The sequence below is a fragment of the Nuphar pumila genome, chromosome 5 (genome assembly GCF_984573655.1).
Source record: "Nuphar pumila chromosome 5, dmNupPumi1.hap1.1, whole genome shotgun sequence".
Classification (NCBI taxonomy): Eukaryota; Viridiplantae; Streptophyta; class Magnoliopsida; order Nymphaeales; family Nymphaeaceae; genus Nuphar; species Nuphar pumila.
This window is the reverse complement of record NC_143253.1, coordinates 9,942,863-10,087,041: the sequence shown is the minus strand read 5'-3', so window position 1 is coordinate 10,087,041 and position 144,179 is coordinate 9,942,863. Positions and strand designations below refer to the sequence as shown.

The window sequence follows — 144,179 nt, the reverse complement described above, 5'->3', positions numbered from 1 at the left end:
ACTCTGACGTATTTCAATTTCCCTCACCCAACAAGAACATCAAAGAAATACAAAATCCCAAAAATCACTCCCTGCCTCTAGTTCACCCATGTACCTCAACATGAAAACCCAAAGCATCTGTCACTCCAAAAAAGTGACCCACTTGTGAGGGAGGGAAGAGAAAGTTGGATAACATGTTTTTCTGAGCTTGAATTAGGTACGCTCAAAGGCACGCATGTACACAGCCTTATCTTTTTAAGTGATTGTTGCTCTACTTAAAATCAAGTTATTGATGCAATAAGTACTTATGCAATTATGCTTTTAAAATACAATCGAGTTTTTTCTTACTCGTAAAAAATTGATTTATACCCTACAATGAATGAGACCGATAACATTTATACGAACCACTTTGAACAACATCTCAATTAGGATAAAATGATCTAGGCTCAAATTAAATATGAATCCTGAGTGCAAATATAAATATGAAATCAAATCAAAAGTAGGTATGAATCTAAATAACAACCCAATTTGAATCTTAAAAATGAATTTGAACAACAATTAGATCTAAAACTCATGAATGAATCTGAACATAAACCGAAATCTCAAGAATAGATCTGAACCGCAATTGAATCTAGATCTCAAGAATGGATCTGAATTGCAATCGAATATAGGTCTCAAAAGAGAGCTAAACTCATAAGAGAGAGAACTCGTGAGAGAGAAAAAAGGAAAACTTGAGAGAGGGATAAGAGAAATGAGAGAAAGCTGGTGTTTATATATATATATGCATCAACCAATTTTTTACCAAAAAGGTAAAGACTATGTCCAAAATAATCTTGACAGTGCTAAAAACATTTAAGATCAGGTCAACAATCAACGAAGAGAGGATTGGGCGATTATGGATCGTTAAGACCATTAAAGCTTTATGCAAAAAAGTTGGGCTTGCTCCAAACAAATCTAAACCAAGTTCTAAAAAAGAATTGAAGAAAATTCAATGCAAAGTCAATACAATTTTAAGGGTTGGTTTTAGACTTGAAGATTAAATTCATTTCAAGTACTAAAAAAAAATCAAAACCAAGTAATCAATCCAAATCAGAGTCTAAAGTCAAGATCTGAACAAACTCAAGATCTAATGCACTTTAAGGCACTGCACCTCTATATAAGAACAAGAAAATCACTTTCAGTATGAGACTAAATTTTTGTAGAGAACATAACACCCAAAAATAAATAAAAAAATAGAAAAAACTTAAATAGTTTTGAGCAAAATTCCAACAGAAAAAGTTGGAGTGATGGATTGATTATTTCGTGAAGACCAATTGCAACACAGCCAAGATAAGAGAGCTTAGCTTGACAAGGCTCTTTAAATTATCAAAGACGTAGGCTCTCAATCAACTAATTGTATTAAAGCAACTCATTAGTTTATTTTGGTATTTTAGTTTCATGTTATATATTATTATGTTATATATGCAAAAAATGTGAAATGAAAAGAGGGAGAGGGTGGGGAAGGGGTCAGGTCGGACAACCGCCACGCTCCATCGGTGGATAGGACTGCTGCGGTGAAGAGAGGGAATGGGAAGCAGAGGAAGGTGAAAGGCTAAGAGAGGTGGGAATGGGCCCAATAGGGTTCAAGAGAGTTTTTTTTTTACTTTATATATCCTATATGTTGGCCGTCTTATTTCACTTAAAATTAGACGGCCAACACAAGTTTGATGAGCCTCTCTCTCTCTCTCTCTCTCTCTCTCTCTCTCTCTCTCTCGTTTAGTAACGATGGGCAGAGCAAAATATGGTACAGGGTAGGCAAGTGCTCACCCAAACTTAGAAATCCCCAATAAAAGGATTTGGATCAAGCAAGTTGTTTTGATCCAAACCAACCTCATGGATGAATCCAGCATGTTCAAAATAGTGGAAATTGGCTTTTGAATCATGTTTTAGATTAAAATACTTTCAACATGATTTTATGACCCATGAAAGTATCACACATTGTAGGCCATCGATTTTTGAAGTCTTATAAAACCCTACCTAAAGTATCATAATCAGATTATTCAAAAGTTGATTCCCACTGAGCAAAACATGTCTGTAAGGTTGGTTTTATGAAAACCAAGTTGGTTTCATGAAAAACAGCAAAAGAAAATGAAAACAAAAGGGTGTTGGTAGATAATGGCAACAGTAACACATAAAGCCCTTTTATATATATATATATATATATATATATATATATATAAGCATTTTCAACACTTTTTCTGCAAATCCAACAAGGTGGATGTGCTTGGCATGGTGAATTTGCAGGAAATCAATTATTGGATAATGTATTTTTGATGAAAAAATATGATTTTTGAATGCTTGAATATTTATAAAGATTATTAGCCATTGATTTTAAAATCTTAAAAAAATCATGTTTATGCATCAAAATTAGATGATTCAAGAGTGGGTTCTTATAAAACCAAGCATGTAGATCACATCAATATCGTTAGATTCAAGAGAAAAGAACAAAAATCCATGAAAATAGCAGTTTACACATTGTCATATTTACAGTTCTTGTATTCTAGTGATTTTATATATATATGTGTGTGTGTGTGTGGGGGGGGGGGGGGGGGGTAGGACGTAACAGTAGATGCCCTTCCCGTCGAACATGTGCGTGATCAAGAGAACGCACTGATTTTGCACAAAAAATAGGCTTTAACAGCGGTAAAGATTACGCTAAAGCACTTTTTTGGGCACTTTTTTTTGTACCCCTGATTGTGCGTGTGATCAGTGGCGCAACTTCGTCCGAGTAACAGTGATATGTGTGTGTTTTGCATTTTTGTATATACTGATATTTTCTCCAAGAATTTTTCAAGAAAACCCAGACTTTTCAAAATATCGTGCGACTTTCCCTGGCTGAGATTTTCCCGATAACAAGGTCTTTTTGGTATGGGACGCATCCATGCCCTCAATGTGCTGTACCTCCCTTTGTCATAGGCGCACTCCACCATATATTCACACGTAATCTGAGCATGTAAATTCAAAAACCCAATTCATCAACATTTTTTTATTTAAATTGTAAGGAAAATGCAGCCATGCCCTCATTCAAACGGAATCCAATGTACTGTGTAGCTTCTTTCGTATAATAATGAGGCTATTAATAGTGAATTCCGAACGTGGTGCTACTTGAAACAAACAAAAAAAATCATAGTTCATTAAAATGCTTTCTTGGAGAACCTTATTGTTAAATGGTAAGACTTCTGTATTTCTTATTAATTTTTTCTGTTTTATTCCATTTTCTAACATGGTTACAAAGATCGAGATGCCATGAGGAATCAATCTGCATAGAAACTTCAATTTAAATATTCATGCAAACGAATACTATGTTCTGCAGAATAGGCCGCAGCAGTCCGGGTAAATTATATTTAAGCAAAACAAAATTATATTTCTTCCCATTGAACATGGTACTGCCAATTATTGTAATTAGCAGCGCAAATGCTTGCTTACCACAATAATTAAGGTTTTTTTGGTTAGGCTAAGGGAAAACCCCCATTACCGACAGCACATTGGCCAACCTTTTGTTGGTAAAACCCTTGAAGTCCGAGTTGGGATCGGGTGCAATCACATAGCACAAATTTTGTGTATTTAAGCACCTGATCGACCTCCATCAGGCCTTCCCCCACAACTGACAGGCCTATCCCTAAGATGGAGGGTGATCAGGTGCTTAATTCACAAATATTTGTGTAATCATATTGCACCTGATCTTTTTACCTTGAAGTCTCCCTTGTCCAATGGTGAGTTTGCCCAGTTGCCACCTTGCAGCAAAGGATGCCCCTGTGAGTTTCGAACTCTTGACATCCCATCAACTTGGTGACTGTCACAAGTTACCCCTACCAGATGAGCAGAGCCCTTTTGGGCTAATTAAAAGAAGGTATTGATTTAAATAGTAAATGGAAAAAGAACTTATGAAGCCTGCTGGCACCCCCCCATTTTCATGTGTAAATTGGGTGAAACAAACGACCCCTTAGATTTGTTTGATAGCCATTTGGCTTCCTTCCTCATCGCGTTATTGTTACAAGTTCATTACTTTTTTGAGGAGGAAGAAAAACCATTTATTAATAAATAACTTGGAACAGAAACAGTATAGAAGAGATTAGGAAAGATTAGGGTGATGAGGTGTCAGCTAGGGGGTGTCAACGGGTCAGGTTTGGTTCTGACTCAGGTGCTACCAGGCTTGGACTCGATTTTAGGGAATGGTATTGGGTCCGGACTCTAGTCTAATCAGGTCCACTATAAGAAAAACCATACCCAAATCCACTAAGAACTACATGAACCAGACCCCCCCCCGACCCAGACCATACCCGGTAAAACCATATTTTTTACCATGCATGTATTAATCAGACCTTTGGGTTCGGACTCAGGTCTTAATCAAGTCTTATTATTTATCACCATAACCAGACCTTGTAGTGTTTGGTTTGGTTCACCACCGATGAGGCCGAGGTAACTAAGGCTTCAATACCATCGCCGGCCAAACCCCATATTATGCAATGTCTTCGTTAAGAAGTTCCACGAAACAGAATCAAAGGCCTTGGAGACATCCAACTTCAGCACAAAGGAAGGGCTCCTCGAATCTTTAGAGTCCGGATAGGGGTGCAATATGATTGCATAAAATTTGTGCATTAAGCATCCCATCGCCCTCCATCAGGTCTTGGGCCCCACACCTGACAGCCCTTTCCCCGATATAGAGGGTGATCAGGTGCTTAATGCACAAATATTGGTGCAATCTTTTCACTAATCTTTATTGTTATAAGTTCATTATATTCACATGCACAGTTCATTAAAATAAAAAAAAATAGTAAAATAAGTTATGTGAAGGATTTAATTATGTTTTTTTCTTCAACAAGATATAAAAAATGATTCAAACCCTGACTTGCCTAACCCAGCTGTGGTAGGAGCTGCCGGTGCACGTCTCCTTGTGGTGGGACGTAGCAGGTTCAAACCCCAGTCGTACGATTGAATGATGACTGAAGATGGCTATAAAGGATGCCTTGATTTCTTAAAAGTGCAACGAGTAAATCTCTGTTTTTTATTTTGAGAATAGTTGAATACTCCAAATAGTGACGACTATAATTCTGAAAAATTGTACAAGTAATAACATGTGCATGCATACATGACAAGCCGCTTATGGCTCGGCTTGTGTCTGGCTCGTAATAGGCTCTTTCTAAATTCATAAAATTGGAATTGTATAGCTCATTATATATATATATATATATATATATATATATATATTATACCAAAGAGTGTAGGTTAAAGTGTTTGGCTTGCTGCGTTCAATTCATGTTGCAACTTTAAAATAATAATGCAATTATTTTGTAAATGAATCAATTAATTTGAATTTCAATCAATATGTTTAAAATATAAATTCTATATATTATTTTTAATTTTAAATTATAATTTATTTGTAAATGAGGCAGCTCGAGTTTGGCTTGTTTAACTCTAGCTTGTGAGCTCAAACTCAACTCTCTTGCCAAAATAAATGAGCCGAGCTTGAACACCCTTAGGGCTTGTTTACCAAGCAATTCTCAAAAAATGCCATAGTGGTGTATTATTGTAGGTAGCACCACCAAAGCTTTTTAGTGTTTTTTTTTTTGGATGAGAGAAAACCCAAGCCAACTTAGAAACTGAGTCTGAAACCAGGTTGCTCTAGTAAAACCCTTGAAAGGCTCCCTCACTCCTAGGGTACATATACTTGCTTCAACAGAGGTAAGGGATGCCCTCTGCCACTGAGTTTGATCTAAGGATGTAAATAGTTTGGCGGATCAAATGTGGTCAGAACCATATCCGACTAATCGGATATTGACTAAACAGATTCAGATAAAAATTAATTCAAATTTAGATGGTAAAGAGAGCATACCAAAATTGACTTAATCAGATTAGACATCTATCAAATCATGATATATGTTGGATTTAGATCCCACCACATAGGGTATTTTTTAGATACATCAAATTCCTTTTTTTTAAGGATTTTCTTATTTTGCAAAATCAATTCAATAATTGCAACCATAGTTATCACAAGCTTTTTGCTACTTAGGGAAACTTGTTTCTCCCAAAGCTCGCTTGGGAAGTGGAAAACTCCTTGATTCTTTAAATACTGTGGGATAACAGTGTTCTCACGTACGATGCCTACAAAAAACAAAACTTCAATATGAAGGTTGTTTTATAGATAATTAGTGACTTCCCTGCATATGGTATGTTATCTGGTTGGAGCACACATGGGAGGTTGGCATGTCTGTACTGCATGGAGGATACAAAATCTTTTAGATTGACTCATGGAAGAAAGCCGTGTTGGTTTGATTGTCACCGTCAATTTATACTCAACAATCGTGCGCTCAGACGAAAAAGAAATGTGTTTCGAGTCAGTACAATTGAAATCGAAGGTCCACCTGCACGGTTGTCGAGCATAGAGATTTTAAGACGATTGCGATACTTTTCATATAGACTGACAGATGCCCGTAATGCAAGGCCCTTCCTTAAATTTAGAAAGGATCACAATTGGACAAAGAAATCTATATTTTGGAAACTACCATATTGGTCGTCATTATTGATACGACATAATCTGGATGTGATGCATGTGAAGAAAAATGTGTTTGATAATGTGTTCAATATGGTAATGAATGTCAAAGAGAAAATGAAGAATAATTCGAAGGCCCGTATGGATTTAAAAGTAATATGTAAAAGACCAGAATTGGAACTCCAAGAGTACAATGACAAATTATTGAAACCAAAGGCAATGTACGTACTTGGACTAGATCAAGTAAAACAGGTATCCAGTGGTTGAGACAACTGAGAATTCTGGATGGATACGTCTCTAACATTGCCCGGACTGTGAAGATAGATAAGGGTCAATTGTATGGGTTGAAGAGCCATGATTGTCATATTATCATACAACGGTTGATTCTCATAGCATTTCATGATTTGTTAGACAAACCTATATGGGGGTATTATCCAAACTGAGCCTAGGTTGACCTTTATTTTCAAGAGATTATTCAAGGTTGTCTGTGTATCGAGAAACTAGGTCTCAATCAGTCCAAAGCATGGTTGAATCTTTGCGAGAGAGTGAAAGCTCGATTATATTTAAGAGTTGAAAGTTGCACAAACACCCATTACACAAAAAATGTGATCTTAAGCCAGATAACTATCACTTGAAAGATAACGTGCATAACGTATGCCTTCGAGCACATTTGGTTAAGGCTTAGTTGTCTTACCCACACCAAATTAAGTATTTACCAGCATGTTGATATGAATTGCAGAGAATAGATAGTGTGAAAGGATGTTCTTTGGCGGATTACTCATCCAAATGTTATTATAGAATGGACATTATATCGGGCACAATCTTTATACTTGAAGGGAGAGGGGATCATCTGCTGAGATTGTGGAATACTTTTGGCGTTTTGTTGGGGATATATTGTTCAGGGTTGACAAACACCAGAACTTTACTGCGTTTGGCCTAGGCAAACTAAATTGAATGGACAGAGATTAGGTATGGAAAGACAAGCTTCCATACTAGGAGTTTTAATGGGTCGGGTTTACCTAGACCCAGCCCGGACCAAACCCTATAGGGTCCGGGTATGGTGACAAATAAGAAAACTTGATTAAGACTCAGGTCCAGACCTGAAGGTCAGATTAATACATGGACTTGGTTTCTATCTCTATCTTATAGGTAAGAGAACTGAACATATTAGGTTATGATAGCTCTGAACCGTTAGATGTGTTTAACATGATTGATTTGGTGAGAATTGACTCTTGAATATGTTTTTATGAGCTGAAAAAATGGTACATTCATAGCCATTGATTTTAGATCACCCAAAAAAACTGTATACATGTCAGATTATGGCTATCCAAAAGCTTGTTCCCACCAAACAAAACATATAAATCACATCTGTATTAGGCGTGAGAAAAAAATACTTAAAAACTATAATTTTTAAAAGAGGCCTAACAAGACCTAACTAAAAGGCCGCTTAAGGAATGCATTACTTTAGTCGTAGGGGTCTGCCGACCCCAGTCCCCAGCTTGCTTATAAAAAAAACATGCACAACAAAAAAACACATGTTTTCATCCAAACCACGTGATTCCTAATATTGAATCTTCTGCCTTTTGCTGCAGACTACCGTGAAATCCAGATTACCAAATATGACCTCGATTTTAAAATTCGTATCAAACCAAAAGCAGGCAGATACCTACTTGAACTAGTGAGCCACACGTAAAACCAAATCCAAAGCAGCACGAAGTACTTGCGTACTAATCTCTTTCCCAACAACCGTTTGAATAGAAATCTCCTATAACCAAACAGCATGACCTAAACCAAGGAAACCCAAGTCAGAAAAGGCAACAAAAATGATGGTGAAAAGAGAAAGAACCGTTCGTCTCTCTCTCTCTCTCTGGCTCTCTCATTTTGGGCACTTTGGTCACCCGACTCACTTCCAATGTTCGGTATCGTTGCGATTCGTTCTGAATTAGGCTTTTCGCAACTGATTTAAACCGGCTAATTTTCAAATAAATCTTAAAAAGTAATTAAAAATATGTTTTTTATAGTTTTTTTAATAAATTTCGACACATGTTTTATGTGGTTAATTGAAACGATTCATTCCTGAATCGGAATCTCCCGATTCCATGAATCGATTTGAAGGGTTCGAAACGATTCTTACAACAATGGTTGATTTCTTCCCACACTTCAAAGAAAAGTGTAGTAGTGGAATAAACGAAGATGGGAAGGAGCCAAGGTGAGAAAATTGGAGCAATAGGAAGCTTCCTAGAACCTTCACTCCCCTGGAGTCACGCACCGAACACATCCTCATCCTATTTATTGCCAATCCTGCTCCTCCTTCCTCCCACCTTCGTTTCTCTCTCTCATCACCACCTTCCTCTTTACTTTTGTCACAGGCATTCTCTCTTTCTCACCTTCCTCCTGGCTTTTCTCTGTGGTGCAACATTCCTTCATTTTGCGTTATTTTAGTGCCCCGGCGTCCTCAGAAGCACTTTGAGGGAGACAATGAAGATCGTGAAGAAGATATCGTCTCTCATCCGATCGTCTTCTTCGAAATCTCGGTCTTCCTTCTCCGTCTCACTATCGAACCCTTCGTCGTTCAGCTCTTCTTCGTCGTCGGTGGAGCTCAAGGAGACCCCCAAGGGCGTCCTCCCCGAGTTCCAACGGTACCCGTCTCGGGAATCCGACGGGTGTCTGGAATGCGCGGCGGAGGAGGTGGAGGTTCACTGCGACTTCGCGGAGGTGTTCCGGATCATTGATAAGGACGGGGACGGGAAGGTCACGATGGGGGAGCTCGAGGAGGTGCTCCGCAGGATGGGATCGGGGGACGAGGCGGCGCTCATGGTCGGCTGCTTCGCAGACGCCAACGGCGACGGCTGCGTGACGATGGAGGAGTTCTGCGCCCTCAGCGGTCCCGCCGGTGGGCAGGAGCTTGTGGAGGCGTTCCGGGCTTTCGACGCCGACGGAGACGGCCAGATCTCCGCCGAGGAGCTCCGCTGCATGCTGGTGGCGCTTGGCGATGAGGGGTGCACGCTCGATGACTGCCGGCGGATCATCCAGAGCGTGGACTCCGACGGCGACGGATTCGTCGGGTTCGATGATTTCGAGAGGATGATGAAACGGCAGCAGATGGTGATGAGTTGAAGGGAGAGTACTGCTTGTTGGTTCTTCGATCTCTGAACTCGGTGGTGCTGGTGAAGAAGAAAAAAAAATGGTTACGAATCTGATCCGGCCCGTTCACACAATTTCTTTTTTTTTTATCTTCTTCCCTTGTTTTGCTGGTGAGGATATGGAAATGAGCAACCTTGCAAGTCAAATCGGTGGTGGATGGTAAGAAGTTTGAGATTTAAATTTCATGAGAATGTGGTGTGTATACGTTTTCTTTGCTATTTTGATGTCTTAAAGTTTTATTTTACTACGATGTCATGGGATATTTTTTAACGGTCGTCATCTTCTTGAATCTGTGAGCTGATCGTATTGAAGATGATGAAACATGCTAGCCAGCCCACGAGGGCTCTCTTCCAATTCAGGGGCCACCTCTGTTTGTTGCTTGATGTGATGACATAGTTCTAAATGCTGCAAGGTCGAAGCTAAGTGTGCTCTCCATTGGATAGAAGGAACTTAATGGTTTTTGCTACCAGAAGGTCCTGTCTAGGAATGCACAATTAACTAAGCCGGCTCAGTTAAACTTAGCTGGGAGCTTGACTTGGGCTGTAAATGAGCCGAGCTTGCACACTATGCTCTGGCTCGGAAGAGCTAACTAGCAAAGCTTGATCAGCTGATCGAGCTCGATAAGGCTCGATCCTCCTAAACAGGTTTGTCGGACCTGGGGACCTACCCCACCAGTCTCAGGCTTTAAGGGTTAACCCTGTTGTGAATTAGGGTTTTTCTTTTCTCTCTTTGTGTTTTGCCGGTTGAACTTTGTTGGTCATCGATCAAAAATAGCTCACTTGTCTGAGCATTGCGGCGAGGCGTATGGTGACACCTATGTTGCTAAGTGAAAAGCGTATGTCTTGGCTATTGCATATGATGGCAGCATGAGGCAACACAATATTTCTTAGGAGCTCAACAGGCAAGGCAAATCTCAAGTGCATTTGTGAGCTACATGCGCTGTACCACATGAGCCTCTCTGGTCACCCGTGGTTATCTCCCATGCTTTAAGAGTGCTACACCTGCAGACTGTTTTAACTTCATGTTCGCAAATGGAAGACTTTCATGTGTCATTGTAGAATATTCTCTCTTACAATCATAGGTAGGGAACCCATCCGTGAAGTTTGAACACATAAATGAGCTATTTCATTCGGAGGTGCCATGTCTACGTCGTGAGCTTGCCCAAACGGCAGAACTACGCATCTTTATGCACGTTGAGAATTACCAAGTTAAAATCAAAATATCACTGACAAATTCATATGTGGGGAAGACCCTGAAGTCTACTTACAGGAACATCATTTGAGACAAAACTTCAGTGTTCCCAAGCAATATTAGGGTTCTTCTTACTGACGGGGGAGTCAGTGCCCACAACACCTATATAAGAAACATTAACTTGCATTTGTGCATCATCATGCAATTCAAAGTGGGCAACTCCTATATCTCGTGAGTATCAGAGTGTACGGGAGTGCTCATGAGTATACAAATTCTTCTAGGGCATCTTAGGCATGTGCGTGACATGCACTTGTCTTTCGCCTTGCCGCCCAACCTTGCACCCTTGCAAGGGGCACGATGAGTATGTCGAGCGACAATGATTTTTCTTGGTTACGGAGCTTCACTATATCATAATAGCAATTGGCTTTAGATGAAGGTCAAAAGACCCTCTCTATCGTAGCAGGGGGTTTATTGTGCGATGCACGTTGCGCTCTGCGGGGCTCGTAGGTCTTAAAAATCAATATGCCCCTCATTCGTTGCATTTCGGAAACTTGATGCTAACACCAATGTTCGTGATGGTCACTCAGATGCATAGCTCACTCTACGACCCTCGATTGCTCGTGCTTTCATCAAAAGAAAGGGACACACCTGTCTTTCATTGGCTTAGACATTCATATGTCAAAGACTTTGGCATCACTGTATTATCAACCCGTTTGACTCTATTGCTCCAGACAATTCCGATGTGCTAAGCATCCATGGGATATGCACTGCATTGAATCCAATTTTGCAGAGCTTACTAGTTTCTCGCCTCTAAAGCAAGATGTGCTAAGCATACATTAGGTTTGGTTTATGTACAGATGGATTTAATCCATTTGAGGGTAGATCAACTTCATACTCGTGTTGGCTAGTATTTGTCACCTTATACAACCTTCCTCCAAGCTTGTGTATGAAGCGTCAAAATCTTTTCTTGTCTCTATTGATCCCTGATCTGACCTTTTCAGGCCAAAATCTTGATGTATATTTAAGGTCATTGATTGATGAACTGAAAATATTGTGGGATGATGGTGTTCTCACATACGATGCCCATCAAAAATAAAACTTTAATATTAAGGTTGTTGTTCTATAGACAATCAGTGACTTCCCTGCATATGATATGTTATCTAGTTGGAGCACACATGGGAGGTTAGCATGCTCGTACTGCATGAAGGATACAAAATCGTTTAGATTAAAGCATGAAAGGAAGTTGTGCTAGTTTGATTGTCACCGTAGATTTCTACCCAATGACTATCTGTTCCGACGACAAAAGAATGTGTTTCGAGTAGGAACAACTAAAATGAAAGGTTCACCTACAAGGTTGCCTAGCATAGAGATTTTAAGAAGATTGTGATACTTTTCATATGGACTGACAGATGCTCATAGCATGACGCCCTTCCTTGGATTTGGGAAGGATCACAATTGGACAAAGAAATCTATATTTTGAGAACTGTCATATTGGTCAACCTTATTGATACGACATAATTTGGATGTGATGTATGTGGAGAAAAATGTTTTTGATAATGTGTTCATTACGGTAATGAATGTGAAAAGGAAAACGAAGGATAATCCGAAGGCTCGTATAGATTTAAAAGTAATATGTAAAAGACTAGAATTGGAACTCAAAGAGTATAATGGCAAAGTACTGAAACCAAAGGCAAGATACGTACTTGAACCAGATCAAATAAATCAGGTATGTCAATGGTTGAGACAGTTGAGATTTTCATATGGATACGTCTCTAACATTGCTCGGGCTGTGAAGATAGACGAGGGACAATTATATATGTTGAAGAGTCATGATTGTCATGTCATTATGCAACGGTTGATACCCCTAGCATGCCATGATATGTTAGACAAACCTATATGGGGGGTATTATCCGAGTTGAGTAAATTTTTTAGAACATTGTGTGCATCGAAAGTCGTAGTATTCAAGGTAAAGAATCTCGAGGAATCTGTCGTCACTACTATGTGTCAGCTATAGAAGATATTTCTGTCAGCATTTTTTGATGTTATAGAATATTTGATCATACATTTGCCATATGAACTATGGGTTGGTGGTCCTGTACAATATCGGTGGATGTTATAGAACATTTGATCATACTATTTGTTCGGTAATATAAGTATTTATTAAGTACAGACGATTTGATTTGAAGTTGTGAAAAGAACTTTCACATCGCACTGATGCAGAAGTACAAAAAGAACATGAAAATAAGTTTGTGGCATGATTGAAAGAGTTGGTATGGACGATGACATACATTCTTTCTGTGTAAACAATAATAAGTTACTTAATTGGTCATGATCACAGTCATTGTTTGTGCTTGTAGGTCCGCCATGGTGATGTTAAAGATCAAAGAATATGTGATTTACAAAATGGTTTGACCAAAGTTGTGCAATGTTACAATGAGTACATTGTAAATGGTTATCGATTTCATACAAAAGATTACGGTGTAAACAAGTCAATGATGAATAGTGGCGTGTGTGTCAAAGGTAGCAGCTACGGTGAAAATAAACATGACTAATACAGTGTTATAGAAGAAATAATAGAGTTGACTTACTTAGGCATAAATAATAGGGTAACTTTATTCAAGTATCATTGGTTTGATCTCACAACAACAAGAGTCGACAAAGCCCCAGGCATTGTGGAGGTGAATCATAAATCAAGGTTTAGAACATATGAACCATTCATATTAGCCTCGCATACTCAACAAGTTTACTATACTTCATATCCGAGTATAAGAAAATCAGATAAAAATGAATGGTGGGCAGTTTGCAATGTGAAGTCTAAATTATACATCGAGTATGATAAGTTAAAGGAAGACAAGTTAACTTAAGAGAGTGATTACTATCAATCAGATGATATGTATGACTTCTCTTATGGTCACGATGTCACGCATGGTATGCATGTCATATCTTCATTGGTCGATGACACATGCATGAAAGAATATGATCCAAATGATATACCAAGTGGATGAGCCACCAATGAAGAAGATGACGAAGAGGAGGAGGAGGAAGAAAAAAAATATGAAAGTCAAACAAGTTATGAGGAAGAATTCTCGAGCTAGTGAAATACATCTTGTAATGCATACCTCTATTTGATGTGAATGATTTGAATGTATTAAAATATATTGCAATAACTTGAATGATTTGAATATATTGTAATGTTTGAATGTATTGCTTGAAGTTATTTTCGATTTGATTATGTATCTTCAATAGGTATAGAGTTATGATTTGAATGTATTGAAATGCATTGCAATGACTTGAATGATTTGAATGTATTGCAATGTTTGAATGTATTGTATGAAGTTATTTTTTATTTGATTATTTGTCTTCGATAGGTATAGAGTTATAATTTGAATGTATTGAAATGTATTATAATGATTTGAATGCATTGCGATATTTTAATGTATTGTATGAAGTTATTTTCGATTTGATTATATATCTTCGATAGGTATAGAGTTATGATTTGAATATATTACAATGATTTGAATGTATTGCAATATTTGAATGTCTTGCATAAAGTTATTTTTTATTTGATTATGTATGCATGAAGATATAAAGTTGTGTAACTAATCCAATTGTATTGCAAGTTAAGGATAAGTTATCCATGATTAACAAGTGATGTCATATCTTATGTTTTAATGTATTGCAATATTTGATGTGAATGATTTGAATATATTGAAATGTATTACAATGATTTGAAGGTATTGCAATGTTTGAATGTATTGCATGACATTTTTTATTTGTTAGAATATGGTTCGTGGAGGTTACAGTAGTCGAGCACCCAGTGATAGCCAATCTCAACTTTCATCTTCACAGGCTGTTTCGATAGGTATATTATTTAACTAATTGTACACTTGATTAGTTTAAATGTGCATTGTGTAAATTTTTAACTCATTTTTTTTATAGATGATGTTTCGTCTGCACATGACCCACTTATATCAGTTGTTCATACAAGTCACGAGACAACGCTAAATGCAGGGTCTTCTCAGTTTGACACACGACGACTTATTCAAATAGTGTATATCGATAATCGATCGTAAGTATTTCATTTTCACTTATTCTATACTTATCTTATAAATATTGTATATTGATAGTTAATGTGTATCAATTTATGTGTAGTGTGAGGTTTGAGCCACAAGAAGTAATACGAGAGATTAGACATTCACTAGTTAAACATCTATTAGGATCGGTCGCTCAATAAAAAAAATATTTGAAAGAAGTGTTTGATAGATTGTAGTCCTTATTCATGGTATACAATTGTTTCTCATAATTAATATATTTCATATTTAATTTTTTGTTATAGTCATATCTACTAATTATGTCAAAGTCATTGCTTACCCTCTTTGTATGAAAGGTTCCCACAGATGAAATCGTTAGAAAGAGTTGGTTACATTTACTTTGGAACTATGATGTGTAGGTTGGGAGAGGTTGACAGTGTTGTTCAGCATCTATGAACCAAATCAAATGAGAATTTCGGCCGGGATGCATTTCACAACACACTGAAGGTTCAACCCCCTATGCACCTAAAACAAATGTCTGAGATCTACAGGGAGTTTTCTGGCATGGTGGTCACTAGAGAAGATGATCGGAGCGCACTTTTTCGGCCAGCCGTCACCACCGCCCTGCAGCCGCTCGGGTCAAGGATGGTGTTTAAACCGAGGAAGCCTCAATTGTTAGGGAAGGCGGTGGGCTCATCAATTGAGAGACCTGCAAGCACATTTTCCTCGAAGACAGAGCATCATGCTTCCCAATGCAATAATGGGGGAGGCTTTAAAAGATTCAGTTAGGGTTTGAGAGCCGTTACATGTGCTCAATGGAAGCTTTTTAATATCTTTGGAAAATGAGAGGGGGACCTCATGCAGATTTACCTGAAATCTCTCCCAATCTGGCAACGGAATGCTTGCTCTGGCAACTTCCCTGTGGTATCAAATGCCAAGGATCAAGATGAACATGGACAGCGTCTTCAACCCTGTAGAAGCTAGTACAACAGTTAGAACATATTTCAAGTAGGAAATTATCTTAGCTAGAAACCAAATCGTGAATAAGGTCTCCTTTGGTTCGGCCAGATCAAGGCAAGATAACTTGATCTAGTATTTAGAAATGTAGCCAAGTGAGTTTAAAGTCTTAACCCATTACTTGTTTAGAGCAGATCCAATTGAAAGGGATCCAGTCATAAGCCTTATGACCCTAATCTTATGTGCCACCAGTCTTCAAAAATCAAATTACTAAAATAGCCAGACTGGTAGCAGAAATGAATCCAGGTCTAGCTAACCTAGCTTAGGCAGGACAAGATCCAAGTCTAGTCTGGATGGTAAGAACCGGACCCCATAGAACCAACATGTAAAATTGTTGGATCTTAACAGACCTTGGTAGTTTGGTACTGGGTCCGATCAGGCAAGACCCGACCCCATGACAGCCCTGTAATACCGTTTATCTTTATTAATGAATAGCCCAAAATTCTAAAGCACATTTACTCTCATATTTGAACTTTTATTTTTTATTTTTAGTAAGGGGGAGAAACCATCGTTATGGCTCACGTCCTGTTACTGTCACTGTGACCGTGATCCTGTTTTAGTGTTTGCAGTGTAAAACTTCACGAGTACTTTCCGGCTTCCGCTACCCACTGGAATCGTTTCCACTTGGCTTCGACCTTGCGACAAACTCGCAAAATCCTTCAATTTAAATGCCTTAACTAGACCCATCTACCAAGTTGTGGGCAATTCTCATATTTGCACCTTGGACACTACTCTTTTTATCATATCATTGTACCACACTACACTTTCTTGTGCTCACCATGTATTTAGTGTAGAGTTGTTACTTAATTCAATAATTTAGTATTCAAATTACTAATGCTAATGATACAGCACCTACTGGAAGTTAAGCTTCCACATTCTTGCTGCTGCATGTTCAAAGTAAGGCAGAAGTTTTTTTTTTCTTTGGATAATCGAAAAAAGCACCACTCGCAAGCTCATTGGTGCGAAAATAATTAATGTCAGGGCCCCCCTTGCCCACCCGGGAGTACACCTAGCTTTCGCCTTGCTCCGAGAGACGGGCACCCATGGGGTTTTGAACTTGTGACTTCCCTGCAGCTTGGTGACTTTCACCCGCCACTCCCATCAAACGAGCGGAGCCCTTGCGGGCTGGGAGAAGTTAAGATAAAGCAAAAACAAAAAGGAGAGAAAATTGTCATCCACGTAAAGGCTGAGGTTTACATGGTTGTTAATCATATTCCCTATGAATAGTAGTGTCAATGGGTCAATATCCAATCCAAATTTATAATTTTGGATTTAGATCATATCTGGTTAAATGTGATTGTTGAACGTCAAGGTTCAATTTTCATGGGTGTCACCCCTTTGTGCAAGCCAACGCCTAGCATAGCATAGTCCTAGCCTCGGAGTTTTAAGCTGCTGACACAATGACTGTAGGTATCACTACAAGAAATTTCAGTTTTACTGGTAAAGCTTTCCAGAACATTTTCATTTTCGCTGACGCATTTTCAGCGCCAGTAAAAAACTTTCACTGGTGCAGTAAAATTTAGCGCCAGAAAAGAATTTTATTGGCGCACTTGTTTGCGCCAGTAAAAGTACATATAACCTGCAAATCACTTGATATGTATATATATTTTTATATTTATATATAGGCAAGTTCGAAGGCTCTAGAAGGATGATCAATATGCAGTGACAAAAGATTATATGAATTGGAAAAATTTTGGGTGTTGATATGTCAAGTGTAAAGTTTTAAACAACAGCTCAAACCTGCAAGGTCATGGCCTTACCTTGGAGGATTCTCTGAGAGGCTTGAAGTGGTTCTTTAGTTGGTGTGGGCCCACATCTCCTTTCAGGTTGCACTTTTGCAGCGAAGGCAGCTATTGGGGTAGACAAAGCAACCTCAGTCAATTAGAAATGGTGTTGCCTTATTTGAATTTTAGTTAGTTGACATTGCATTTCTTACAGATCTGAGCTAGCGCGACCAGGTCTTCGTGTCGGGTACGATTTCTTTGGGTTATAAATTCAAAAATACATGTTATGAATATATTTTTAGAACGCCTTATATACTAACGTAGACGTATCCCGTTTCCAAATGAGAGAGGATTAGGTCTAAGGACCTTGGATGGAACACTGTCCAAGGCTCCTTGGATGCTGTTTATCATAAAATGAATGGCATCCAAAATCCATCTAAGAAAGACTGTTGTTCCCTAGATGAGCCCCACAAAAATTCCATGTCACTCACTTTCTAGATGAAGGGCATCAATGACATAGAAATGGATGGATAAAATCATCCAGAAAAGGGTGTGTGTTTGGTAGGTTCTGTGTGCCATTCATTTTTTATGATAAACGTCATCTAGCTTTGTGGGACAGTTTTTCTGTCCAAGGCTCCTTGGACCTGATCTGCTCTCTTTCCAAATAACCAAATTTGAGTCGTTGAGCCCTTAAGCATAAGTAGTAGGAAACCTCTCAAACCTACCCAACAAGAAACATTTATCAAATTTTCATCATTTTTTCGAAATTCTGTCCTTACATATGTGTTCGTCATGATTGATTTACTAGAAATTGACACTTAGATCATACATTTTGGATGAAAAAAATGGTATTTGGAGCCTCAAAAATTTATGAAATTGTAGGCCGTTGATTTTTGAAACCTTATAAAAACATATCCATGCATCCGAATCAAATGCTCAAAGAACTGATTCCTATAAAAACAAGCACATAGATCACATCTGTAAGGCCTGGATTTTTATTGGGTAGGTTTTCATTCCCCCATACACACACACACACACATATATATATATATATATATATATATATATATATATATATATATATATATATATATATAGAGAGAGAGAGAGAGAGAGAGAGAATGAGGTATAAATAGGTTGGGTAAACAGCGAGTCAAGCTCTCAGTGGGTTGGGTTTGGGCTTGGTTGATAATGTAAACATGGTTGGGTTGATAATGGTTCAGGTTACAATCAGTTTCGGGAATAAATCAGTTTGGTTCAAAGAACTGATTCTTAGATCATACATTTTGGATGAAAAAAATGGTATTTGGAGCCTCAAAAATTTATGAAATTGTAGGCCGTTGATTTTTGAAACCTTATAAAAACATATCCATGCATCCGAATCAAAAGCTCAAAGAACTGATTCCTATAAAAACAAGCACATAAATCACGTCTGTAAGGCCTGGATTTTTATTGGGTAGGTTTTCATTCCCCCATACACACACACACACATATATATATATAGAGAGAGAGAATGAGGTATAAATAGGTTGGGTAAACAGCGAGTCAAGCTCTCAGTGGGTTGGGTTTGGGCTTGGTTGATAATGTAAACATGGTTGGGTTGATAATGGTTCAGGTTACAATCAGTTTCAGGAATAAATCAGTTTGGTTCTATAGACGGTTCATATTTGGTTTAATTCAGGTATAAACCGTAGATTGATAATTGAGTTGGGCTTAATCAGGATTAAGAGGTTGAATTTGACAAAGAAATCTTATAGATTCAAGGACGCTAAAATGTTGAATAATGATGTTGAGAAATTTGTTGATTAATTAACTTCATAAGTGTTATCATGCAAAATTTTACTTTTGCAAGTCAAACTGATCTTTCGAAAAAGTTTTGAAAATAACTCGCCTTCATTTTTAAAATGCAAAAAAATTCTGTAGAATGAGACTCGCCTGTCGGTACGAGGTTTAACCATTCCTAGCGCCATAACTAGGAGTAATCGAACCAAGAATCAATCATGTGATTTGCTTTGCTCAACTGTCTAAATCGTTATTTTATTCTTAAATGCACGAAGAAGCAGGCATGTGCTATGACTTAGAAAATTGTAGATTGGAAACATGATATATGCTTCAAAATACTTGAAAAAGGATATGCTTTGAAAATCGTGATTCAAACTTGGAAAACACTTTTGAAGAAGGAAAACTTGGAAAAATCGTGAATTAGACGTAGGAAATATTTGAAGAAAGGGAAATCCTAATGTTTTTGAGAAAATCAATTTTTTTAAAATTGAACTCTGAAATATATCAAAAGGGATGGGCGTGTGGCCCTATGAACTCTTTCAAGATGCAATCTAAACCTAGATGATGCATGGATGCAGTTTGTAAAAATAGTTTCTGAAGGATTTGAGAGAATCATTTGTAAAAGGATTTCTGTGTCTTATAGAATTTAAATAAGATAGATTCACCACATGTTTCTGACTATGGCCACGAATATGTATTGAATATATCTCATTTGATTATAATATAGAAAATACTTGGAAAAGCTTTTGAAAATATGCAATGATTTTTTAAGATAGCCTAAAAGTATAAGTTGTTTGTAACTTAAAAGAGGATGATAAATCTGAGTATCATTCATATTCTAACTATGGCCACAAATATGAACCCCACTGAGTTTATTAACTCCTCAAGAAGAAGGTGCACGTGCCATAGCCTCCATTAAAGCTCCAAGGTAAGCTTCTTTCTTCTCTTTCTTTTTTTATTTAAGTTTTTTGTTATTTTCCATTAAATACACCATTGCCACCCTCTTTTGTTGGATCTTCTTCATTCTTTTTCATTCAAGAACCATGTCCATGATTCAAGAAGATGATCGGTTGAGTATTTGATGTTCTTTACATGTTTTGATCCATTAACAATGCTTAGATCTTATTTATTTTATTAATGCCTAAAAAAAGATTGAGATTTGATCCCAATATAGGTTGAATCTCTCTTTCAATGGCTAAATCAAGTTCTTGATCATGTTTTCCTAATTTTTTATTTTTTATTTCATCATGCTCATGCATATTTTTATTATTTTTATGTTTAATCATGATTCATAGCCTTAGTTACACATTTTATTAATTTTGTCATGCTTAATTAGATTTCTTTTTGTTCTAGGGTTTTAGATTTCACAGTCTTGATTTCTAACTGTCTGTTTATGCTATTATTTTACCTATTTATATTCATCGTTTAAATCTGATTTTTTTATGGTATAATTATGCATCTGTCCACGCCTTTTTATAAAAAAATCCAAAATTTTCCAAGCTCTGTAAACCCATTTTCAAAAATCAAAACCAAAGCTTGTTTTCTGAACCGGAAAAACATTGTGCAAATTCAGGAGCATCTTGCTGAAACGATTTCTTTCTAACCAGAGATCATATCGATGATCTGTAAAAAGTAACTGATCCATCAGCATGTCTACTTTTTGTTGTGTAGTTTTTGTAATTTTTCACCATCTTTTTTTATTTTCTTGAAACTCAAAATCAGAGTTTGTGTTTCTTGAATCGTCAGGCATGATTCAAACCCTGTGTCATCTTATGAATGAGCATCTAACAGAGTTAAAAGCTTTACATATGTCCAGTTTCAAGATCAACGACATACGATGGAGGGCAGTAAGAGAATGCATAATTTCATTGGGCTAACAACCCACAATCATGCAGCCTCCTGCCCCAAAAATGGAATTGGGAAATGACATGAGATAAGGCCAACTAAAGAAGGTTGTAGGGATGGCAGTGGAACGAGGGGAAATGGGGCTCCGCCCACCTCACTCTGTTTGGACCAGGGATGGAGGACATGAAATGAGGATGAAAATTAAAATCAAAACCCATGCGGGGATGGACTTACACTTTTCCCTGCCCCCATCTCGATCTCCGCCCCACCCCCAATCCTTTTTTAGGGATGGCAATGGGCCTAAGAAAAATGGGGCCCCGCCTCACCCCGTTTGGACCGGAGATTGAAGTTATGAAACGAGGATAGAGGTGGGGATGGAGGTTAAAAATCAAACCCTTGCCGGGATGGAGGGTAGGATTTTGAGATGGGGGCATGGGTGAAGAAGACCTTGTCCCCCGCCCCGGTCCACTGCCATCCCTAGGAGGTTGGCAAAGAGTTTAGCTGTAAGTTTAGAGGGAGCACCAAGCAATGATATTGAACGAAATCTCCCAATGTCCTCACCACCACGATCCTTGGGGATTAAGAAAAAAAAAATCCGAACATTTGAGCTCCTTAAGGTGCTTGGAATTCGAGTGAAATTTCACTCCTGCAGCATTGCCAGAATTGCTTGAAAAAATGCGTTAGAGAACCCGTCCAGATGTAAGGGACCATAGCGAAGCCTTATCTCATCCTAGTGAAAAAGGCTGCTCAAAAAATGAAGCAACTGTAGGGAGGATGTGAGTGAGAGGAAGATTATTGAGGAATCCTTGAGGTTTTGCTGGGGCAGAGAAGAGGTGTTTGGAGTAGTTGGTGGCTTGGGCAGGACGTCCTTGCCAGAGTAAGATCTGTCTCCAATCAGAAGCAGCAGTTTGAAATTGCAACGACGGCAGTGGGGAGGCCTTTTGGTGAAAGGATTTGGTGTGCTGGTCCTCCCATTTCAGCCATTTGTATACAGGAACGTTGTCCCCACTTGAGCTTGTCACGTACCATCCGTTCCTACACCATGGATGACAGACAATTCAACAATGGAGTTTATGAGGTTGGTATGGGTTGTCTCAGGAGAAGGCTAGTCTTGAGAGTCCGTCTGAGATTGAAGCTCAGATTTCAGCAAACTTGATGCCCCCCGAGTTTCTAATCCAGCTCACGATGAAGTGTGTGAGCAATTTTAGGTTTTCAGTAGGAGATGGCCTCATGGAAGTTGGGAACACAGGACCACCAGTCTTCAAATCCAAAAACTTTTCGTCGGAGGAGATTGGAATTGCAGTCTAGAAGCATGGGAACGTGATCAGAAACAACCCGCGGTCCCACAGACCAATCTTAATGAATACCTATGAAGAACCCACAAGGGCTCAGCTCATCTGGTAGTGGCAACTTGTGAATGTCACCGAGTTGAAGGGACGTTACAAGTTCCAAACCCATGGGTGGTATCCCTGCCAAGGCCCAAGCTGGGCCTACTCCCCGGTAGGCAGGGGGCCTTAAGGGTTTTACCAACCTGAGGCCAGCCAAGGTGCAGTCGGTGAAGGGGTTTTCCTTGGAGTTTCAAAAAAAAAAATTTGTTAATGCATGAAATTGGATAATCTACATATGACCCATTAATAACCATAAATAAACTAACAGTGCTTTTCTTGATGCGCCACTAATCTTGAGTGTTGCTGCTTCAACGACTCTAATGAAATGGCATCGAAATATTATCCATTTGTAGATGGAGCTTCGTCAACAACTAGGTCTAAAGGAAAGTTGCCAGCATTATGTTCATGCATATTCATACCAAGGTTAGCATAATTAATGATATTAGTCTAAGTGTTAAAAACATGACCTTGATTGTCAACTACAGATTGATTGAAATTAAATTCAATTAGGTTGAATGCCATAGTACCGATACCTAAAGTGGTGAACCCAACCAGATATCTACAACATGCCAAGAAGTGTGCAGTTGCTTTTAGCTGCGTACAACTCCAATAGAACACGACTCAAGTTCTAGCCTTGGTCATCTTGACTCAAGCATGACATAGTTTTGGTCCAAGGAGGCTTCACCTAAGTGGTTAAGCCAAAAGCTTGTCGTCTCTAAGACCAATTCATGTTACCTATTATCCCCTTCTAAAACCGAATCAAGATCATCCCCAAAATAGACCAAGATTCACTATTTCACTTTCACCCCACCAAAATACAAACGGACCTAGGTGGGGAGCATGAACCCAATCTATTCATAGCCCATTCATAACTTATTTTGGCCAAAGTAGTAAATCGTTTTCCCATCGCTTACCCAAAAAGAGAGACCCAAGAAGAGAGAGAGAGAGAGAACCAAAGAAGAGGAGAGATAGAGAGGCAACGTAATAGGCTTTTAGGGGGGGTTCATTCTCCTATAAACGCCTCATTGTGGGTGGAAAAAAGGCCTGGACTCTCTCTCTCTCTCTCGTTGTCCCCCTCTTTCTTTCTCTCTCTTCCCGGCGTTTCCCATCCGATTCTTCGAACGTCGTCGACCGGAGGACGGAATCCCCACCTTTCCCCTCCCGCGCCGGCGGCCAAACTCCACCCAAACCCACCGGAAAATCGCCTCGATTAACCCGCCCTGCCTCCTCTGAAACCACCCACATGTTATTTACCCTGATTCCTCACTCCCGCTCTCTCCTCCGCGCCATTTTGTCCCCACCGGATTCCGGCCACCACCGCACTTCGCTCCCTCACTCTGCCGTGTCCGCAGTACGCAATTCGATTCCTTTCGGTGCTCTGCTTATTCTTTACTTCTTAATTCGATGGTGTTTCTTCTCGCTTTTTTCTGTTGTTCGATCTCGGCTGTGGTTTGTTGTGGTTTTTCTTTTGTGGGCACCCTATTTCTCTTTTCTTCCATGTGTTAGGCATAGGGGTTTCGGGAGAAAACTTTGATCGGAATTGCCAGTGCTGATCTGATCACGATTTTCTTCGATCCGGTGATCGTTGTCGTTGGTACTCATTGTTTCCCACTATGGGGAAACATGGCTTGTTTTGGGTTTTTATGGTTTCATTCAGTTATCTGATCGTTTCTTTATTGCTGCCCAAATGGTTTATCCATGTTTGAAATGTGGTTTTTGTGGTTACTTCTGTAATTCTCTATCGAAGAACGAGTTTATTCAGTGTCCGCCTGTGTAAGAGATGGTTCTGATTCGTGCCATTTCGTTTATCGGTGTTGTTTGGTGTTTGTCCAGAGAAATTTTGATAAAGGGTCACTGTTGATTGACTGTCTCTCATTATCCTCATCATAGAGGGAATGACCATCATTCGGGAGTGTTGATTTGGGCTTTCTTTTCTCTTTTTGAACGCTGTAGATTGTTCAATGTGCTCAATTTTGCTTCTGATATAGTATCTGCTATGATTTCTTTGAAATTTCAAGAGTCCATTCAGTAATCCTGGTGGTAGTTGTGTTCTACTGATTTCAGTTCCCAGATTTTGAAAGAGACGTTTCTTCTCTCTCAGTTTTGCATTGTGTTTTTTCCTCGAGCTGCTTGGTGCTTAGAGTCTTGTGTGAATTATTTATCTCACGTCGGTGCTTAGAGTCTTATGTGAATTATTTATCTCACGTCATTGCAGTTTATCATCCTCAGAGTCGTGCATGTATGTTGCTAAGCAGTTTCCACTTATGGATGCTTCGAGTTCTTTGATCCCACTCCTTTTATTTTCATGAACATCTGTCTTCTTGATACAGTATTTTACTTCGGCAGTTAATCCATGGGGTTTTTCAACTATTTGAAATAATTCATTTTACTTTGTGTGTAGCAGCGCATGTTTGGGTTTGATGGTTAACTTGTCGTCTTTCACTGGCCATAGCTTGAGTTTGTCACAGAGTTTGCTATGTTGCAGCGAACTTAGTGAAGTATACATTTATGTTTCTATTTTGATTTATTTAGGCTATATGTATGGACTTGACAGTCTCAACTACTATAATTTATCCAATTCTCTTATTGCAGAGGAGTTTTAGGATACTATAAACTAGAAGGGAACTTCACTCAGTATACAAAATTCTCCACTTTAAAAATTTCACGTGAAAGATGGCATTTTATAGAAAATATCCCAATGAAACAGGGTCTGTCCGCCAATTACTGGAAGAAAAAGAGCTTGATCTTAATAGTGGGAACGGTGAAGGTTTCCCTAGCCAATCAGGTAATGATGAAACAGGTGCAAGCTCTGGTGAGAAGGATGCTGTTGGAAAAGCGGATGATGAATACCCGAGTGATGAAGAGGTACTTGACACAGCCAGACCTGAAAATGGATTTGCTGAGAGTACAGTTGGCAGTAGGACACAAAATTCTCAGCCAATAGGACACAACACAGCTTTAGGTGGAAAGTGGGGCTCTTCTTTCTGGAAGGACAATCAGGCTCCTTTTTCTCAGGAAGGATCTGAATCTGGAAGAGATTCAAAGAATATGGATTCCGATTATAAGTCTGAAGGTGGTTCTGAAAATAATATTTCCGATGGGAGAGTGGATCATCTGGAGTTGGAAGATTTTGATGTGTCTAAAGACCAGGAAGATTCTCAAAAGGGCCCTGCTGATATACCTGCAGACGAGATGTCATCTGATGATTATTATGAGCAGGATGGGGAAGAGCAGAGTGATCAATTGCAATATAAAGCAACAAATGTATCGGGTGCATCAAAGGGTGGGTTGTTGGCAAGATCTGTTGCGATCAAAAGGAATGTCTCGAAAAATTCAGAGACTGCAGATTCAGACTATGATGAAGATGATGGTGATGATAGTAATGAAGAAGATGGTAACGATGTTATTTTTTACCTATTCTAAGTCACATGTTTTTATGGAATATCTGGCTTGAGCTGACATGAGCCAGATTCCAGTGTTCTCAGTTCTCAAATGATCTTGTTGCTTTATTTCATTTCATCCTTTTGGGCATGTTTGGAAACAAAGAAAAATTCTCACAGGAAAAGAAAATTTTGCCTATGAGAAGTTTTGATATGATACATTTTCTAAATGAAAAAAATTCACTTGTTTGTGTAGCATGAGAAAAATGGAATGAAAAATGTGAGAAAAATGATAGAGAGAGAGATCTGGAAATGCTGGTGGGTGGAAGGAAGATGAAGATGGAGGAACCTCTTCTTGTGGCAGCCCATGGATGAGATGTGTTGTGAGTGAATGGTTGTCTTAATCAAAAAGAAATTTTGATAGGAAAAATTCCTCCAACCCCCAGGTGGAGGATTTTTTTCTATCAAAAATCACACTTTTTAGAAAAACTTTCTTTTCAAAAAAATTTTCTCATTTGGAATGGCTGGAAAAGTTGTCATTTTTTCTTTTCTACTTGCATTTTTCCTACCATTTTCTCGCTTCCAAACCTGCTCTTTATGCTTCGAAAAAGAAAATCAAGTTTTTCTTTTTTCATTTTCATTCATTTTCCTGATTGCAGGCGATGACCCTGATGATGCTGATTTTGATCCTGATTATGGTGGCGATCAAGGTGGCCACACCAGGCAGGAGGTTGGTCTTGCAAATTCTAAGCTGTATAAGCATTCAATGGAATATAATTGGGCATCACATTTCCTTGATGTCATTAAATTTTGTTGATTCATTGATATTTATTTTGTAATTGCTCTTTAATGTATAAATAATGTTCTTGATATTCATCGTGAAAGATTTGGTTGTTATTGTTATAGTGAGTTAAATTCGAGTGTCTTGACTTACAGATAAACATTTGTTATAGAGAATGCATTGTTATCATGTCATGCTTCTCTCAGCAGATAGTAGTGCCCTCTGGTGTCAGTTTGATTCCTTAGTTATTGAGTTATTGGTAGTCAGGATCTTGACATGGATACCACTCATTCAGTTTGCTGTTTTATTATTCTTTCTTGTTTGACTGTTAAACTTATTTCTTTCATTCATTTGCTTATCTTTATAGTTTCACAGTTATAAGTTGTTTCAAAACCATTCGTATTGTTGTTATGTTCTCAGTTGTCATTCTCTGGAAGGTTTTGCATTTAAGTACGATCATATAATGTCTATAGTAGAATTTTAAGGTCAGTCTTCTTAGTGTTTTTTCTTTATCATATTTGGGTATGCCATCATGGGTAATAGAGCAAAGTGGAGATTGCTCTTCATAACCTATTTGTAATGGATACTTAGCTTTAAGATTGTCATATCATTCAAACTGATGTAGGGCACTGCATGATGGTGATGTGGCGGCCTGAGGTATGTCAATTTCTTCGATGTAAAACAAAACAAGAGTTGGTATCTGCCTGATCTGATTCATTGTTCTTTTACTGTATTGATGGCAGTTCATGCTTGGTGACTGCAGAATCACCTTCCATTTACTTCTGTTCTGTATATTTGAAAGTTATTACTCGTATATAATTTTTCTTGCTTGAGAAAAAAGGTTATTACATGTGTTGGCTGGATAAATAAATTCTTCCGGTAGCAATTGTTGTTCTTGTTTTTTCCCTTTCCATAAGATGGAATTTCCTTTAAATCATGTTGGCTTTCTGCACTCTATAGTAAGATCAATTTATTATGATGGTTGAGCTTAATATGCTCTTGTATGCTTCTGCTCTGACGATACTGCAGGGCTGCCCTTCTTTTCAATATACAATCACAATGAACTGTTTGGTGGATGACTTTTGACTAATGTTAGACTAACCCATTATTTTTTTGTTAATGTCATGCTCAACAGTGGTCAAGTGATGATTTTGATGAAGGGGAGGAGGAGGATGACTTTGATATTTCAGATGAAAGTGATGAGGAGTCATTTGATGGCAGCAAGAAAAGAAAAAGGGGAAGAAAACCAAAATCTTCTAAAAGAGCAAAACCTTTCTCTGTAACTACCCGACAAAAAAGGCGGCAAGTATATTCAGAAGAGGAAGATTTATCGGCAAAAGATTCAGAAAAAGATAGTGATGAGGACTTTGACCTTGGAAAAAGGAGAGGCTCACATCTTCATAAAAAGCATGAAGGCTGTTCCACTCGAACTGAAAATATCATATCATATGGTCGAGAGCTCAGGACTTCTAGGAGGCCAGTGCGTAAGGTGTCATATGCTGAAAGTGAAGAAAGTGAAGAGGAAAATGAAGAGAAAGCGAAAAAATCCCAAAAGGTGTGGCCAATTTTCACCAATTATTTGTTTCATGTGCTTATTCAATTTTCACTTCAGGTTTGAGTTCTGCTCTGCTTTTGATCTGAACATGAAGGTATGAAACACTTGATTTATGTTCATATTAGCTTCCAAATAGTAATAGTTTGTTAATTGTGTATTTGGATTTAATGTAGTTTATACAAATAGCCTTGGCCATATGTAAGAGAGGAAAGGACATTCAATCTGCATTTTTTATCTTGCAAATACACTTGAGTTATTAATTTTGATCATAAAAATATTACAAAGAAGAAAATAAGTACAAGAAACTATTAGTGTCAATCTATACATACATGCATTAAATATACTTACAATACATATATACAATGTATGTGTATGTCTAGAGAAAACCAAATACCACCCTCCTCCACCACAGCCATTTCCTCTCTCCACTCTTATTTTTGAACATAGCTTCTCCCCTCATAGAGCCCCCTTCCCCCTTTCTGCGGCGTTGGGATCTTCTTACCATGGATCCAAGTGCTCATTCTCCCCCTTCTATTGTTGATGGTAGACGTTCATATTTGAAACACCTTTAGAGAGTCTACATCAAAAGTATTCTGTCTCTTACGCATGGAGTATACGGGAAAGGTCTTAATCGTAAAGTTTTGCTATCAAAGCTTGTGAAAACTTGGAAGCTGGTAGGCAGATCCTCCATCTCCTTGCTGAAGTCCTGATCACATTTATGTGGGAAGATGACTTTGATGCGGTGAAGGTGCCTAATTAACCATCAGGACTTTAGTTCGTATGCAGTTGTGGGTTTTAGGGTTCTTTCAGTTTCAAGGATAATATGTTGTAGCCAAGATAGGTATGCATCTTTGGTTTGGGGATAGAGTATTGGATGCCACTTATCTTTGCAAGTATCGCAAAAGGCTTAGGTGGCAAGTTCATGAACATGGAAGGCATTATCAAATCGAGTTCCTGTACTGATTTTGCTTGAGCTGCTTGGCACTTCCTTTTTCTTGCGTGTTATCTCTTCCCTCTCTTTTGTGGGTTCCAACTTCCATCATTGTCTCACAAATCATGGTTCAACTCAAGCCCCCTTGCAGAAGCAAGGGCTTAACACTTAGGTCAGTCATTGGCCCGTCCTCTCCTCTTACTGGTGCCTCTCTAACCACTCTACCTTATCTGTTACCTCTGTTTTAGTGCAGTTGCTTTCTTCTACCCACAAATTTCCTACATCCAATGAGGATTTTGGTCAAGGGCAGGTTTGCTTGGTCTTAGGTCCTCTATTCGGTAACACATTGTCCTTGATGTGACATTGTGGCCGAGATTGACTTGATTGCTAGCTTGGCAGGACTTGCATCGATAGCCGGCACGGTTCTATCATCCTTTGCCAGCTATCCTCCCAATTTGGAGGTGAAGGAACTTGTCTCTCCTCCTTTCCAGGTGGTTGAGGGAGCCCTTTCTATTCTTGCTATTTTAGTTTCTCCAACTTTTCACCTTGACCCTTGAAAAAGGATCTGTGACTTCTTTCACTATTTATCTTCGTGACTTTTTGAGAGTTAAAGGCTGCGGTAGAGACCTCCACTTGGATTTTGAGCACGCCGGGGCTTGCATGACCGATTGATCTGCATTGAGAAGAACATTTTCAGCCTCAATGCCTGTTCAGGGTAGATGATTGCCCATGAGGAGGTGTTGCCTTTTTGAGCTTGTCTCGTAATCAGGACAGAACATAGTTCATTTAACATTGGTTGTGCATATAAAACCTATGAACAGTTGGATCTATTCAACTTGGAGTAAGGTCCAATCCTAGTCCTGCATGGAGAATTTGATTGTATTAAACCATGATCCAAGGATCTATTATTGGTTAAATCTAAGTCCATGTCCTCTTGGACCTGCATTTTCATGTAATGGAGAATTTCAAGATTCGGGATCTCATTCTAGCTCATGCAGAATTAGCATATGATTGTTTTGTGTGTGGACTTGCTGGAGGGTCACTTTCCACTTTGTTGATGGGCATTTTCCTGATCTTTTTGCATGCATAGCATGAGGTATAAAAATAGAGTATCAGAGCTTGGAGCCGTGGATATAATTGAATGCTGAATGCGTGGATTTGATCCACATGAATGAGACCATGCTAAGTCAGGTAATACTGTAGGAAAGTTATGCCATCTGTGTATGCCCTAAGTCAATAGATGTAACTGATCATCTCATGATCTAGTGGTGACTGGTGAGAGATGACTAGATTTGCGATTGTAAGGTGTATGCAATATTGCCTATGAATTTTGGCCATTTAAGTTTGCTATATAACTAGGAAACAATGCGTCATTAGTTGAGCTCTTCGAGGGCTTGCAAGTCTTGCTTCTCTTCATTGAGTATAATCATGGGCAAAGTAATTCACTAGAGTCCAATGATTTTCTTGATTAATAATGGAAAAAATTACAGTAGATTGTCTTGTGTTTCATCCATTCATTTTTGTATGCTTGAGCAGGATTTATGTGTTGGCACCTAGGGCTGTCAATGGTTCAGATTTTGGGCCGGGTACCCTCCCAACCCATATCTAGATTTTTGAATCTGATAAAAATAAGAGAAACCAGCGCAGAAAATGGTTGAATATGGGACTTCTGTTTGAAACCCGACCAGGTTGGGGTCCAAACATGAATAATTACATATATAAGTCGGGGTAGATTCCTGACATAGCAAAATCATAACCTGATTTTGCAATGTGACCCAGTATCGAATCCAATAGATGTGTTATGTAAAAATGACATATAATGAGGCTCGAACCAGGGTTATCAACTTGCAAAAACGCCAGCCATCCACTATACTACTGCTTTATTGTTGTAACTATTGGTAAAACAAATTTTACAAGTACCATGTCAGTCAAATCTTAGCTCATCTCAACCCCCAACCTGACTCCTATCCAACCTGGTGTTCAATTGTAAATGGGTCTGAGAACTGAATACATATGTGGTTGGGCATGAGATATCTCGAACGTGAGCCGACAAGTATCCAAATGCGAATCTACACCCAACAGTATGTTATCTGGTTGGATATGGATATGGATATGAACCAAAATGAGTCGAACACCTGATCTATTGTTGGTACTTTAGGCATAAATATTGGTGTTGCATGATATGAGTAAGTTTTTTTGCTTGGGATAATTTCTAAATAGATAGTTTTTCTCAGGAACCTCTCAAGTTTTTTTTAAGTCAAAATGGAGGAAAAATGAATATCATTTGAAAATTGAATTTCTCCACAAAATAATGAGACAATATTGTGACTTTGTCATGATAAATTCAGTTTTTAAAATTAGTAAGATATTTTACTTTTTAATTTTCAAATAAATGATTTTTAAAAGCATGAAAACTTGAGTTAGTGTGATATTTGTGGCAATGGCCGTTGTTAATTGCAATGTAATTGATAGTCTCATGGTTCCTTAGCTTTGGAAAGCTTAGCAATCTAAGATTGAGAAGTTTCATTAATTGAATTGTACCATTTGATGTTCATTTGCAACAGATAATTGTTTTAATCATTTTATTATAAGACTGGGTTCTTGTTCTCTTCCATATGTGAATTGCCATGCATTTTTTGTGTGACAATAATATAAATATGAATGTAAATATGAACATAAATTATAAATGCGTATACATTAATCATCAATATAGGGTAAGCCGATAATATTGGCAAAATATCGCAATATTACCATGAAATTAGGAAGATTATTATTTTTATATATTTATGTCCAATTTTTGTATTTTTTGTTTCTTTTGCATTTTAAAAACTTTTCAAACTTTTTCGTTATATTTTTGCAAGAAAATGATACAAAACCTATTATTTTCTTAATTTTTTAATTATTTTATATTTTAATTTTTAAAACTTCTGAGGTTTTCTTGAGAAAGACCACTTATCGAAAATCTCTCGATGAAAAACCTTCAACAAAAAATTACCGTGAACAATATAGCCGTGTGATATATATATATATATAGTGAAAGATCAGTAAAAAATATCGAACACTATTCCATTAATTGGAATGTTTGTTATGATAAAATTTTGTTTGAAACAATGTGGTAGCAGGCAACATACAACTTGAATGACATTATCGGCTGTGTATTTTGACATCTATCATCTTCAATGAAGATGCTTTTGGCTTGAAGTATTCTGTTCTGTTTCACTATTATGTTGGGTGGTAAAGTAAATAGTACACGATAGGGCTTGTGAATAGATGATTATCAGAACTTAGAATTAGTACTAAGTTTGCCAGATTCACAGGCCCTGGCTTGCAAGGGGCAAGGAAAGAAAAGGCTCAAGAAGTCACAGTCGACATCAGGGCTGCATTTGCAAACATGTACCGCTCGATTTCAAGGACTGACCAACTTGCCCTTATGAATGGAATAATGCCATTAGCACTAAAACTGCAGAACTCAAAATCTGGCAGAATGCCAAGAACAATGATGTTGAAGTGGAAGCAGCTCAGTTCAAGACAAGGGCCCCCTACTAAGAGCCTGTATATATGTTGAAATAAGTGGACTCAAATTCATCAAACAACCTGATGTTAACCATGATTTTAAGACAATTTGACTCTCTATTGGGTGTTGTGCCTTGAATGGGATTGGGTTCTGTTGATGTTATGTCAAACAGGTATATGGGCTAAGTGAGGTGTCCATGTGACATTTACTTTCTTCATTGTTATTCATCTTATTCTTATGCACTTAAGACGTTACCTTTAGTTGTATGCCCTTATGACATGAGTTCAATTTAGCATTGAACCTATTGTTGTTCCATTGCTTTCTAGTGGTTCTTCTAGTCTATATAAGAAACTTGTTGTTTATATGTCTTATCTTGGTTTCAGGTTTCCTTTAGATTCGTGAAAATAGTTCTTTTGCCTTGTTCTATGCATGAAAATTATTAGTCTTCCTGGAACTTTGTATGCAAGGTTTCTCAAGATGAGTTTGATGAAGAAGATGGTGATGCGATTGAGAAGGTCTTGTGGCACCAAGCAAAGGGAGTGGCACAGGATGCCCTGACAAATGGCAGATCATTGCAACCAGTTGTGTCAAGCTTCTTATTAGACCCTGAATTGGGTTGGGATAATGTGGAGTTTTTCATAAAATGGAAAGGCCAGTCATACTTGCACTGCCAGTGGCAATCACTATCTGGGCTTCAAAATGTATGCTCAGGGAATACTTTTTTAATCAGAAGTGTGATGCAGGCTTATCATGCTTTATTTTTTCTTGAATGGCATTTCAGCTTGTCTTATGTGGTCGTTGTGCAGCTCAGTGGTTTCAAGAAGGTCTTAAATTACATGAAGAGAGTAAAAGAGGAAAGGACGTTTAGGAAGGCATTGTCACGTGAGGAGGTAATTGTTGCCTGGCTGGAACCAGGTAGCTTACCCATTCTGCTTTTTTACAACTTTGCAGCAAGTAAAAGGTTTATTTCTGCAGGAGGATGTAAAATATTGCTTTTCATTCTCAAATGCATTTGCTGTCTGCAACATCAATTAATCACTTTTCTTTTTATATAGTTTGATCTTGTTTAGCTTGCTTGTGTGTAGCTGCAAAAGATTTAATGTGGCCTTGTAGGGTGCTACAAGAGAGAAATTGCTATTTTGTTAGATTATTTGATGGCAGCCACGAATATGGAATGTGATGTTGTGCTACTACACTGAATGCAATGTGTATTGAGATGTGATTGGTTGATTTTGTGAGTTCAGCTTGTATTTATGATGTATTTCATGTATAATTATGCATGGTTGTATGGATATTTCTTTCCAGGTTAAAGTTATGTAGAATAAGGGTTATTTTTTTCATTACTTCACCCTTTACTAAGTGGGGCAGAGTTGTAATTTCTGCCATTAGTGATTTACCCAAGAGAGCACATCCTATATTAGGAACTGTGCCATTCACCCAGCCTCTTTTATGCTGCTGTTCTCCTTCTTTATGCTTGGATGTGTTTGGGTGCATCACAAAATAGAGATACCAGAAAACTTAGATGCTATAAGAGCTGATTGATCCTTCTAGGGTATGTTTAGAAACCTGTTTTTTTAATCCTCTCTTCCAAATCTCCTTTTCTTCTTCCTATGTTTTCCTCTTATTGCTCTCAGTCAATCATCTTCTTTTTTACTTATTTTTCCTTTTGATTCCCAATCATCAGTTTTCACCCAAATCTGTTTCAAAACAATTTTTCATCAATACATTCTCTTCTTTCTTTTAATCAATGTCATATTACATCTAATTATGAAAGTTTATCATACTATAAAAATCAAGTTATCAAACCCTATTAAATCATAAAACCTTAAAATGCAAGAAAATGAATCATATGTAAACCCAAAAACCCTAAACTATAAGAAAAATAGACCATAAAATTAAATAAAAAATCCCTAATTCAAACCCTAATCAAAGAAAAAAAAACAGCTCTAATCAAATACAAGAAAAACTCTAATCAAATTAACTATAAAAAACCTTAATTAAAAAATTTCATTCAAAGCCCTAATCATAGAAAATAAAAAACTCTAATCAAATCAAAGAAAACCCTAATCAAATTTACTATAAAACGCTCTAATTTAAAAAATTTGATTCAAAGCCCTAATCATAGAAAATCAAATAAAAAACCCTAATCAAATTAACTACAAAAGCCCTAATTTAAGAAATTTGATTCAAAGCCCTAATAAATGAAAATCAAAGAAAAAAACCTTAATCAATGAAAACCAAAGAAAAAACCCCTAATAAATGAAAAACAAAGAAAAAAGACCCTAAGTAATGAAAAAAACTAATCAAAGCCCTAAGACGAAGAACGAAGAACGAAGAACGAAGAACGAAGAACGAAGAACGAAGAACGAAGAACGAAGAACGAAGAACGAAGAACGAAGAACGAAGAACGAAGAACGAAGAACGAAGAACGAAGAACGAAGAACGAAGAACGAGAAGAAAGAAGAAAAGGGGGAGATAAAGAGTCTAAAGAAGAAAAGGGGGACTCAACGCCGGCCTCGCTGGTGACCCTCGACACCACCTCACCCCTCGCCGCCTAGCTACAAGAGTGCGCACGTGCGAGAGAGAGAGAGAGAGAGAGAGAGAGAGAGAGAGAGAGAGAGAGAGAGAGAGAGAGACCTCTCCCCCGATTTTTTTAAATAACGTTCCCCGTATCCCCGTTCTAACCGTAACAAAGGGTTGGAGCAAAAATTACAATAAAATAAGGACGCGACAGACGTGTTCCGCGCATCCTCCGTGTCCAAGGTTTGTTACATCCGCACACTCCCAACACAATTTTCGTCTGAAATTGCGCGGGGACAGGGGATCAAACAACCCCTAAATGTGCACTAAGCACAAGTCTTCAAAGGGACAACTCACAATCTAATCAATGGAAAATACATAAAAACACAAGAGGCACTAATAAACACATACAAAAGAACACAAAAACATAAAAATAATAATCTTTTATTGATGCAGAATGCCTAGGAAAAGCATTAGCAAAAAATAGGGACAAGATGTCCCTTTTTATATACATCAGAAAAAGAGCCAAGGGAGCCCCATATAGTCATTGGGAGCTCCCAATGATTTATGGTCATTTGACCATAAGGCCCCTACATAAAAAGGGGATTACAAAAGAAAGGAAAAAAGTAAAAAAAAATACAAAAAGACTGATGTGACCCTAATAGGCACATCCTATTACATAAATGTAAAATAACAAAAATATCCCTAATAGGTATTACCTATTACAACCATTTAAAAAATATATACATATTTATATGTATATATATATATGTATGTACATACACATATATAAGTATATATAGCTAAACATATATGCTTATATTTACAACTTAATACTCCCTCTCAAACTTACGGTGTGATTACCGAAAGTTTGAAAATGCAAAACCAAAGGAAAGGATCCAAGTCTTCATTGATAATCTTCACCAAATGCCTTTATCTGCTATCTTCATCTTCATGATGCATCAGAAACGAAATTGCTTTCTCAACCTATATCATCTTTAAGAACCTGCAGAGAGAACAAAACAAATGTTCCAACTACACAACAAACGATATCTTAACCAAATAGTAATTAAAGGAAAATGTTTTAACCTAATAGTTAAAAAATAATTATAGGATATATGTATATAGGTTCAAAAAAAAATAAATTTTGAATAAGTATAACACAAATTAATTCATATATATATATAAATATATGAAGAGGATGGTTAAATTCCCCAACAAAGCATAGAGGTACTATAAAGTCTAAACTAAACAATTTTTAAAAGCGAGTCAGATATGAACCTTAAGCAATAATTTTTTAAAATTTTAGAAGCATTAGCAACAATTCAAGCAATGTACAATAGCCATTAAGATAAACACAAGGAATATACTTTAAAATAAATTTTTAAGAATTTCTCGTTTAGACAATCATATGAAAACAACATATTTTTCAAGGAAACATAAATTTTGAACATAGTAGAATTTTGATCCCTAAAGTCCAAAAGATTAGATATAAAATAAACAATTTTGCAATAATCTTTCAAAGGCTTAGGTAAACATTTCAAATAAAGACACAACTCATCAAAAACCCGACAACATGTATATTAAATGTAAGAGCTCAAAGGAGTTCACAACAAAAGAAGAATGAATTAAATTCATCCTAAAATGCAAGAGCTTTTTTGTTTTTGGGCTCATCAGATACGGTTCTTGCAGACTTAAAAATGGGAAAAACATGTTTTTATGTTTTTGGGTTTTAATGAGCTTTTGAGGGCCAAAACCTTTATTTGTATAGAACATACCAGAGAGCTTCTCACACACTCTAGAAGTTGTGAGACCGTTTGGGGGGGCGATCTTTGTGCCGAGGAGAGGGCTTTTGTGATTTCATCAAGAGTGCAATTTCACCGTTTTTTCACCCCAAGAAGTGGGTTAAGGTAAAAAAAAAGTACATTTCCACCTTTTTTCACTCAAGAAAATGAGTTAAGGTAAAAAATCTTTATTATTGGTAAAATTACAAAGCTACTGTCCAAAAAAATTCTGCTTCAGGGGGGCGCTGCACTCTTACAACCCCCCACTAACTTATCGTGAAGTTGGATCCATGAAAATTAAAAATTTATATCAAGGTAGAAATTAGGCTCCACACTTCTCCAACAAAGATGACATTAGATGATCTAACATGACAATGGGCCACTCAAGTAATGAGTAAAAATCGATTGAAAATTGAGTGCAACTATTGCCATAATATTTTTGTTTATGTAATATGAAAAATATGAGTCTTGTTGCATGCTTTTACTTGCAAGATATTTAATATTTTGCATTGTTTTTGTGAAATAGTTAATGTGTGATGATGTCTTATGCAACTTATAGACATAAATGCTTCATATGTGATTTTATGCATTTCACCATTGTTTCGTGTGTTATGATTTTTTAGAAAATGACCAATTTACCATCTAGGTGAAAAAGTTTCATATGACACAAACCTTTCAGGAAGTCTAGAGGTTCTAATAGATTTCCTAATACTAGTTTCTCCTATATTTTATTTTTTGGAGTACATATGAAGTGCACAGGGTGTTCAACAGTTCTTCTAGAATAGATTTGAGCATCACGATTCTGGGTATCCTCCGTGGGAACACCATAGTCATCAATATGCATATCATTAAAATCATCATTATTGTGAATATGGTCATAAAAAACCTTCTTTGGCAATAAGTCGAATAGAAAAGAATACTCAAGATCATCCTTAGGCTCATCAAAACCTTTTTTATATTTGAGAAAGTTTACATTTCTTGCAACATATAATTTGTCAATTTTCTTATCATAGCATCTATACCCTTTTTGGTTATTGGCATAACCAAGGAAAACACATTCAATGGCTTTGGGGGATAATTTGTCTCTTTTTTCAAATAACACAAAATATTTACATCCAAAAATTCTTAATCTACTTAAATCTGGAGAAGATTGATAAAGTTTTTCAGTTGGAGATATGTTTTGTGAAGAAGATGAGGGCATTCGGTTGATAAGATAAATCATAGTTAAGGCACCTTCAGCCCAAAACCTTTTTGGAACATTTTTTTTGAGATAAACAGGGTTCTTGTAGTTTTAATAATATGACAATGCTTTATCTCTGCTAAGCCATTTTGTTGAGGGGCATTTAGACAAGATCTTTGATGTGAAATCTCATTTTCTTTCAAATAATTTTTAAAATCATTAGATGAGTATTATCCCGTTGAATCTGATCAAAAAATGATAATATTGCTTTGAAATTGGTTTTGCACAACTTTGTGAAATTCTTTTAAACATGAAAAAACATCGGATTTATGCCTAAGAAAATATATCCAAGTATACCTAGTATAATGATCAATGAATATAACATAATAAGAGAGCCCTCCTTTTGACATGACTGGATCTGGTCCCCATACATTCGAATACACAAGTTCAAAGGGTCTAGAAGAAATAAAAGTTTTTGATCCATAAGGGATTTTCTTCATTTTTCCAAAAAATGCAGTCATTATATTTTGCTGCAAAGAAATATCTTTTTCCTTGACAAAATTACAAAATGATTATTTAAGAAGATGAAAAAAATTCATGTAGTAGAGGTTTTCCCTCCTATTGCCTTCCTCAATCAACTTCTCTGACTGACGTTCTTGCATCCAATACTTTTTTGATGAGAATGAGACCTCATACCCATAATCCAAAATTTGAAAGACTGAAAATAAGTTTAAATTTAGTTTTGAACTCTAAATTTAGGAACTTTGAATTTTTTTTGAAATGTTTGAGAAAGTTTCAATTATTTTTATTTCTAAATTAGTTCCATCAGCCTTAGAGACATAAAAATTATAAAAGAATTTTGTACATTCAGATAAGCGGGATTCTAAAGGAGTCATGTGAAATGAGGTATCAAAGTCAAGAATTCAAGAAAGTGTACATGAAGGAGAAGTAGATACGGCAACACCGGAAGTAGATGTGGAAGAAGTCTTAAGGAATTGTTGTAATGCTTCTATTGGATGGTGAATAGAATTCTTAAGATCTCCTTTTGTGATAGCTTTATCACCCTTTTTGGGTGGTGTCTCTCTAACGGTTGCAACCTTCTTTTTGAGCTTGGGATACTCTGGTTTGATGTGTCCCGACTCTTGTCAAAAATGACAAATAATTCTCTTCCCTCCTCCATTGTTATATGTTCCTCCATTATTTTTTTTTTAAATGAGGAGGTTTATACGCATTGACATTATTGCCGGGTCTTGACACGCGAGAACTTCCTCACTTCTTTTGGTCATGCTAAATCGGGTCTCGGCTTGATACACCTCTCCAAGGGCATCATCAAGAGAGGTGGCGGGAGTTCTATGCAAGATATTTGACCTAACTTGCTCAAACTCGGGTGTCAACCCAAAAAGGAAAGAAAACAAGCGTCCTCAAGTTGCTTTTGCCTCATTTCAATAGCGAGACCATCCCGCTTAGGCTCAAGCAAAGCTAATTCATTCCAAAGAGGTGAGAGACAGCCATAGTAATCTCTCATACTCTTATTACCTTGTTTAATAATCCAATTTTTTTCTTGAATAAAATATTTTTGTTCCAAATCTTTTTGCACGAACATATTCTTTAGAAAAATCCAAGTTTCACGTGCTTTTTTTAATTTAACTATACTTGCCGCAATTTTGAGATCCATACTATTGAGAAACTAAGAAAGAATTTGTGCATTCTCGGCTTCTCAATCTTCCACCTTGATGTTATATTCTTTTGGAGCATTATCTTTTTCTTCATCATTAAGGGCTTTAACTTGGTCACTATGAGTTGTGGTTCACATGTAGTACCACTCACGTACCCCTATAGTGGCGGACCACAACAAATAGTTGGAGTCATTTGGCTTGAATGCAATCATTGTCATGGATTTTTTTTTGCCCATGTTGATAGAGATTGAACCAAGAAATGTGGAGAATCTTTGCTTTGCAACCTTGATCTTTGGAGAAGCTTTTACACAATCCCAAGAGCCTTAGGCTCTGATATCATGTAATGAAACAAGCAGAAGTACAATAGAGAACCCAATAAAAGCAAATGAGAAACAAAAGAGTGCACAAGCACTAGTCCACCAAGGGACAATACAACATCCAAGTGAGAAACAAGCAATAGAACAATACAAGAGAGCCACTATGGGCTTAGCACAACACATAAAAATATAGTTTTCACTTAGAAAATGCTTTAGAAAGCATTGCATATACAAGAGAGGGAGTGCCTTTAAATAGGCACTCCAATGGCTGACCCAACTAGCCATTGGACCAGCCCAACAGCTATAAAGTACACAAAATAAAAAATAAAAAAACAGAAAATACATAAATAAAACAAAAGACATGTCAGTCCCTAGAGGACTGACACCTATTTCATATTGAAATTACTGAAATACCCCTGATGGGTATTTTAGTTTACACAAACAAAATACAATATATATATATATATGTATGTATTGATGCATGTAATTTAACAGTGGGATTGAACCTTAACCACCCTATGATAGCGAAGGCCCATGCCCACTATGCCAACCCCCCTTGGTGCTAGTTGGATGTTAAAAATGCAGTTTTACATGACAATTTAAAAGAACCTCAATGTTATAGTGAAAAGGATCTAAGTGCATATGCGTGTAGACCAGGGTTACCGGAAGCGCGAAACGTCGCGCTTCCGAAGCGTGGGGGGAAGCGTCCCCCTTTTTTGGGAAGCGCACTTCCCTTTAATGGGGGGCGCGTTTCCCTTTAATGGGGGACACACTTCCCTTTAATGGGAAGCGCGCTTCCCATCTCGCTTCCCCCTCGCTTCCCCCACGCTTCCCCCCTCGCTTCTCCTGTTTTTTTTTAAATTTTTTTGTATTTTTTATTTTTATTTTTTTCGCTTCCCCCTCGCTTCCGAGACGCTTCCTAGGTCGCTTCCGAGACACTTCCCGAATCGCTCCTAAGTGGTCCCACGCTTCCCCGTTTCCTAAAATTTTGAAAGTGCCTCGCTTCCCGCTCCTGCTTCCCGTATCACTTCCCGCTCCCGCTTCCTCAACTGGCAACCATGGTGTAGACTGAAGAGATAGACATATGGTTTGAAGTAGTTATATAGATCATGGTTTGAGAGCTTCTCAACTTAGACTCAAAGGCCACTTGATCATTCACTCTTTATATACAATGATAAAGATTGTACTACTCTTTGTTATATGTGGATGATATCATTGTCACAGATAGCTGCAATAAGCACATCTAGAAAATTAAAGATTTGTTGAGCATACGATTTTTAATGAAAGACCTAGGAAAGTTGTACTTTTTGGGAGTAGAAGTTGGAAAAGGTGAGGAGCTCATTTTGTCATAGCATAAATAGACTGTAGATTTGCCAGCCAAGACTGAGATAAAAGAATGTAAACCCTTGGTCATGTTTCAATGGCATTACCATGGCTGATACTACCTGCAAACAAGGAAGAAACTTCGGAAAAATGAAGATAGGAGTAGGAGAGTGGAGAAATGAGAGGAGAATAAGTAGAGAAGATGATAGCTAGGGCAGCAAAAACCCTTTCTTCTCATTCCTTTTTGTAGCATATATGTACACTTATGAGAAAATAGGTTTTAGACAGAATTACCTTTATAAAAAGGCAAAAACTATTACTCTACAGAACTCAGAGAATTACAAAAATGCCCTGTTATAAATATCATTCTCAAACAGGTCACACCAAGCCTGATTTGTTAAAGGATAAGCTCGATTGATGGTGAGTTATTTAAGGATCCTACAAAGTATAGAAGCATAATGGGTATGCTACAATATCTCACCTTTGTGATGCCTGATATAATATATGTTGTAAATCAAGTATCCCAGTTTATGCATAAACCAAAGATAGGTATATGGAAGCAGTGAAGAGAATCCTGTGATACTTGAAGGGCACAATTGGTGATGGATTAGTTTCCATGAATAGGTGTCAAAATGAGGATATGTTAACAGTATTGTCACTTTATGATGTAGATGAGATCAATCTAAAGTTATTGTGTTTTTATTGGAAGAAATGTAGTCTCAAGGAGTAGTTGAAATCCTAAGGTAGTGGCTTGATCAAGTACAGAAGTTGAATACGGGGCTATGTCAGCAGTGACATCAGATTTGGCATGGATTAGTATACTCTTTTTATAAGAATGACATTTGTTATTCACCCATCTATCATTTGCAGCCATCACATCCTTAGAGAAATGAATAATTCTAGGAACATTCTTGTTGAACTCATAATAGGTACTGGAAAGCAGTTCATGATTCAGTGTGGGAGCATTGTCGTGGGTCTAGGATTCAAGCTACTTCATGCCAGGTTGCCTCCATGCCTAAAGTGTCAAAGGCAGCCTGAAATGTCTTTCATTACATGCGTGATTAGAGTCAACATGTGGATTTCCAAAAATCTATATTGACCTCTATGTGCAGGTTGGTGTAGGCATGAGGTTAAGCACTTTGAATATTCATTTAATTTTGGGAATTGGTTGGGCTTAGACCATGCTCTTGTACTGCTGATTTTGTGAAAATATATGTTACTTTTTGTGCATTTTGTATTGATCTACTTTACTGCCTACATTTTCTGAAAATGGAGCTGCGTGGTATTTCCTTGGCATTTGTGCATGTGAACTCCATTGGACTGCTAATTTTGTTGCATGAATAATTTTTTGTGCATATATATATATATATGTATATCTTTCCATCACGTTTTCATTAGTTTTGTAGTTTATTTCTCAGTAAGGATTTCAGGTATGATATTTTTCTGTGTCAAAGGTTGGTATGTTGGATGCATTTCTTCCTGTTCTCCTCATGTTCTTTCGGTAGTTTCGTTCCTATTTTGAACTTGTATTCTCTTTTACTTCAAGTCTTTAAATTTTATATTAACAAGATTTTGTTAACTTCTTTCAGGTTGAGGTTCATGATGTAAGCAAAGAAATGGAGTTGGACCTTCTCAAGCATTATAGTCAGGTTATTATTGTTTCCCTTTTTCTTTATGCATGTGCTAGAAATTTCTTTTGGGGGCTCCTCATGTTTGTTTTCTTTCTTTATCCATATTTAATTGCATTGTAACCTGTATTTGTTCATCAGGTAGAAAGAATATTTGCAGATAGGACCTCTAAAGGTGGTTCTGATGAAGAGACACAAGAGTATTTGGTCAAATGGCAGGGATTGCCCTATTCTGAAGCAACTTGGTATATAAACATGAACTGAATGAGCTTGAGAACTTTGCTATTTAGTTTTTATTGTTTGAGACTCTTGGTCATTAAGTCAACTATAGCTGACTGTAGTTTGTCAGCCAAAGAATAGATATTCTGAACAGGAATGTTTTATAATATATTGAAAAATAACTCTGCTTTAACCTTACTAACAAGATTTCTTTCTGTTTAAACCTTTGCATGGTTCATGCTTCATTCATGTACAAACACTTTGTTGCAATGTGTCCATCCTATATTTGATACCCTTGCTAGTTGAATATCTCAACATCTTTCAGTTCCTGCGATAGTGTAGTTTTTTCTGGTTAAGAGCAGTGAATGCTTATTTGGCATGATCAGGGGATATTTTATAATGTATTTACTGTGTAATACCATTAAAATAAGATGTACTTTTCATTGCTTTTTGTGTATTTTTGAAGTTTGATTAAGACACTTCTTTGCCGGGTTTTATGGTTTGTGGGTTCTTTCTTTGCAGGGAGAAAGATATTGATATTCATTTTGCTCAAGATGCAATTGATGAGTACAAGGTATGTTTCTCTTCCACACAGAGTTATCTTCCATCTGTGTTTGTTTGCATGATTGAGTAGCATTTTGTGGATGCTTAAAATTGAGTAAAATTATATTTTTTGAGCTTGAGGATGTTTGTCGTCTGCTGCTGTTTTTCTCTTGAAAATTTCATACATCATGCTGGTTTTTGACTTGATAAATAAGACATAAAAAACAGGTATAAACTATTATTTAGTTTCTTAGTAATAGAACATCGTGTTGGAGTTGTATATGTTTTAAGGTGTAGGCTATATATGTTCTGATACTTTCTGACCTTTTCTCACCTTTAAAATGTGGTCAATTGTTGGGTTATCCAATAAATGTGTTGTGGTCTGGAATACATCTGTGCCAGTGTATTTAAAAAATTCTATGATCTAGATCTGTTATATTCTTGCTTTTTTGGTGGAATGTTACAGCTACAAAATTTATACAGACTTGGATCAATCTTAATTATGTTTAGATCAAGTTTTATCTCCTATGTTGTCAAAAGCACTAAATGTTCCTTGATTTGTAACTATGTAGTTGTCCAGCTCCTATGTTGATAGGTGATGTCTTACCCATGCTTTTAACTTCTTAGTTCAAGTCATGAATCTTACAGGACATCCTATCTGGTTAAACGTGATCTGACCTGGTGCAACCTGGTAGGTGGGCCTGTATGTCAGATTACTTGGTGGGATTCAAACAAGGCTCTAGGAAACGCTGAAGGAGGATAGGAGACCAGTAGATTTACTTTTTTATAGTTGTTTTTGTGAAAACATTGTCCATTTTCTTTGGACTAGGTTAGGCTTTTACACCTTTCATATGAACCCACTGGATCAATTATTATCTAACCAAATCTGGCCTGTTGATGCCTTTGATGACCCTGAAGTTTATAGTGATAGAAGTGTCCAACACATCAAACGATGGTTATTTTTCATGTAGGAATTCCATGGAAGCCTGTATTAAAGGTGATCATATTAGGTGCACTGCCAAAAAGGTGATTGTGCTATCAAGGGTCATATTTCCTCTGGGAATGGCTTGTAGTCTCCTGTTTGCCATTACAATAATAGGTAACCACATGCATACTTACTCTCCTTTAAAAAAAACGTCATGCATACTCATGAACTTTTCTTTATGAAGCTTTCAGTTTCCATGGTCCACTTGTTTGCATTTTCTTGTCATTTCCTTGTTTGTTATTTTATCTTCTCAAATTTATGTTTTTCTTTTCCCTGGTTCAGATAATCAACACATGCTATAACTAAGCTAAGACGAAGAATGTGTTATAAGATATCATAAGGCTGAACTGGTGATCTTGTTTGTTGTCTCTAGTCCATACAACTTGAGTTTTCGGATAAAGATGAAGAGGTTGCTTTAAGATTTTGAGATTAAAGGATAGCATACTGATGACATTATTGTTCGTTTGTTCTTTCATGTGGTCTGGGTTTAAGGTGATAATTGAGGCTGTGTTTGTATTTGAAACTTTGGGTGCAATAGAAATGTTTCAGTTCAACATCACATATCACGTGTTTGTGTTGTGTGAAATTAATTTTCCCTGCCAAATTCTACAAGAGCAGTGGAAAACATCAGTCACAAAATTCAGTTGTTTTAAGCAACTTGGTTTTCCTCATGCTGGAAAAAATGTAGGGCCGCAAATGTCCGATGCCTGTGCAGTCATCTTTATCAATTTCAAACATGGGCCTTTATTCTTTGCTTTTGCTATTCTTTTGGTGTTTTTTATGATATCCTTTTCTCTTCATTGAAATAATCAGGCTCGAGAAGCAGCAATGACAGTCGTGGGAAAAACGGTGGATTCCCAGAGAAAAAAGAGTAGAGGTGCGTTGTATGTATGTTGCAGTTTGAAGTTATATTTCTGCATTCCATAGTAAACAAAGAGCTAATCAATAATTAAGATAGAGTGCATGAAACACTTTTGAAGTAGGTCTAGAAATGAAGCATCCGTGATAATTGTGTGTGACATATTTTATTCTCTCTCTCTCTATATGTTTTGTTTATAAATTATAACATGATTTTTTTATGAGTTGAAACAAGATCTATTAGAAGATAACCCTGCAGACTGGGTATAAATGAACCCTATATATGCAATAGGAAGTCAAAGTGAACTCATGCCTAGCCTAGGGAACATCAACAAAAAATTGATGCTATATGAAGGATAATTTGCTACTCAATGGTAATAGTCAATTGTGATTAAAGGATGTCAAAATCAATATAGGTTAATACATATGACAACCTGATTAAAAAAAATGCAAAATGATCAGCAGGCCCTAAAAGAATATAGCATGCCTTATGTACATATGTATATATAAATGTGCATATTTATATTGAAGAAATCAACAGGTCCTATAGAATAATGGTTGAAAAGAACTTGACATATTCAATAAATCAAAGTAATCATGTCATGTCGACTAGAACTAGTGTTGGTATCCATATGAAAAAGCCTTTCACAATGAATTTAGTGTTATTATAATTAGTTATTCAATTTTTTTTGTTTGATTGAAAAAAGGAGTAGTATGAATCAATCCAGATTATGTGTACACAAGCGAATTCTTGATTGAGAAGTACTACAAGATCCTGTCCAAGTGGAATCTCTGTATATAGTTTGTGGTTTTCCAGGACGGATATGGAAGTCACAACAAGTATATTTAGGGTACATTTGGTTTTTCTGGGCCCCATGTGACTTTAAATCAAATTTGTTTGGGAGTCATATGGTTCAGAATCACATGAGGTCCTATGTGATTATGAATCTCACATAAATGAGAAAATGATGCAAATGAGAGTCCGTTGGGCTCATTTTCTGATGTTTGGTTTCCTGCGCAAATAAGATTCATTCTCTCATCTGTATGAGAATCTGAATCTCATGAGACGATACCAAACATGCCCTTAGTCTTTTCGCTATATTGTTGATGAACTTTTGTTAAGAAATCTTGGTCTCCATTTTATTGTAATAACATCAAACTGCCAAGGTATCAGGTAAAAAGGTTGAGTTTGTGTAGTGTATCCTGGACCAGATAGGTAGGTTGCTTGGCTTATCCTATCTGGTTGTGTCCAACATGTTTTGCTGTAGGTTTGAGCCACGTTGTGTCTGATGAATGACAGACTTGAGTTGATTGTATTCTGATTTTGAAGTTCACTAACTAGCTTGCAGTGCCATGCACTGCTCATCTGGAAACTTCAGTAATGGTTGATTCAATTTGGAGTATGGTTTGCAAATTCAAGTGACTATAAGCTGCATTGTTTTCCAGCCAGCTTACGCAAGCTTGATCAGCAGCCAGGATGGTTGAGAGGCGGTAACCTTCGTGACTATCAACTGGAAGGCTTGAATTTTCTGGTTAATAGGTACCTATTCCCTTTTCTAGGTTATATTGACCTTGTTATTTGTTATGTTTTTTTTGGTCAAATCATCTTAATCATCTTCACCATATATGATATCATGGCTCTGAATTTTTACTCAAAAGGCTTAATAATTTGTTGTCAAAGAAAATTGCTTATAAAGCTTTTCCCCAGTGCAGTTGGAGAAATGATACAAATGTCATTTTAGCTGATGAGATGGGTCTTGGTAAAACTGTTCAGTCTGTTTCAATGCTCGGTTTTCTACAGGTATCACATGACTATCCATTTTAAAATGATGGTTGTGCTATTTTTTTTTTGTGTGTAACATATTATTATGTTCTTTGTAGAATGCTCAGCAAATTCATGGGCCCTTTCTTGTTGTTGTCCCGTTATCAACTATAACAAACTGGGTTAGGGAATTCCGAAAGTGGCTTCCTGAAATGAATGTAATCATGTATGTTGGAAACCGTGCTAGTCGAGAAGTAAGTATGGCTTGCTAAACGTGCTTTGTTTCACTTTCATACTTTATGGTGTTTGCTGGTATGACCTTGTGTATTGGAAACTCTGGCAATTTATTGGTTCTATCTGTTCTGGAATTGCTGCCAGAATTTGGCTATATTTTTCATTGGATAAAATGTCTTACGTTATGGCCTTATGGTTCAGCATTTCTGTCTCGTGGATACAGCCATGTTTATGGGGGTTTCCATCGCAAGTATGTAAGGGTTAACATGCATAAATTAAAAACAAAGATCTGCTGGACATAGTTTGACCTCTGGTTTTAATTATGTCCACCATTTAGTATTCGCCCGATTTTGGAAATCATGCCTATCAATTTTGTGGCAAAGAAACATAATATGTTATTCTTGTCAGACTTGGATAATTTCTTCTCTCTGGAAATATTTTGGGTAGCATAGGCCTTATGGAACCATATGTGGTTCTTTGTCCAGACTTGACAAAATCTTAATATTGGAAAAGAAATAAAAAGGAAAATATGATCCTTAACCTTTTATAGGGGGCGCCAGGGGGGTAACTGTTGCACCAGGCCATATAGTTCTACATTAGAGAAATACTAACTTTAAACAAGATAAATGAAAAGTTTAAGGTGAACTTGTAATACTGCACAAACCCTGTACCTTGTATGTATGTATTCCAATTTAAACCCAGTAGGAGACATCTCTCTCTCTCTCTCTCTCTCTCTCTCTCTCTCTCTCTCTCGAGAGAGAGAGAGAGAGAGAGAGAGAGAGAGAGAGAGAGAGAGAGAGAGAGGTTTCTAATGAAAATTCCGTCGCAATAAAGTTTTCCTGCTTGAGAGCTTGGTGCTATCATTAGAAATCAAAGGAAGATATTCTTCTCATGATACAAGAATGATGACCTGTATGCTCGAACCTATGGCCCTCTGTACCCCTTACGGATGTGCCCATATTTTCACATAAAACATGTCCATATCCATTTTTTGGAGCTGAAAGTTTACAGAGGTGTAAGTTCTATGCTCAAGTCATTTGCAACTTATAATCATCTTAATGATTATATTTAAGATACAAATAACTTGAACTACATTATGGTATGTCACGGTCCTGATCCTGCATTGAAACCCATATATAAGTTCCATGCTTCTGAAAATTTATTTGCATCCTTAGCTATTTTCATATGTTCCATGATAGAAGAATTTGAAGAAACATGTTCTATATAAAATTACTTTGCCACAAAACACAAATTGTAACTTAAATTACATTATCCATTGTTTGACATACATGTACTGTGAAAGAGATCTGTATTTGATTGATAATGTATAAGTATAACCTGTGTATGATAAAATTGACTGTAATACAATCCAACACAAGGTTTTGGTCTTTCCTTCCATCTCATCAGGAATGAATATGTATCATCCAAAATGGTAATAGTGTCACAAGGAAATAGCTATCGGTGTTAGTTCTTTATCATATTGTTGCAGAACTCTTTGATTAATTGTCATTGACAGTGCTACTAGGTGATTATATCAAAATACATTGGGATTTTCTTTTACATTGTTAATCTTAAAACTTCAATTTTCATTGTTTGCCATGTAAGCACGTTGCATGTATCAACTGTGTTATTGGCATCAGTGCTTGAAATTATCCCATCTCCATATTATTGGATTTTATATAATGATCACTTTTCAAGACATAAAGCAACTTCCCTTTGTGATTGTATTGAAGTGTAAAGGATTTTGGTCCCCAGTTCTCTTTGCAGCTTTTTGTTAGTTCCCTATTACTTGTTTGCATATTTCACGTGGTCTTGAACAAATGACTAACATTTGCTGAGATGATCTTGTGCAACCAGCTTCTTTTATCCTTTTGGAAGCACATGTTTATCGAAGGCAGCGTTCCTATATCTGTGCTATTTCCTTTCTTATTTATTCAATATGGACTTGCTATTTAGTTAGAAATGCAAGCTTTCTTACTTTGGTTGTCTCTATGAGAGGATTTGGTTTTGAAAACATGGTTAAAGCTGCACATTGCCTTCTGCTTCAACTAGTGCACCCTTTTCCTAGCACTTTTTCTAGATATGGGGAATATTTCCTCAATCTATTGTTCTTTTATCTATCAAATAGCAATATGGTGATCAGTTAAGACTCAAAGATCAAGCCTCTATCATTTCTTGCTGCAGTGATTCAATGTCTAGGGTACTTTTTGAGTTAAAAAGTGGTGGCAAACTTGAGAAAAACTTTCATTGTATTACACGGGCAGAAATCAGCTATCCAGGAAAAATTTTCATACCTAAAGTTGGGTTGAGAAATCACTTCTTGCTCATCTTTGAGCTAGCTTGGTTTAGTTGCTCATAAGATATTCACTCCTTTTGTGCTTTGGCTGCAGATATGTCAACAGTATGAGTTTTATACAGATAAGAAGAGTGGTCGGCATATTAAATTTAATACCTTATTGACCACGTATGAGGTGGTCTTGAAAGACAAGGCTGTTTTCTCCAAGATTAAGTGGAATTACCTTATGGTGGATGAGGCTCATAGGCTAAAGAATAGTGAAGCTTCATTATATACAACCCTTTTAGTGAGTTGCTCCTCCAACCCGAATCTTTCCTATTTTTTAATTTTCTATTCTTTGCTATAGTTGAGTTTTTTAATATTCATGACAAGTCACTGCCACTTCAATTCAGCACGCTGTAAAAACTTGTATGGATGGAAATATGAATGTTGGTATTTGTGTTTCTACAGGAATTGAGCACCAAGAACAAGGTGCTCATCACAGGAACACCACTGCAGAACAGTGTGGAGGAGTTATGGTATTGATGCATATCTTTTTCATCCTTTTGTATTTGGTTAATGCATCAAGGATTCCTTGTTTTTCTTAGCTCTTGCTTGGTTTATATTGCATTTTGTCATATGAATAACTTTAATTTGACCATAGGAAAAAAAAGCCTTTGTCTGTGTATACGTATGTGTGCATGTCTGACAGAATGACTCATAATAGAATCCTTTTGGATTCAGAAGTGAAGGAAACCATTTTATATACTAAAAGTGGCCAATTCAACATGGTACCAGTGTTGAGGAATGTAACGTGCATTATTAGTATATGTGCTACCATTGCACTCTTGTACATATTCTTTTTCAGGGGTGTTCTTGTACTTAGTCATGGGGTGTTGGAGTCTATGATTTTTGTCTTTTTGTGAGTCAAGGGAGGACGACTCTCATACATTGTTGTAACCATTTTAGTTATTCTTTAATGAAGATTTTAGTTTTCTTCTCTCATCTTCCTCTTGCTTGATGTTTCTTCTATGCATGGGCTTGGCTTTGTTCATGGTATCAGAGCATACTTGGAATAAGAGGACCTGATCTTAGGAAGGAGACTTCATTCTTGCAGTTCTCTGAAGTTTACCTCGGAACCCATGCTCTTTAGTGCTGATGTCAGCATTGACTCTACAGGCAGGTTTTGGCCTGGATGAGAGTTTTGGTAGATCTTGATTTTAAGAGTTCATAAACTCAAGAATCGTGAAGATCAGTATTGGATTTTCTACAGATTTTTGAATGCCTTATCTGCTGAAACTATTCCTTTGAGTTATCAAACGGCAGTACTCGATAGCAGGTGGAAGCAGGCTATGCAAGACGAAATGGATGCTTTACTGTCTCAACAGACATGGGACCTTGTTGATCCCCCAGTGGATGCGGACATTGTTGGATGCAAATGGGTATATACCATTAAGTACAACTCAGATGGTTCAATTGAAAGATATAAGGCCAGGTTAGTAGCAAAAGGTTATACTTAGATATATGGTGTTGATTTCTTTGAGACATTTTCTCCCGTCGCACGGATAGGCACCATCCGTCTTGTTCTCTCAGTAGCTGTTCACCATGGATGGAGTTTGTGTCAACTAGATATGAAAAATGCATTCCTATACGGGGATCTGTCTGAAACAGTATACATGCAACAACCTCCTGCGTTCGAGCTTGAGGGGGAGTGTCAGAAGGTGTGCAGATTAAGAAAGGCGATATATGGTCTGAAGCAAAGTCCTCATGCATGGTTTCAAAAGTTGTTTGATGTGATGTCAAAGTTTGGTTTTAATAGGTCAGCGTCAGACCACACATTATTTATTAGGAAAACTAACTCAGGCCTAGTCGTTATGTGGTATATGTGGATGACATCATCCTTACAGGAGATAACATGAAAGATATTGCAACTACAAAGGCTTATCTTCAAAAACATTTTGTTACAAAAGACCTTGGTCCACTTAGATACTTTCTGGGCATAGAAGTGGCCAGGAGCAGTGAGGGCGTGGTTTTGTCTCAACAAAAGTATGTTCTTGATTTATTAAAAGAGACAAGAATGTTGGGAGCTGAACCAACAAATATTCTCATGGATCACAAAGTTCATTTATTGGATGAGGGGTCAAAACCTGTTGATAGCAGGAGCTATCGCTCATTGGTAGGAAAGTTACTATATGTGACAATGCCTAAACCTGATATTGCTTTGGCTGTAAGCAAGGTTAGCCAATTCATGGACAAACCGATTGAGGTACACTGGAATGCTACAATGATGATACTCAGGTACTTAAAATCTTCCCCTGGAAAAGGGTTATTATTCAAGAAAGGGGATACCCCAGAGGTAGTTGCTTACTCTGATGCTGGGTCTGTAGAGGATAGAAAATCTACCACAGGATTCTGTGTATTTGTGGGAGGTAACTTGATTTCTTGGAGAAGCAAGAAGCAAACCGTGGTTGATAAGTTGAGTGCCGAATCAGAATATAGGGCTATGGCCTAAACGACAGCTGAATTGATGTGGGTTCGAACTGTGTTGACTGATCTTCAAGTGAAGGTTTCATCTCCTATGGTGATGATGTGTGATAATAAGACAGCTACATATATAGCCAATAATCCGATATTTCATGAGAGGACAAAACATATTGAAGTTGACTGCCACTACATAAGAGATACAATTCAACCTGGACATATCTCTACCAAGCATGTAATCTCTGAGGATCAAGTTGCAGATATTTTTACAAAGCCTTTTGCTAGGTCCAGTTTCTCAAAATGTTGCGGCAAGCTGAGCATGATTGATATCTATGCTTTGGCTTGAGGGGGAGTGTTAAGATAAGTCGACCTCTTAAAGTTTTATTTATACTTAAGGTTGTTTTGGTATTTTCTAAATAATGAGAGACCCATATGTAAATTTATTCTTTTGGATAATCTCTATTTAAACTAGAGGAGATTAGACCTAAATACGATCAAGACGTCTTTCCCTCTCTCTCCCTCTCCCTCTCCCTCTCTACACTTGCCACAAGAGTAGCCTATAGGCGAGGACTTGGTAGGTATGGTTTTCGAGAAAGAGGGGGTCAGGAAAGAAATGGACAAGGAAGTCATGGAATATTACCTACACTCAATATTCCTCTCAATGGGCAAAGGCAAAGGACAATACCTACCCCCTTTCTCTGCAACAAAAAAGGGCATATAAAGGCAAATTGTTGGTTTAACCCGCAAAATAGAGGAAAGCAATTGGAGACAAGAAAATGAACAGATACATTGAAGAACAGTGAAGAAGTCAAAGAGTTGTTATTATCTGCCTTGGCTGAATTGAATATCAAACATAATAATCAAGGCACTTGGTATGTTGATTCTGGTGGAGCCACTCATGTCACTGGTGATGCTGGTAAGCTCCTAAATCTTGTTCCTTATGTTGGTAGAAATAGAATAGTTACTGGAGATGGGTCTCACCACCATATTTCACACATTGAAAATTCTGTAATTCCTATGTCCAACTCTTCTCTTGCTCTTTCAAATGTCATTCATGCTCCTAATATCAAGAAAATATTGTTTCTGTGTCTAAGCTTGTAGATGACATTAATGCTTCAGTTGAGTTTACTCCTTCTGTTTGTGTTAATGACCTTCACACGAGGAAAATGTTCGCTGAAGAAAAACGTCAAGGGAATATGTACGTGTTCCAAGAGAATCCTTCTTCTCGTGTTTAGCCTGTTGATTTCATCTTGAAGCTCATATCATCATCTTCAGTTCCTCCAGAGAGTGTTTTTAATCTTTCTGAATGTATTGAGCCGAATCTTTGGCATGATCGTTTGGGTCATTGCAGTAGTCGCTTTATTGATAAGCTTGTTTCAAGTAGTCTTATTCGCAAGTCAAGTCTAAATTTAAGTGTCGATAATAAAAAAAGTTCTAGTTGTCTTTGGTGTAAGAGTCATGTTCTTCCTTTTCATTCCATTAATAAAAGAGCTTCAAGACCATTTGAAATTATATGTTCTGATGTTTGGGGCCCGACTCCAGTTCCTTCCATGTCTAGCAGTAGATATTATCTCATCTTTGTTGATAGTTATTCTCGATATACATGGATCTTCTTTATGAAAAGTAAATCTGAAACCTTCAAGTTATTTCGGAATTTTCATTCATTTGTTCAAAATCAATTCTCTGAGAATATTATTTGTTTCTAATGTGATGGAGGGGGCGAATTCTCTTCAAATGACTTTATTAATTTCCTCCAAACAAATGGAATAAGTAGACAAGTGTCTTGCCCTCATACACCTCAACAGAATGAGATTGCTGAACAAAAGCATCACCATATTGTCGAGAGTGCAATGAGCATGATGCATGATAGTAATCTTCCAGTTATCATACATCAGTCTATGTCATAAATCGCTTGCCCATGAACATCTTTGAAAACAATTCACCCTATTTCACCTTGCATGGTGTGCATCCAAATTATCATAATTTGCGTGTATTTGGGTGACAACCAATTTTCCTCAAGTACATTAGTATAATTAAAGATATGTATGAAGGAGTAGTAACTAATATCCGCACTTGTGGAGGGGTGACAACCAATTTTCCTATAACGGTTGGGTTACATCAAGGATCTGCTTTAAGCCCTTTCCTATTTGCTATAGTGATGGATGAGCTTACGAGATCAATTCAAGAAAATGTATTGTGGTGTATGCTGTTTGCTGATGATATTGTTTTGATTGACGAGTCTAGAGCTGAGGTTAATGCTAAGTTAGAATTATGGAGACAGACATTGGAAGCAAGAGGTTTTAAGTTGAGTAAGAGTAAGACAGAATATATGGAATGTCGGTTTAGTAAGCAGCGAAGTAGTGATGGGAGTGTAGTGAAGCGTGGTGAACAAGAAATACCGGTGGATGATTGTTTCAAATATTTGGGATCTATCATTCAAAAGTATGGAGAAACTGATGGAGATGTAAATCATTGGATAAAGGTTGGGTGGATGAAATTGAAAAGTGCAACTGAAGTGTTGTGCGATCATAGAATGCCATTGCGGTTGAAGGGAAAGTTTTATAGGACGACTATTAGGCCCGCTTTACTATATGGTACGGAATGTTGGGCTGCCAAGAGACATCATATTCAAAAAATGAGTGTAGCTGAGATGCGTATGCTTAGATGGATGTGTGGAAATACAATAAAAGATAAGATTCAGAACGAGGAGATACATAAGAAGGTAGGCGTTGCACCCATTTAAAATAAGATAAGAGAAAATCGTTTACGGTGGTTTGGACATATTCAGCGAAGGCCTAATGATGCTCCAGTTAGAAGGATGGAGAAATGAGAAAATATATTAGTTAAAAGAGGTCTGGGTAGGCTTAGGAAGACATGAATGGAGATGATAGGAAAGGATATGAATGCTTTGAACCTCACCGAGGACATGGCATTAGTTAGAAATGATTGGAGGAGAAGAATTCATGTGGAAGACCCAGAATGATTTTCTTTTTTGGTTTATATCGCCGACCCCAATTGTTTTGGGATGAAGGCGTAGTTGTTGTTGTGTGTATTCAGGTGTGTATGTTATGTTCATGTTGACAGTTCAATGCAGCACAAGTTTCAGGATAAGGCTTAAAGTGCAAATTTGTGGGGTATGCGGATGATTACAAAGGCTACAGATGCTATGATCCTGTGAGCAAGCACATCAAAATATCCAGAAATGTTGTGTTTGACGAACCAAATTTTGGTCATAATACTAACACTCCTGAAATTGAAGTTTATCACCCTTGGTTGAACTCAGATCTCTTTTCTAGTATTGATGGTGTTTGTTCTTTTGAATATAATCAAAGAGATGAGGGAAACGTATCTACTGCTGGGCAAAAGACTCAGGAAAGTGTGATTTCTGAACCACTATTGGCCCCCGAAATGTTTAAAGGCATTGTTTACTCTCGACGTGAGAAGGAGGTACCTCCCAGCTCTAATTAGGAGCAAAATTCTCCTTCTGTTTTCATTCAATCACCTGCTTACAGAAGGTCTACCCGACCTCGACATCCTATTGAAGAAAGAAAATACATCGGATTTTAAATTGAAAAACTAGACCCATACATATCTAGTAAAATCATTTATAAATGTCACATAATATGAATAATTTCCTTTCGATACAATCGAAGGACCCCAAACATCTGAATGCACTAACTTAAAAGGTCTTTTAGAAATGAAAGTTCTACTTGGAAAATGAATAGATTTCATTTTGCCAAGTATACAATCTTTGCACACAACATTTTTGCCATTACAAAATCTTTCCTTAAAAGAAAAAAAATACATTTTTTAATAGCTTGGATGTCCAAGTTTTTTTATGCTAAGTTTCAATATCATTATCTTGGGCATAGTTACAAAATTATTGTGATGGAAGAGATAAATAGTCCATGAAATAGAGATTTTCCCTCCTATGGCCTTGCCCAATCCATTTTTAGAATCGAAGATCCTGCACAAAGCAACCTTTAGATGAAAAGGAGATTTCACATTCATGGTCAGAAATTTGAGATACGAAAAAGGATTTAAATTTAACTTAGGAACATAAAAGTTTTGAGAATTTTTAGAATCTAAATTTCTAATATATTTTTTTTAAAGATGTTCCATCAATGGTTGAAATACAAGGCAAATTTTGATTAGTGCATACGTCGGACATATCATTCTCATGTGGGGTCATATTAAAGGAAGCTCTCGAGTCAAGAATCCATGAGCACTCACCGGGATAAGTAGAGGAGGCAATGGCAACACTCAATGTAGAAGATGAAGATTTGATTATTTGTTGAAGTGCCATAGTTAGTTGACAAAGAGTCTCTTTTGTTCACCTCCACTTTGCTTTCTTCCTCTTTCTTTGGTGTGGATTCTTCTACAAAAGCCACCTTGTTTCTAAGCTTTGGATAAAACGGTCTAATATGACTCGGCTCATTGCAAAAATGACAAATAGGCTTTTGTGATCCTCTATAGTTATTGTTTCATGAGCCATTTTGCCTTCCAAATTGTGGAGGTCTATATGCTCTATCATTTTTCTCGGGCCTAGATACGGCCAATACTCCATCCCCTCGTTTAGCCATGCCAAGATGAGCTTCCTCTTGGCACACTTCGGCAACCACATCTTCTATGAAGGAGAGAGGATCTTACTTGTTCAAACTTTAGGCGTAATCCATACAAAAATTGAAAAAAATAAATTTTTTTATTTGTTTCCGCCTAAGTCCACATCTTCGGTGGCCACTCACTTTGTCTCAAAAAGTGTCAATTTATCCCAAAGAGGGGACAATGCACATGCCTCTTCGGTGGCCACATCTTCGGTGGCCACTTGGTTCTAATTTTCTCTTGCAAAAACTTTTTTAGTGTACATGCCTTTCATGAACAACCAAGGTTTATTTGCTTTTCTAAATTTGACAATGTTAGCACAAATTTTTATTTCATCGTTATTCATAAACCATGCATTTTGCAAGTATCTTTGCATGATTACTCTCCCAATTTTCTATTTTTTCTTGATGATATTCAATAGCTTTGGATCGAGCATCTCCTTCAAGAGCCTTTTCTTGACCTCCTTCGAGTTTGGTCAGCTTGAGTTGAGGTATAGGAATCGTGCCCTTCACATATCCTCAATGTTTCTTTCCTTTGAGGTTGTTCTCTATAGTGGAGGTCCATATCGTGTAGTTGGTACCATTGAGTTTGAAGAGAGATCAATTTTGTGTTCATGCTCCATTTGAATGATAGAAAGAGTGAAAGAGAAAAGTGTGGAAGAATATGTCCACTTGCAAGCACCATGAACACTTTTGGATGTTTCACGAACACGAACGCTTTCCACAAGATCATGAGCACTATGACTCTAATACCATGTAATGAAATGAGCGGGAGATAAATACAAGCCAACTAAGGGCATACAAAAGCACAATGCAACGTGCACAACCACAAGTCCACTAAGGACAACACAAGAAGCCAACTAGGGCTTGCAACGAATATAAAAAATGGAGGATTTTATTAATGAAATGCTTAGCTAAAAGCCTTAAAATAAATGGGGAGAATATGTCCCTATTTATACACAACACAAAAGAGAGGGAGCAATCCCAATGACTTTATGAGTATTTCCCATAAAGTCCCTTATGGCTAACATAATTACATTTATTAAAAAAATAGAAAAACAATTAACTAACCTATTCCCATTGAACTAACCTAGTTACATGATGTGAAATGACCAAAATACCCCTGTTGGGCATTATATATATTCTTTTATATTTAAGAATATATATATATACATATATAAATACATACTTTAAGTCTTTAACAAAAGGTTCAAAATTATGTGCTGATACCTAATGATTGTCCATGAGTTTTTTACAAACTGAAAATAGATATGCTGATACATGCACATGAACACAGACACACACACACACACACATTCCTGAGGGGACATGCTACTAATCCCGTGCTTCTTCGAATCTGCATATCAGGCAGTGCAACTTCCATTTTCCAATGAGAAATGCACCTAAATCATATGAAGTACACCTAAATCATATCAAAGTTTCATTTTATCAATCACTTGAAATAACCTGAAATGTCAAACCAAATGACTTCCACTTTTGTTACTTCATGCTTTCCATATCTCTCTCCCTTGTTCTCAGTGACTCATCAAATGGCACTCGGTTTTTATCTGTAAGTTCGATTATTGACAAGGTCCAAAGAAAGGGTAACCCAAAATTCATCCCTATGAGAGGTACCCATTTTATTTCCATTTTCAAAGACTTGGTTCCACTCAATTTCCCTTCTTTATTGTATCACATACCATGCTTGAAGCTTCTTTAATCATAGGTATATACTGTATACCTGAACTGTTCAGGTATATACTGTTGTTGTAAGTTGTAAATACATGGTGATGGATTATTAATGGTCTGCATCCGTCATAAAGTAATCTGCCTGTGTTCTCTCAATCAAATTTTTAGTGAAATGTTGGTTTTCTTATATTCCAGTTGGCATGTCTAGTTATGTTGTTTGCATTTCCAATGGTGGTATCATGGTAAATGGATATCAGGCTAGTTTTCTTGCTTTATTAATTCCTTTGGACGAACTGTTGTTCTCATTCAATTTTATGATTATGCTAGTGGAGTTTTGAGTCAATCTTTCTAATTCAGTGCTGATCATGTAGGGCTCTCCTACATTTTCTTGAGCCTGAGAAGTTCAAAAACAAGGACATGTTTGTTGACAGATACAAGAATCTGAGCTCGTTTAATGAGATTGAGGTACATACTTTTTTGCAGTCATGACTCATGATCCATATATATACAGTGGCAACTAAACTTTGACTTTTTTTTTAACTTTTCTCTTTTGCACTTCAGATATTTTGATTAACCATTTTCATGGCTCTTTGTAGCTTGCTAGTCTTCACAAAGAATTAAGACCTCACCTTCTTCGAAGAGTTATCAAAGATGTTGAGAAATCATTGCCTCCAAAGATTGAGCGGATACTTAGAGTTGAAATGACTCCTCTTCAAAAACAGTAAGGATCAATGCTTGCTCAAAACTAGCTGGCAAATATATTTGGTCTTGGTAACCTGACATGTTGCATTTGGCCAGATACTACAAGTGGATTTTGGAGAGGAACTTCCATGATCTAAACAAGGGAGTACGTGGTAACCAGGTTAGTTATTTCTTCGATGAATGAGTAGCATACCTTCATCCTAGTCTGTTTGTAATTGAAATTATATTATTCCTCTTGGTATAATGATGTCCACTGATTAACAGTCTGAATTTCCAGGTTTCACTGCTTAACATCGTTGTGGAGTTGAAAAAATGCTGCAATCACCCATTTCTATTTGAAAGTGCAGATCATGGCTATGGTGGGGATGCCAACCTTAATGACAGTTGTAAAGTTCAACGTATCATTATGAGCAGTGGGAAGCTCGTTATACTTGACAAACTTCTGACCAGGTTACGTGAGACAAATCATCGTGTTTTGATATTTTCTCAGGTGTGTCACAAATAAGGTGCACTTATATGCCAACCTATGAATCATCTCTGTCTGGATGGGATTGAAAAACCCTCAATGGACTTGTTTGATTGGACTTTTATGCAGTCTTACATCCCCTATATCTGATTGGATTTGATTGAATCATCTTTTCTATGTACTTTGTTTATTTATTGTACATTTCAAACTCATTACGTATGACTTCAAATCTAAACCTTGGAGACCTGCATGCATACCAACTTTTATGCAGTTTTTGATGTTCTCTTGTTTTAGCTTAGGAGGGTGAGAACCATCATTCAACATGTAATTTCAGTTGTATCTTAAAACAAAAACGAATTAAACATCAGTTCCTCAGATAAGCGATCTGGTGCCTTATCCCTGACTCACATGGTTAGGCTAACTCCTGATGAATCTGTTGATATGTTCCTAATTCTTTGTAGATCAGCAACCTAAATTGAGAACTGGAGAAAGTAATTGATTCTCCATAGCTTTGAAAAGATATTCATGGTCTTCCAGTTCCAAAAAACCAGTGAAGGTGGCAAGGGTTTCTCCTATTTTGGACTCTAATTCAGATCTTTTTTCCTTGGGAATGGGAGAGATTTTCAAGGCAGCTAATAAGGAAGGATTTGATAGTTTAATTGGTCATGAGGATTCTTTGTTAAATGAGGCATCCAAAGTTGGAAGGCATTCTCAAATTGAAGGATTAGATATTGCTTAATGTAGAGTATAGAGATTCTCCTTGCTCAGCTAAAGAGGATATGACACCTAATGTTGAAACTCATTCCAATAAAACTTGTGGCAAAGTTTCTACACTGAACAAAGGTTTGCTATTTCCCACCCCTAAAAATGTGGGTTGTCCAAGGAAAGTCAGAACTTTAGAGAGTTTATTGGGGAAACCTGTAATGGGTCTTGGATCTCTTGACCTTAGATCTAGAGCCATTAATGAAAATCAAGGTCCATTGTGAGACAGTATTAGTGGATTTGGGTCTTGGATTTTTGTTTTAGGGGTTTATCTCTTGAGAATTATGCCTTGTATTAGCTTCCTTTTAGGAAGATCACTAAATTGATTTTTCTGATTAATGAACTGGTAGAGGTCTGCCTAACCCCAGATTTGCCTATCTGGAAGAAAAAAAACTTGAATTCCACAAAGGAAACTAGCCAATCTTTTTTCATAATAGTTTATTATTGGAGCTTCTAATACCAGATATTCTGCCTCTCGCAATTGACCAATGATCAGGATAACTTGTAAGAAAAATATTATTATTGTCAAAGCCCATGGATTTTGCAATCTAGTGAACTGAACTCAGGCATAGTAGATTTTATGCCTTTTTCTTCTTTGCAGGTAGCATTCTGAGCCTTTAGTTACCAGTACACTGCATCCTTCATCCTTATATAACAAACTATTCCTATCACTCGATTGGATCCTCCACTAGAAAATTCTCCATAATAGAAAACTTTTTTATAGGATGTAAGATTTTCTTCAATGGCAATTTGGAATGTTCTACTATTTGAAGTTGTAAAAGTTCCTTGTAATGGATTCTGGATCTTATAGATTTTGACTATCTACATGCTTGATAAAAGACACAGATGCACATGATCATCTGTTTCTCCATAGTATAGGTACTTGAAAGACTCGTCATGAATAGGATTAAATTCTAACTTGTGTTCTGGAAGGCATGAAATTTGCTGGATCATATAACAATTTTCTTGCATATTAAATTGATTTTCCATTATATCTGAGTTTTTGATCCAGTTTCCACCACTGAGGGCACCAAATCTCCTCCTGTGCATACCGGATATCAGGTTATACATCAGAACTGAGAAGCACTATCATTGAGCCAACTACTATTAAATGTACCAGGCTGCTTCATATGCTCATCAATGAGGCTGTTACCCGGTCACTCAAAATGACAATTTATTTTAACCATCTTCTTTGCCAATCTAAAGTGTTTAGCATTATAGCTAATACCATCCAACAGATGGTTAGACTGTGGCCATTATGAGCATGGTTGCTAGGTTCCCTAAGACTCCAAGATGCTAAGGTTAGGGATGATAAATGAATCAAGCTGCTATTAGCACAGCTTGGTAATGTGCTCATTCTGGTTCATGAAATAGTCCACATGCATCTTGACAAGCTTATTTTACACGGTCATGTTTAAATAGCAAAGCCTGAACAGTGCTGCTTGGCTCGGCTTTTCTCAGATTCGGCAGACTTTGACACACACACACACACACACACACACACACACACACACACACACACACACACACACACACACACACATATATATATATATATATATATATATATATATATATATATATATATATATGGGCTAATATTGGCTACTAATGAAGATATGAAACTAATGAGTAGGAATCACTTCAAAAATTTCCAATTTTTTGTAGGTCAAATGTTACGGATGTGATCTACATGGTTTGTTTAGTAAAAAACTTGTTTTGAATCATGTGATTATGACAAGTAATTAAATTTTTAAAGGGGTCTAAAAATCAACGACCCACAATGTGCCAAAATTTTATAACTAAAAAAGTCACATTTTTACATCAGAAAAGCACGATCCAAGGCTTGATCCTTAGCAAACAAACGATGTTGAACACATCTATGTGGTTAGATTGAGTCGATACTTTAATGAAATATACGGAAATACAAAACAAGGGCCCAGTGTTATCAAAAACGCGCCTTGAGGTGCAAAAGGCACGCCTCGCCTTGAGGCGTGGCCCCCTGTGCCTCAAGGCGCAATATTTTTTTTTTTTTACAACAAGACTTCTAAGACATAATCAAAAAGATTTTTGTAGGTTAATCTCATATATTTTTCAGTTATTTCAGTTATGTAATAAGTTTCTTAGTATATTACTATATTTTAACTTTTGTTGGTTAATCTCGTACATTTTTCAGTTATTTCAGTCATATAATTAGTTTCTTAATATATTTTAACTTTTTTTGGTTAATTTCATATATTTTTCAGTTATGTAATCAGTTTTTTATATGTTAATCTCATATTTTTTAGAATAATCTCATATATTTTAACTTTTGTAGGTTATCTCATATATTTTTCAGTTATTTCAGTTATGTAATCAGTTTCTTAGTATTTTTTAACTTTTGTTGGCTAATCTCATATATTTTCAGTTATGTAATCAGTTTTTAGTTACTTTTATATATTAATCTCATATATTTTAACTTTTGTAGGTTAATCTCATATATTTTCCAGTTATTTCAGTTATGTAATCGGTTTCTTAGTATATTTTAACTTTTGTTGGTTAATCTCGTATATTTTCCAGTTATGTAATCAGTTTTTTAGTTACTTTTATATGTTAATCTCATATTTTTTAGAATAATCTCATATATTTTAACTTGTGTTGGTTAATCTCATATATTTTCCAGTTATGTAAACGGTTTCTTAGTATATTTTTTCTTTTATTGGTTAATATCATATATTTTTCAGTTATGTAATCATTTTTTTAGTTATTTTTATATGTTAATCTCATATTTTTTAGAATAATCTCATATATTTTAACTTTTGTAGGTTAATCTCATACATTTTTCAGTTATTTCAGTTATGTAATAAGTTTCTTAGTATATTTTAACTTTTTTTTGGTTAATCTCATATATTTCCAATTATATAATCAGTTTTTAGTTACTTTTATATGTTAATCTCATATTTTTTAGTACTTATTTGAGATTTTCTATTTATTATTGGTTGTTATTTCATCAATAAAGCATTTCTTTATTTATTTGTATTTTTAGATATTTTTTTATATTTTTTTATAATTTTTTAAAAGTTTTCAATTTTTTTTGAGGCTTACGCTTTACGCCTCATTCACAATACTGCAAGGGCCTCTAAGAGCTTGCACAATCATAAACAGAAAGTGCACATGCACATACAAAAGTCCAACTAAGGGACAATACAAGAGCACAAAGGCTACACAAGCACCAAGTGTATTCAAGACAACAAAGAATTTAAAAAAAGAATACAAAAACTTTAAAAAATATATTTTATTGAGCATATAATTTTAAGATAAGCATTAAAGAACAAAGAGGAGGTTCATCCCTATTTATACACAAGCGGTAGTCTTATATAGAGTTGTTGGGACTGTTCTAACAACTCTATTAACTAGTAAACTCTATGTTGACTAGCCCAAAAAGAACCAAACAGCTCTATTTGGTCAAAGACCAAATAGTCCTTATAAAAACAAAAAGAACAAAATAAAATAAAAGTACTAATGTGCCCCTAATGGCCACTGCCTATTACAAGGACCAAAATTACCAAAATACCCCTAATGGGTATATATATATATACATGCAACTTAACACTCCCCCTCAAACTTACAATGTAAAAGAACCCTCAAGAAAAGAGGAGTTAATTAAATTTATGCATACAAATATGAAACATATATATATATATATATATGCAATATTTTTAATGCAGATAATAATGAATGAGAGCAATCTCATAAATCACAACCTATTAGAATTCACTCACACAACGAATAATGGGTTTAAGTAAAAGAAACCAAATAACAATCTTTTAAAACACACACATATGTGTGTGTGTGTTATCAATGAAATGCATGAAATTTTATCGATAAACATTTATTCATACAAGGAAAAAACAAGTAGTAAAAGTTTTGAAATTTCAGAGATTTTTTTAAAAATCCCATAAATATCAAGAAATGATATTTTGCAAATCTCAATAATAGTTCAACCACCACACGCAATCACCTCACAATGCCACTTATGGGCTTAACAAACACACAAAAAAATGTGAATAACCAATGGATGCACATAACTCACCACATTAACAAAACATCTCGTCTACATAAAATGACACTTAAATAAGAGATAAACCTCAATATTCAAGTGTATAAGCTACTAGAACAAGAGCATAATAATAACCAATGAGTGCACATAATTCACCACAGATTATAATCTCTTATCTACATAAAATGACACTTAAATAAGAGACAAACTTCAATATTCAAGTGTATCAGTACTAGAACAAGAGCATAATACAAACACACAAAAAGTGTGAATAACCAATGGGTGCACGTATGTCACTACAAAATAACATCTCTTGTCTACATAAAATGATACTTAAATAAGAAACATAACAGGAGAGAACACGCGAGGTAAGAGAGCTTGTAATGAAAACAAACTAATGTCACTAAGAAGAATAAGGATATCAATTTTAACAATCTTTCAAAACATCAAGGTTTCAAAAATAGATAGCCATCATAGATAAACATGATTATAAGCATCCAACATAATAATAATGGTCAAACAAATAAATGAGTGATACAACACACTCATAGACCCAGAGATCAAACAACCATCAGTTATGGCCGAACTATAAGTCAACAATCTAAACTAATAAAAAATGAGGTTCATACAACTCACCCTAACAAACATCTCTGGTTCAACAAAGCTAACATGGATCTATAGGCCAATCAACTACTAATCAGAACCAAAACAAATGACATGTCACTCATAACCCTTGGGAATCTAGACCGATAAGATGACATGACGTGCACACATAACTCACCTCAATGGCTAACCCTGATCTAATAACAACAAGGCAAAAAAGAAATGAAATCTGTGATGGACAAAACAAATGTCATAAGGAAATACATACTCACGGAAATCAATTTTCAAATAAGTGAGTTCATATATAGGAACCAATTTGAAAAACTAAAATTTCAAATCAAATCCAATAAAGGTAGATGAAACCTTAGAATGAATATAGTGCAATAATATGCACAACAATCATATGCATGGTCAATACAAGCAAATCTACTATGAGACAATAAAGACATACAACATTAAAGAGGGCCGAAACATATATAAAGATTCTCAAAGAACCATATAGAAAACTAAGAGCATACACAAGTACAATTAATCATGAATACTTATAAAGAGATCAAAATTCATGTATATGCAATAATCTTAATAACTTAAATTCACATCCTATACAAAAGCTATGAAGAATCACGCAAGATATGTATAAGAACACATTTAAGCATATATGCAAGTAATAGATTACTGTAATGCAAGATATATATGAAAAGTAACATATGATACATGATATAATTATTCACAAGGACCACAAAAGAAAGACCAAACATAACTATTTTTAATAAATTTAAAAACATTCATAAAAGTGAATAACTCCCATAAGAAGAATCCATGCTCAATACCTTATGCATAAGGATCATATATCAATATAAAAAAGATTATTCAAATTTCAAAAATAGAGAAGTATCCATAATCACTAAGATTCTAACCACATAAAATTTTTTAATATTTCATAAAATATTTTATGTTTCACATAATAATACATCAAAGCAAAATCTCATAAAACATACTTGTGAATGACACACCAAACCATTTTAAAATAAATATTTTAAAGTATTTTAAAGTATTTGACAATTTTTCAAAAACAAACAAATTTCAATATAACAATAAGTACAAACATGCTTTGATATTTATAACCATGAAGTGTTCGAATAAAACATCTAAATGCCAACAACAAATGCTTAAGAATACTTGATCATATACATACATATAAAACAAGTTCAAAAATCTAAGATTCAAAATAGATCTCATAAAAGCATACATATATATCATTTCACAAGATCAAACAAATTTTATAAACCTTATAAAACATTTAATAAGAATAAATCCAACAATAATTTTGAAAAACATTTAAATTTTTTAGTTTTTAACAAAAATAACCAATAACTTTTCAAATATAAAAAAAATGAGTGGTTTCTCATGCATAATGCATGAGATAGATAAGTCAAGTAACACTAAAGATTTAAGATACATATCAAGTCACGATTTTCCTTGAATCCAAGCCACGCAATGATTATGAACCTTCACGAATCACGAACTTGAACCAAAGAATCCCAAGACCCAAAAGGCAAAATGCCAAGAAATATTTTTTGGCTCTGATACCATGTAATGAAATATGCAGAAATACAAAACAAGGGCCTCTAAGGGCTTATAAGATCATAAGCACAAAGTGCACATACACAAGCATTAATTGCATTCAAGACAACGAAAAATTTAAAAGAGGAACACAATAACATAAAAGATCATGAATGCTTAAAAGAAGCATTAAAGAACAAGAGGGGGTTCACCCCTATTTATACACAAGAAGTATTCTCAAATAGAGTTGTTGGAATGTTCCAACAGCTCTATTTGGTCAAAGACCAAATGGTCTCTATAAAAAACAAAAAATGACAAAAAAAATAAAATAAAGTAAAAGTACTAATGTGCCCCTAATATGCACAACCTATTACAAGGGCTAAAATGACCAAAATACCCCCTAATGGGTATTTACCTATATGTATACATACTAGTTCTGTATCTTCATTAGTAGCCAATATTAACCATATATATATATATATATATAACATTTTCTTGTTTTCTTGGAGCCTTTTTTTAAGGTTATCTCTTGCTAGGTTCCCAATAATTTACTCACATTACTAGGAATGCTTCTTTGCCCTTTGTATCTGATAAGTAAATATCAGAAATTCAATTTCTGCTATTACTATAGTTATTCTAGGTGATTACTGAGCCGATGTAGTTGATGCTGTGATTAATTAAGTTTTGTATAATGTTATGGTGTTCCTTTTTTATTATTTTATTAATTTTTGGTTTTATGTGTTTTTGGATTGCAAATTCATGTTTTGTTCTTTGGTCACTTTTTTAATGTTTTTCTGCAGATGGTTAGGATGCTGGATATACTTGCAGAATATTTGTCTTTAAGAGGGTTCCAGTTTCAAAGGCTTGATGGTAGTACGAGGGCTGATCTTCGCCATCAGGCCATGGATCATTTTAATGCTCCTGGGAGTGATGATTTTTGTTTTCTTCTGTCAACTCGTGCTGGTGGATTAGGAATCAATTTAGCCACTGCAGATACTGTTATAATATTTGATTCAGATTGGAATCCGCAAAATGATTTACAGGTGTTTAACAGGGTTTTTGATATGTCTATTTTTTTAACTTTCTCTTGTGGGAATTTATAGTGAGATTGATTTAATTGTGCAAGCTTAGACAGTTTGAACTTCGTATTCTTTAACCATTGGGGCAGATATCAATTATCCATTAATTCATTAGTTTGATGTCACAGGCAATGAGTAGAGCTCATAGGATTGGGCAACAAGAAGTTGTTAACATATACCGGTTTGTGACAAGCAAAAGTGTCGAAGAAGATATCCTGGAACGTGCTAAGAAAAAAATGGTAGGCAAATTCTTCATTTTACATCTGCACATCTTCAGAGAAGGGCCACAACCTTCTTTCTTCCAATTTCTCCCTCCTGATTCCACACACTAATTTCTTGCACATCTTTTTTAGGTTCTTGATCACCTGGTTATTCAAAAGCTCAATACAGAGGGTAGACTTGAAAAGAAAGAAGCAAAGAAGGGGAGTTCAATATTTGACAAAGTGAGGATATTGATATAAATTCCATTTCCTTTTATATTTGTATGTATTGTTTGATCAATCGATAAACTTTTGGTATTTTGAAGGTGTTGCATTAGTGCTGTAAGATTGCCTCTTTCATTCTTCTTCTCTGTGATTTCCCAGCTTGTCAGTTATATGAACTCTGTTTAATCCTCACAGAATGAGCTGTCAGCAATCTTAAGGTTTGGGGCCGAGGAACTGTTCAAGGAAGAGAAAAGTGATGAGGAGAACAAAAAGAAACTTGAAAATATGGATATTGATGAGATCCTTGAGAGGGCAGAGAAGGTGGAGTCAAAAGAAAGCCAAGGGAAGGAAGGGGACGAATTGCTAAATGCTTTTAAGGCAAGATAAACGCTTAACCTTTTGTATCCTAAAGGTTTCTTGATTTTTTAGTGGATCTCTTTTTAATGATGGACTGAAAGATGAATACAAATTGAAACTGAGAAAGAAGCATGTTGAGGGAAAGCATCAAAATACTTTTTTTCTGAAAAAGATAAGTGCAATAGAAAACATTTCTGAAAAGCGGATTTTTTTTGCTAAAAATCGTCTTGGAGATGTCTGGACTCTGGAGTCTATCTGTAAAAATGAGTTTTCATTTTAGTTTGGCAATTATTTTGTCTTGATAGCACTTGTTGTATGTTACTGTGCCTCATCCGATCCCCCTTAATTAGGTTGCTAATTTCTGCAATGCTGAGGATGATGTGACATTTTGGAGTCGTTTGATCCAACCAGAGGCAGTGACTGAAGCTGAAGTATGTTTTCTTTACACAAAAGATTCAAGGGTGTATATTTTATCTTGTCTAATTCTATGCATCTTTATGTTTCAAAGCCAAATATTTGGTCCTTGATCTTTTTTTTATTTGATACTTGTGATTTTAAATTTAAGGATGCATTGGCCCCTCGTGCTGCAAGAAGCAATAGAAGCTATGTTGAAGCTGAACAGGTTGACAAGAGTGTTAAAAGGAAAAAACGTGGTTCTGATTTAAATGATAAAGTACCAAGGCGCCACAGCAAAGTTGCAGATTTGTCAACTCACTTTCCAGCAATTGAGGGGGCAGCTGCTCACGTTAGGGACTGGTTTGGTGGCAATGTCTCCAAGAAAGATGCCAATGCTTTTGTGCGTGCGGTAAATATTCTTTGGTCTCCATTGCAAGTCATGTTTGAAATTTCTCTTTGTCAGATGTTATCTTCTAATGACCAGCCAATTTTGACCTGGCGAGTTCTAATAAATTGCAATCTCAGTCATGGTGGAAGTAGCTTTATTCTGATTATGTTCGATTTTGTGATTAGGGTTGCACATGAGCCTAGTCAAGCTCAAGGCTGGTCTGCTTGAGCTCAGCTTGGTTTAGGTTAACAAGGTTCAAGCTTGGCATGATCTCAAAACGGAGCTTGAACAAGGATCAGGTGGGGCTCAAAAGAGCTCCAGTTCGGCTAGGCTTGAAACTGTATTCTGTATAGGGTAAATAGAGGAGAGGCAGGATTAGGACCCACTGCTCTCCACGTAAAGAATGGACATCCTATCCATTTGGAAAGTCTTTTTTATCATATGTGCGATATAACATGTAACCTGTTTAGAAAGGAAACCCTAAGACTAGGCTTTGCTCAGCTTGCTTATATAAACAAGTGAGGCTGACCTGATCCTAAACAAGCTGAGCCCTAGTCTCTAGCAAGAGGCTCATCTCGTTGTGCACCCCTATTTGTGATCCTGTACTTAGAACTGGAGATGTTATAGAAAATGTCACTGTTGGGACCTTCATGCAAACCGGAAGTTCGACAGCTAACATGCTTTTCTTTGTGGGTCTAATTTAATAGTTTTGTAGTTCAAGTATTATTACTTGTTAAATTTAGCTACTTTATTTGGAGATCTGAGTTGATGAGGTTTCTCACAACCAGAATCTGTGTATAATGTCTATTGGTTATTTCATTGAACATTTGCCTTTATGTGGTTGAATATCTGCAGTCTTGTGGTTGTCTTTATGTGTGTAAGAAGATTAGATCAACGATCAAATCTTCAAATCATACACACAAAAGACTTCTCATAAGAACCACGAATGGTTCATAAACAAATATCCACAAGAACCACTAGGGTTCATACAATATACCCGAAAAAGGGTGTGCAAAGCAAAATAGAAAAATAGCCTTTCATTCAAATGGGAAAAACTCCCTTAAAAATTCATACTTTACAAGGGGGAACAAACCCCATATTTATACTACACAAAAGGAGCTTTATTGAAAGCCCATCGACTCTCTTAGTACAATGCTTTTTGACTTTGGTCAAAAAGCAATGATGTCTAAAAAGGTCCAAAAAACAAAAAATAATGTCTAACCTAATTAGATTTTAACCTAACCTAACTAGAATACATAACTAGACTAAAAGACAAAAAAGATTACATATGAGACTACATATTTTAACAATGTGCACTCTCTCTAATGCTATGGTAGACTATAGATTATGGACTTTGGACTATCTTTATGTTGACTCTTTCCAATGCCATGATGGAGGTCTCTATTGTCTTGAAAATTTGCTGCGAGCAGCTTGTTACTAAAATGTCTTGTTTGCAGGCTTAATACCGAAAAGCAGAATGCTAGAGATTTGAATCAGTTATAGCAAAATATCAGATTTAGTTGCTGTTACGAAGATCTGATCCTCAATTATAAAATGCTTTTTTTCTTCGCTTATTTTCTTGTGTGTGTAGGTTAAAAAGTTTGGGGACAAGAGCCGTATCAGTGATATAGTGTCTGAGGTTGGTGGAGGAATTGAAAATGCTTCTTTCGATGCACAGATAGGACTTTTTGAGTTGTTGATGGATGGTTGTAAGGAAGTAGTAAGGGGAAAGAATGAAAACAAGGTTTGTCATCAGTTTAACTGATCATATGCTCTCAAATGCACAAATTCTCGCTACATCCACATATGCATGCATACAAATGTCTGTATGCATCTAAAATTATCATAGTCACGAATATCGTTCTTGGTAATTTCTCAGCGAGGGTTTTTCTTGGTGATATTTTCAAAAGTGAAAAATCTCGGGAAAATCTTGAAAGCTTAAAAAAATGAAAAAATATAAATATTAGTAAGAAAGAATAGGTTTTTTTATTATTTTTCTTACAAAAATATAAAGAAACAAGCTTTGAAAGTTTTTAAATCACAAAAGAAACAAAAAATGAGAAAAACTGAACTGAGAATATATAAAAATAAGTTCTTATTTTTTTTTTGTAAAATTATCACAGTATTTTGAAAATATCGCGAGATTTTCCCATTATTATTGGCTACCTTAAAATATCGGTACTTCTCGCGATATTTTCAAAATATTGCCGATATTGGTGACTGATATGTATATGTATGTATAATTGCATTTATATGTCTTCTGCTTTCCATTTTGTTCTCTTGCTCAACAAGTTTTGCCACAGATTATTATGTGAATTTCTATCAGCTCATAGCTGCGTGGCTCTTTCATCTGTAGGGGATTATCCTATTGGATTTTTTTGGTGTTCCTGTAAAAGCTCATGAACTTGTTGGTCGTGGACAAGAACTTCAGCTTCTTGCTAAACGAATAAAACGGTATCATGATCCTTTTGCGCAATTCCGGCTGAAAACTCACCCTCGAGACCCATCATGGTCAAAATCTTGTGGCTGGAATCAAGGTAAAAGCAGATTTGCCCGGTATAAGTTTTCTAGTCATTGCTTAACATAAAAGTTATGAATGTCACTTTGCCAAAGTCCAAACTTTATGCTAGTAAAATCTATGTTAGTGGTATACCTACCAGTTACTACTATTGATATGCATTAATAGCTGCTTGTGCTGTTATTTGTGTAGTTGATGATGCGAGACTGCTTCTAGGAATACACATTCATGGATATGGTAACTGGGAAAAGATAAGACTTGATTCAAGGCTTGGTCTAACAAGCAAGATTGCTCCAGCAGGGCTTACTGCTTCTGCAACATTACTTCCTCGTCCACCCAGCTTGGATGCACGTGCCTCTGCTCTTCTACGGAAGGTATTCCATTTTTACGTTTATATTCAACTCAAGTTTCTGTTGATGATTTTCACTGTTTTCTGTTTGTTCAGGATAGTGCTTTAATCTCACATTGTAACACCTTCAACATTCTTCTGTTTGTTCAGGATAAACATCTTCCTTTTCTTTTTTCTCTTTCTTTTCTCTTCCCAGTTAGCACCATAAATATCCGCATTTGTTGATTTTTTGATTCTTCTTCATTGATTTTGTTGTGCTTTGAGTTCTATTGAAAAATCGTGATGTTTCTGCTAACATTTTCCCTAAAGAAACAGAGTACCTGAAATTAACTCAATGTTTTGAAATATTCCATAATTGAAGTGTTGGATAATAAGATCACAATACTGTCTCAATCTATGTCACAGGGACGCACCATTTTGATGGTGTCCCTAGTGACACGCTCGGGAATATGGACACAGAAACTGACACGTACCGAAAATATTTTAATAATTTTATTCTTTTAAGGTTTTATTTCAATAAAAAATCATTTTTAATATTAAATTATCAAAAATAGTTTTTATTGATTAAATTTTTTTAAAAGTTGGTGTCCTTGTGTCCTATTTTCCAAAAAAATTTTGAACTTACAAGTTGAATCCATGTCACCCGTCCTCTTGTCCATGTGTCTTTGTGACATAGGTCTCAATATTATCCTAGGCAAAAAGAATTCTTTTATATGTTTTTCGTAGTGGTTTTAATTTGTCAAAGATTTTCTCACACATTCCAAGAATTTGGTTCTGGAAAACTCTTGAAAATTTGTGATCATGAAATTTAAAGCATAGACTTTATGAATTCATAAATTGATCATTAGTTCTTGAATGGTAAGCTTGATTATATGGTTTTTTTTTCTGCCACATCAAACAGAGTGGGAAATATATTATAATTAATGTAAGTCCTGAAAGGCCTCTTAATTTAGTTCCTACACGAAGGAACGACTCCAAGTATTCCTACTTGAGATGTCTTCATTTTACTATATTAATTTGTAATACAGTATGATGCTCTGCTGTTTTATTGATTCTTTTTGGCATATTAGGCAAAATACGTTTTATTTTACATAATGAACTGTCTGCTAGGGATTCTCTTTTTTTTTTTTGGGCTTCAGGAATTTGAGGTTGTCAGTGAGAAGAACTCAAAGAGGGATTTGTCTGGTAAGTCTTCGAAAAGAGAGAAAGAAAGCCTTTTTAGTGTAAGTTCTCATGAAGTAAGGGGAAAATCTGGTGTTGGTAAGAAGAAGCTCAAGATAAACAAAAATCATAAAGTTGAACCAAGGGTCAAAGAGGAAGGGGAAATTTCCGAGTCGGAGGACCTGGAAAGGTATCGTCGGTACAAAGAAAAGATTGATCAGGAAACAAAGGATGAGAAGTGGAGAGAGTGGTGTGCTGATGTCATGTCTGATGAGTTGCGTACACTCAGACGCCTAGAAAAATTGCAGACTACCAGTGGGAATCTTCCAAAGGAAGAGGTTAGTTCTTGTTCTTATTTTTCCTTGTATGAACAACAAACTTACTACGTGGAGCTATTGATTAGTCTTTTATTGTTTGGGGTACTCTTGGCAGGTGCTCTCCAAGGTTAGGAAATATTTACAAGTTCTTGGGCGTAAAATAGACCTTATTGTGGAGGAGCATGCGAACTCACATAAGAATTATACCAGTAAGACTGTTGGGGAGTTATCTTTTTCTTTCCTTACTTTTTTTTGTTTGTTTTTGTTGGGGGCTTTGACTGAGCAGTTTAAGTGGTTTATGACTTGGACATGTACAATGGACAGATCCTCATTTCTTCAGTTTTTGTAGATCCAGGGTGAAAAATCTAAATCCTCATATCTACATCCTGTACTTCCTTTTCAAGATGACTGCTCATCATAGATAGGCCACATTAGGACAAAATGTATATAGGTCTGACTGCTTGGTTGAACTTTAGGCATCTAGTTAGATGCCAGTTCCTACTGTTGTGTAGATGTGTTACTGTTTATTTGTTCTGACCTGTTATTGTTTTCGTTTCCTTTTTGGTGCATATGAATCTCACTATATCCATGTTTCTGTAAGGGATCTCTAGATGAATATTTATTTATCTCTTGGACTTTGTGCTGATTGTTTTATACATGTGTAATTCGAATATTGTCCAGGATGTAGTAGAAGATCCTTCCTTGTGTCCTGGTATAATTATTTCTTCCAGTGAATTGAGCCATGACCATTTAACAAAATCACCAGTATGAGTATCTACAACTTCCATTGTGATGCAATTTTAAGAGAATGTAAAAGCATTTTTTTTCCTTGGGAAAATCTTGGGAAGGTATTAAAATTTTGAGAGAAGGGTGCTAAGAAACATAGTGGCGTTCACGCACACACATGAATGTGTGTGATTATAATATAATAAGAATAGGAGGAAGATGCTTAAAATTTAGAAAACATGAGAATTTCACCTAGTGAAGAATCTTGATGTTATCAGAAGCTTTATTAAATAACTAAGCCATTATTTTATATACTTCTCATGATGTTATTAAGATAATTTCAAAATATCTAGATATTGATGACTAGCTGCATAACTCACTGCAAGTTTTTCTTCCCTTTGTTCTTGCATTTACATTTACCATTATTGTTCTCCCAATGATTAGTATTATTTTTCTTTTTCTTTTTTGTTATTGAATGAGAACTAGTATATTACTCTTCCATAAAAAACTCTCTGAGCTTGTATCTTCTTCCTTTCTTTTCCTTCTCCCCTTTGGCCTTTTTGTTCTTTTGTCTTTCTTTGTTCTAAGCAAATATATCAAAAAGAAGATGATTTAGTTGTTGTATTGCAATATATTAGGAATGTTAAATATTATGGTTAGTCTACCTGTTTGACTGGTAGGCAGATGAGTATCTATGTCATGCCTTGGTTGTCCTTTAAACCAATAATTTTTTTCACCCATAATCCATATGTGCGTATTTCTGTTGTCTGTCGTAAGGGTCTCAAACATTATCCCATCATGGTTGAGGATATGGATAATTCATGGTGGTTGTGGTTTTAAGTTCTGGTGACAAGTTAATTCGTTAAGTGCAAATGAAATTATTTCAGCCACTGAACATTAGTAAAAACAAAGCCAAAATAGAAACCTGCATTGTCAGATCATTGCTTCTATCATTAGAACTATTTTGTGTCAGTAGAGTGTACGTGATTAGAGAGCTGCAGCCTATAACATGATTGAAGTCATATTATGGTAATGGTGAGTACCATTGCTAACTCATCTATGATTAATATTAAACTCAATGATGATCCCAAAAACCATTTTGGTGTTCTAATCAATGATGAATGGATGGTTTCCGTTTGTAATATGAAATGATCAAACACCATGCATCATGTATGGTAACTATGTATTAGATCCTGTTAATAATTGACCAGTAATTTTGTGTGTGTGCATGTGTGCAAGCATGCCATGTTTATGCATTGTGTCTCCATCTATGTGTGTGTGTGTGTGCGTGCGCGTGTCTGTACATTTGTGTTTGTGTGTGTGCAATTTGCACATGCACATGCACTTGCACATGAAGATATCGGACCCTAATAAGTGCACCGAATAGTTTACTCATAGGGTTTATTTGAATGACAGGAGAAAAAGTCTTGCAAGACATTTTCTCCGTGTTTGCATGGGGGCCAATCCTGCTCAAAGCTATGCCATTTGTATCCAGATAGGACTGCTGTCGCAGCAGTTCTATTAACTGGGTTTTATTAGATTACTTCGCACTTTATTCTGCATCCACATGTGTATGCTTGCTGCTACATGCGCATGTGCTTCTTGCTTGTATGTCTCATTGTGCCTGCATTTCAAATTGTGTGTGTATATTCACTGAATGATAAAGTCAACATTTTCTGTATCTACTTGTGCATGCGTGCATTGTTGTGTGTGTTTTGCTTGCATGTCATTGTGACTGTTCCAAAATTTACTGCGCACGTGTTCACTGAGTAATAGCATTTTCTGTAGAATATAGTATTCCAATACCATTAGCAAGTAAATATGAATAGATTCAACAGTTACAAAAATGATTATGCTCTATATTAGTCACCAATATTTTGTTTTAGTATCATGTGATCTATCTTTTGAAAGACATGGAAAATTGCTGATCTAAATTTTATGTGTTAACTTATACAGTGCCAATCACTGCAGTTGAGTGGAGCCAGCTGTAAAATTGAGACCACAAGTAGCCTGTGTTATGGCCTTTGATTTGCCTTTTGCAATCCATCGTCTGACAATCTAAATTACCTTTTTGTCTGCATATGTGAGCAGTGATAGGGTTACCCAAATGGAACTTAAGAGTCAAAGTCTCCATAGCAATCCTGTTAGCTATACAAAATTAATGTGTACCTTTGTCATTAACTAAAAGGTCGCGGAGAAAACCTCCATGAATATACATTTTCCATCAGTCAGTTGTCAACACTTGTTTTCTCAAATATAATAGAAAAAAAAATTTGTTTTCCTCTTTTTATCACCAATAATGGTAACTAGGGTTCAAATTGTATTTTGGACATCATCATTATCATCTTTAATAGTTATTGGAAAAAGAAATTGTTGTTTGCAGTAATCTTTAGATTGTGCCATGTCTGGTAGTACCTTTGTCCATATTCTGAGATTCTTGCGGCATGTATTCACAGAACTGCTCTACATGTAAATATTTACCTCAGTCCAGCAATTTCCATTTGGTTACATGTTTTCTGATATAATTCAATGCTACAGGAATGTCCACACGCCTGTGGAACTATGTAGCTTGCTTTTCAAATTTGCCAGGGGATCGTCTTTCTCAGATATATTCAAAATTAAAACAAGAACCACAGGCTGAAGCCATGGTTTCTTCTGCACAGTTCAGTGGCTCTGCCCCAGGTCCTAGCGGCAGAGATGATGCTGGCGTATGTGCTCCTTTCACAGACAGAGCATTCCAAAAATCCACAGCATACACAGCGGATAGCTTCCACCGGAATCAGGAGACAGGAAAGTCAGAAGCATGGAAACGGCGGAGGAGAAATGACATGCATGCAGATTTCCAATACACAGCATATGGACAACAATTTAATAATCCTAATAGATTGAATGATCCGAATTCAGCTGGGATTTTGGGGTGGGGGCCAGGTGATACCCGGCGATTTGGTAATGAGAGATGGAGAAAGCCTCATCAGGAACACCAACCAGTGGGAAACCAACCAGATCTCCAATGATATTGTAGAAGCTTTTTTGGTAATGGAGGATATGCAGTTGGCGCCATGCTCTTGTTACAAAGTTGGCATTTTGCTGCCGTGTTAGTATTATAACCACTCAATTTTTTCAGATTAGAGAAGCAATAAACTTGCAAAATACCAGAGGCACTGCTGGTGGTGGTCTTTTACCGAAGTTCATCCAATTAGCATCTTTCTGCTATAGAAATGCTTGAAGCAGGAGAGGGCGCAAAAGGTGATTCAGTGAATATTGTAACTAATAGCGACCGAGGCCACAGTTTATTCTGGAGCAGCCAAGGCTGGGGAACTTTCGCGGTGGTGGCTAGGATGATACTGATGTTTTGAAGTCTTCTTCAGAGCATCGATCCGATTTATCTCAGTATGGATACACAATTTTTTCATTGCAACATGTACATTATGCAACTGCATCCCAGGAAGAGGAACCGGGAGGAACAGAATGATAAGAACATCCCATTTTGCTTGGTCAGAAAAAAATTTGCTGATTTTTTTTTGCTTCAGCCTTCTTTGATCTTCAGCATTTTCCCTTCTTTTTGATGTTTTTGACAGCCGGTTTAATGTAAATGATAATTTGAGCTATTCGTTATTCAATGGCTGGGATTTTGCAGAACCCGTCATTATTTAATACAAAAAAAGATCATATACGTGTATAGCCTGAGATGCATGGAATTAACCCAAAATCAATTGGGCGAGTGGTTGTCACCTGTGTGCATCTTTCATTGTTTTCTATTCACAAGATCAAACCAATCAATCTTGTTTGGGCATTGAATCAACTTGATTATATATATATATATATATATATATATATATATATATATATATATATATATATATATATAATGAAAACCTCCTCAATGGACTCCCAAACCTCTTCAATGGAAATTTTTTGTTTTTTTTTTCAAAATTCTGACCATACAAATGTTTCGCATGATTGATTTACTATAAATTGACACTTGGATCATGAATTTTGGATAGAAAAAATGGTATCTGGAGCTTAAAAAATTTATGAAAATTGTATGTATCCGTGCATCCCAATCAAATGCTCCAAGAATTGATTCCTATAAAAACAAGCATATAAATCACATCTTTACTGTCAAAATTTTGAAAATCACCAAAATTCCAATAAAATTTCAAAATTCCTAATCCTTATCAATTTATTCCCCTAACCCTCCTAATCTTCTGCAAAAGGCATAGTTTCATGTACTTAATCTGAACATGCAGAAGAAGAGAGGGGGGGTCCTTATCAATTTATTCCCCTAACCCTCCTAATGGGCTGAAAAAAACATAGTTGCTGGTACTTGCTTAATCTGAACATGCATATGTTTTCTACGTATGTTACTTGTTAGAGAATTCAACTAGGTATTTTTCATGTTTAGCTGTGTTTTTAGAAAGATCAGAAACCAATGGCTCATACTGAACCAAAACTTTATGATAAAAAGTCAGGTTCTTTTTCTTTAAATTAGTTTGATCCAAATGCATGTATGAACTGAGATTTTTTTAAAAAGCGTACTTCAAATTATGTTCTTTTGCAGTAATTATGATGGTTGGGATAAATTGTTTAGGATCTCCCTCTCTCTCGAAGGGGGTGTAAACGAGCTGAATCTAATCATAGTTTAGGTTGCTCAGACGTTAAGAAATTCGTAGTTCGGCACACGTGGCTAGGTGGGTTGGCTTCAGGATTTCAAGTTGAAAAAGGCTGAGTTCAATACTTCTGGTGCGCGTCCTTTGCTGAAAAAGGCCTAAGCCAAATGAGAACTATCCCTGATGGGACTATTTTACACTGTGTACTCAGTCTGCGGTCAGCGTAACGCATCTTGGGCTGTGAAGGGACATCCAAATCATGGTCTCTCCACACTAATAATAATAATAACAATAAACTTTAGTTTCTAGATGATTCGCCTGTTTATTATTATGGCAATAATAATAAAAAACCTCTTTTTTTTAAGGTTTGGTAGGATGGAATGCTGTGGTGGGGATTCCGTTATCGCTTTATCCATCTCATCACCCTCATTTTCCCCATCTCTACGGGTTTTTGAAGGGTAGGATGACGATTTGGACTCGTGGCTCTTCCTTGTATTACTTGTTTCTTTGTTTTTATTCGTCCCTTGTTTGTGTCCTCTCCCAACCATTGAGTCCCTCTTATCTGCCACATAAGGAGCAAAAGCTACCCCACTGCCAAGCTAACTCTATTACATGCACAAGTGGGCAATGCTTTTTTTATCTTCTCCACAATTTGGGGAATGCTGGGTGTGCAGAGAGGAGAAGGAAGATAGCTGTGTAACTCTCTCTCTCTCTCTCTCTCGCTCTCTCTCCACCAAAACCACCATGAATGCTTCTTGGAAGTTTTCTTGGCTAAGCTTTTGAAGTTGGTTTTGTTTTTCTATAAACTTCAATTTTGTTAGTGAAGATGACGGAGGCAGGCGCCTTTTTTCTATAGTATTTATTTATTTTTTCCTTTTCTTTTATTGGCACACCCCTAGTATTTGTTAGATTAACACGTCGAACGCCCAATCCTCGGACCCAGGGTCGGACGCACGCTGCGCATTGGATTCTGCAATTTTTTTGCTTTTTTTTTTTTCATTTTTTTGGTCTTTAGTGGCGGTTCCGCCCACCGCTAAAGACCTTTTTAAATTAAAAAACGGTATTTTTTCCACCTCTGATCACGCAGATCAGCGGCGGATAGTCATACGTATTTAATGATATGGACTACTTTTAAGTATATCACACTCTCTAGTAATATTTTCTTTATTGGTTTATGCAGTAGAAAATATATCTTGGATAGTCTGATTTCCTTCATCGTAGCATGGTTTTCATTTGAAGGATTTTGGTTTCTCTAGTAGATTTTCAATTGTAGGGAACGTGGGGAATTTAGTTACCATGTGGAATTTTGCAGGCATAAACTCCAGCAAGAAGTGAGAAGAGTGAAAAGAACTTTAGTTGGTTTTCATCTGTTACTCGGGTTTGGTGCACCAGCTTAGTGAGGAGAAATGGATTACATGTATGGACCCGGGAGGAACCATCTTTTCGTTCCCGGACCTGTTAACATCCCGGAACCCGTGATCCGGGCCATGAACAGAAACAATGAGGACTATCGTTCCCCAGCTGTACCAGCTTTAACAAAGACTCTTCTAGATGATGTAAAGAAGATTTTCAAGACAACTACAGGCACCCCATTCCTTATCCCTACTACAGGTGACCAATTAAACGCATTCTTATGTACTTCATCTTTGTGTCATAATTTATAGCATCATGGTGCTAGAGTATGCCCCTGAAGGTCATATGTCATCTGGGTTGCTCCTTGTTTAAGTTAACCCAGTCCCACTTGCAATATAGCTGGCTATAGGAGCCAGACTTGGTTATGTGTGAGCCATGTCAGCTCGGTTTACATGGCTAGCATGAAGTTGACACACTAAAAACACATCTGTTTACTGTACATCACTTGCAATGATGAACTACACCAATGATACTTTCAATTCATAAGAGTTTGTGAACTTGGTCATGTTTCAATTGATGCCAAATATGCCCCTGAAACACTAGATTATTAGGCTATTCAGAGAAGGACTTTGGTTAGTCCATGCTGACCATAGTCCTATTACCTATATGATCTCCATTAAGGTCTCCTAAGAGAGCTATCATCTTTCCCTTTTTTTTTTAAATACACGGAGCAGCCGCACCCGGGATCAGAAACCTGGCTGCGCTGATTTTAGCCTGGCATACCTTATGTTCACCATCCTAGCGGCGTAAAACTCCGGGGGCTTGCTTATGGCAATATTGTCACTCCAATTAATCTGACAAATTTTCCAAGCTATATAACACGGATACAGGTCCTTGGACATTAGTTATATATACTATTTGTGTGAAGTTCTTCACCAAGAACAATATTTATGGGGCATACAATATGTATCCCCCAAGTCTTTATAGCCACTCTGGTAGACTTTCTTTGTTTTAGGGGATTCAGGAGTCTCAGATCAAGTCTCCTTTGAGCAACTTATGCCTCAACTGAAAGCCTCAGTTAAGCCAAGCCCACCTGAGTTTACACTTGGAGGATGCGTCAAGCCAACAAACATCTGTTTTCAAGTTCTGATAGGAGCTAAGCAGTAGCAGTGCTGTTGTATAACAGAGCTTGGTATCTGCCATGTTCTTCCATATGATTGATGTGCATTTCAATATGTTGCCACAGGTACCGGTGCATGGGAGAGTGCACTGACAAACACTCTGTCACCTGGTGATAGGATTGTGTCCTTTCTGATTGGCCAATTCAGCCTCCTGTGGATAGACCAACAGCAGAGGCTCAACTTCAATGTTGATGTTATAGAGAGTGAATGGGGACGAGGTGCAAATCTCTCGATACTGACGTCAAAACTTGCAGCAGACAAGTCACACACCATCAAGGCTGTTTGTATTGTTCACAATGAGACAGCAACAGGAGTCACCAACAATTTGGCAGATGTTAGAAGAATCCTGGGTTAGTTTATAGAGCTAATTACCATCTCTAACTGATTTCCTGAATCCCTTTTTGTTATTGACATATAAAATTGGATTAGATGTTGATTTTAGCTAAAATTAACTTCTGTTGCGGTGTCTAACAGATGACTACAGGCATCCTGCATTGTTGCTTGTGGATGGAGTATCTTCCATATGTGCTCTTGATTTTCGCATGGATGAATGGGGAGTAGATGTCGCACTAACAGGATCTCAAAAGGCTTTATCTTTGCCCACTGGTATGGGAATTGTTTGTGCTAGTCCAAAGGCAATGGAAGCATCCAAGAATGCTAAATCAGTAAGGGTGTTCTTTGATTGGAACGACTACTTGAAGTTCTATAAGCTAGGAACTTTTTGGCCATACACACCTTCCATCCAACTTCTCTATGGACTGAGAGTAGCACTTGACCTCATATTTGAGGAAGGCCTTGAGAATGTAATTGCAAGGCATGCTCGCCTCGGAAAAGCTACAAGGTAATTCTAGTCATTGGCATACACTAGTAATTTGGTGTCTTTGAGTCACTAATAATTCGACCGCCATTGTTAACCAAGTTCAACTGCACTTTTAAACTTTTATGTTCACAAACTCCATGCACTTCATACTCTAGTAACTATGGGTTGATAGGTCCTTATGCAGTACGAGTGAACCATCCTAACATGTGACAGATCAATTTCGAGATGCGCACTATGAAAAATGTCTGCATGAAATATGTAATGAAGTTTTAGTACTACATTATCGCCTTATGTTCATGGCTGTTATGTCAATTGTCGCTGATTTAAATTGCAGACTTGCTGTTGAGGCTTGGGGCTTGAAAAATTGCACTCAAAAGGAGGAATGGTTCAGTGACACAGTCACTGCAGTGCTTGTTCCTCCTTACATTGACAGTTCAGAGATTGTTAGGAGGGCCTGGAAAAGATACAATCTGAGTTTGGGATTGGGACTGAACAAAGTGTCTGGCAAAGTATTCAGAATAGGACATCTTGGCAATCTTAATGAGGTACCAAAGTTCATTTATTTTCCTTATTAGCTCCTTTATCCCATAATAAAGGAAATAATGTTGGGCATGTGCAAGATTTAACCTTGGGCAATCATGTCAGGTAACTTAGTCTACACCCTGCATTAGTAGAATATACAGAAATTGATAATGCTTTCTTTGTTTTTTTTTTTCTTTTCAGCTACAATTGCTGGGATGCTTGGCTGGTGTGGAGATGATACTCAAGGATGTTGGGTATCCAGTGAAGTTGGGCAGTGGAGTGGCGGCAGCTTCTGCCTACCTGCAAAACTCTATCCCACTGATCCCTTCTAGGATTTAGTATTTGTCACATAGTTCTCTTATTTAGCTGATAAAGTTCTGTATAATCTTTCTCTGCACTATTAGAGGCTAAACTCTTTGTCATATTTCTTCATGCACACTTTCATATCTAAATTTTTAATCTCTTGCCTCGTTTAAAATCAGTTTCATACATGGAAAATTGACTTTGTCCCAGAGAGAGAGAGATTGGGATTTGTTGCATCGACAAAGCTGAATTATTTTCTTCTCTTTCCTTTTCATGTGATCTATGTATTGTGTATCGGTTTCTTTTTCAAAGTTCAGCTGTATAGATGAATACGACGCACTCAGCTACTCCAGTTTGAATTTGGGCTTAGCTAGAATTGGAAAAACAACCAAAATATTAGCTATAGCTTTTGTCGGCTCAGAAACCCATTCGGTATCCAATTTAGACAAACCAAAGGGTATAATCATCATGCCTAAGAGGTGCAGCCAAACTATACATTCATAGTCAGGCGCAAAAGCCTTAGCTACAACTCTTTTTTTTTGGCAGAAACCTTAGATATGGGAAAAATGCAACTGCAACGTAGTTACCAAAGAATGCTTGCCAATGTGCAGCCGATGATAGAGGTTTTTCCCTTGGCCTAGCCAAAAGCAAAAAAAATAAATGCTTGACAAAATGAGCTTCCGTTACTAAATGTGTTAAGGGCCTCAGACGCCTCGTTAACTGGCTTTCAAGTTGGAGGCCGAGAGTACGCAGGGTTCACATCCTTTGCCGCAAGGTCAAAGCCAAATGAAAAACTATCCTGGTGGGCAGAGGGAGAGTACTCATAGAGCCTTACTTTGGACACCGACTCAGGTCCATGGTCAGCATGACACCTCCCGGCCCGCCCGTAATAGAACATCCAATCCACTGTAGTGGTTTCTCCACATTAAATTTAAAAAGAAGAAAAAAAACATTAGATTGACCAAGAAAGCTAAAACCATGATGCACTGTGAAGACAAATCTAGATCCAGACCTGCAGGTCATGAAGGAAAGATCCATTAAGGACTCCTACCCTGATTGTTGTTCAAAACAAGGACTCCTAATCTACAGGGAAACTGGAAAGAAGATTCCTACTCCTGAACTTGTTTGTAATCAAAAGAACTCTGTATGCCGGAAGGATTTTGTATGCAAGTGAGACACAATGTACTTGGAGAATTAGTCACATAAACTCTTAAAAAACTATATATACAAGGGAGAAGTCTCCTGTATTACTTTGGAATGATCCTATGTGTTTCACTCGAGCCTCAGGATCCTTCAATTGAAATATGATCTCTAAAACGTCAAGATGAAGGATAAGAGCATGGTGCAATATTTGAACTATGTCAAGTTTCTTGCAGACACCTTGTGTGCAGTTAACGAACCAGTCTTCGACGAAGACTTGGTGCAATATACATTAAATGGCTTAACTCCATAATATGAGAGCTTTATCACATCGATTATTACCTCTACGTACCCTTAACAAGCTTCCAAGATTTAGGAACATCCAAAGTAGTGGCTCACCATAAGGCCTCCCACTTGTCATCTTACCTAGTCTTAGCCAAACTATCCCTAAAGAGCCTGAATACCTAAACCAAGAAAGTTTGAATTCTGCCATCAACCTGCCTTCGGCTCCTACTGAGTCGCTAGTTGTGCCACCAAATTAATCTAGTCCTGAATAGTTATATATAAGTCTTGTGGGTCAATGTTATGTCATAACTCATTATATGATAAGTAGCTTCCAAGAAGGGATGTTAAAACCAAAATTGTTTTTTGCCATGAGGCAACTCATTCATGCTGGTCTCTTAACCGAAATCTTGCAGAAAGAAAAAGAACTACTGAACTTTAGTCAAGTTGTCCTGGAACTCAAATGGTAACGCTCCATGAAAGAATAAATAGATGCTCTACATAGAAATCAGACTTGGACCCTTGTCCCACCTACAACAATTCATAATTTGATAGGTTGTAAGTGGATATATAAAATAAAATAACATGTTGATGGGTTCATTGCCAAGGAGTACACTCAACAAGGAGTAGATTATTTTAAAACTTTTAGTTTAGTCATCAAACCCACATCTATCAGAATGGTTATCTCCATTGCAGTCTCTTGTGGTTGGTAGATCCACCAACTAGATGTTAATAATGTCTTCCTACATGGATTTCTGAAAAAAGAAGTCTATATAATGCAACCTCTAGGTTTTGTAGACAAGCATTGCTCTGACTACATATGCAAACTTAGTCGAGCCCTATATGGTTTAAAACAAGCTCTTTGTGCATGGTTTGAAAGGTTGAAGGTGCACTTGGAGATATTGAACTTTGTTGAGTCCAATGTAGATACATCCCTCTTCATCTAATTTGAAAAAGAAATTGAGTTGTATATTTTGATATATGTGGATGATATAATTATGACAGAAAACTCTCATATGAAGCCAAAAGCATCATTAACTCCTTTGATCAACAGTTTTCTAGTAAATACTTTGGTCCTCTTTACTATTTCTTGAGCATTAAAGTAATCAAAGATCTATCAAGCATTGCCTTAACCCAGAGAAAATACATTACAGATCTCCTACTCAAGTCAAGCATGATAGATTGCAAAAGTGTTGCCACCCCTACAACTGCTAATGTCTCTCTCAAGTTTTTTATAGAACTATTAGAAAATCCAACCCAGTATAAAAGTATTGTTGAAGATCTGCAATATTCCATTTTCACTTATCTAGATATTGCCTTTGTAGTGAATAAGGCATGTCAATTCATGCATCAACCCATACGGGATCATTGGACTCATGTCAAACGTATCCTAAGATACCTAGAAGAAACTGTTAACTATGGCATTCACATCAAACAATCCATCTATCTTAGGTTGACAGCATTCTCAAATGCAAATTAGGCAGGCTGTCCAAATGACAGAAAATCCACCAATGGCTATGTCACCTTTTTTGGGCCCAACTTGTTGTGATGGAGCTCTTCCAAAAAACATATTGTTGCCCAATCAAGTACATAAGTTGAGTATAAGGCTATTGTTGGAACAACATCTGAATTGATGTGGCTTAAACAACTTTTGAAGGAGTTGGGGTTCAGTTCTTCTCATGTCTCGATTTTGTGGAGTGACAATTTAGGTGTTACCTCGCCGCCAATCCTGTGTTTCATGCCAAAACTAAACATATCGAAATTGACTATCATTTCGTTATAGAGAAGGTTGCTCATGATGATATTGAAGTTTAGTTTGTTTATCGACAAACCAAATAGATAACATCCTCACTAAAGCCCTATCAGGACTAAAATTTTAGTATTTCAGAGACAAGCTCGATCTCTGAGAGATCAGCTTGAGGAAGCATGTGAAGACAAATCTGGATCTAGACCCAGGTCATGATAAATTGAATCCTCAGCAATCAAGTCCACGCATTGGGATGGACCTACAGGTCATGAAAGAATGGTCTATTCAGGAATCCTACCCTGGTGGTGGTTCAAAACAAGGACTTCTACTCTACAAGAAAACTGGAAAGAAGATTTATACTCCTAAGCTTATTTGTAATCAAAAGAACTATGTATGCAAGTGGGACAATTTTTTGTTCGATGAAGGACATAATAGGATATTTGTTTAGCTTACTTTTTGACATGACAACTTTCCTTGAACTCGTTCTGATGCATGCTAAGTTCTAAATAGATATATTTCAGTTTTAGGTAACTCCTTCGATTTAGGTAGGTCCTTTTCCTACATCACTTGCTTATTTGACGTTCCTTGAGAAGTTGGTGTGCCTTGAGACCTGGCTCCAAGTCCAACTGGATTGACACCTTTTGATTCTCTAACAAATCTCACTTGAGATTAGGGTGAAGAGCGGGTTGACTGGATCTGGCCTAATTAGGACATGACCTATATGTTATCTAGAGCTTGGCCCAACCCGGTTATAATCGAGTTCAAGTCAAGCTCAGGCCATGCCCTTTAAACCAGACCCAATTAATTGGGATGGGCATGTCAGTCCCATTGATGCAATCATGGATCCATAATCGGATCCAAGTAAAACAAAAAAGAAGAAAAAGAAAAAAAATAAAGAGTGATGGCATTGGGATCTAGGATCCGATTGGGTTCATAATTAGTATTTAGGATTTGGATTTTATTTTTTTTAGTTTGCTTTCGTATTCGGATCTTATCCAAGATTCACCATAGAGTTAGGGTTTCCTTCTTGTAATAAATACTTGTGAGATTTTTGAGGAAGGTTAACTGGATTGAGAATTGTTATTTTTTATTTTATGCATAGTTAATTTGCTAATTTTCATTATTCTTGTTTTTTGGTACATCTTAAGAGTGGCATAACTTAGTTATTCATTTATGAATCATGCAACTTGTTTGCATCGAAGTGGTATCAGAGCAAAATTTTGATCTCATGAGGATGTCAAGAAATGATCAAGAAGAAAGTGTACCAAAAATCATGGTCGAAGCAAATGATGCAATGATAGATTTGTCAACATTACTGATGTCCTTGAAAGCGATCATTGTGGAGATGAACAAAAGTCTTACTATGTTGGGACGAGTGGTTCAAGCAAACGAGGAGAAAACCACCATGCTTCATAACATATTTTCAGAGTTTATGTTGTGTTCAGATGAAAAGAACAAATGGCAAAATCATTCTCTAGTAATATGTGAGGAACGTTCAAACCAAGAGGGTGGATCCATGACATCAGTGATTGTCAATACACAACCACCACCACCTTGCATCAGACCTGGGGGCCCCAAACTCATTTTAGCCATGTGGCACAAGTAGAGGGTGAGCCTCAAGTAGTCTCGTGCACCTTCATTGTAGGTACACTCGGAGGGTGACTATTTTTAACTCATTGCCCCTTATCTTTCTCTCCACAGCATACCTAATGGGCTCAGAGAGGTTGTTACGATTGACCCTACCCTTTTGGGCAACCATACACAGAGGTGGGTAGGCTAACGAGATACTCACCCATCGACGAGAGACCCCCACCCACCTGTTATCAGGGAAGGAGGGTAAGGGTTGTCTACCCCTCTTCTCCCTGTTCCTCAATTGTTTCTGGCAAAAACAAGGGGGGCATTAGAGGCACCCCACCCGATGACCCACCACCAGACAAGAGGTGTTTGCATCTATCCAACCCACCCATAATCTGGTTCCTCTTATTGCATGTGGGGCAAGGTTGCAACTCAACTCACTCGGTGGAGGGCTCCCACCCATGGGTTGCCCCATCAGGTGGGCTCCTCCTTGATTGGGAAACTAGGAGAACCAGTTCCCTCAACAACCTGAGTCTCATGGAAGGAACCAATCTCTAAACCCGGTTTCTACGAGTTTGGGTTTGGTTTCTGCCCAAAACCCACTAATTCCTACCTACTTAATATCTAGGTCTATCGGGTTGGGCCCAACCCATTGTTTTTTGTTCAAATTCATCAAAGTGAACCCAAACTGAACCTATTCAAACTTGAACAATACTTCTGTTTCAATTTAGATCGGGTCAAGACCAGACCCAACACATTTTTAGATATGTATCGGGACTTAGCCAAACTTTTACCCTCAAAGCACGATCTAGTATTCGTCCTATACTAATCTAGGTCTAACGAATCAATACCATCATGATCCGATCGTGATCCAACTGGATCCTTACCATGCCTAATATCTTGACCACCCGAAATTGAATCCAATCCATGAACCAAACCTCACCCAAACCCAAAACCAACTTCTCAATTCTAAAACCTACCCACAAGCACCCATATATCCTAATTACCCCCCACCTAGTCCTACCTAATACAACCCAAATCTCGGTATTAGACCCTATCAAATCCCTGGTCTACTTCAATGCCCAAATCCATAACCCGCTCTATAGGGCACCCAACTTAGGCATCATGCACAAGTACCAGGGGCAACACAACGAGATCAAAGGCCACTCGATGTGCCTTTTATCCGTCCACCAGGAAGACCTCCACCCAAACATGTACTTTGCGTCAATCCCGTGGATCCATTTTTGGATCCAAATAATGATGCTTATTTTTTGCATGAGTATCCACTAGGACCAGTTGTGCCTTGTCAAGAGCGTGTAGAGACCTATGGTGTTAAGGTAGAGCTCTTATAATTTGAGGGATGGCTTAATGTTGGTGTCTTCTTGGATTGGAGGTTGACAATGAACACATACTTCACTTCTCAGCGGGTTCCAAAGCATCACCGAGTTGCACCACCGAGTTGCACTTGCCTATGAGGATTAACACTATTGTGGTGGACTGATTTGCACAAGATTCATGAGAGCCATGGACTCAAATCCATAGAGACATGGGCTGAGATGCAACAAGTCATGAAACTAAGTTTGTACCTCTCGCTTAGCATGCCTATCATTGATGTATTTTGCTCTAGCAGGGTTCAAAGTATAACTGAGTACACTGCAAAATTCCATCGCCTCAATCTTTGGAGTCCACTTCAGGAGACCGAAAACCAACATGTTACTAGGTACATCATGGGTTTTCATTCTGTCATTCATGATGAGATTATTTGTCTTGTGGTTTCAAATATGGATAAAGCAACCCAATATGTAATGTCTATTGAGGAAAACCTCAAGGCCAAGAATGATTTGCAAGCATCATTGTTCTCTCAGTATGATGTTTTTTCAACCCTGAAAGCGTATTTGGACCAACATGATGCTAAAGGCTGCCACTCAGAAGGACTCCAAACAGACACCTTGTCAAGAAGATTTAGGACCCGCATACAATGTTTTCGATGTGATGGAGTTGGACACTTGGTAGCACAATGTTCGATGATCCACAAGCGAGTCTAGTTGGTTCAGCATAAAGAAAATGACGACGAGGATTTAGAGAGAGGTGAGGATGCAAAACAAGAGGAGGGGACCGTTTATTTTCATGAAGATGATATATTATGTGGCCTCATGTTTGGTAGCAATAATATACCGCTGTCTATTCTTTCCCAACCTGAGAAGGATGATGTAGTCATGGATCCAAAGTCAGATCCAAGTTGAACAAACAATAAGAAGAAAAAGAAGAACAACAAATGCTGATGGGATTGAGATCGAGGATCTAATTGGGTTCCTAATTAGTATTTAAGATTTAGTTTATTTTTTTGAGTTTGCTTTCGGAGCTTATCCACCCTAGAGTTAGGGTTTTCTTTCATGCTATAAATACTTGTTAAGAGATTTTTTAGGGAGGTTAAATGGATTGATAATTATTATTTTCTTTAATTGTATGCATTAGTTAATTTGCTAATTTTCATTATTCTTGTTTTTTAGTAGCATAGATCTTTAGTAGTAGAGTAACTTAGTTGTTCCTTTGCGAATCAAACAACCGATTTGCATTACCCATTTATTTTGAAAATGGATTGGACTCATTTTGGGCCCAATTATGTTACCAGGCCAAGCCCAACCAGAGTTTATTCAGGCGTAGGACTTGATTTATAACGGGCCAGGTACCCGACGACTTCAGCCTGATGATGTCCACCCATATTTGAAAATGTGTATGCCTTGAATCATGTGAAACTTGGCCACAAGACTAAACTCATGACTAACAATCACAACTCACCCATAATCAGAGCTAACGTGACCTCAAATGTGATTCCAAATCTTCCCGCCCATTTTCTCACATGTGATTGGATGCAAGAAATAGAGCAGATGAGAATCGTTCTCACATGCAATTGTGAGAGTCTAAGAGAAGGATTCTCATTTGGGCCAAGCAAAAGTGCATTAGCCTTTGTTTTGAGTCCTCAAGATTATCCAACTTGGCTCATATGTCACTTTATAAATTTTCTTGGCCATTATAAATAAGGGTGTCAACGGGTCGGGTTTGGTTCGAACCCAAGTAGAACCAAATTTGGGCCTGATTTTTTAGGTATGGTATCAAGTCTAAGACCAGGTCTAATCGGGTCCACCATAAGAGAAACCACATCCTGGCCCAATAAAATCTACATGAACCAGACCTGGACCATACCCGGTAAAATAATATTTTTATCATTTTTTATATTGAAAATTTGTGGGTCTTAATCGAAACTCAGGTCAAGCCTGGGTTTGGTATAAAAATTTACAAACTATACCCGGATCCATGTAGGGTCTGCACCCGAGTCTTATTATTTATCACCATACCCAAACCCAGGGGCGTAGCTAGGATTCATGTGAGGAGGGCGCAAAGAAGGGTGTAGCAAAAAAAAAAAATTGTGTGATAGTCTGGGGTTCGGGGGCAGTGCCCCCCAATTTTTTTTTTGAGATAAAATAAAAAATGGCTACAATTATTAATAAAAATCTATTTCATATGGACAAATCAAACTATTTGCTGCAGGCAGGGCTGGGCTAAGATTGGGCTACAAAAATAGATAAAAATCTATTTCATATGGAATCAGGGCTGGGCTAGGACTGGCTTTTAAATTTTTATTTTTTTTAACTGGTCCGGGAGGCAGGACTGGGCTACAACCCAATTCTGCAACACCCCCCCCAGCTCCGCCTATGCCCGAACCCTACAGGGTTTGGTTTGGGTCGAGTTCGGGTAAACCTGACCCGTTGACACCTTTAATTATAAAAGGTAGGAGCATAGGGTTGCAAATAGACCGAACAAAGGTTAATTGTGCTTAAACTAGGGGTGGGCAATCGGTCCGACAGCATGATGGGCCAAACCAACCCGGCCCGCCATGGGCCGAGTTTGGGTCATGATTTTAGGCTCGGGCCCGTTAGGTACCAAGCCGAAACCCAGCCCGTTATATGCGTGGGTCGGGCTTGGGCCAACCCGATGAACTTGAGTTATTTATTATTTTTTTAATAATATAAATTTTTTAAAAATTAACTATTACTTAGTAACTTGGATAACTATTATTATTTACCTAATTAGTTGCATGTAGGGGTGGCAATCGGGTCAGGTCGGCGGGTCAGCATACCTCAACACGAACCCGACCCGTTTATTAAACAGGTCGGCTGTGGCAAACACGAACCTGACCCATTTATTAAACGGGTAACCCGACACGACACGGTTAACCCGTTTAATAAACGGGTCGGGTAAACAGGTTGGCGGGTCAGGTTCGGGTAAACGGGTTGGCGGGTCGGGTTCGAGTAAACGGGTAAACAGGTGGGTCAGGGTCGGGTAAATGGGTTGGTGGGTCGGGTTCGGGTAAATGGGTTGACCCGCCCGCCTAACCCGTTTATTAAACGGGTCAGCCGGGTTGGCGGGTTGGCATACCCCTAACACGAACCCGACCCGTTTAATAAACGGGTTAGGCGGGTCAACCCATTTACGACACAACCCGTTTAAGCCAAACCCGAACCCGGCTAAGAAGCGGGTTGGTGGGTCGGGTTGGTGGGTCGTGTCAGATTTTGCCATTACATGAAAACTTGCTATTCTCTCATTAACCCCTGCTTTCAGTCGATCATTTATGCATTTTAAGATTGGGCTATGGGCTTCTCTTCAGACCCGAGCCCGTTAAGAATTGGGCCAAAACCCAACCCGTTAGTAAATGGGCTGGGCTGGGCCGGGCCAGCCCTATCTTAAACCACAAATGTAGGGTCCTTACCACTGCAGGGACCACCTGTGTGGCGAGGGGGGTGATTGTGAGAGTGTTGATACGAAGGCACCAGATCAAACGCTGTTGGCGTCGGGTGTGTCCATAGCTTTCAGAGGTAAACCACGTAAGACAGGGTGGTCATGGGGCCCCACCTAAGGTTTTCCTGGGTTCCTCGTCATAAAAAAAAGAGTGTAGGATCCTTGTCCATCTTTCTTTAAACGAGCATGGATCAGAACCAGTTCTCATAATGAAGCTCCAGATCCAGACCCTAATTCAAATTTGGATCACTACATCCAGTAAAACAGATTGAATTGATTCCTACACATACTTTAGCAGGGAGGGTTTTGGACCTGATCTGATCCAAGTTGACCCATATGTCAAGTCCGACTAAATATGGACTCAGATCCGGGTATGGCCTGGGTTGGAGCTCCAATTATTCTCCTTCCTACAGGCACTCAGATGGGTAAGTATACCCTCAAGCACATTTCCCTATTTCTCCTCGTAATACGCGCTGTGTTTTGCATCTGAGGGGATAAGCTTTTTAGTCCCATATCGATTATATTTTATTTTTTCACACGCTTTACATAGAGAGACCATGAAGCATTAGATCACGACCTTACTTGAACAGGATCTGTTCTATAGGTTGTACAACTGTATCCTTAAGTCTTAAGGAGACAGAGATCCACGTCTGGAGGATGAAGCATAATCTCTTGACCTGAGCGTGAATGCCTACTTGAGTTTAGCCCTCGGGTTGCTCTCGGTAGCGGAGGATCGTTCTCTGGTTGACTCGTTCCGCCAGGGATGGTCTTGAGGTTGTCTGACAGACCCAAACTCCCCTCACCTTTTTATTTTTGGTTTAGGTGAGGAAAATGCGTAAAGCTTTCTTTTTTGAAGAAATTTTGCAAAATATCGTCTTATACGAATAATTAAGCTTAAAATTTATATAACTTTAGGTAAAATTCTTACAAATATTGCAATATGAAAAAGCTGTTTTTTGCAAATTTAACGATATCGTCGTGATGTTTTACTCTTAACGTGACAATATTTTCAGGGTTTGGTTCGTGAAAGGCCTGGTTCGAACCATGGATGGATAGTGGAGACCTTAGTACGAAACCGAGCCCCTAGCTGTCTCGTATTTGACCGAGTCTGCAGTCTGTACCGGGGAAACACCAAATCGCAGCTCTACCGACTCGGATATTTTTTCTTGGTTTTGCCGGTAGGAGAAGAGAAATCCGTTCTCTGTCTATCTCTCTCGCTCTCGCTGTGATTTGCCTTCTTCCTTTTTTTTTTTCGACAGAGAAAGCTGGGGTTAGGCAACCCCTACCAGTTATACAACCATACCATTTGGGGTTCGAACTTGCTCTGCGGTATCATCCGCCCCTCTTTTTGGGTAACAATCTTATACTGGAATTTGTTGCAGTGTAATTTAGGGTTTTGGTGAGAATGGGAGGTCTGCGAAGCGAGAGGGAAAGGGCATCTGATCGTCTCGATGCTAGGGTTTCAGATAGGAACCGTTACCCTAGAGCCGAAGAGGAGGAATTCGATGGAGGGAGGCACCGCCCGGAGGAAGCCAATGGGGACATCGGTAGAGCGAATTCTCGGTGAGAATCTCGTAGGGATAGCAAGAGGGGGTGATTACGGCAACGCTAGCAACGGCGGCGGTTGTGGTTATGAGGGAACCCGCGGAAGGAAAACGGATGGGGAAAGAGGCCGTGAAATTGCCGACGATGGAGGAAGTCGGAGGTCGGAGGTGTTCAGGGAAAAGTATGATGCGATCGAGAGAAGAAGGCGCCATGACGATGATTCTAGTGAAGATGAGGGTATAGAAGAATCGAGACCGTGGAAACATAGAGAAGGAGAGAAAAGGTCGGACGAGAGGCGTGATAATTCTAATGGTGGTGATGGTCGAGATGTAGAAAGCTTTAGAAGAAGAGACCATCGTGGCAACTCAAGTGAGGACGAGGCCAGGGAAAAGGGTTCGGATAGAAGGCGCAGTAATCGCGACGATCGCGGTAGAAGAGGCGGCCATGAAAACTCTGAGGAAGAAGATAGACAGACATCAAGATCCAAGGGTCGAAGAGAAAGAGAGAGAATATCAAGCGTAAGGCGGGATGGTGGTGACGATCTTGATGACGAAAATGATAGAAGAATACACCGTTATGAAAACTCTGAGGATGTGGATAGAGAAACATCGCGACGGAGGGATCGGAGAGAAAGGGAGGAAGGATCGGATGGAAGGCGGGACGCACGCGATGACGATGTTCGGCAATTTGATAGGGAAAGGAAAGATGGGTATGACAGGAACAGAGCTAGGGATGGACAAACTCGAAGTCGAAACGAAGAGAAGAACAGAGGAGGGGATGGTAAACTGGATGGGAGGAGAGATGCTGATCAGAGAAAGAAGTTGAGCAGCGTCCAGCCTCAAAGTAATGATAAGATAGATAACTAATCCTACTGAGATGAATTTGGGAAGAAGCGGTGGTATCTATATACCACCATTCGAGCTTGCTCAGATGATGAGAAATGCGGAGGATAAGAGCAGCGAAGAGTATCAGAGATTGACATGGGATGCACTTCGCAAGAGCATAAATGGTCTCGTAAACAAAGTCAATGCTTCTAACATAAAGAACATCATCCCAGAATTGATTGGCGAGAATCTGATCTGCGGAAGAGGCCTTTTCTGCAGGTCGTGCTTGAAATCTCAAATGGCATCTCCTGGATTTACTGACGTATTTGCTGCTTTGGTTGCTGTTGTCAACACAAAATTTCCCGAAGTGGGTAAACTTCTGCTGAAGACAATCATTCTGCGTCTTAAGAGGGCATACAAGCGGAATGATAAGGTCAGGCATCACATAATCCCTTTTGAGTCGGAGCACATGCTTAATCCCTTCTTGTTTTTCTTTCTGTTTTAATGCATCCACTATTGCTTGCTGCTATTAAATTCATCGCTCATCTTGTAAATCAACAAGTTGCTCATGAAATTATTGCTTTGGAGTTGCTCACTGTGCTCTTGGAGAATCCAACTGATGACAGTGTAGAGGTTTGTTGCTGTTGCATGCTTCTTATTTCAGTACTTGTGTGACTTTTTTTTGTACGTATTGAGTCTAGTGACTGATACTTCATTGTCCTTTTTCCTTCTTTCAGGTGGCAGTTGGATTTGTCAAAGAATGCGGATCTTTGCTGCAAGACCTTTAGCTTCAAGGTCTTCATGGTTAGCTTGCTTTTTTGTATTATTTTTCTCTGTTAATTATTTAGTTTTTAAGCAATTTAGTGGATGTAAAAGCTAATCTTTAAATTTGGGATAGGCTTAAGAAAATCATCTTCAGCCACTATATTTGGTGTATTAAGTTCTTCATCACCCTCCTCCTCCCAAACAGCCCAAACAAGACGAATTGCTCAGTCAATGAAAAACCATTATTCATGATTCAGTAACCCTCTCCAAAAAAGAGTTCCACGATGGACCTGTATGTTCGCTGTAATTTTGAAAATGACTACATAAATGTCCTTCAAAAAAACCCGTTACAGTAAGATCTGCATCCCTGTTAGGTCCTTGAATATTTTCAGATCCCTACATGAGAATCGAATATGGGCTCCAGATTTTACGAACAAAGTATGACTGTTTCCATGAGGAAAAGACCAAATAAAAAGAAAAGAATGGAGCATTCTTTTTTTTTCTCGTCTTTCATAATCTTTTGTACCTGATCCCGGATTTTGATTATCTTGACCATGACAAGTTTTTGAAGATTGATACTGAGAGTTTGAAAAGCATAGGAGATTTTCATTTTTTCCTTTTGTTCTGCTACAAAAAAAGCATAGGTGATAAGAAAGGATATGAATGCTTTGAACCTCACCGAGGACATGGCATTAGATAGAAATGAATGGAGGAGAAGGATTCATGTGGAAGACCCATAATGATTTTCTTTGTTGGTTCATATCGCCGACCCCAATTGTTTTGGGATGAAGGCATAGTTGTTGTTGTTGTTAATACCATGGCAATTTTAAATTATTGCATCTTTCATTCTAAATAAAATTTTACTTGTTTAGTCTTTAAATCCTGCTTTGTTAGTTGTTATACATAAATGTGTGCATATGTACATATATACTGTTGATATGTACATTCTTTTTACCTTTTTTCTTTTGGAGTCCAAAAGCAAAAAAAAATTTACATGCATACGTATGTATGTATATGTAAGTGCACAACACATACATACTTACATACACACACATATATAAATATATATAAGTAAAAATCACTTTACTCCAAAGAAACAAAGTGCCGTAGAAAAATATAAACAAAAAAACGTTATTATATTTTTTTTTTAAAAATAAATTCATAAATGATAATGCCACTCAATTACAGAAGTTCCAAAGAGAACTAACGGCTTCCACATTCCTTTTTATCTATTATGGCAATGTTTGATTCCACCGTTAGAGACCCAGATCCAAATTAGTCCATCATTGCCATGCCTACTTGTATCACTCTCAATTTCTCATGAAAACAGTGTCAATATTTTATCTGCTTCATTTGGGGGATGATTGAAGGCAATTGGAATGGTGAATGGTTGATGGTGATCCAAGTATGTTCCTCGTTTTTTCTGCCTACAAGAATGCTGGAGTTTCTCCCACAATTCACAATCAATGACTAAGGGTGTGTTGGGTTGGGATTCAGGTGAATTCTCAGGAAAGAGAATTCACATTTCCTAATGCCCCTCTGCCACGTCAGATTTTCATGTTTGGATCCAATTTTGGTTTTGAGAAAAGGAATTCTAAGGCACATAAATTTCCTGTTTAGAGAGTTCCCACCTCCCTGGGTGGGAACTCTAATTCCTGCAGTCACGTGCGATGTCAAGGAATCTTCGGTCTTGTGTTTCATCCCTTGAGCGGGAATCTCTCTCTCTCTCTCTCTCTCTCTCTCTCTCTCTCCTTTCTTTTTCTTCTTCTTCTGTTTCTTTCCAAGTTGGCCATCACCTCTCTCCTCTCTTTGTTTAAGCCACAGAGGCTTCCGATCAACTCTCTCTCTCTCCTTGGGTTTTGCAACTTTTTCAGGTGTACATAAAGCAGATTTGCATGAAGACATGTGTCATGACATCTTTTTGGATCCAAGTTTGGTCCAATATAAACAGTCCATTAAATGCAGATTATAACTGATCCAATTAAAGTTTCATTTTGAGTCAATAATGCAATTTCTTGGGTCTAGTATATTTGTCGTGTGGCACCAAATTCAATCAAACGACATGCAAATCCTTTTTGGACTTAAATTGAGACCCAGATCCAAATTTAAATCCAATTTATATATAAATACTTTGAACCATATCTGGATCCATGATATGCATATCTGATTAAAGATCCATATCCAAGTCATAAAATGTGACTTCTTGGGTTTATATTTGTCAGGACTCACCATATTCAAACTTCAAAAAGTATTGTTTAGCTAAAACTCGGATCCAATTTTGAATTTAAATTCAATCTGATCTAAACACTCCAGATCACATCCCATTGGATTTGGATCCATTACTTTTGATTCAATTAAAGACCACATAAGATGTCCATATAAAATTGACAAACGTTGTATTTAAAATTGAAGAACAAGGATTATCACACACTTTTATAGCTAAACAATAACATGAGAATTCCCAAGGGAAATCATTGAGCTCATCTTAGTTATCCAAACAAGGGAAATTTTGAGATTGCGAATTGTCATTTCTTTGGATTGAGAATTCATCTTTCCATGAGAATTCTCCTCCAGAGTATCCAAATGTACCCTAATAGTTTTTTTTCTACTTCACCTTCTTTCCAAGACACAGCCAGTTAGAAAATGTTATCATCTACCATGTTCTTCAATTAATGCAAGAGTTTGCCACCATTAGAACAAATCATTGTAGTTGTCCCTAAGCTCAATTAATTTGTGTTTAATTCTTCCTACTTATAATATGTGTTGGTGATTATTCCAAGTGCACCTGAATATTCAATTTGAAAGATTTTTGAAGCGTGTAACCTGTTTTTATTCTTGAAGTGATGGGATGTGCCACTGTCATGCTCTTGAAGGTACCTAAATCGCCATGGCATCATGTTTTATGTAGGTATGCTCTAAATATAACGGTAGAGAAATTTTCCTGCATATCATACATGAATGAACCTTGAAAGACGAGGAAAAGAAAAGTTATGCCTCTTCACCTTCCACCGTGGATCAGATCGCTTAACAGGCCCACCCCTCTGTGAGGTAAAACCCTAGATGACGACACGACCACTCTGACTTACATGCCCCCATCCGAGCAACTGCAAATGGCATTTTTTCACAAGAAAAAATATATTTTTTGGCCATGTAAAAAATCTCAATTTTTCACAAGAAAAAAGATGTTATTTTACTTATCTAAAAATAGGGACATAGAAAGAGAAGAAAAAGAAGAAGAGGAGGCGAAGGAAGGGGAGAGAGAAGAAGAGGTAGGGGAAGGGGAGAGACAAAGACAGAGAGATAGAGAGAAGAAGAGGCGGAGGAGGAAGGTGGAGAGAGAAAGAAAGAGAGACAGAGAGAGAAGAAGATGAAGAGGCGAAGAAAGGGGGAGAGAAGAAGAAGAGGCAAAGGAAGGGGGAGAGAAAAAGAGAGACAGAGGGAGAGATGACTCATAGGAGAAGAAGAAGAAGTTGGAGATGATGCAACTGCCGCCGTCCATCGGCTTCGATCGACGGTGGTGGGTTGTTTCTCTCTCTTCCCCCCTTCTCCCTACCCTGTCTTCCCCCAACGCTCCGGTCGACGGTCTCTCTCTCTCTCACAGACGCTTTGGTTCTCTCTCCCTCTCTCCCTTCCCGCCAAGCCCTAGCTGCAGCCACGTTTGTACGGGTTACACGTGTCAGTATGACAAATTTTTTTTTTTTGCTTTTTTATGATTAGAAATCGCGCTCTTCGTTGGGAAAAAGTTACCCAAAAAGAGTGGGCCCGCTAGTTTTACCTGTTGATTTTGTGCACTTCTGAATTTTTTTTTTTTTTTTTTAAAGCGGGTTAGGCGGACCCCACCAGTTATTATTCAATCGTACCCATGGGGTTTGAACCTGCAACGTCCCCACCACAAGGAGACGTGACAGCTCCTACAAACCACGGGGAATCCCCGTTGGTAGGAGCTGTGAGTGAAACTGTGAAACACAAACATGCCAGCATGAAAGCGTTGTGCCGCGTAGTTGCTACATTGTTCATATTTCACCGAAGTCAGCCCCTTGGCATATAATAATCCTTTTTTTATAGGCAAGCTGGGGTTAGACCGTATATATATATATATGTTGGATTGGTGAAAGTGAGCTCTAGTTTTGTGAAATTCCATGTTCAGGCGAAAACAATTAAATAAAAGCCTCAAGTCAACATCTACCTTTGAAAGTTGAAATTACTCATTCTTTCTCGTAAAAGAGAAAAAATAAACAGTTTGAGCTCTTTTTTGGCAGTTTCGAGGAAAATATAAGTTCGTATTTGAAATTTCATAAGTGTGAGGCCTATTTTTTACAATTAAGAGCAAACAGCTGGCCCCTACATAAATAAAAATCATGTATAATAAAGAAAAATTTACAAATACCCACCTAACTTTTGACCAAATTACAATTGCCCACCTAACTTTTCATTGTTGCAAACAGGCGCCTGGGTTAGAAAAATAATAAAACAATCACCTCTCTCAACTTAGGTGGGTCTAGCATGGTCCAACCCTAGTTTCTATAAATAAAATTACTTAATTCCCTCATCTCTTTGCTTCACCATTAACCATTTTTTTTATAACTCGAAAAAACTGCGCCCAACAGGAAGACCTGATCGTGCTGGCTCAGCCTGCCATTACTTACAGTCTTCATGCTGGCAGCGTAAAACTCTAAAGCTAGAACCCCTGCCCTCAAAGCCTATGCTATGCATTGGCTTGCGCAGAGGAATGGCGCTCGTGAGAATACCTTGACTGCCCATCTAGCAGCCAAGGCTCCACCCCACTAGGTCAACCCCCCTTGAGGCCATTAACCATCTTTTACATATCAAAACTTAGGGTCTCTTTCAATAATTAGACTAATTGTGACAGTTTACTTTCTGTCAACACTTTGTTTATGAATCCACCCACATGATCCGAACTGGGGAAGATGAAAGATGTTGACAGATTATTTACGTACCCAACATTCAAACTTGTGTTGCAACAACTACAATTTTGTTGCAGTTGAGCGAGAGACGAAGAAAGAAAAAAAAACAACAGCAGTGGCAACCTTGCCAATCAGATATTATCTGGGTAAAGGATCCAATGTGACCATACGGTCTCACATTGTAATCCAAGGAGCCACACACAATGGTGGGTTGGGCTCATAAATTACAGAACATGTAAGTTAAAATTCCATTATAATGTATTGAATAGGATTAAAATCCTCATTAATGGTTGAAAAAATGACCATTCAGGGGAGGACTATAAATCCTCAGCCCCTGCGTACTGCAGGAATGACCGAGCAAGAACCACCCCCTGACGCAGGGCTGTTTTTCAGTAATTTTCTCCTCTACCATTCTTCTCTCCTCCGTCTCTTGTTATCCTCCTACACTGCACACACCACGGTCTCAAAATTCCAACAGATATTGCATCCAATTTTGTTGGTGGACAGGTCTAACTTCTATTGGCATCAATGGACATGGAACAATAAGAGATGGCTCTAGTTTTTTGCTCAAAGCATCCTCGGGTCATCTCCCTAGGCATCGGTTCTGGCTAAACCCTCTGATCCTCTTGCAAAACCTCATCATCATCACAACTCCCATCCAATGAGAATGCCCCCACTCCTTGCTCCTCCGATAAATCACTACCCTAAACCCTAATCTCCCATGTAAGAAGACCCTAAGTTTTACAACATTGGTTAATGTCTAGAGGGGGGGTATTAAAGTAAATCATTTCAACTAACCATGGTTTAACTATGTAAAACTCACATGGGTTGAGAGGGGCAGTTGTTTGATCAATATGTTTTTAACCTAAGCGCTCATTGGTAAAATGTGAAAAGTTAGGCGTGTATTTGTATTTAGGTCAAAAGTTAGGCGGGTATGTAAAAGTTCTAAATTTATAAATATATATTATACAATTATTATTTGTTATCTATGTATTTATCACCATAACTTACTGTGGTATACAATTGATTTACATAATTCTAAGTGAAAAAAAAAACATTATCCAGTGTTTAACATATTTTTTTAATTATTTTCATGTGTTGAAGTCCTTTTTCTATGACAAGGAATCCTTGCTGAAGCGGGGGAAACCCTGAGTGGGCCCCACAACTACCCTGGCTTACGTGGCCCATCTCTAAAATCTAAATGCACACCCATGCACTAGTGAGATTTGATTTTGTGCCTTCATCTCAACACCCTCACAACCACTCCACTGGCCACACGGGCAACCCCCACAAACGGTTTTCACTAGTTAAAGTTTACTCCAACAAATTGTTTTTATAACATTTTTAAACTACCTTCATCTTCATCAATTGTGATCCATTGATTTTTTTACTGTGTCAGAAAAAAAATCCTGTGGTGTACTAGACATGTAACATAATAAATAAACTATGCAAAATACATTTGTATGGTTAGATCTCACATTTAGTGGCTAGATGTCTACCAACAAGAGTGTGGACCATCATATATATATTTTTTTATATATACTCTATATGTGATTTCGATTAGTTGAAATTGGTGATTGAATCATGTTATTCTAATCTGTCTGTAAGATTTTGCAGAGGTGGCTTAGGCTCCTAGTTGCCATAAACATGTACGGGTACATGACATGACAGCATATTGATACGTTACTAAAAATATCAAAAGTCTTTAATAAACATTCATACGATTTCTAAAAGAACTGGCATGAATTTCTAAAAAGTTGATACAAAATATATATTTTCATAAGATACCTACAAATTAAAACAGTTAAACATAATACGTAAAGCAATCAATTATTCTATAATATTCTTTTATAAAAAATCAAAATAAAAAATTTTGTTGTTTGTAGGCAGAAATGCTAAAAGAAATGAAGTTAATACTTATTTATAATGCAATATAAATTTGTTCCTACGTAAGTTGGTATGTGTTTCTCAAGTAATTGAGATAAGTTTTTTTCAACACTTGATACTTATTTTCATAGTCTTGGAGAGGAGTTTTATACCGGTATTTGGTACTGGTACACCTGATAAGCAATGGGCTAAGGTGTAATGAGTACCAATGCAACCATTCTTAGGCTAACGAAAAAATGTTCCCAATCTCGAGACAACCTCCCCAAGCTCACTTAGCCTAGCTTTTAGCTTGGCTCCTTAAAAACACAAGTATATTGTACTTTTAGTATATGTTAAGGCACATCAAATTTATCAGGCTAAAGATAACATCACATTGGGTGTAGAGCACAATATCCCAATTTATCCCATTTAACTATGCATAACTTAAGTGATTTTGGGTCCACCTGCTTATCTAGATAAATGAGACAAATGGGTGCACTGATTAGGAGTGACGTACTTTGGTATTCGTCCATTTAACTTGTTAAAAATGAGTGCATCTAGAGACATCCGCCCGTTTAATCTGATAAATTTGGTGGTGTCCTAAAAAAGGGTCCCCTTATCAAGAGCTCACAGGCAACGGCACTTACTGGAGAGCCAGACCGCCGCCTCCTCTTCCTCTCGCTCTCCCTCCTCTTTCCTTCCTCACGCCCGCAGGTTCATCGTCTACACAAACCCTAAAATCTCTCTCTCTCTAGAATTACAACCATCTATCGCTCTTCTTGCGTCTCCTCCTCGGCGAACTAAGAGCAGAGGAGGAGGAAGAAGGCTGTTACTCTCTTTCTCTCTCTCTACTGGTGTGTTCCCGACTTCCGCGACCAGAAAAAGGCGAAGGAGGGAAGGAAGAAGGAAATTGGGGGAGTTCTTGTGGCATATTGGAATCGTTAAATATATAAATTTAGAAAACTGGGAAATGGGGTTTTTGGTTTTGGAATGACCCCTAGATTATACCCAAAATGCGGAAGAACGTTTATCTGTGATTTCGCGATTAATTTGACAGGTTTTCACTTGTGAATGGCATCGGTTTGAATGTTAAGCGGTTGTTTCATGCGCCTAATCGTCCATAAACAAGGGATAAGCGATTAGGAAGCAAAACAGTGCGTTTGATTATCCTGTTTTTTTCCTGGATAAGTGGGTGTGTCAGACACACCCTAATGGTGCTTTTGGATGTTCCGGCCCTTACCCAAAATCTCGTGTGGGTTTGGATATGGCATTTGCTCCGTAATGCTGTGTTCCAATCGGTCTCAATTTTCTGGTTAAGGGGGTGCGTCCAAGTACCCTCTGAAGTGGTGTTTAGATGCAACTGCTTATCCCGATAAATGTGACAAGGTGGAATGCAATTTCTAAGCTTATCCCATTTATCTGGATAAGTGGCTGCCACCAAACACCCCTTAAAGGTCTGAAGTGACATTTCTTTTACTCTTTATGATGCTATTTCACGGCAGTTACAAAGGGTTTTGTTGTTTCGACATTCCCTGTGATGTCCTGAAGGTATTATGGTTTCTTGAAGGTTTTCTTGCTTAATTTCCGTCTTAATTAAAAGGCAAGAGTTTTAAGCCCAGTAATCATCCAAATGTTCCCTTTGCATTTCTATCTGTGAGTTCAATGCAATAGTGTGGCTTATCTGGTTTTCCTGGATAACCGGGTACATCCAGACACAGTCTAAAAGAATCATTAGTTCATAAACTTTTTTCTAGTTCGTGGTTAGCTTTGCGGCCATAGAGGCCAGATGACCTTGTTTTGTGGATATTGCTTTCTAAATTGCTAAAGTTGCTTGTTATGGCCCTTTGTCATCATTGTCAATGCTGATTATGTTAGTAGTCATTGAACATTTCCTCTTTCATGTGACCAAGTACCCTGTGTTTCCTACTGTTCTGATCCTTGACTCAGATCACTGCCTTCCTGTTTTCTCCCTTTTTGTTTGGTTCTTATTGCTCTTGTAATGTCTTCAAAGATGGTTTGTCTGTTTATGCTGTGAGGCCCTGTCACGGTTAATTATTAGAAGACAAAAAAGTTTCCCCTTTAATGGTGTTGTATTGTTTTTAAAATTGCAAATAAGATGCTTATATTACTATGCTATGGATGTGCAGCTGTCATACACATTGGTGGCATTAATTTCTTTAGAAGCCTTCATCTTTCAAGAATATAATGGCAGTAATACCTTATGGAGGTACATGGGTGGTGCAATTGGGAGTCCGACCTCAGTGTAAGGCGAAATGTTCAACTGCGCGTACCATGGCAATTTATGAGAAAAACAAGCTGTGGACATCTCATTGGTGAGCATATTGTTTGTTACTGGAATTAGTGGAATATAGCAAGTTCTTGTATCTTATTTGGTTTCATGATTCATTTTTTTTCTCGTTATCTTCTGTGACTTAGGCATCTTACAACATTAGATCTAAGTTTACTCATAATGTTCTGTCAGTATATTTGGTCAACCTAGTTACACAATCCTTTGTTTGTTGTTTTTCTTTTGAATGTTCATTTATGCCTGAAGCTGGGCTTAAAATGAGCATGTCATGTTACCTGGAAACAAATGGCTCTTGATTAGTCTTTTATTGGTGCCATATTCTATTAGGAGGCTTTGTTTCATCAATGCATACTGATGGTTGAATAAATAGGCATGCGTTCACACTCTCCTGTGCATGGGTGTAGGTGCATCTATTTTCTTGGAAGGTGGTGTTGGTTCTGGTTCCCATGGATGTCCATATGGGCACATGGTGTAACTCGGGTATGTCTGGTATAACATGGGTATTGTTCAAAGAATGGATGCAGGGATATGGATTGGTGTGTGCATGTATTGTAGAAGAGAAGAAATAAGTAGGAAATATAAAACATATATGGAAAATGTTAGCTACACACACACATACAAACGTGCATACATGCATCTATACCAAATGATATCTGGTTATGTTGTTAGTTATGTATAGTGAAAATCATAAGTGTGAGCTCCATTTTGCTCCTGCAGATATGTACTGCATGGTTCATTTACTGTTTCTGCAGATACATTTTTGAGTCATTAAGAAATGCATGAGCAATGAGATATTGACACCAAATTTATAGTGCACATACCCACCCCAAAGATTTATCTGATATGCATTTGTGCTGTATGTGTATTTTATAACACTCAGAAGTACGGTGCACAAGCGCCCTGAAGCATCAAATGTAGACATGGATACACTGGGCTATTTTAAACACAAATATACATTGAATATGTATCTTTCAATGTCTATACGATGTCCATTTGAGGGTCATATCATTTGACATCCAATTGTATTACCTATGAGTGTGGTTTTTGGAAAGTAATTTTATCCCGTGGATGCTTTTTGCTGATGTACTGTTAGCAGTCCATGTGATTCCTGGGGAACATGGATGTGTTTTTATCCATTTTCTTGGAAGGTTCTACTTTCTCCTGAAATATACCATTCATTAACTTCTATATCTCCTGCCTATATTACTCAAATGTAGATGTTATAGATTGTTTTAACCACATTTGATTATTATTTTTCTCGTGACTAGATGTTAATTGCATCTGTTTATAACTGTTATTGTAGATTATGTAATTGATGTTTGATGTGGCAGCAAATGTCTGTTTATTTTGTATATATTACTATATAAAATCTACTCCTAATTGTATGGTCTACAGTGCTTTGAGCAGGGAAAAACATTTGGCATCATCATATACCAGCTTGTTTTCCCAAGATTCTCTCTGTGCATTGGTTAGTGCAGGGATACAGAATCTTCATTGCCGTAGGGGAGCACGTTTTGTTGTTAGAGCTGATGCCGTGAGTATCATTGTGTGGAAACATTTTACATAATTTTATGTAGTTCTAGATGTCCTCCCTGTATGTGAATTAGATCTGTTTGTCTTATTTTTCATTTACTTATTGCAATCTAATGTTGCTTTAAATAGGATTATTATGCTGTCCTCGGGGTGTCAAAAAATGCCAGTAAATCTGAGATAAAAAGCGGTAATCTTTTCCGCCGCCCCTTTGTCTTATTCGTTAAGTTTTGAATTTACTGATGTAATTTTAGCATTGTAAATTATACATTTCTGCACTCCATCAAGCCCTTTTTTTGGCTATATATTTGAGACTTGTTTATTGAAGAATAACAGGAGAATAAATGAAGATGAATGCCAATTAGTGATAAAAATTGAGGCAATAGCTAACATATACATGTAGCTATAAATTTTGGCATTAATTCAATATGTACATAATGCTTGTTTGGGGATAAACATGCTACATTACCTAAAAGATATGAATACGTATTAGTAGGACTAAGATTCCCCTAAAACCCCTAAAACTATATGATGAAATACACTCAGTAACATACACTAAACCTCGGATAGATTGAATTCTGATTCCTGTGTACTTTTTTTTTCTTTGTTTTCCTTTTTAGTTGATCTGTTTAGTGTCTAACCCAGGATTTCACAATTGAAAAACTCTGCTTCTAGTTTTCCATGACATCTTTTGTGAATTCTTTTACTTATATTGTTCAACAGTAGTTGGGAAAACGTTCATTTTTTCTTATAGAAATGGTTGGAAACTCTTTTTCAGAATGTACTTGCTGTTGGTGGGCCATTTCATGTTGTCTGATCCTTTTGTCCAAATAAGTCTTGTTACTATTGTTATCATTATCCACTGCTTTATTGCTAAACTTTCTGGCTGTGGCACACTTTGGGGTGAACACTGAATGTGGTAGTTAGATTGATGCCATGCGACTATGGATTTGCTTCTTCCTTATGTTCTTTGTTTTCCCAATCTTTATGAACGGTCCTTGTGCATCTATTTTGTGTACTATTTTGTTTTAGTTAGTAACATTAGTGGATTCTCCTCATTGGGTCATTAGGTTTAATGAAATTTGTTGCTTTGCTTTTCAGCTTATCGTAAACTTGCCAGGAGTTACCATCCAGATGTGAACAAGTGAGTATGCCGTTTCATGATTTAGCTGCATTTTGTTTAATGCTTTATGTGCATTTGATGTCTGTTATTAAGGTTATGATGAGTCCGGTGTTTTTATCAAAAGAACAGTGACCAGTGGTCAATAAACAAACTGGCCAAAGAAGTAAAAAAAATTCCAAAGATAGAGAAAAAATCCATGGCTACCCCAGAATTGTGATTCCCAGTGATGGGAATCCCGAGAAAATATGAAAGATAGAGGAAAATCCATAGTTATCAGAATCGTTTACGGTACATGGGAATCATGATTCTCAGGAAGTACAATCAGAATCTGTCAAGAATTGCGATTCCCAGTGATGGGAATCCCAATTCCCATGACATGGGAATCTCAATTTCTAGTTTTGGGAATCTCAGTTCGCATGATAGGAATTCCTAATCCTTCAGGAATTCCGATTCTCATAACATGGGAATCCCGGTTCCCATGATTGGGAATTTTGATTCTCTCAAGAATCCCAATTTCTATGTTTAGAAGTTGTGATTCCCTTAGCAATCTTGTCTTTTAGAAATCCCAAGTCCTATGCTCATAAGATTTTACATATTACTTCCAAAATGATTCCCCATACCACTTCCTACTCGCTTCTCTTTTCTCGAATCCTCTAAAAATTTGAAATAATAATTTACTATTACGATTCCCGTATTGCTTCCCGAGTCCAGGCATTGATGAGCTTCATGAGTAACTTCCTTAGTTTTGATAGTTCAGGGAGAGCCATTTTCGTTACCGCTAACAAAGCTCCTTATTGACATAAAGTCCTATACCTTACATTATGCCCGCTGTGGTAACTATGAGAAAATCTAAATAACATTTAGATTTTCTTCAAATAAAACTTTCAGAGCCATTAATGATGTTTCAATTGGTTCCAAAACATTGCCTTAGGTATGGGTTCAAATTTGAAGCTTGAAACAACCTCAAGGTGTGCGCAAATTGCACTAAGAAGGGTATGTGTTGGCCTGTCAACGGTTTGGGTACTCTATCCATTAGGGTATACCTGAACCCGCCTAAATAACAAATCGCTGGGTTCGGATTTGGGTTTTGTCGGGTCACGAAAATGAAATCCCAGACTCAGACTCACATAATTTTAAAATTTTATTTTTATTAAAAATACATGTAAGATACTCTGGTCGGGTACCTGACAAAAAAGCCGGGTCAGGTACCTGGCACAAATTATGACCCAAACCCTGCCCACATACTCCTCGGGTTGACCCGAATATTATTCGGGTTAGTGTTTTTCATGCCCATAACTAGGAACTCGGGTTGGGTACTAGATACAAACCCGACCTGTTGACAGCCCTAGGTATATGTTTAGAAGTATTGCCCAAGATTTTCATGGTTATCCATGAGCCTTGAATATTGGTAGCCAACCTCACCAAGACAAAACTAGATTATCTGCATAATATGCAAAGTTGTTTTGACAGCTTTATCTTCTTAAAGCCTTTAGATCTTCTCCTATTTGGGCACGTGTAATTTTTTCACCTTTTTTTATAGACAAGTTGGGGGGATAACCCCCATGGGGTTCGAACCTGAGACCTCATGTTAAGAGCACCTGAATGTAGAAACTCTATTAGGATCACAATAGAGAAAAAGTGATTGATTTTTATTACTTTTTGCCTAATAAATGTTATATCTATTAGAATATGGATCAGATATGGATCCAGTAGGAAATCCATATGGATCCAGTAGGAAATCCATATGGATCGTGTATACTCTAATGTAATTTGTTTTACTAACACAGGACAATTTTGTCCATGTAAAAATACTCTAACCCTATTTATCTTAATGAAGTATTAGTGCAGCTGTACAGAAAAGTAAAAGGCTGCCGATTTCACCAAAGAAGTCTCTCTCTCTCTCTCTTCTCTTCTCTTCTCTTCTCGGTTTCTACATCAAAACACGCCAGTTTTGACATGGTATCAGAGCAGCGACAGTACTGGGAGTAAAACGAGTTTCATCAGAGACGTGAAAAGCTGCATCCTCATTCTCGTCAGGTCACACTTCATTTCCAAAAAGGTGAGTTCTCCTCCTCGACAGGTCATGATCTGTTTCTCCTTTTCCTTTAGGTTTCTCTCCTCGTTATTCCTGTTTTCCTCTCGTTATTTCTGGAAAAGCTGATTCCACGTATTCTTTCACGTGAATTTAGCCTGGTCTCTCTCCTCACGTGAATTTGATCTGGACTGATCATTCACCCCAGCCGAGTTCTTCTATTTACGAGTTTCCCCTGTTTCATGTGTCCTCTCACGTAAATCTGGTCTGTTCTGGACTGGTCACCCCAGTCGAGTTCCTCTGTTTTGAGTTTGTTTTTTTGTCTAGACTGGTCAATCCAGCCAAGCTCTCCCCTTTCTTTTGTGTGTGTTGTCCTTGTTTCACGGTCTGGTTACACTTTTTTTTTTAACACACCCCTACAACTCCATTCAAGGCTCGTTATTCCATTCACAGATCTGAATATACTCAGATCTGCTCATGGTTCCTTATTTGTCTCACAAATACTGGGACAATACCCAGATCAACTGTCCAATACCCTGTTGTGACATTCTTTAAAATCCTGTCGTGACCTTCTCTGGTTCTTTTATCATAAAGCCGATTTCTGAGTCTTTTATGATATCAGTCTCATTTCAGCCAACCTTGATCTTTCTGTCATAAAGTCTATCTCTGCCATAAATTTCTGCAAATGGATAGTTCAACAAACTCTGTTCTTTCTTCCAATTTCTTGGGGCAACTAGTTTCCGAAAAGTTAAACACAAACAACTACCTGACCTGAAAAAGGCAGATTACTCTCTTCATTCGAAGTCAAGACCTTTCAGGTCACTTGGATGGCTCCATTCCAACGCCTTTAGAATCTATCACACAACCAGCCAAAGAGGACGGAGGATTGCCAAACATCATTCGCAACCCTGCATTTGTTGCTTGGATGAAGCGAGATCAAGCTCTCGTTGCGTACATCACTTCCACATTGTCGCAAAAAGTATTAGTTTCTATTCCTGATGATTGCACAACTAAAGTATTGTGGGAGACTCTAGCTCAGACCTACTCTCAGATATCAGAGGCTAAGGTGTTATTTCTCAAACGTGAATTCCAACTTTTGAAAAAGGGGGCAATGACCATTATTTAATTTTTAAATCAAGTCAAAAGTATCACAGATCAATTGGTCATTGTTGGATATCCAGTGTCAGACAAAGAAAAAGTGTAGCAGACATTAAATGCCCTAGGATCAGAGTATCATGTTCTTGTCACTTCTTTATTGTGCTTGCCGACGTTGCCCAACTTCAGGGTGGACGTGGGTTGTTACCTACACCAAATTTCACTGTCAGCCTATGTCACACAGACTCGGCTAAAGGGTTGCCGCACCCGCGTCGACACGCACGGACTCGGGTGCGGACTCGGGTGCGGCTTTGGACTCGGCCCGGACTCGGTCAACTCCGAGTCGGACTCGGTCAACGAGTCCGGGCCGAGTACGACCACATTTTGGACTCGGTCAACTTTGACCGAGTCCAAAATTGTCCAGTTCGAGTTTTAAATTTTGTTTTGGATCCGGGTCGGGTCGGGTCCAAACCCGACCCAGATCCAAATTTTTTTTGGCAGCCGAACCCTAAAAGGGGTTTATCGACAGGGAGAGGGGCTTACCCTCTCGATTTTGCCTCTCCCCCTCAGCCCCTGCAGCTTTCTCCTGCAACCACGCCGGCGATCCGAACTCCGGCGACAGGCAGCCACCGGTTCCCCCTCCGTCAGGTATGTCGACCCTGCTCGTAGCCTCCCTCCCTGCACCCTCTGCTCGCAGAGGAGGGGCTCGTCCCCCCTTCCTGCACCCTCTGCTCGCAGGGGAGGGGCTCGGCCCCTCCCTGCACCCTCTGCTCGCAGGGGAGGGGCTCGACCCCTCCCTGCACCCTCTGCTCGCAGAGGAGGGGCTCGGCCCCCCTCCCTGCACCCTTTGCACGCAGAAGAGGGGCTCGGCCCCCCTCCCTGCACCCTTTGCACGCAGGGGAGGGGCTCGGCCCCCCTCCCTGCACCCTCTGCTCGCAGGGGAGGGGCTCGGCCCCTCCCTGCACCCTCTGCTCGCAGGGGAGGGGCTCGGCCCCCCTCCCTGCACCCTCGGTTCGCAGGGGAGGGGCTCGGCCCCCCTCCCTGCACCCTCTGCTCGCAGGGGAGGGGCTCGGCCCCTCCTTGCACCCTCTGCTCGCAGGGGAGGGGCTCGGCCCCTCCCTGCACCATCTGCTCGCAGAGGAGGGGCTCGGCCCCCCTCCCTGCACCATCTGCTCGCAGGGGAGGGGCTCGGCCCCCCTCCCTGCACCCTCGGCTCGCAGGGGAGGGGCTCGGCCCCTCCCTGCACCCTCTGCTCGCAGGGGAGGGGCTCGGCCCCTCCCTGCACCATCTGCTCGCAGAGGAGGGGCTCGGCCCCCCTCCCTGCACCCTCTGCTCGCAGGGGAGGGGCTCGGCCCCTCCCTGCACCCTCTGCTCGCAGAGGAGGGGCTCGGCCCCCCTCCCTGCACCCTCTGCTCGCAGAAGAGGGGCTCGGCCCCTCCAATATTCCCTGTTTTATTAACTTTATTTTATTTACTTATTTAATTATTTTCTTTTCAGTTTTCACTTTTCAGATATAATGGCGAGTTCTAGCGGTAGTGTCAATACATTTGGTTCAAGTTCTAACCCTGAATTAGATGTTTCTCAACCACTTTGGAGGCTTGTGACAAAAAGGATAAAAGCTAGTAGTGGTGGTGGTGGGAATGTGCAGTTTCATTGTAATCTATGTAAGACTGTTTTCACAGGTTCTTATACGCGTGTGAAAGCACATCTTTTGCATATTCGTGGTCAAGGAATTAGGGCATGTTCTGGGGTTGACAAAGACATGTTAAAGCAATTAAAAAAAGAACAAGAGGAAGCTGAAAAGAAGAAAATTGCAGAGATGAAAAGCGATTCGATTAATTTGTCTTTTCCTACTGCTAGTGATACACAAGAAGAGCTTTTAAAGAAAAGAAAGATGGAAAGCAATAAAACAATACAAGCGTCATTCAAAAACATGGCAAGAGCAGAAATTGATAAAAAGATTGGTCGATTCTTTTACTCAAGCTCAATTCCTTTTAATGTAGCTAGAAGTCCATATTGGAAAGATATGATTACATCTTTGGCTAATTGCAATTTGAGTGGTTATGTGCCTCCTAGTTCAGAAAAACTAAGAACAGTCCTTCTTGCAGAGGAAAAAAATAGAATTGAAGACTTGCTAGAGACCCAAAAATTTGCATGGAAACGACATGGAGTGTCGATTGTTTCTGATGGGTGGACTGATATACAAAGGCGACCACTGATAAACTTCATTGCTTATTCACTAAATGGGCCAATCTTTTTGAAGACTGTTGATGCATCTGGAAAGTATAAAGATGCTGAATATTTAAAGAGATTATTTGTTGAAGTGATAAAAGAAGTGGGTGAAGAAAGTGTGGTGCAAATCATTACTGACAATGCTCCAGTTTGCAGTCGTGCAGGAATGAATTTGGCAAGTGAAGATACATATTCACATATTTTTTGGACTCCTTGTGCAGCACACAGTTTAAATTTGGCACTTAAGAGTATATGCAATCCATCAAAAGATGATGCACATGCACATGAAATGTGCTTATGGATTGAGGAAATAGAGCATGATGTTCGAAATATTAGAAATTTTGTTGTAAACCATCATCATGCCCTTTCTATATTTAATAGGCATTCTGATCTCAAGTTACTGAAAGTTGCTGAAACTCGTTTTGCTTCTCTAATTGTTATGATAAAAAGAATTAAGCAACTCAAGAATGCATTGATGATGGTGGTGGCTGATCAAGATTGGGATTTTTATCGTACTGAAGATGATGTCAAGGCTCAAGCTATCAAAAAATGCATCTGTGATGATTTTTGGTGGGATAAAATTACATATTTTGTTGAATTTACAGAGCCTATTTGGGAAATGCTGAGAGAAGTTGACAGAGATGTACCCATGCTTCATAGAATTTATGAAATGTGGGACAATATGATTGAAAAAGTTCAAAGTATCATTTTTAAACATGAGAAGAAAGATATTGCACTTGATGATTCAGAATTTTACAATCATGTACATTCAATTTTAGTGAGAAGATGGGATAAAAGCAATACACCTTTGCATTGCATGGCACACTCTCTCAATCCAAAATACTATGCAAAAAAATGGTTGACAGCAGGTGTTGGTCGTGTTTCTCCAAATGAAGATCCTGAGATATCAAGAAATAGAATGATATATTTGGGAAGAGTTTTTAATGATCCTCACATGTTTAAGGTTGTAAATAGTGAGTTTGGCAAGTTTTCTACTGGAATATTTGATTCTTTAGCAGCACTTGTGGCAAGGGACGAGGAAGATCCCCTTAATTGGTGGGCAACATATGGATCAGAGACACCAAATCTGCAACGTCTTGCAATGAAGTTGTTATCCCAACCTGCTACATCATCTTGTTGTGAAAGAAATTGGAGTACATATGCTCAAATTCACAACATTAAAAGAAACAAACTCACTAGTAAAAGAGCAGAGGATTTGGTATATGTTCACTCAAATCTACGATTAATTTCTGGCCGCACCAAAGAAGAGTATAGGTACTTTTTTTTCTTTGTATTCAAAGTTTGTATTTAAATATTTCATATTTGTATTCAAAGTTTTAAGTTAGATACTAATATAGTGATTTTTTGATGCAGTTGTGGACCATCCAAGAATTGGGATGTAAATCCAGAAGATTTTGACTTGGAGGGAGAACATAATTTACATACTCTCAACATGGACTACCTCGATCCTGTTCTTCCTTCTAATTCAGACGATGAGGCAGATTTATGATAAGTTTTGTTGTTTATCACACTCACAAGCTTCTTTATGTGTTATATTTTGGTAAGTTTGTGTTGTTAAGAATTGTTTTTTTTTGCTTTAAAATTTACAATCTTTATGTGTTAATTTATTGTTATATATATAATTATAATATTTAAATCATATATATTTATAATATATATTTTTTAATATATATATATATATATTTTTTAATATATATATATATATATATATATATATATATATATATATATATATATATATATATATAGCCGAGTCCCCGTGTCCAAATTTTTTGGAATTGTGCCGCACCCGTGTCGCACCCGCACCCGCACCCGCACCCGCACCCATGTGACATAGCTGTCAGCTTTTCAAAAATTGTTCCCACATGCTACCAGTGCAACAAACGTGGTCACATTAAAGCCAACTGTTGGTACAACCCCCAAAATCGTAATAGAATACAAAGCAATAGAAATGTTGGCACATCAGGAACTGCAGGTACCTTTCGGGTCAGTGATGATGCTAAGGATCTCCTTTTGTCTGCTATGGCCAACTTGAACCTGAAACAGAGTGATGATGGGATATGGTATGTGGACTCTGGGGCAGCAGCTCATGTCACCTGCAATGCAGGTAAGTTCTCTACTTTGATTTCCCTATTTTGGTAAATCTAATATTGTAACTGGAGATGGGACTCACCACCCTATTTCAAACGTAGGCAATGTTCTTATCCCTTTGTTCGAGTCTTCTTCCATTCCTTTATCTAATGTTGTTCATGCACCAAATATAAAGAAAAACATTATCTCTGTTTCTAAGCTTGTTGATTCTATCAATTCATCTGTGGAATTTACTCCTACTTCTGTCTTTGTCAAGGATCTTCAAACGAAGGAGATGTTCGCTAAAGGAGAGCGACGTGAAAACATGTATGTCTTCAATGAAGATCCAACCTCCAATGTCCTGAAGCCCAAGTTTGATCATGTCTCTAAAAGTGTCCTAAGTTTATCCAAATGTAATAAGCCAGATCTCTGGCATTTTCGTCTTGGTCATTGTAGTCAAGTCTTTATTGAAAAGTTAGTGTCCAATGGTTTTCTTTCAGAGTCTGTTTCACCTCCATTAAAGGATAAAGTGTGTCCTAATTGTCAGATTTGCAAAAGTCATGTACTTCCTTTTCATCAAATAAATAAAAGAGCTTCCATGCCTTTTGAGATAATATGTTCTGATGTTTGGGGCCCAGCCCTTAATCCTTCCTCTTCTGGAAGTAAATATTATGTATCCTTTATTGACAGTTTCTCTCGCTTTACCTGGATATTCTTTATGAAACACAAATCAGAGGTTTTTCTTATTTTTCGTTACTTTCATGCCTACGTTAAAACTCAATTCTCCAAAAATATTCAAATTCTCCAATGTGATGGAGGTGGTGAGTATTCCTCCAAAGAAATTTTAGATTTTCTCCAAGAAAATGGGATACATCGTAGAGTTTCTTGCCCGTACACTCCACAACAAAATGGGATTGTTGAACGTAAACACAGACATATTGTGGAAAGTGCAATGAGTATGATGCATGGTTGTAACTTGCCTATTAGTCTTTGGACAAAAGCTTTTCACACTGCCATTCATGTGATAAATCGTCTTCCTATGCCTATCCTTGAAGATCAGTCTCCCTATTATGTTCTTTTTGGTGTACAACCTGACTACTATGTAACACGGACTCGGCTAAAGGGTTGCCGCACCCGAGTCGACACGCCCCGACACGGGTGCGGACTCGCGTGCGGCTTCGGACTCGGCCCGGACTCGGTCAATGCCGAGTCCGACTCGGTCAACGAGTCGAGGCCGAGTTCGTCGACATTTTGGACTCGGTCAACTTTGACCGAGTCCAAAAATGTCCATTTCGAGTTTTAAATTATGTTTTGGATGCAGGTCGGGTCGGGTCCAAACCCGACCCAGATCCAATTTTTTTTTGGCAGCCGAACCCTAAAAAGGGTTTATCGATAGGGAGAGGGGCTTACCCTCTCGATTTTGCCTCTCCCCCTCAGCCCCTGCAGCTTTCTCCTGCACCCACGCCGGCGATCCAGACTCCGGCGACGGTACCCACAGGCAGCCACCGTCTCCCCCTCCGTCAGGTATGTCGACCCTCCTGCACCCTCTGCTCGTAGCCTCCCTCCTTGCACCCTTTGCTCGCAGAAGAGGGGCTCGCCCCCCCTCCCTGCACCCTCTGCTCGCAGAAGAGGGGCTCGACCCCTCCATTCTTCCCTGTTTTCGCAGGGGAGGGGCTCAGCCCCTCCCTGTGCTTCCCATTCATAGAGGAGGGGCTCGGCCCCCCTCCCTGCACCCTCTGCTCGCAGAAGAGGGGCTCGACCCCTCCATTCTTCCCTGTTTTCGCAGGGGAGGGGCTCGGTCCCTCCCTGTGCTTCCCATTCATAGAGGAGGGGCTCGGCCCCCCACCCTGCACCCTCTGCTCACAGAAGAGGGGCTCGGCCCCTCCATTCTTCCCTGTTTTCGCAGGGGAGGGACTCGGCCCCTCCCTGTGCTTCCCATTCATAGAGGAGGGGCTCGCCCCCCCTCCCTGCACCCTCTGCTCGCAGAAGAGGGGCTCGACCCCTCCATTCTTCCCTGTTTTCGCAGGGGAGGGGCTCGACCCCTCCCTGTGCTTCCCATTCATAGAGGAGGGGCTCGCCCCCCCTCCCTGCACCCTCTGCTCGCAGAAGAGGGGCTCAGCCCCTCCATTCTTCCCTGTTTTCGCAGGGGAGGGGCTCGGCCCCTCCCTGTGCTTCCCATTCATAGAGGAGGGGCTCGACCCCCTCCCTGCACCCTCTGCTCGCAGAAGAGGGGCTCGGCCCCTCCATGCTTCCCTATTTTCGCAGGGGAGGGGCTCGACCCCTCCATGCTTCCTTGTTTTCGCAGGGGAGGCGCTCGGCCCCCCTCCCTGCACCCTCTGCTCGCAGAAGAGGGGCTCGGCCCCTCCATGCTTCCCTGTTTTCGCAGGGGAGGGGCTCGGCCCCTCCCTGTGCTTCCCATTCATAGAGGTAGTGTTTATTAACTTTATTTTATTTACTTATTTTCTTTTCAGTTTTCACTTTTCAGATATAATGGCGAGTTCTAGCGGTAGTGTCAATACATTTGGTTCAAGTTCTAACCCTGAATTAGAAGTTTCTCAACTACTTTGGAGGCTTGTGACAAAAGGGATAAAAGCTAGTAGTGGTGGTGGTGGGAATGTGCAGTTTCATTGTAATCTATGTAAGACTGTTTTCACAGGTTCTTATACGCGTGTGAAAGCACATCTTTTGCATATTCGTGGTCAAGGAATTAGGGCATGTTCTGGGGTTGACAAAGACATGTTAAAGCAATTAAAAAAAGAACAAGAGGAAGCTGAAAAGAAGAAAATTGCAGAGATGAAAAGCGATTCGATTAATTTGTCTTTTCCTACTGCTAGTGATATACAAGAAGAGCTTTTAAAGAAAAGAAATATAGAAAGCAATAAAACAATACAAGCGTCATTCAAAAACATGGCAAGAGCAGAAATTGATAAAAAGATTGGTCGATTCTTTTACTCAAGCTCAATTCCTTTTAATGTAGCTAGAAGTCCATACTGGAAAGATATGATTACATCTTTGGCTAATTGCAATTTGAGTGGTTATGTGCCTCCTAGTTCAGAAAAACTAAGAACAGTCATTCTTGCAGAGGAAAAAAATAGAATTGAAGACTTGCTAGAGACCCAAAAATTTGCATGGAAACGACATGGAGTGTCGATTGTTTCTGATGGGTGGACTGATGTACAAAGGCGACCACTGACAAACTTCATTGCTTACTCACTTAATGGGCCAATCTTTTTGAAGATTGTTGATGCATCTGGAGAGTATAAAGATGCTGAATATTTAAAGAGATTATTTGTTGAAGTGATAAAAGAAGTGGGTGAAGAAAGTGTGGTGCAAATCATTACTGACAATGCTCCAGTTTGCAGTCGTGCAAGAATGAATTTGGCAAGTGAAGATACATATTCACATATTTTTTGGACTCCTTGTGCAGCACACAGTTTAAATTTGGCACTTAAGAGTATATGCAATCCATCAAAAGATGATGCACATGTACATGAAATGTGCTTATGGATTGAGGAAATAGAGCATGATGTTCGAAATATTAGAAATTTTGTTGTAAACCATCATCATGCCCTTTCTATATTTAATAGACATTCTGATCTCAAGTTACTGAAAGTTGCTGAAACTCGTTTTGCTTCTCTCATTGTTATGATAAAAAGAATTAAGCAACTCAAGAATGCATTGATGATGGTGGTGGCTGATCAAGATTGGGATTTTTATCGTACTGAAGATGATGTCAAGGCTCAAGCTATCAAAAAATGCATCTGTGATGATTTTTGGTGGGATAAAATTACATATTTTGTTGAATTTACAGAGCCTATTTGGGAAATGCTGAGAGAAGTTGACAGAGATGTACCCATGCTTCATAGAATTTATGAAATGTGGGACAATATGATTGAAAAAGTTCAAAGTATCATTTTTAAACATGAGAAGAAAGATATTGCACTTGATGATTCAGAATTTTACAATCATGTACATTCAGTTTTAGTGAGAAGATGGGATAAAAGCAATACACCTTTGCATTGCATGTCACACTCTCTTAATCCAAAATACTATGCAAAAAAATGGTTGACAGCAGGTGTTGGTCGTGTTTCTCCAAATGAAGATCCTGAGATATCAAGAAATAGAATGATATATTTGGGAAGAGTTTTTAATGATCCTCACATGTTTAAGGTTGTAAATAGTGAGTTTGGCAAGTTTTCTACTGGAATATTTGATTCTTTAGCAGCACTTGTGGCAAGGGACGAGGAAGATCCCCTTAATTGGTGGGCAACATATGGATCAGAGACACCAAATCTGCAACGTCTTGCAATGAAGTTGTTATCCCAACCTGCTACATCATCTTGTTGTGAAAGAAATTGGAGTACATATGCTCAAATTCACAACATTAAAAGAAACAAACTCACTAGTAAAAGAGCAGAGGATTTGGTATATGTTCACTCAAATCTACGATTAATTTCTGGCCGCACCAAAGAAGAGTATAGGTACTTTTTTTTCTTTGTATTCAAAGTTTGTATTTAAATATTTCATATTTGTATTCAAAGTTTTAAGTTAGATACTAATATAGTGATTTTTTGATTCAGTTGTGGACCATCCAAAAATTGGGATGTAAATCCAGAAGATTTTGACTTGGAGGGAGAACATAATTTACATACTCTCAACATGGACTACCTCGATCCTGTTCTTCCTTCTAATTCAGACGATGAGGCAGATTTATTAAAAGTTTTGTTGTTTATCACACTCACAAGCTTCTTTATGTGTTATATTTTAGTAAGTTTGTGTTGTTAAGAATTACTTTTTTTTTTGCTTTAAAATTTACAATCTTTATGTGTTAATTTATTGTTATATATATAATTTAATAATTATAATATTTAAAAAATATATATATATATATTTATAATATATATTTTTTAATATATATATATATATATATATATAGCCGAGTCCCCGTGTCCAAATTTTTTGGAATTGCGCCGCACCCGCACCCGCACCCGCACCCATGTGACATAGCCTGACTATGATGAGTTACGAGTTTTTGGATGCAAGTGTTATGTACACATTGATAAATCGATGAGAACTAAATTTCAGGACAAAGCCTCTACCTGCCAATTTATAGGTTATGCAGATGAACACAAGGGTTACAGGTGCTATGACCCCGCCAATAAGAAGATCAGAATTTCCAGAAATGTTGTCTTTGATGAAAATAATTTTCTAGAAAATAAAGCAGACCACAATCGTGAACATATTGACGCAGCTGCTAATTGGTATGATCCATGGCTCACTGCTGAACTTATTTCACATATTACAGAACATACCACTTTGGTTCCTGAAAGCGTACATGATGAGACAACTTCAGATAAGGCATCAGAAACAGAATGTCCGAGATACAAAGGAAATGTCTATACTAGGAGACCCAGAGAGCAAATAGATGTACCTATTGGAGAACAAGAGACATTGTTCAGTAATAAAGAGGCACCAAGAAGATCAGGCAGGATAAGGCATCCTATTGAAAAATGGGTGAGTTATGATAACTTCTCTATGGATTTTTAGATCTTTCTATCCCAGATTGAAAAACACGAAGAACCACTTGGGTTTTGTCAAGCTGTTCAATCTAACAAATGGATTGAAGCAATGAATGAAGCGATCGAGGTGCTTCATGAGTGTCAAACATGGGAGATAGTTGGTCGTCCTCCCGATAAAAATGTTGTTGGCTCAAAATGGGTGTATAAGATTAAGTACAAACCAGATGGTAGCATTGAACGATACAAGGCACGTCTTGTTGCCAAAGGTTTTACTCAAGAATACGGTCAAGATTATGATGAGACGTTCAACCCAGTAGTGAAAATGGGAACTATTCGTATGATTCTTGGCCTGGCAATTGAACATGGGTGACCCCTTAGTCAACTTGATGTTAAAAATGCATTCCTTCATGGGGATTTGAAAGAAGAAGTTTACATGGAGCAGCCTCACGGCTATGCAGAGGGAGACCCAAAAGAATATGTATGCAAATTAACCAGAGCATTGTATGGTTTAAAGCAAGCCTCTAGGTCATGGTTTGAGAGCTTCTCTTTAGAGATTCAAAACCACGGTTTCATTCGCTCCCAGCTAGATCATTCTCTATTCATATACGGGGATGAAACCACTATGGTTTTCTTACTCATATATGTTGATGATATAGTGATCACTGGTAATGCTCCAGATCATATTCAACGAGTTAAAACTTTACTAAGCATGCGGTTCAAAATGAAAGACCTTGGAGAACTGAGATATTTTCTTGGTGTAGAGGTGGACAGACAGGATGAAAAAATGTCATTAACTCAACACAAATATACTCTTGATCTTCTGGCCAAAGCAGGAATGACGGATTGCAAACCTGTGCCTACACCCAGTGTTGTCAATCAAAAGCTCAGTATTTGTGATGGTGAGTTATATCCTGATGCAAGCAAGTATCGCAGCTTAGTGGGCATATTACAGTACCTTACTTTTACTAGACCAGACATTGTATATTTTGTAAATCAAGTATCTCAGTTCATGCATGAACCGAAGACTGGTCACATGGATGCTGTCAAACGTATTCTTCGTTATTTAAAAGGCACGGTGGGTGATGGACTCACATATGCTCAATCTCCTTTGGGGACACCAAAACATGACATATTGGCCTATACAGATGCAGACTGGGCAGAAGATCCAGATGAAAGAAGGTCTGTTTCAGGATACTGTGTTTTCATTGGAAGGAATCTTATCTCATGGAGTAGCAGAAAACAAAAGGCTGTGGCAAGATCTAGCACAGAGGCAGAGTATAGATCTATGGCAGCTACCATAGCAGAAGTGACTTGGATTAGGCTAGATCTATGGCAGCTACCATAGCAGAAGTGACTTGGATTAGGCATCTACTTACAGAGATGCGAGAGGATATCTCTAGATCGACTCTTATATGTGATAATAGAAGCGCTATACAAATTGCGTTAAATCCGGTTCATCACAGTCAGACTAAGCATATTGAGGTTGACCAACATTTCATCAGACAAAAGATAGCAGACAAAGAGATTGAGCCGGTTTATGTGCCTTCAGAAGACCAAGTCGCTGATATGTTCACTAAAGGTCTCACAAGTAACCGTTTTGGGTACCTGAAGAACAAGTTGCACATGGTTCACTCCCATGCACAACTTGAGGGAGGGTATTAGAATATGGATGAGATATGGATCCAGTAGAAGATCCATATGGATCGTGTATACTCTAATGTAATTTGTTTTACTAACACAGGACAATTTTGTCCATGTAAAAATACTCTAACCCTATTTATCTTAATGAAGTATTAGTGCAGCTGTACAGAAAAGTAAAAGGCTGCCGATTTCACCAAAGAAGTCTCTCTCTCTCTCTCTCTCTCTCTCTCTCTCTCTCTCTCTCTCTCTCTCTCTCTTCTCTTCTCGGTTTCTACATCAAAACACACCAGTTTTGACAATATCAAACAACACTACTAAGGCGGAATGTGGTCGGTGTGTGACACCCTTTTTGTTGGGTTGTTGATGTAATTCACCTTTCTTTTTTGTTAGCTTTGTGTTGCATAAAGATGGATGTACACGTGAGAAAATGTGCAAATTGTTCTAGCATGAAGATGAATGTACATGTATTCAAACTGATTGTTTTGGTCGTGTGGTTGTTTAGTTGCTTAGAGATGGATATACATGTATGTGGTCATTTAATTGCATAAGGATGGACGAACACGTGAGAAACTGTGCAAACTTTATATAACATGGGCGTGGATGTACACTTATGAAACCTGATTTTTTTACTTGTGCAGTTGTTTGGTTGCATAGGAATGGATGTACATGTGGTTATTTGGTTGCATAGGAATGGATGCACATGCAGTTGTTTGGTTGCATAGAGATATCATGAGGATGGATGTACACTTAAAAAATATAGAAACTGATGTAGCATAAGAATGGATATACACGTATGCATTGCATAGGGATGGATGTATGTGGTCATTTGGTTGCATAGGGATGGATGTACACATAAGATATGTAAACTGCTTAGCATGACTATGGATGTACACATGCAAACTGATTGTTTTGTTCATGTGGTTGTTTGGTTGCATAGAGATGGATGTACACGTAAAAAATGTGGAAGCTGATATACCATGGAGATGGATGTACATTTATGCCAACTGATTGACATGGAGATTGACTGATGAATGTACATGTGGTTGTTTTGTTGCATAAAATGGATTAAAATAAAAAGAATATGGAAAACTAATATAACATGGGGATGAATGTACATATGCAATTTGCTATAGCATAGGAATAAATGCATATAATGCTTTTGATGGACTTCTTTTGCTTGTATAGTTGTTTGGTTGCATGGGAATGGATGTTCTCCTGTAAGTTCAAATATGGCAAGAGATTACAAAATTTTTAGTTGTCTCTTTGGCTTTTGTAATGAACGATGCCTAAGAGGAGGTTGTTGTGAGTGATATAATGATATGTTGAATGTGAACGATAGAGGAAAAAGTGAGTCAGCATGTGCATTTATGTGTTCATATGTACATGAGCATAAGTGAAATGCGTGCAATAGAAGAAAAGTGTGAATCAACAACCCTACGCTACATCTATTCCTATGCCACTAAACATCACATGTACACTCATCCATCCACCCCATGCAATATCAGTGTATATATGTGTACATTCTTCTTCATATTAGTTCCTATTTTTTATGTGACATCCATTCCTATGCAACCAAGCAACCATATGTGCGATCCATCCTTATGCTCTCTATGCAACCAACAATCACATGTACATCTATCCTTATGCGATCAAACAACTACACGAGCTAAACAATCAGTTTGCATACTTGTACATTCATTTTCTTACGTGTACATTCATTTCTACGCAACCAAATGACCACATGTACACTCATTCCTATGCAACCAAGCAACTACTTGTTGAACCAAACAACTACATGTGCATTCATCCTTATGTAACCAAACAACCACTTGACTAAAACAATCAGTTTGCATACATATGCATTCATCCTTATGCTATATTAGTTTTCATATTTTCTCATGTATATATCCATCCTTATGCAACCCAAAACTGATAAGAAAGAAAGCTGGGCTGCATTGATAACATTCGATTGCAACAAGCTGGCAAAAAAGGGCCACACACCGACCACATTCCACTTTAGTGGTATTGTTGGATTACAAAATTTGCTTTTAATGTGTTTATTGCAGCAACAAATATCCACATCTAATACTGGACGTGGCACATTCACTAAAGATAATCTTGTTTTGTGACTATTGAACCTTAAAGGCAGTTCTTGCCTTTAATCATTAGGATTTTTTTGGATGAGAATAGCTGGTTAACCTTTACGAATTTAATAAATGCAAATTAAGCTTGACACCGAACCAGATTTTGGGGCAGTTTCAGTTTTTTTCTGCTCAAACGGATTCAGATTTTGGTTAGAAGATTGGCACATTAGACTCCAAATCCAAATTAGTTTAAAGCATATCCGATTCAGTCAGATTCAATTTGCTTAGATGTGAACCGAATCCGACCTGCTTACATCCTTAATTGACCTGCAATCTGTGTGCATGGTTCAGGTTCACACTAATGCAAAACCCTATGTATAAGGGGATTTGAGGAAGGGATGATGAATGATCGGAACAGGTCGGGGCATGGCTTGGTTCGGCCATGCTGTTGGCAAGCCAAACTATGAGCTGCTCGTTAAGCAAAAACAAGTGAGTGTGAACAGATGGCGTTCAGTTTGGGTTGGTTCATCAGAGACAAACATATCTGCAGACAAAGTTAGAAAAAATCACACAAAATGGCTGTTTACTACCAGTTTTGATATATTTATTATATTCCCTTACTGTGAAAACGGGGACTCATTGAAAGTAAACTCAAATTCAAGTCATGCATGTTTAGGTGCTTCTATCTGTTTTTTTAATCCATGCCTTCTCATATGCGGGTTTGCAAGATTGGTTGATTTCTCTTCGGTTTCCTAGTCATTTAGCTTGCCATTGATATCTTCTTCTTGATCATCCTTTTCTTTGACGGCTTCATTGCGACTTGTGCATGTACTTTACCCTTTGTCGCATTGATATTCCTTTTCTTTGGCATGCAATGGATTGAAATGATTTTTGAAGGCCTTTGGTATTTGGCCTTCCAAAAGAATGCCAAACAATCTCCTGATGGCCTCCCCCTGTTTTTTTATTCCAAAGTTGGCACTTCAGGTTGTAGTTTCCTTTGGTTTTCAGAGGCCTTTGACCTGAAGTTGCTGATGACTTTTGAGTGTGTTGATTCCTTTAGATTAGGAGCTGAAATTTTCATATATTGCTAAGGGTGCTTATGTGTGTGTGTAGGCTGGGGAATGGCACAGCTTGGTTTTGTCGATGAGCTGACTGGGCCAGTTCAGGGCAGGGCTTAAGCCTGGTTTGGGCCAGACCAAGGGTCAACAGCCTGGTCCAGCCCGGCTCAGAGGGGGGCCATGGGCTGCCTCGTGACTGGCTCTTTTTTAAAAGGGAAAGACACCGGTGTCGTCCGTGGCAATGCACACTTCTAGTCATGTTGGGGCCTTTGTGCATGCATGCACTTGTGTGTGTATGTACATACATGTTTATAAAGGTTCTTAGGAGCCCAAAGCATAGATTGTTTCATCCCATTTATCTTACTAAATTGAATTCTGCCTTGCTTTCTGAAGGCATATCAAGATATCTTGAAGAAATCATTTCATGTATGTCTAATGATTTATTTGTAGGTGGGAACTGTAAGAAAGTGAAAAATACGCTACAACAAATGTCTCTCAACAAGTTCTCACAAATACACCATAAGAACCACAAAGGTTCACAAAGAGAACTTAAGAATACACACAACCCGAAACGGGTATAAAAATGAAAAATAAACAATTTTATTGATTTGAGATAAAAACCCAAAACAAGGGTTAGTCTTTACAAGGGGAATAGCCCCATATTTATAGAGAGGTAGAGAGAAGCCTTAAGAGAGTTGTTGGACTCTCCAACGGCTCTAATAGAGCTGTTGGGGAGTCCAACAGCTCTTTTTGGATTTACCTTTTTGACTTGGTCAAAAAGGTAAAGGCCAAATCAGTCCAATGATGGATTGGTTTGACTAATTCTAGTTGTATTTTAACTAGAATTAATTAAACGAAAAATCCTAACTAGAAAGGAGATAAAACATTACATGTCTATGAGATTGCATATGAGATATTATATGAGATTACATATTTTAACACTCCCCCTCAAACTTACGGTTGGATAACCGAAAGTTTGCCTAAGAGAAAGTGAAACCTAGGAGCAGCGAGAGGCTTGGTGAAGAAATCGGCCAACTGATATTTTGAGGCAACATAGGGAAGATTGATGGTGCCACGCAAAAATTCCTCTCGAACATAATGGCAATCCATTTCTATATGCTTGGTGCGTTCATGAAATGTCTGATTGCTTGCAATATAGATAGAGCTCTTGTTGTCACAACACAGATTTGGTGCTTTTGGACTTTCAACTCCCATATCGGAAAGTAGACGTCGAAGCCAGACTAATTCCATAGTAGTTGTAGCCATTGTCCTATATTCAGCTTCAGTTGAGAGAGAGACCTTTTGTTGCTTCTTACATCGCCAAGACACCAAGGATTCTCCCAAAAAGACACAAAAACCTGTAGTTGAGTGGCGGTCATTTGGATCACCACCCCAATCTGCATCAGTATAAGCAAACAATTCTAAGTTAGAGGAAGCGGATAAAAATAATCCTCGAGAAACAAAATTTTTGATATATCTAATAATACGCAAAACTGCTCCCATATGAACAGAAGTTGGAGCATGTTGAAATTGACTGGCTGTATGGACCGCATGTGTAATGTCAGGTCTTGTGATAGATAGATACGATAGAGCCCCAATGAGTTGCCTATACAGAGTCGGATTCTCGAGTGACTCTCCATCATCAATCTTCATTTTGACATTCACAATCTCAGGAGTATCAACATGTCTTTCATCTGAAATACCTGACCGGGCAACAATATCTAATGCAAACTTAGATTGAGTTAGCAAGTAACCTCTAGGTGAGTAGGCAACTTCTATACCAAGAAAATATTTCAAAAAACCCAAATCACTCATTTCAAAATGTGTTTTGAGAAATTTTTTAATATCATAAACTCCCTGTTTATTGTTAAAATATGTTGTACATATATATATTTATATATATAGATCACGACACATACACATATATATATTAATTATATATATGTCTATGTGTCTATCTACATATATAAATATATATATATTTATATCTTTTGTAAATTGACCCATATAGGGGTAAAACAGTCTTTTTACTTCTTATCGCATATTGTAATTTTTCTCCTTTTTCTTTTATTTCCTTTTTTCTTTCTTTTTATTTTTTCTATTCTTTTTCTTTTCCATCTTGGAATGGGCCCCACCTAGGAAGACGTTGGAGCTTCCAACGGTCATATTTATGACCGTTGGAAGGGCTCCAACGTCCCTCTAGGAGCCCTTCCAAGGCCTCCTCTTTTGTCTATAAATAAAGGGGTTTCTCCCCATTGTAAGCTATGCTTCTTTGAAGCCTTTTGAGTGGAATATATATTCTTCCTCTTCTTTTGGGTGCCTTACCACTTTAAGTGGTTGTGTTGTTCTTTTGCCCATTAGTGGCTATTTGTGTATGTGCGTGCTCTCTTGTTTTGCTCTTAGAGACTTCATCCGGCACTTCATTACATGGTATCAGAGCCTTGGTTGATAAAGCTTCATCGGATCTTCTTTTGTCAAGTAATATCCTTCTCTTTAGTGCATTTATATTCCTCTTCTACAAATGGCCAACAAGGATGCAAAAATCGACCTCTCATTCAAATTGGATGGGACCAATTATCGCATGTGGGCGGCCGCCATGGAAAACAATCTCAAAGGTAAAAAACTTTGGGGTTATGTATGTGGAACCATTCCGGAACCACAATTGAAGTTGACTAAGTTTGAAGGTAATGAGGAAAAAGCTTTGAACGAAGAGGAAAAAGAGAAGGCTATTCTTGATTACTCTTCTAAATTAGAAGATTGGGAAAGTGAGCATGCTAAAATTTTAGCATGGTTCATGAACAATGTTGAATTAAAGATTTGTGCAAATATCGCCAAATTCAAGAAGGCTAATGAAGCTTGGTTCTTTATGAAAGGCATGTACACTCAAAGAGACCTTGCTAGGCATTTCTTCCTACAAGAAAAGGTAAGAGCTACTAAACAAGGAGATATGAGTATTAGGGACTACTATAGTGCCCTATCCTCTTTATGGGATGAACTTGTCCTTCTCGAACCCCAATGGGAGGGTAGTGCTATTGCTATAAGGCAAGAGCAAATGGAAAAAGAAAGATTTTTTCAATTTATTCATGGGCTTCGCCCCGAATTTGAGCAACTTAGAGGATCCCTTCTCCATAGGGCCTCTACTCCTCTAAGTGATATTTTGGCCGACTTATGTCAAGAAGAGACTCGTTTGGCATTAAAACGAGATGTTGATGAAGTTCATGCCGTATCTAGACCCGGCAACAATGTAAGGCCATACAAACCTCCTCATTTCTTCAAAAATAATAGTGGTGGAGGAAGGAAAATCATTTGCCATAATTGTAATGAACCGGGCCACATTCGTCCGGATTGCCCAAGATTTAAAAAGAAGGTGGCCTCCGTCGGTGAAGTTCCTCCAAATGAAGACTCAAAGAAAGATGGTGACATAAAAGAGTCTCTTGCTCATCTTACCGAAACGCTTCAACAATTCATGAAGATGAGCTCCTCTCAGTTTTCTTCTACACCATCCACTTCCGGCGCCGCTATCTCCTCCTTCCCAGGTATGACCTCTTGGATTCTTGATTCGGGTGCCTCCTTTCATATGACTCCGAATGCATCACTCTTATCAAAAACAAGTCTCAACAAATTTAAATCTTTTGTCTCCACTGCCGATGGAACATCCTTGGATGTTGAGGGCATTGGGAATCTTGAGAAAATTTATAATGAAAACAAAGAATTTTTTGTTCCCAAAATTCGAATTATTCCAAAACTTAATTTAAATCTATTTTCCGTTTCCCAAATTACCGATTTTGAATGTAATGTCACTTTTTCACCTACCCATTGCTATGTGCAGGATCTTCGGTCCGGGAAGCGGATTGGGCAAGGCCATAGAAGAGGGGATCTTTATTATATGGATTTTTTGTCATTGCCAACCAAATCATTTTGTAATCATGTTCAATCCAAAGATATTGAGACTTGGCATAAAAGACTTGGACATCCTAGTGTTTCTAAATTGTATCTCTTTCCTTTTTTGGAAAAATTTTGTAATACAAATACATTCACATGCAATGATTGTATCCTTGGAAAAATTCATTCGCTTCCGTATTCTCATAGTAGTTTTGTGTCAAAAAGACCTTTTGAACTTGTGCATTCCGATGTATGGGGACCGGCACCCGTTCTGTCCAAGGGAGGCTACTCTTACTATGTTAGTTTTGTTGATGACTTTACTAGATATACATGGGTATACATTATTAAAAATAAATCCGATGTCTTTAACAATTTTAAAGAATTTCATATTCTTATTCAAAACCAATTTCAAAACAATATAGCTATATTTAGATCCGACTCTGGAGGAGAATACATGTCTAAAGATTTTCAAAATTATTTCAAAACAAATGAAATTTTACATCAACGATCTTGTCCTAAAACCCCACAACAAAATGGTCTTGCGGAAAGAAAACATAGACATTTAATTGAAACTACAAGAACACTTCTTGTTTCTAAAAATGTTCCTAAAAACTTTTGGGCCGAAGCTCTTCTTACTGCAACATATTTAATCAATCGTATGCCCTCTGCTTCTTTAAAAAATGTATCACCTTTTGAAAAATTATTCAAAATTACTCCAGATTTTAATAGATTAAGGATATTTGGATGTAAATGTTTTGTGCTTGTTCAAGGACAAGATAAACTATCACCTAAAGCTATTGAATGTGCATTCATTGGATATGGTGAAAATAAAAAAGGTTATAGATGCTATGACACTCGAAATAATAAACTCTATATATCAAGAAATGTAAATTTTCTTGAAGAACAAAATAGATTTGATGTTCACACATCTAGAGAAAACCTTGACTATTCCTTCCTATTTGATCTTGCTCCTAGAATTGAAACACCAGATGCAAGTACTTGCGATAATACTTGTGATGGCATCTCCCATCATAATGATATACTTCAGCATGGTAATGATTCTCGAGATGAGAATCTTAATGAAATGAATGTATATACCCGGCGGTCAGGAATTGAACATCAACCTGCTTTTGAAAGATATTCTCAAGATCTCTCATTAGAAGAACCTATTAATGCACCTAGGAGATCTTCTCGTAATAGTAGACCTCCACAAAAATTTGTATCTTATGAATCTTTCTCACCTAATTATAGGGCTTGTCTCATGTTAATTCATTCATATCATGAGCCTACTTCCTTTAAAGAAGCTAAAGATCATCCACATTGGATTGAAGCAATGAAAGTTGAATTAGAGGCTCTTAACAAAGCTCAAACTTGGAGTATTATTCCTCAACCATCAGGAAAAAAGGCAATTGGGTGTAGATGGGTATATAAAGTTAAAACCAAGTGTGATGGATCTCTTGAGAGATACAAGGCTCGTTTGGTTGCAAAAGGCTATGCCCAAGAATATGGAATTGATTATGAGGAAACCTTTGCTCCCGTAGCTAGGATGACTAGTGTGAGAACTTTAATTGCCTTAGCCTCCATTAAACAATGGCCTATATATCAACTTGACGTTAAAAATGCTTTTTTAAATGGAAATTTATATGAAGAAGTACTTATGGATCCTCCGCCAGGTCTTGAAATTGGTAAAGGAAATATTCTAAAGTTAAATAAAGCTCTCTATGGTCTTAAACAAGCACCTAAAGCTTGGTATGATCTTTTTAGCAAAGTAGTTCTTGATAATGGTTTCTCCTCATGTTATACTGATACTGCTTTGTTTGTTAAAAATTCTAATGATCACATTACAATTCTGTTATTATATGTTGATGACATGATTATCACAGGTAATGATAAGGAAGGTATTAACCTTATTAAGAATATTCTCAAAGAGAATTTTGATATGTCTGATCTTGGTTATCTAAGATATTTTTTAGGAATTGAAGTTGCATACTCTCCCAAAGGGTATGTCCTCTCTCAGATGAAGCTTGCCTCCAACATTATTGACAAATCTGGACTGACTGATGACAAGAAGGTGGAGACGCCAGAAATAATCAATGCCAAGATGAGAGCTAGTGATGGCACTCCTTTAGCTGATCCCACACCTTATCGTCAATTGATTGGGTCGCTCACATACTTATCCATCACTAGGCCCGATATTTCTCATGCAGTTCATAGTGCAAGTCAATTTCAGACTGCTCCCTCCACCATTCACATGGCTGCTGTCATGAGAATTATCAGATATCTGAAAGGCACCATAACAAAAGGATTATTCTTACCCTCTTCTTCACCTCTTACTTTACTTGCTTATACTGACTCTGATTGGGGTGGTAAACCCGATGATCGTATTTCTACCACAGGGTATTGTGTGTTTCTTGGAGAGTCACTTATCTCTTGGAGGTGTAAGAAGCAACAGAAAGTTTCACTCTCTTCTACTGAAGCAGAGTATCGTGCGATGGCCACTACCACCACGGAGATCGTATGGTTAAGAAGTTTGCTTAAAGATATGGGAGTCTCATTCTCAACTCCCTCAAAGCTGTGCTGCGACAACAAGAGCTCTATCTACATTGCCAGCAATCACACCTTTCATGAAAGAACAAAGCACATTGAGATGGATTGCCATTATGTTCGTGATGAGTTCCTACGCGGCACCATTCAATTGCCTTATGTTCCAACCGAGTACCAGTTGGCGGACTTCTTCACCAAAGCTTTGCCATCGCCTCGTTTCTTCTTTCTCCTTAGCAAACTCTCGGTGATCTCACCGTGTGTTTGAGGGGGGGTGTTAAAATATGTTGTACATATATATATTTATATATATAGATCACGACACATACACATATATATATTAATTATATATATGTCTATGTGTCTATCTACATATATAAATATATATATATTTATATCTTTTGTAAATTGACCCATATAGGGGTAAAACAGTCTTTTTACTTCTTATCGCATATTGTAATTTTTCTCCTTTTTCTTTTATTTCCTTTTTTCTTTCTTTTTATTTTTTCTATTCTTTTTCTTTTCCACCTTGGAATGGGCCCCACCTAGGAAGACGTTGGAGCTTCCAACGGTCATATTTATGACCGTTGGAAGGGCTCCAACGTCCCTCTAGGAGCCCTTCCAAGGCCTCCTCTTTTGTCTATAAATAAAGGGGTTTCTCCCCATTGTAAGCTATGCTTCTTTGAAGCCTTTTGAGTGGAATATATATTCTTCCTCTTCTTTTGGGTGCCTTACCACTTTAAGTGGTTGTGTTGTTCTTTTGCCCATTAGTGGCTATTTGTGTATGTGCGTGCTCTCTTGTTTTGCTCTTGGAGACTTCATCCGGCACTTCATTACATTTATCACTTCCAGTGATGATCATGTCGTCAACATAGAGTAGAAGGATGATAATACCTGCATCAGAATTCTTAACAAACAAAGTTGTGTCAGTAAGACAAAATCGAAAATCAAGCATAATCTTACTAAACTTATCATACCAAGCTTTTGGAGTTTGCTTGAGACCATATAAAGCCTTGTTCAGGCGAAGTGTTTTCCTTTTAGGTATATTCATTCCTGGTGGTGGGTTCATGTATACTTCTTCAGCTAAAGTTCCATTTAGAAAAACATTTTTAACATCCATTTGAAAGATATGCCATCCCTTTATTGATGCAAGAGCTATTAGGATTCTAACAGTGGTCATTCTAGCTACTGGGGCAAAGGTCTCTTCATAGTCTATTCCATATTCTTGGAAATAGCCTTTTGCCACCAACCGGGCCTTGAATCTTTCAAGAGTGCCATCACTCTTGGTTTTCACCTTGTACACCCAGCGACAACCAATAGGTTTCTTGTTGTTTGGAGGATGGTCTTGAATGGTCCAAGTATTTACTTTTTCTAAGGCTTCTAATTCAACTTTCATAGCCTTGACCCATTCTGGTTGATCCTTGGCTATATCATAACTGGGATGTTCTTCATATGAATGAATTAGAGCAATAAAGGCTTTATGTTTTGGTGAAAAAGACTGATATGACACAAACTTTGCAGGAACCCTCGAGATCCTAGTGGATTTTCTAGATGAAGAGGCAGATTCATGTTCCCTTGTGTATTTATCCAGGGCACACTGTCTTTCTAAATTTCCTCGTCTAGAGTATTGAATACAATCTTGACTATTTCTATGAGGATCAAAATCAATCACATCCATCTGATCATCTAGATCAATTTCTCTTTCACTATCCTTTGGAACTAGATCCAACAAGAAGGAATACTCATCTATTTCAGTAGAATTTTTGTTTTAAAAAAAACTTTCATTTTCTAGAAAGGATACATTCTTTGAAACGTATAACTTGTTGTTTTTAGGGTCAAAACATTTGTATCCTTTTTTATTATTTGCATATCCTAAAAAGTACAGGGTATAGCACGGGAAGAGAATTTATCATTCTTATCTGTAAAAACAAAGCACTTGCACCCAAACACCCTCAATCTAGAATAATAAGGTTTTTGTTTATAAAGCTTTTCAGTAGGAGAAATACTCTTTATTGAGGATGAGGGCATCCTATTAATAAGATACACAACAGTTAAAATAGCTTCGGCCCAAAAAACTTTAGGAACTTGATGTGTGATAAGTAGTGTTCTAGTTGTTTCTATAATGTGTTTGTGTTTTCTCTCAGCTAACCCATTTTGTTGAGGGGTATAGGGACAAGATTTTTGGTGTGAAATTCCATGTGAGTTCAAATATTCTTTAAATTCAGTTGATAAAATATCTCCCCCTGAATCAGTGCGAAATATTGAAATATCATTCTTTAATTGATTTTTGACCATATTATGAAATATTTGAAAAAAAGAGAACACTTCAAATTTGTGTTTGAGAAAGTAAATCCAGGTATATCGTGTAAAGTCATCCACGAAAATTACATAGTATAAAAACCCACCTTTTGACGTAACTGGTGCAGGACCCCAAACATCAGAGTGAATTAATTCAAGTGGTCGAGTGGAGACAAAAGTTCTTTCTTGAAATGCTAGTCGTTTCATTTTTCCAAGAATACATTTTTCACAAGTGAAAGTTTCAAAATTACAAATTTTTTCCATGTTTGGAAAATACTGAAGTTTGGATATACAAGGGTGACCAAATCTTTGGTGTAAAAGATCCAAGCCTACTTTTTGAACATTGCAGCATAATGTTTTCTTGGGTAATTCCAAAAAATCCATGTAATATAAGCCTCATTCTCTATGACCTTCCCCAATCAGCTTCCCTGACTGGTGATCCTGTACTTGACAATCATGAGAAGAGAAGGAAACATTACACCCATGATCAGTTAATTGAGAAACAGATAAGAGATTTAAATTAAGTTTGGGGATATATCTAATCTTTGGAACACAAAATCCTTTCGAGTTTTGAGAGTTATTTTCGAAATTTCCTATTCCTTTTATCTCAAGGGATGTTCCATCCGCAGTAAAAACACTCGATCCACTTGAGTCATAACAATGCGACAGTAATTTTAAATTTGGTGTCATGTGAAAAGAAGCACCAGAGTCAAGAAGCCATAGGGGTTTACCTGGATCGGAGGTGCCAACAGAAGAGATCACAACTCCAGCTGAGGGAGAAGTTCCTTTAAGAAGAGGTTGTAGAGCCTCCACCAGCTGAGACAGGGACATATTTTCAATGGATGTCTCATTTGATTCTTTTGATTCAACAAGAGCTACTTTCTTCTCATAAGATTTTTTCAACTTTGGACAGTAAGTTTTAACATGTCCAAGTTCATGACAGTAATAACAAATAACTTTTCTCCTTTCAAAATCGCCTCCTTGCCTTTCATTGTTTATTCTCCCAATATGTGGAGGTTTGTATGTGCGAATGTGATTACTTGGTCTAGATACAGCTAAAACTGTATCATCATCGCTTTTGTCGACTCGTTTCTTGAGTCTATTTTCTTCCATTCTTAGCTCTTCAATGGTATCTTCAATAGAGGGAACATTTTCCCGATGTAGAAGAGCGGACTTGGTTGATTCAAATTTGGGTCTCAACCCATTTATAAATTGAAAAAAATGCTCCGCATTTACTTGATTTTGGCGAAGCTCAATGTCTTGTGGACAATGCCACTTTGGTTCAAGAAGAGCCAACTCTTCCCATAATTCGGATAAGCTATTGTAGTATTCTCTAATACTTCTCTCTCCTTGAACCATATTCCAAACCTTTTCTTGTAAGTTACATATATGAGCAATATCTTTAAGAGAATACATTCTCTTAAGATATTCTCACGCATCATTAGCATGTTCAAATTTTGCGAGACTTGAACACTTCTTTATGTCTACACTAGAAATTAGCCAAGACATGATCTTGGCGTGACCCATTCTCCATTCTTTCTATTCCTTTTCATATGTGGAGATGGTCTTATTTTTTTCCACCTCCGAAAGAGGTACTTCTCTTCCACCTTCTTCTTTAGTGAGCGTTAGTTTAGGTTCCTTATCGGTTCCATCAACTAAGCCCCATAGACCCTTTCCCCAAATAAGATGCTTCATGATTGAAGCCCATGTTACATAGTTTGAATCGTTGAGTTTTATGGACTTAATGGTGACATTATCATTGTCATCCATTTTACAAGCTTGAGAATGAGAGGGGAAGAAGAAAAGCAAGTGGGAAGAGGAATATTTTAACCACAAAGATCGAAAATAAGTAGCCTTTCACGCCCTTCAAGGCTACACACGAGCACTCCTTCAAAGTGACTTCACTTTCTTGAAGAGTAGTTGCATGGCACGCTTCCCAATACACGTCCACCAACCTGGCTCTGATACCATGTAAGAAAGTGAAAAATACGCTACAACAAATGTCTCTCAACAAGTTCTCACAAATACACCATAAGAACCACAAAGGTTCACAAAGAGAACTTAAGAATACACACAACCCGAAACGGGTATAAAAATGAAAAATAAACAATTTTATTGATTTGAGATAAAAACCCAAAACAAGGGTTAGTCTTTACAAGGGGAATAGCCCCATATTTATAGAGAGGTAGAGAGAAGCCTTAAGAGAGCTGTTGGGGGAGTCCAACAGCTCTTTTTGGATTTACCTTTTTGACTTGGTCAAAAAGGTACCTTTTGACTAGTAAAAAAGGTAAAGGCCAAATCAGTCCAATGATGGATTGGTTTGGCTAATTCTAGTTGTATTTTAACTAGAATTAATTAAACGAAAAATCCTAACTAGAAAGGAGATAAAACATTACATGTCTATGAGATTACATATGAGATATTATATGAGATTACATATTTTAACAGGAACTATTGGATGTGCTTTTGTAGTGGTTATTTCACATTGTCAATTATGAAAGAATGCTTTAATTAGAAAAGCTGGATGTATTTCTGTTGACTGTCATGTTGGATGCTTGTCCATGAGCTTTGTTCTGAGGTGCACTAGATCTATCATTGATCACATGTATACTTCGATCAAAGGTATTTTTGTAAGTTCTATAGTTAATAGTTAATGTCTATGAGCATATAATAGTGAGGTAAAATGTCAAGTATCTATGTTGTATGGAACTTAACTGACTTTGAAATCTTGAGAGAGAGAGAGAGAGAGCCTGCATCGGTGCATGTGTGTTTTTCTATAATATGATCATTTCACTTGTTTTGTCATTCATCATCGTGATCATGAGTTGAATTAGATTTCATTCCTCTTTGTTCTTGATGTTGTAGGGAGTCTGGAGCTGAACAAAAATTTAAAGAGATTAGCAATGCTTACGAGGTATTTTGGTCTCATTGGTTATCTTGATTAAAAAAGGAAAAGTGCTACAGCATGTTTTTTATTATTTTCTTCCTGCTCCACAGGTCTTATCTGATGATGAAAAACGATCCTTATATGATAAATATGGAGAAGCTGGTGTCAAAGGTGCTGGTATGGGCATGGGGGTGAGTTACTCTTACTCCAAAGATGCTCATGAAGGAAAAACATGCTGCAATACATCCCAAATTGCATGATATACAGGACGTCTAAATCAATCCTTAGTTATATAATCAAATTTCTGTCGTATGTTTTCTTTTTGGCAGGATTTCAGCAACCCATTTGATCTCTTCGAATCCTTGTTTGAGGGCATGGGTGGAATGGGAGGTATGGGGGGAAGCCGAGCTGCTAGGAACAGGCCAATGCAGGGTGATGATGAGACCTACAATCTTGTTTTGAATTTCAAGGAAGCAGTCTTTGGGGTTGACAAGGAAATCGAGATTACTCGACTAGAGAGTTGCAGCACGTGTAATGGGTCTGGAGCAAAGCCTGGTACAAAGTCAGTTACATGTGGTACTTGTAGAGGTCAGGGGCAAGTGATCTCATCAGCCAGGACCCCATTAGGTATATTCCAGCAAGTCTCTACTTGCCCTGCATGTGGTGGAGTTGGAGAGACATCGACACCATGCAACACATGCGGTGGTGATGGCCGAGTAAGGAGAACTAAAAGAATCAGTCTTAAAGTCCCAGCTGGTGTTGATTCGGGAAGCAGGCTACGGGTGCGTTCTGAAGGAAATGCTGGTAGAAGAGGTGGACCTCCCGGAGACCTTTATGTCTTCATTGAGGTACTTGCTGATCCAGTACTGAAGCGTGATGGGACCAACATCCTCTATACATGCAAGGTGTCCTACATAGATGCTATTCTTGGCATAACAACTAAGGTGCCAACTGTTGATGGAATGGTTGATTTGAAGGTACCTGCTGGAACTCAGCCAGGCACCACACTGGTTATGGCAAAGAAAGGGGTTCCATTTCTTGGCAAGCCCAATACCCGAGGTGATCAGTTGGTACGGGTGCAGGTAGAGATTCCGAAGAGGCTCAGCAATGAGGAGAGGAAGCTAATAGAAGAGCTTGCCAACTTGAGTAAGACTAAGACTGCAAACAGCAGAAGGTAGTAGATACACATTGGTTCCATATTTTTTTCTCCTGCTTGTGATCATAAATTATATGAAATTAGGTACTTTAAACCCGAAATGGTCATCTTGGGGCAACATGTGGGCATCTGTTGTGGTATGCATATTAATAGCATTGACAGATCATGGGTAACACAGGCCTGTAACTGGGTCCTGGTCAACCTGATGCACAACACAGTTATAGGCCAGCTCCCTTGCCGTTGAGATCTAGGCCCTGGTCAACCGCTTTTTTGTTGTCCTTCCTGTTGTACTGCAAGGCGTTGAGATGTGCATAAACAGTCAAATATGATGGTCAATCTTGATTTGCGATATTTATGAAGTTACTGAGCAATGCCAATGTTGGTATGCCTGAATTGTTACAGGATGTCTTTTACTGGAAAGGAATGATTATTGCCCTCTGAATATAGATGAAGGATTTGTAATTTAGGGCGTGAGTGAGTGCAGTAGCAGCAATACACAATTTCCTCAATGCCAAAATATTTTCGGCTATTTACAAAATACATACACAATTTTTTTATAATTCCTATTCATACCTAAAAAAGTTTTGGTAATTTAAATGCATACCTGTTTTATTTTATGGTTAACCAAATGCATACCTTTGGTTATTTCCTAAGCTGGCCTTCCTACTTTTGTTCGAGTTCATGATCATCCATAGAGAAATCTACCTGTGTTATATATATATATATATATAGGAAAACCTGTATCTTCAAACGCCCAGCGTAATGTCGTTCATTCTTTTTAAAGGGTACCTTTTAGTGACGGTTTTGAACTGTTGCTGAATAACATTTTTTTGCTCAGGACTGTCGCTAAATCTCTGGGGCACACACAAAAAAAAAGATGAATCCTTGCCATGTGTTTGAAGATACAGATTACCCATAAGGTCAGATGTACAAAATGAATCTAAAAATATGAAAAGGTGATTTATACTCGATAATTTTGTGCCTTCGATAACACACACACACACACACACATATATATATATATATATATATATATATATATATACAAAATGAATCTAAAAAATATGAAAAGGTGATTTATACTCAATAATTTTGTGCCTTCAATAACTAACACACACACACACACACTATATATATATATATATATATATATATATATATATATATATATATACAATGCTAATGAAGGTGGGAAAGTATTGATTAGAATGTGAATTTGCCTTACACAAAATAGCATTCAAATGCTTTACACCATAAAGAGAGAAGTGCTTCAAATGCATTGTATTGATAAGCATAAGGTGACAAAACCCCTTCAACTATTATATATTACAATGGGTTTAAAACACCCTTATTTATAGAGTAAAGCAACTAATGAAGAGACGTTGGGCCGTTCCCAACGTCTCTTATTAGAGTCATTGGGCTTCAGCCCAATGACTCTTTGTGTACAGAGTCAGATTGTGTACAACAGTCTGTTGTACATTGTACACAGTTAGCTACTGACTGTGTACAGAAAAGGTACAAAAAAAAGAAAATTATAAAAAAAGAAAAGAAAATTACAGAAGATAAAAACAAAAATACAAGAATATATGTATATACTTTAAATATGTATTTATATACATATACTTATACATATACATACTCTTGTATTACGAAGAGTATGTATATGTATTATTTTCTAACAGTCTCTCTCAAACTTATGGTGAAATCACCAAAAGTTTGTCTAGTAAAAAATTGAATCTGAAGAAATCCGCAAGTTGATATTCTAATGTCACGTAGGGAAGATCAATAGTCTTCTTTAAATATTCTTCACGTACAAAATGACAGTTCATCTTTATATTCTTATTCTTTTACGAAACGTATGATTTTGAGCAATGTATATGAAGCTCTTGTTGTCACAACATAATCTTATGGGATTCTACAGATAAATTCTCATATCTGAAATGAGTTGTTTGAGCTACACGATCTCCATGGTAGTAGTTGTCATTTCTCTATATTCAGCTTTTGTGAATGATAGTGATACATTTTGTTGTTTCTTGCACCTTCATAAAATAAAAAATTTACCTAAAAATACACAAAAACCAATTATTGAGGGCCTATTATTTGAATCTCCTCCCCAATCAGCATCAGAGCATGCAATAAGATCTAAGGAGAAAAAAGAGGATAGAAAAACTCTCTTATTTATTGTGTCTCTAATGTATTTGATAATTCTCATTACTGCACTCATATGGGCTGATGTTGGAGCGTGCTGAAATTGACTGGCTATATGTACAACATGAGCTATGTCTGGTCTTGTAATACTTAAATACATAAGAGATCCCATAAGCTGTCTAAAGGGAGTTGGATTGTCCAAAGGAGCTCCATCATTAGCTTTATCTTCATTCCAATAGTTTTTGGGGTGTCAAAAATTTTATCATCTGATAGTCCTGACCTGACAATAATATCTGAAGCAAACTTGGTTTGTGACAATATGTACCCTCTCTTAGAGTAGGATACTTCTATACCAAGAAAGTATGTTAAGAACCCAAGATCTATCATTTCAAAAAATATAAATAAAAAACTATTTGACTTTCTTGATTCCTTCTTTGTCACTGCCTGTAATCAACATATAAAAGTAAAATTATAATACTTGCAGAAGAATTCTTGATAAATAACGATGTATCAGTATAGCATGATTTAAAACCACATCTTGTAATAACATTGTTAAAAGTATCAAACCAAGCTTTAGGTGCTTGTTTGAGGTCATACAGTGCCTTTTTTAATTTCAGTACTTTACCTGAAGGAATTATCAGTCTAGGTGAAACATCCATGTATACTTTCTCATTAAGATTTTCATTCAAAAAAATATTTTTAACATCCATTTTAAATATATTCTAATTTTTAATAGCTGAAATAGTTACAAGCATTCGAACAATGGTCATCCTAGCAACCAGAGAAAAATTTTCTTCGTAATCCACTCCGTATTCTTGAGAATATCCTTTGGCAACTAGTCTAGCTTTATGCCTTTTCAATGATCCATCACTTTTGGTTTTTACTTTAAAAACTCATCTATATCCTATGGTCTTCTTTCCAATGGATAAATTTAGAATTTTCCAAGTGTTAGCTTCTTTACGAGCATCTAATTCTATATGCATAGCTTTTATCCATTCAGATAAATTTTTTGTTTTATTATAACATGAGGGTTCAAAATATGAATGAATAGCTAGAAGACATGCTCTATGTTTAGAAAAAAATGAGTCACAAGACACAAATTTGTTTGGGATTCTTGAGGTTCGTTTAGATCTATGAATGATAGTTTGTTCTGAAGGAGTTTATAATTCTTCATGGTTACTTTGTTTTATACTTTCATTTATTGCATTTTGATTGCTTCTAGTGTATACTATTAGTTCAACTGTTATTCTATCTTTAATAGGAGATTCTACATAACTATTTTCATCATTAGACAACGATTTAAACAAGAAAGAATAATCAAAATTTATGTCTTGTGACATGTTTCCTTCAAATCCACTTTCATTTTCAACAAAATTAACATTTCTTGAGACAAGAAGTTTATCATTTTTTATATCATAGCATTTAAATTCTTTTTGTGTTTCAGAGTAACCAATGAATGCACAAAGGATAGCTTTAGAAGATAGTTTATCTCCTTTATCATTTCAAACATAACATTTACAACCAAAGATCCTCAGTCTTTGATAGTCAGGTTGATATTTTGAATAATTTTTCAAAAGGAATTTCATTGGACAATGTTTTGAGGGTATCCTATTTATAAGATATACTAAAGTTAATGCAGCTTCAGCCCAAAGTTTTTTTGAAATATTTTTAGCAATAAGAAGAGTCCTTGTAGTTTCCATAATGTGTCTGTGTTTTCTTTCTGAAATTTCATTTTGTTGTGAAGTTATAGGACACGATCTTTGATGTAAGATTCCTTCATTTTCTAAAAATTATTTAAATTCATTTGACAAATATTCTCTTCCAGAGTTAGTTTTGAGGATTTTGAGTTTACTTTCAAATTGTTTTTTAATCATGTTATAAAATGTTTTAAAAATTGTGAATACATTGCATTTAAACTTAAGAAAGTAAATCCAACAATATCTAGTGAAATCATCGATAAACACAACATAGTAGGAGAATCCTCCTTTAGAGGCAACAGGAGCAGGACCTCAGACATCCGAATAAACTAATTCAAAAGGCATTGAAGAATAAAAAGTTCTTTGACCATAAGGCAAGGTTGTCATTTTATCAAGTATATCTTTACAAAGATTCTTGGCAACAGGTACAAAATTTAATTTCCCTATATTTGGATGCCCAAGTCTATGATGCCAAGTCTGTATATCTTTTGTTTAGGCAGTGTTACAAAAAGATTCATTTGAAATACAAAGAAAATCCATATAATAGCGATCTTCTTGTCTAGAACCTTCCCCAATCAATTTTCGAGACTGGTGATCCTGTACCCAACATTTACTTGATGAAAAAATGATGTCATATCCATGATCTGATATTTGAAAAATTGAAAGTAGGTTAAGATGAAGTTTTGGTATAAGTCTTATTTTTAGAATATAAAATTTGTTATGTTTTGTCAAATCATTTTTTATAAATTCCAACACCCTATATTTTCAAGGCAGTGCCATCGACAGTGGAAACAAATGATGGATTTGAATTAGGTTGACATTCGGATAATATAGACTTATGTGGTTCATATGAAAAGAAGCTCATGAATCAAGAAGCCAAGAGCACATAAGAGGAGTAGAAGAGGATGCAATGGCCGCTCCTGAGGTGGATCCTTTGAGTAATGGTTGCAATGCATCCGTTAGTTGAAATAATGATTTGGTGAGGTCTTTGATATTCAGAGTATCCTCATCTTGTTTTGATAGTGCAGTGGCAACACGTTTTTCTTGAAGCCTATATTTGTATGTAGGACATTAAGGCCTAATATGACTAGGTTCATTACAGTTATGGCAAATAAATTTTTTTCTCCTCTATTCTTACTAAAATGAAGAGGTTTGTATGACTTGATGTAATGCCCTGGTTTAGATGTGGCAAGTGCGCAATCCTCTTTTGGGCCATTGCTAGAAGTAGCAAGAACACTAACATTTTTACTCATATTTAGCCTAGTTTCTTCTCCACTAAACTTAGTGAGAATCTCATGAACAGGAGGAGGTGATGAAGATGATAACAAAGAGGCCCTTGTTTGTTCAAACTCTGGTCTCAAATCATAGAGAAAAGAAAAGATTCCATCTTTCTCAACTTGAACTCTTCATATTTCTATACACTTACCTTCCCATTTGGGTTCAAATTGGGCAAGTTGGGTCCATATGAAAGATAACTCCATAAAGTAATTTCTTTAATTTTTATCTCCTTGTTTGATATTTCTAACCTTTTCTTGAAGATAATACTTGTGAGCCATATTTTTTTCGATGAACATATCTTTATGATATTTCCAAGCTTCACTAGCCTTTTTGTAGCATAATAGGTTTGAGGCAATTTTTGTTTCAACTCCACTTAGCATCCATGAAAGAATTTTTGCGTTTTTCATTTCTCATTCATCCAATTTCTTGTAGTATTCTTCGATGGCTTTATCTTTTTTGTCAAGACTAGTCTCAATCCCATTTTCACCTAATGTAATTTTAGGAGTAGGTTAAAAAATAGTACCTCTTACGAATCCCCACAAACCTTGACCCTTAATGAATGTCTCCAAGTGTCCAGCCCAAATGTTGTAGTTGCTTCCTTCAAGTT

The 144,179-nt window shown here is 37.6% G+C and overlaps 6 protein-coding genes and 1 non-coding gene across 14 annotated transcripts; all 7 read left to right on the top strand.

The window, feature by feature from the left end:
- Positions 1–8,833: 8,833 nt before the first annotated feature.
- Positions 8,834–9,941, top strand: LOC149836729 (calmodulin-like protein 3). Its single transcript, XM_090007095.1, has one exon. The coding sequence runs from the start codon at positions 8,987–8,989 to the stop codon at positions 9,623–9,625; it is 639 nt and encodes a 212-aa protein (XP_089863221.1). The 5' UTR covers positions 8,834–8,986; the 3' UTR covers positions 9,626–9,941.
- A 13,746-nt stretch (positions 9,942–23,687) lies between these two features.
- On the top strand, positions 23,688–78,345 carry LOC149836728 (protein CHROMATIN REMODELING 5-like). Of its 5 annotated transcripts, none has more exons than XM_090005551.1 (32): positions 23,688–23,981; positions 25,035–25,128; positions 25,223–26,024; positions 26,670–26,740; positions 27,927–28,346; positions 33,259–33,492; positions 33,598–33,681; positions 43,181–43,240; positions 43,361–43,464; positions 43,961–44,012; positions 45,780–45,843; positions 47,271–47,364; positions 47,538–47,625; positions 47,706–47,840; positions 50,211–50,402; positions 50,567–50,634; positions 59,238–59,331; positions 59,463–59,587; positions 59,665–59,728; positions 59,846–60,058; positions 67,802–68,044; positions 68,209–68,319; positions 68,434–68,523; positions 68,701–68,883; positions 69,213–69,293; positions 69,428–69,667; positions 71,238–71,390; positions 72,003–72,183; positions 72,357–72,538; positions 73,653–74,012; positions 74,107–74,200; positions 77,256–78,345. In XM_090005551.1, exons 3-32 carry the CDS (start codon positions 25,304–25,306, stop codon positions 77,729–77,731), a joined length of 5,277 nt encoding a protein of 1,758 aa, XP_089861677.1. In that variant the 5' UTR covers positions 23,688–23,981; positions 25,035–25,128; positions 25,223–25,303; the 3' UTR covers positions 77,732–78,345. The 5 variants fall into 5 exon arrangements, with proteins under 5 accessions (XP_089861677.1, XP_089861676.1, XP_089861673.1 ...); XM_090005550.1 differs by having other exon boundaries at positions 69,213–69,323; positions 69,428–69,658; XM_090005547.1 differs by having other exon boundaries at positions 69,213–69,323.
- A 1,579-nt stretch (positions 78,346–79,924) lies between these two features.
- On the top strand, positions 79,925–83,681 carry LOC149836727 (serine--glyoxylate aminotransferase-like). Its single transcript, XM_090005546.1, has 6 exons — positions 79,925–80,023; positions 80,640–80,938; positions 81,927–82,211; positions 82,336–82,702; positions 83,016–83,226; positions 83,405–83,681. The coding sequence occupies exons 2-6, from the start codon at positions 80,734–80,736 to the stop codon at positions 83,540–83,542; spliced, it is 1,206 nt and encodes a 401-aa protein (XP_089861672.1). The 5' UTR covers positions 79,925–80,023; positions 80,640–80,733; the 3' UTR covers positions 83,543–83,681.
- A 9,938-nt stretch (positions 83,682–93,619) lies between these two features.
- LOC149836726 (small nucleolar RNA U3) lies at positions 93,620–93,836 on the top strand. The gene has a single exon (XR_016432284.1). It is a non-coding gene; the product is annotated as a small nucleolar RNA U3 (small nucleolar RNA).
- A 568-nt stretch (positions 93,837–94,404) lies between these two features.
- LOC149836724 (uncharacterized) lies at positions 94,405–96,263 on the top strand. Of its 2 annotated transcripts, none has more exons than XM_090007093.1 (2): positions 94,405–96,049; positions 96,154–96,263. In XM_090007093.1, exon 1 carries the CDS (start codon positions 94,499–94,501, stop codon positions 95,456–95,458), a length of 960 nt encoding a protein of 319 aa, XP_089863219.1. In that variant the 5' UTR covers positions 94,405–94,498; the 3' UTR covers positions 95,459–96,049; positions 96,154–96,263. The 2 variants fall into 2 exon arrangements, with proteins under 2 accessions (XP_089863219.1, XP_089863220.1); XM_090007094.1 differs by having other exon boundaries at positions 94,405–95,849; positions 96,154–96,229.
- Positions 95,469–96,204, top strand: LOC149836725 (pre-mRNA-splicing factor cwc22-like). Its single transcript, XM_090007901.1, has 2 exons — positions 95,469–95,849; positions 96,154–96,204. The coding sequence occupies exons 1-2, from the start codon at positions 95,469–95,471 to the stop codon at positions 96,202–96,204; spliced, it is 432 nt and encodes a 143-aa protein (XP_089864027.1).
- Positions 96,264–103,545: 7,282 nt separating the features above from the next.
- LOC149836723 (chaperone protein dnaJ A7A, chloroplastic-like) lies at positions 103,546–138,895 on the top strand. 3 transcript variants are annotated; one of them, XM_090007092.1, is made up of 8 exons: positions 103,546–103,686; positions 105,120–105,305; positions 106,754–106,814; positions 106,943–107,000; positions 107,912–107,954; positions 137,272–137,320; positions 137,404–137,484; positions 137,623–138,895. In XM_090007092.1, exons 2-8 carry the CDS (start codon positions 105,178–105,180, stop codon positions 138,469–138,471), a joined length of 1,269 nt encoding a protein of 422 aa, XP_089863218.1. In that variant the 5' UTR covers positions 103,546–103,686; positions 105,120–105,177; the 3' UTR covers positions 138,472–138,895. The 3 variants fall into 3 exon arrangements, with proteins under 3 accessions (XP_089863218.1, XP_089863216.1, XP_089863217.1); XM_090007090.1 differs by having other exon boundaries at positions 106,676–106,814; XM_090007091.1 differs by lacking the exon at positions 103,546–103,686 and adding an exon at positions 103,931–104,029 and having other exon boundaries at positions 106,676–106,814.
- Positions 138,896–144,179: the final 5,284 nt, after the last annotated feature.

What these genes read in the sequence shown, in the direction of transcription:
- LOC149836727 (XM_090005546.1), top strand. Translation starts at nt 80,734, where the DNA reads ATGGATTACATGTATGGACCCGGGAGGAACCATCTTTTCGTTCCCGGA. An exon ending in AGATGTTAGAAGAATCCTGG is followed by an intron (nt 82,212 to 82,335) that starts GTTAGTTTATAG and finishes GGTGTCTAACAG; the next exon opens with ATGACTACAGGCATCCTGCA. An exon ending in ATCTTGGCAATCTTAATGAG is followed by an intron (nt 83,227 to 83,404) that starts GTACCAAAGTTC and finishes TTTTCTTTTCAG; the next exon opens with CTACAATTGCTGGGATGCTT.
- LOC149836728 (XM_090005547.1), top strand. Translation starts at nt 25,304, where the DNA reads ATGGCATTTTATAGAAAATATCCCAATGAAACAGGGTCTGTCCGCCAA. An exon ending in AAGCGAAAAAATCCCAAAAG is followed by an intron (nt 28,347 to 33,258) that starts GTGTGGCCAATT and finishes TTTGTATGCAAG; the next exon opens with GTTTCTCAAGATGAGTTTGA. An exon ending in ATGCAATTGATGAGTACAAG is followed by an intron (nt 44,013 to 45,779) that starts GTATGTTTCTCT and finishes TGAAATAATCAG; the next exon opens with GCTCGAGAAGCAGCAATGAC.
- LOC149836723 (XM_090007090.1), top strand. Translation starts at nt 105,178, where the DNA reads ATGGCAGTAATACCTTATGGAGGTACATGGGTGGTGCAATTGGGAGTC. An exon ending in AAGCTGTGGACATCTCATTG is followed by an intron (nt 105,306 to 106,675) that starts GTGAGCATATTG and finishes TATGGTCTACAG; the next exon opens with TGCTTTGAGCAGGGAAAAAC. An exon ending in TACCATCCAGATGTGAACAA is followed by an intron (nt 107,955 to 137,271) that starts GTGAGTATGCCG and finishes TTGATGTTGTAG; the next exon opens with GGAGTCTGGAGCTGAACAAA.
- LOC149836729 (XM_090007095.1), top strand. Translation starts at nt 8,987, where the DNA reads ATGAAGATCGTGAAGAAGATATCGTCTCTCATCCGATCGTCTTCTTCG.
- LOC149836724 (XM_090007093.1), top strand. Translation starts at nt 94,499, where the DNA reads ATGCTAGGGTTTCAGATAGGAACCGTTACCCTAGAGCCGAAGAGGAGG.
- LOC149836725 (XM_090007901.1), top strand. Translation starts at nt 95,469, where the DNA reads ATGAATTTGGGAAGAAGCGGTGGTATCTATATACCACCATTCGAGCTT. An exon ending in CATACAAGCGGAATGATAAG is followed by an intron (nt 95,850 to 96,153) that starts GTCAGGCATCAC and finishes TCCTTCTTTCAG; the next exon opens with GTGGCAGTTGGATTTGTCAA.